Source organism: Mastacembelus armatus, chromosome 17 (assembly GCF_900324485.2).
Source record: "Mastacembelus armatus chromosome 17, fMasArm1.2, whole genome shotgun sequence".
Lineage (NCBI taxonomy): Eukaryota > Metazoa > Chordata > Actinopteri > Synbranchiformes > Mastacembelidae > Mastacembelus > Mastacembelus armatus.
Window position 1 is genome coordinate 4376404 of NC_046649.1, and position 142203 is coordinate 4518606.

General features: G+C 40.3%; 9 protein-coding genes across 21 annotated transcripts in view; 4 read left to right on the forward strand and 5 right to left on the reverse strand.

Annotated features, from left to right (window-relative positions):
• Positions 1-12610: 12610 nt before the first annotated feature.
• On the reverse strand, positions 12611-21864 carry odr4 (odr-4 GPCR localization factor homolog). 4 transcript variants are annotated; one of them, XM_026314490.1, is made up of 15 exons: positions 21790-21864; positions 21170-21273; positions 20839-20955; positions 20274-20366; positions 19725-19831; positions 19611-19647; positions 18956-19099; positions 18776-18871; positions 16332-16379; positions 15894-16013; positions 15698-15809; positions 14748-14951; positions 13688-13741; positions 13098-13195; positions 12611-12742 (listed from the first exon to the last, which is right to left on the reverse strand). In XM_026314490.1, the coding sequence occupies exons 2-14, from the start codon at positions 21266-21268 to the stop codon at positions 13125-13127; spliced, it is 1302 nt and encodes a 433-aa protein (XP_026170275.1). In that variant the 5' UTR covers positions 21269-21273; positions 21790-21864; the 3' UTR covers positions 12611-12742; positions 13098-13124. The 4 variants fall into 4 exon arrangements, with proteins under 4 accessions (XP_026170275.1, XP_026170277.1, XP_026170274.1 ...); XM_026314492.1 differs by lacking the exon at positions 12611-12742 and adding an exon at positions 21483-21577 and having other exon boundaries at positions 13077-13195; positions 21790-21831; XM_026314489.1 differs by lacking the exon at positions 12611-12742 and having other exon boundaries at positions 13077-13195.
• A 412-nt stretch (positions 21865-22276) lies between these two features.
• Positions 22277-55159, forward strand: LOC113133830 (nucleoprotein TPR-like). Of its 4 annotated transcripts, none has more exons than XM_026312777.2 (55): positions 22278-22561; positions 23154-23258; positions 23530-23594; positions 24403-24493; positions 24689-24792; positions 24914-25078; positions 25468-25560; positions 25995-26075; positions 26873-26960; positions 27292-27429; positions 27602-27696; positions 28050-28247; positions 28377-28484; positions 28704-28927; positions 30167-30330; positions 30434-30558; positions 30662-30810; positions 31356-31518; positions 32319-32453; positions 32810-32950; positions 33056-33260; positions 33400-33596; positions 33879-34019; positions 34274-34390; positions 34588-34791; positions 34967-35145; positions 35301-35448; positions 38666-38803; positions 39022-39153; positions 39849-39979; positions 40413-40623; positions 40719-40868; positions 41833-41925; positions 43045-43149; positions 43323-43535; positions 45192-45230; positions 45576-45761; positions 46312-46444; positions 46611-46804; positions 47063-47133; positions 48111-48310; positions 48409-48603; positions 48841-48962; positions 50068-50142; positions 50510-50773; positions 50861-51041; positions 51123-51325; positions 51970-52041; positions 52203-52294; positions 52737-52849; positions 52959-53057; positions 53138-53279; positions 53518-53615; positions 54457-54573; positions 54801-55159. In XM_026312777.2, exons 1-55 carry the CDS (start codon positions 22411-22413, stop codon positions 54854-54856), a joined length of 7599 nt encoding a protein of 2532 aa, XP_026168562.1. In that variant the 5' UTR covers positions 22278-22410; the 3' UTR covers positions 54857-55159. The 4 variants fall into 4 exon arrangements, with proteins under 4 accessions (XP_026168565.1, XP_026168562.1, XP_026168564.1 ...); XM_026312779.2 differs by having other exon boundaries at positions 53168-53279; XM_026312778.2 differs by having other exon boundaries at positions 46333-46444.
• Positions 54949-60489, reverse strand: prg4a (proteoglycan 4a). Of its 5 annotated transcripts, none has more exons than XM_026312784.1 (15): positions 60463-60489; positions 60277-60386; positions 59750-59866; positions 59288-59401; positions 59106-59165; positions 58833-58895; positions 58463-58555; positions 58139-58336; positions 57855-57962; positions 57663-57749; positions 57209-57348; positions 56633-56792; positions 56439-56534; positions 56180-56308; positions 54949-55803 (listed from the first exon to the last, which is right to left on the reverse strand). In XM_026312784.1, the coding sequence occupies exons 2-15, from the start codon at positions 60344-60346 to the stop codon at positions 55622-55624; spliced, it is 1617 nt and encodes a 538-aa protein (XP_026168569.1). In that variant the 5' UTR covers positions 60347-60386; positions 60463-60489; the 3' UTR covers positions 54949-55621. The 5 variants fall into 5 exon arrangements, with proteins under 5 accessions (XP_026168569.1, XP_026168573.1, XP_026168572.1 ...); XM_026312788.1 differs by having other exon boundaries at positions 56180-56305; positions 56448-56534; positions 58463-58558; XM_026312787.1 differs by having other exon boundaries at positions 56448-56534; positions 58463-58558.
• On the forward strand, positions 59346-73956 carry olfml2bb (olfactomedin-like 2Bb). Of its 2 annotated transcripts, XM_026312782.1 has the most exons (10): positions 59346-59415; positions 65991-66421; positions 67980-68252; positions 68370-68477; positions 69128-69292; positions 69426-69645; positions 69753-70199; positions 70319-70495; positions 71066-71262; positions 71881-73956. In XM_026312782.1, the coding sequence occupies exons 2-10, from the start codon at positions 66164-66166 to the stop codon at positions 72268-72270; spliced, it is 2235 nt and encodes a 744-aa protein (XP_026168567.1). In that variant the 5' UTR covers positions 59346-59415; positions 65991-66163; the 3' UTR covers positions 72271-73956. The 2 variants fall into 2 exon arrangements, with proteins under 2 accessions (XP_026168567.1, XP_026168566.1); XM_026312781.1 differs by lacking the exon at positions 59346-59415 and having other exon boundaries at positions 65901-66421.
• A 6649-nt stretch (positions 73957-80605) lies between these two features.
• dusp12 (dual specificity phosphatase 12) lies at positions 80606-85976 on the reverse strand. 2 transcript variants are annotated; one of them, XM_026314477.1, is made up of 8 exons: positions 85786-85976; positions 85078-85342; positions 84066-84179; positions 83735-83853; positions 83539-83626; positions 83154-83245; positions 82637-82716; positions 80606-82344 (listed from the first exon to the last, which is right to left on the reverse strand). In XM_026314477.1, the coding sequence occupies exons 2-8, from the start codon at positions 85338-85340 to the stop codon at positions 82201-82203; spliced, it is 900 nt and encodes a 299-aa protein (XP_026170262.1). In that variant the 5' UTR covers positions 85341-85342; positions 85786-85976; the 3' UTR covers positions 80606-82200. The 2 variants fall into 2 exon arrangements, with proteins under 2 accessions (XP_026170262.1, XP_026170261.1); XM_026314476.1 differs by lacking the exon at positions 80606-82344 and having other exon boundaries at positions 82355-82716.
• A 3044-nt stretch (positions 85977-89020) lies between these two features.
• LOC113134693 (protein Niban 1-like) lies at positions 89021-98939 on the forward strand. The gene is made up of 14 exons (XM_026314171.2): positions 89021-89226; positions 90880-91010; positions 91149-91286; positions 91427-91544; positions 92477-92638; positions 94765-94880; positions 94960-95064; positions 95474-95636; positions 95791-95972; positions 96064-96210; positions 96319-96429; positions 96959-97066; positions 97145-97256; positions 97641-98939. Exons 1-14 carry the CDS (start codon positions 89172-89174, stop codon positions 98708-98710), a joined length of 2718 nt encoding a protein of 905 aa, XP_026169956.1. The 5' UTR covers positions 89021-89171; the 3' UTR covers positions 98711-98939.
• Positions 98940-100073: 1134 nt separating this feature from the next.
• Positions 100074-113239, reverse strand: LOC113134840 (kinesin-associated protein 3-like). The gene is made up of 20 exons (XM_026314377.1): positions 113060-113239; positions 112229-112360; positions 110954-111111; positions 110513-110574; positions 109978-110119; positions 109208-109307; positions 108981-109105; positions 107808-107906; positions 107465-107643; positions 106419-106581; positions 106063-106163; positions 105862-105970; positions 105582-105694; positions 104581-104746; positions 103475-103600; positions 103250-103348; positions 103051-103136; positions 102760-102910; positions 102472-102556; positions 100074-102205 (listed from the first exon to the last, which is right to left on the reverse strand). The coding sequence occupies exons 1-20, from the start codon at positions 113086-113088 to the stop codon at positions 102103-102105; spliced, it is 2328 nt and encodes a 775-aa protein (XP_026170162.1). The 5' UTR covers positions 113089-113239; the 3' UTR covers positions 100074-102102.
• Positions 113240-115977: 2738 nt separating this feature from the next.
• On the reverse strand, positions 115978-117865 carry pdca (phosducin a). The gene is made up of 4 exons (XM_026314233.1): positions 117806-117865; positions 117322-117541; positions 117045-117157; positions 115978-116166 (listed from the first exon to the last, which is right to left on the reverse strand). Exons 1-4 carry the CDS (start codon positions 117848-117850, stop codon positions 115978-115980), a joined length of 567 nt encoding a protein of 188 aa, XP_026170018.1. The 5' UTR covers positions 117851-117865.
• A 3305-nt stretch (positions 117866-121170) lies between these two features.
• Positions 121171-142203, forward strand: part of LOC113134106 (potassium voltage-gated channel subfamily H member 6-like) — a 21902-nt gene continuing 869 nt past the window's right edge. The window contains exons 1-22 of the mRNA XM_026313343.1: positions 121171-121246; positions 121978-122208; positions 128686-128850; positions 129566-129740; positions 130600-130775; positions 131366-131445; positions 132217-132336; positions 133956-134128; positions 134744-134882; positions 135354-135464; positions 135701-135855; positions 136215-136456; positions 137093-137292; positions 138254-138341; positions 138850-139014; positions 139157-139278; positions 139468-139539; positions 140308-140407; positions 140979-141087; positions 141194-141362; positions 141550-141683; positions 142051-142203. The exon at positions 142051-142203 is cut by the window's right edge and continues 14 nt beyond it. Of these exons, the coding sequence (XP_026169128.1) occupies positions 121171-121246; positions 121978-122208; positions 128686-128850; positions 129566-129740; positions 130600-130775; positions 131366-131445; positions 132217-132336; positions 133956-134128; positions 134744-134882; positions 135354-135464; positions 135701-135855; positions 136215-136456; positions 137093-137292; positions 138254-138341; positions 138850-139014; positions 139157-139278; positions 139468-139539; positions 140308-140407; positions 140979-141087; positions 141194-141362; positions 141550-141683; positions 142051-142203 (3155 nt within the window). The remainder of the gene's footprint in view (positions 121247-121977; positions 122209-128685; positions 128851-129565; positions 129741-130599; positions 130776-131365; positions 131446-132216; positions 132337-133955; positions 134129-134743; positions 134883-135353; positions 135465-135700; positions 135856-136214; positions 136457-137092; positions 137293-138253; positions 138342-138849; positions 139015-139156; positions 139279-139467; positions 139540-140307; positions 140408-140978; positions 141088-141193; positions 141363-141549; positions 141684-142050) is intronic.

Below are 142203 nucleotides of genomic sequence, written 5' to 3' on the forward strand. Positions count from 1 at the left end.
GCAGTGATTGAATGGCGCGTCTCAACTGACGTACGTCGTACGTCACTAGCCAACTTTCAAGGGTTTACCAGAAGATTGTCAAACGGCACCTCAGGGGCCGTAACATATAATAAATACAATAATTGTGCTACAGTTTTGTATGTTGAAGCTTACTGAAAAATAAATAAATAATTTAATACATTTAATATAATGTTTTGTTTTTTTTCTGGGGTATTTGTGGTTCAGGTAAATAGCTATCAGGCTTATCACAACAGTTGGAGCTGTGTGCTTGTGTATTAAGCATTGAATTAATTTGTTATATTGAAAGGGTCTCTTTCAATAAAGATGAAAAACATCTTTATTGAAGATGGATTTGTTAACTCAAGGCTAGATTACTGTAACTCATTACTATCTGAATGTCCCAGTATCTCCATAAAAAGTCTCCAGTTAATCCAAAATGCTGCAGCCAGAGTCCTGACAGGAACTAGCAAGAGAGATCATATTTCTCCTATATTAGCTCTCTTCATGGCCCCTGTAAAATCCAGAATGGAATTTAAAATCCTTCTTCTTCTCACATCAATCCCTTCATGATCAAGCTCCTTCATACCTTAAAGACCTCATAGTACCATATTATCCAATAGACCATTCGCTCTCAGAGTGCAGGTCTACTTGTAGTTCCCAGAGTTTCCAAAAGCAGAATGGGAGGCAGAGCCTTCAGCTATCAAGCTCCTCTCCGTGGGAACCAGCTCCCAGTCTGGGTTCAGGAGGCAGACACTCTCTGTACTTTTAGGCTAGACTTAAAACCTTCCTCTTTGACAAAGCGTATAGTTATCCTCCCTCACATGTATATTTTACCATTGAATGTAACAACCTTGTGCTCTCTCCTCCCCTAGTTTGTGCTCTCTCTCCCTCTCTCTCGTTCTCTCTCTGTACCTTCTGCAGGTGTCCCCGGTCCTGGAGCTGTATATCACTGATGTATTGTGATTTGGCGCTATACAAATAAAATGGAATTGAATAGAGTTTGACTGCAACCTGTTTGTGTCTTTATGGTAGAAAGCTCTTACTGAGGGAAACTAGGTGTTGATGTCAAAGTAGAATAAGGTAGGAAACCAATAATTGTGAAGAGTTTATAATGCCGATAAAAATGCTCATCCTCCCTCAGATTTATTTTCACAGAGTTTAAAAAATATTTAAAAGTTTCAAAAAAAACCCAAAATATATTTGTGGAATTGTGAAATATGGCGTACACAGCAGTCTTTATCACAATTGCTGTTGTGTCCACTTGTCAGGTTTTTGCCCTTGATTATGTGCCTGACAGACCACGTCAAAATCTACAACACTGACCTTTAGTTGCTGTAATTAATCCTTTCTGAAGGACAACTTGTTTTAAACACTCTTCCTCCAGAAATGGCAGAGTTGTGCGTGTTTGTTTTTGTTAGATGGTTACATGTTTCTTCCAGGCTCTGATTGAATTTCAATGAGACCATCCATTAAATTAGGACACAGGTTAGAGGAACCTTATAAACTACTTTACCACACCCGCCACTGACCTATTTCCTGAAAGAAACACAGCAAACAAAATCTTATAATGACCTCACACTGAATTCCAGCTCATTCAGCCTTCCCTGTTGTCTCTTGACCTTATGGCAACCTTAATATCACTCAGGTGTAATCAATTCATCATGATCATCTTTCCGCAGTTTTTGATTTGTGCTGCTGCAGCAGCTGCGCCACTTGTTCCAGCACAAATAGCGACAAACTGCAGACACTTTGCCACGTTTCCTTGAGTCACGCAGCATGAGCCTCAAGGAAAAAGGAAAAGTGCTGCGGTCTCCTCGGCTGCAGTTATTGTGATATGTTTTTGTGCGCAAATGGTGGACTGTTACCGGGCTGAAGAAAGCTCATTCCATGTGCATCTAGCCTTCAGCTTATTTTGAAGGTGTGCACCCCTCACTCATTCCTCTACATGACTCAATACAATCAGGTTAGTGACATGATATATTAAGTCTATTGATGTGCAGTCATGCTTTAATAATGTGAAATACTGTGTCAAATGAGTTTAGGCATTATGCACTACAGAGACAGAAGATTAGATTGTACTAGCAGCAATGTACTCAAATAATTATTTCTGCAATTGGTCTCACAGATCTCATATTCTTTCTTAACTTATGCGGGAAAAGTAGCAGGTGTGTAAAAATGTAATTCTACTTTTGTGTGTAAATTGAGAATCTGAGATTAATGCCAGGGGAAAGTATTGTAAGTAAATAATGAAATATTGTAAATGAGAGGGATTTGTGTTATTTCTGTTCATCTCAACAGTGTTAACTGCATAAATATGCACACATGCATTTCTTCTTTGACAGACCAAGGTGGGTAAGAATGCAGTGATGTGATTTATCAGATGGATAAACTTCTCAGTCCTTCAAATTGATTACAGCTAAGTTTTTATATTGCTAATCTGAGAATAGAATAGAAAACTTGTGTGATAGTGAGATACAAAACTTTTCTCAAAAATGTTGTGTAAAATATCAGATCAGCTTGTAATTCCTATTCTCTGTTCACAGATTCAGAGTTTAAGATTTGTTATAGAATCTCTGCACTGGCTCCTCAGCTACAAAACTCTCTTTAGTGTCAAGGTCTTTCCATATGAAAACACTAGTACATAACACTAGTAACACAGTAATAAACTTTTGTCATCCAGTGTCTGTAAATGGATCCAGCTCTATCAATTACATGCATACAGCACTCTGTATACTGGTTGAATGTTTGCTAGAACAGAACACTATCCTTCAAGGTGTTAGGCTCACAGACAGCGCTGTTATCAGTTATCAGCGCTAGAAAGGGCAAAGCTCAGCAGAGATGGACAGTGTACAAGTTTCTGGGTGCTCTGCACCTGAACTCTAGAAAAATCAGTGTGACCAGTCTACTGCCTGGTCCAAGTTCCTCTCTTGTGAGGGGAATAGAGCCCTAAATCGTTTTTTTAATTTCATGAAATAAGATGATTAGATTAGATCAATTTTATTAATCTCTAAAAGAAAATGCAGGTACTCTTGTAGTGAAAGTAATAAGCAGTCAGTAAGAGAAGTTCATGTTGACGTCATCCATGATGCCGTTTCTAGGATACAGACCCAGCACCCTGACACGTTCATTGCAATTACAAGGGATTTCAATGTTCTCTGTCCACCTGCCTGACTGACTTTGTACAGTATGTGGACTGTCCAACACGTGACGAAAGGACATTAGATCTGTTCTATGCTAATGTCAAAGAAGCCTACAGGGCTGTACCACTTCCACCACTGGTTAGATCTGATCACAACATAACATATCTTCACAACATATCTTCAGCCCACATATAGACCTTGTGTGAGCTTCCTGTTACCACCAGGTCTTTCAGGATATGATCACTGGAGGCAAGGGATTCTTTAAGTGACTGCATTGAGTGCACAAACTGGGATGTACTGCTCGAGGAGCTGGAAGTGGACAATGACAGCAGAGTCAAAATCATCACTGACTACATTAATTTCTGTAGAGATACAGTACTCCCAGTTAGGACAGTACGTTGCTATCCTTACAATAAACCATGGATCACCAGTGACATTAAAGACCTCCTGAACCCTGACAGGGATAAGGAGAAGCTGAGGAGTATACAATGGGAGCTCAAAAAGACACTGAGGTGAGCTAAGGTGGAGTACAAGAAAAAGTTGAAAAAACAGCTGGAGAACAATAATACCAGGGAGGTGTGGAGAGGGGTAAGAAACATCACTGGCTACAAACTGAACAACTCTGTCTTTTTATGGTGATGTGGATAGAGCCAATACCTTCAACCAGTATTACATCAGGTTTGACAATGTGGCTACTTCCACCTACATCTCTACAGCTCCTCCCTCCACCACCACCACAGTGGTTGCTCCCTCCACCTCTGAAGCTCCTCACTACACCTCATTCTCTATGACTGCTCCCCCCACCTCCACCTCTGCTGCTGCTTCCTGTACCTCCATGTCTGAGGCTGCTCCCTCCACATATTCAGCTGTCTCTTCTACCTCTGTCTGCTCCATCCCTCTCCAATGTGGCAGATGCTCCCTCTACCTCCACCTCTGAGGCTGCTCCCTCCACCCCCACCTCTGCAGCTCCTTACTATACCTCACCCTCTATGACTGCTACCTGCATCTCCACCTCTACAGCTGCTCCCTCTACCTCCACCATCCCTCCTTTTACAATCTGAACAGCTCCTTCTGTCTCTAACAATGGAAGAGGTTGGAGCTGAGCTCAGGAGCAGGACCAGATGGAGTGTGCCCAAGGCTTCTGAAGGACTGTGCAGGACAACTAGCTGTCCCTCTTCAGGGGCTCTTTAATATGAGCCTTTGGTTGGAAAACATCCCAGTGCTGTAGAAGACTAATAAGGCAACCAGTTGAGCTGAATGACTATAGGCCGGTGGCTTTGACATCCCATACCATGAAGACCTTGGGGTGGCTCCTTGTCCATCACATGAGGCTGCAGGTGTTATGAGTGCCCTTTTGGGACTTCCTGCTGGGGGACTTCTATGCTGAAGGGACTTCCTGTCTTCCCGCCTGCATCGGTCCCCGGCAGCTTTACGTTAGTCACTTTGATAATTTTCACCTGTGTTCAATTACTTCTTTTCCCTGCCTGCTATAAGTACTCCCTGTGTTCCTGTGTTCTTTGCAGAAGCATTAACTCGTGTTGACGGAAGCAGATCTTGTATAGACCATAGTTTCTTTAAAGAGTGTTTTTTGTTATATGCCTCATGTGGCAGATTACGCCGTTACGCCAGCAGTTGATGCTAACCGTTACCTCTGGTGAATCTTGTGTTTTCCCCGAGTCCTGGGATTTCCAGGAGAAAGATTAAACTTTTCTGTCCTGCATTTGGGTCCTGTCTCTCCTTCCTCCTTCCAGCACCTCAACACATAACAGCAGGTTGAGGAGGATCTTGATCCCCTTCAGTTTGCCTATCAGAAACACATGGGAGTGGACGATGCTATGCTTTACACACTGCACCGGGCATATGCTTATCTGTATGTGCCTGGTTCATATGTGAGGATTATGTTCTTTGACTTCTCCAGTGCTTTCAACACTATACAGCCTCCCATACTGAGAGACAAGCTTCTATGTACAGTATAAGGGTGGCGCCTTCTCTCTGACGTCATGGATTATGGACTATTTGACATCCAGAACGTAGTATGTCAGTCTGTGGAGATGTGTTTCTGGGACACTGGAATGCAGCACTGGGGCTCCACAGGGGACTGTTCTTGCTCCTTTTCTGTTCATGGTCTACACATTGGACTTTAGGTATAACTCAGAGTCTTGCCAAATTCAGAAGTATTCTGTTGTGGCATGTGTGCGTGTGGACAGGAGGGGGAGTACAGGGACCTAGTGGAGGCCTTCAGTGACTGGAGCAAAAGGAACTATCTTCTTCTGAACACCACTAAGACTAAGTAGCTGGTGGTGGTGACCTTCAAGTGCATGAGGGTGATGCTGGTGGATGAAAAACTGGAGTGGTCTGCCAAGGAGTGGTCTTTATGCAGTGTACAGAAAAAGGCAGAGCCGCCTCTTCCTCTTGAGATGGCTCGGTTTGTACAATGTCTGCAGTGACATGCTGTGCATGTTCTACCACACTGTCATGGCAAGTACACTGTTCTATGCTGTTATCTGTTGGGGGAGTGGCATTACGGACAGAGACTGTAGGCGCCTGGCCAAACTGTTGAAAAAGGCCAGTTCTATGCTAGGCAGGGGGCTGGACCCTTTAAGAACTGTGGTGGAGCAGCAGATGTGGAGGAAGCTGTTTGCTATGTTGAATATACACATATATGCTATGTTGAATATATATATATATATATATATATATATATATATATATAAAACATTTCCCGTCTCACCCCCCTATGGGTGGTGTGTGTCTTCCTCAATCTCGGGTCCTCTACCAAAGGCCTGGGAGTTTGAGGGTTCTTCGCAGTATCTTAGCTGTTCCTAGCACTGCGCTCTTCTGGACTGAGATCTCTGATGTTGTTCCTGGGATCTGTTGGAGCCATTCTCCCAGTTTGGGGGTCACAGCCCCCAGGGTGCCGATTACCACGGGGACCACTGTTGCCTTCACCTTCCACATCCTTTCTAGCTCTTCTTTAAGCCCTTGGTATTTCTCCAGCTTCTCGTGTTCCTTCTTTCTGATGTTGCTGTCACTTGGGATCGCTACATCTACCACTACGGCTTTATTCTGTTGTTTGTCCACCACTACTATGTCCGGTTGGTTAGCCATCACCTGTTTGTCGATCTGTATCTGGAAGTCCCACAGGATCTTAGCTCGGTCATTCTCCACCACCTTTGGAGGCGTGTCCCATTTTGACCTTGGGACCTCCAGCCCATACTCGGCACAGATGTTCCTGTACACTATGCCGGCCACTTGGTTATGGCGTTCCATGTACGCTCTGCCTGCTAGCATCTTACAACCTGCTGTTATGTGCTGGATTGTCTCAGGGGCATCTTTGCACAGACTGCACCTGGGGTCCTGCCTGGTGTGGTAGACTCGATCTTGTGCTCAGGGCCTGCTCTTGTGCTGCTACGGTCAGTGCCTCTGTGCTGTCTTTCAGTCCAGCTTTTTCCAGCCACTGGTAGGACTTTTCGATATCAGCCACTTCTTGTATCTGTCGGTGGTACATGCCGTGCAGGGGTTTGTCCTGCCATGATGGTTCTTGCTCTTCTTCCTCTGCATCGGGCTTCTGTTGCCTGAGATATTCACTAAGTATTCCATCGCTTGGGGCCATCTTCCTGATGTACTCATGGATCTTGGTTGTTTCATCTTGGATGGTGGCTCTGACGCTCACCAGTCCCCGGCCTCCTTCCTTCCTCTTAGCGTACAGTCTCAGGATGCTGGATTTGGGGTGAAGTCCTCCATGCATTGTGAAGAGCTTCCTTGTCTTGACATCAGTGGCTTCTATGTCCTCTTTTGGCCAACTTATTATGCCAGCGGGGTATCTGATGACCGGCAGGGCGTAGGTGTTGATGGCTTGGACCTTGTTCTTCCCATTTAGCTGACTTCTTAGGACTTGCCTTACTCTCTGTAGGTATTTGGCTGTGGCTGCTTTCCTTGCGGCGTCTTCCTGGTTCCCATTTGCCTGTGGGATTCCAAGGTACTTGTAGCTGCCCTCAACATCCGCTATGCTGCCTTCTGGGAGTTCAACTCCTTCAGTCCTGACAACCTTCCCTCTCTTTGTTATCATTCGACCACACAGGCATCACGAAGGCTGGAAAGGAAGTGGCGTTCCACAAACTTAGAGGAAATTTTTCTAGCCTGGAAAAACAGTCTACTAACATATAAAAAAGCTCTCCGTAAAGCCAGAACTGCATACTATTCATCACTAATAGAGGAAAATAAGAACAATCCCAGGTTTCTTTTCAGCACTGTAGCCAGGCTGACAAAAAGTCACAGCTCCGTTGAGCCCAGTGTTCCCTTAGCTCTCAGCAGTGATGAATTTATGAGTTTCTTTACAAATAAAATCACAACTATTAGAGATAAAATTCAGCAGGTGCTTCCTATACCTGCAACAAATGAATCTTCTACTACAGTAGCTCTTGAATCATCTGTAGGACCTCAGTTATGTTTAGACTGCTTCTCTCCTATAGATCTCTCTGAATTTACATCAGTAGTTGCTTCATCGAAATCATCAACGTGTCTCTTGGACCCCATCCCGACTAGACTGCTTAAAGGCACCCTGCCATTAATGAACTCATCTTTATTGGACTTGGTAAATTTATCTCTAGTATCAGGCTACGTACCACAGGCCTTTAAGACTGCAGTAATCAAACCTTTACTCAAAAAGCCTAGTCTTGATCCAGGAGTCTTGGCTAATTATAGACCAATATCCAACCTGCCATTTATTTCTAAAATCCTAGAAAAAGCTGTTGCTAAGCAGCTATCAGACCACTTACACAGGAATGAACTATTTGAAGATTTCCAATCAGGATTTAGAGCACATCATAGTACAGAAACAGCACTGTTGAAAGTTACCAACGATCTTCTCTTAGCCTCAGATAATGGACTTGTTTCGATACTTGTCCTCCTAGACCTTAGTGCAGCATGCGACACCATTGACCACAACATCTTATTACAGAGACTGGAGCATGTGATTGGTATCAGAGGAACAGCGTTAAAGTGGTTCCAATCCTATTTATCGGACAGATTCCAGTTTGTTCATGTCCATGATGAACCTTCCACACGAACAAAAGTTAGTTATGGAGTTCCACAAGGTTCTGTGCTAGGACCGATTCTGTTCACCCTGTACATGCTTCCTTTAGGATATATCATTAGGAAGCACTCTATTAATTACCACTGCTATGCGGATGACACTCAGTTATATCTATCTATTAAACCTGTTAACACAAACCAGTTAACCAGACTTCAAGCCTGTCTAACTGACATAAAGGCTTGGATGACCAGTAACTTTTTACTTTTAAACTCTGAGAAAACAGAAGTCATTATATTTGGGCCTAAAAATCTCAGAAATAACTTTTCTAAAATTATAGCTACTCTAGATGGCATAGCCCTGGCCTCCAGCACTACTGTGAAAAACCTTGGAGTTATTTTTGACCAGGACATGTCCTTTAACTCACACATAAAACAAATTTCTAGAACTGCATTCTTTCACCTGCGCAACATTTCCAAAATTAGGAACATCCTGTCTCAAAATGATGCAGAAAAACTAGTCCATGCATTTGTTTCCTCAAGGCTAGATTACTGTAACTCATTACTATCTGGATGTCCTAATATCTTAATAAAAAGCCTCCAATTAATCCAGAATGCCGCAGCCAGAGTCCTGACAGGAACTAGCAAGAGAGATCATATTTCTCCTATATTGGCTTCTCTTCATTGGCTCCCTGTAAAATATAGAATAGAATTTAAAATCCTTCTTCTCACATACAAATCCCTTCATAATCAAGCTCCTTCATACCTTAAAGACCTCATAGTACCATATTATCCCAATAGACCACTTCGCTCTCAGAGTGCAGGCCTACTTGTGGTTCCCAGAGTTCTCAAAAGCAGAATGGGAGGCAGAACCTTTAGCTATCAAGCTCCTCTCCTGTGGAACCAGCTCTCAGCCTGGGTTCAGGAGGCAGACACTCTCTGTACTTTTAAGGCTAGACTTAAAACCTTCCTCTTTGACAAAGCATATAGTTAGGGCTGGCTTCAGGCAACCCTGAACCATCCCTTAGTTAGTTATGCTGCTATAGGCCTAGACTGCCCGAGGACCATCGGTGCACTAAGCTCCCCTACCCTACCCCCCCCCCCCCTTCTCTCCCACCTCATGTATATTCCACCATTGAATGTTACTAACCTTGTGCTCTCTCTCTCCCCTAGTTTGTGCTCTCTCCCTCCCTCTCTCTCTCTCTCTCTCTCTCTGTACCTTCTGCAGGTGTCCCTGGTCCTGGAGCTGTTTATCGCTGATGTGCAGTTACTGGCCCCACCAACTTGCAGTGTCTATTTGTTGTTTATTGTTGCTGTTCTTTTCTCTCTGCTCTATCCACTCACCCCAACCGGTCGAGGCAGATGGCCGCCCAAACTGAGCCCGGTTCTGCTGGAGGTTTTTTTCTTCCGTTAAAGGGAGTTTTTTCCTCTCCACTGTCGCCAAGTGCTTGCTCATAAGGGAATTGTTGGGTTTTTAGTTTTAGTTTTTGTAAAGTGCCTTGAGATGATTTGTATTGTGATTTGGCGCTATACAAATAAAATTGAATTGAATTGAATTGAATATATACATAAATTAGGCTGAAAAGAAGAACATTTAAAAAAATATTAATTCTAAAAATAGTTAATCTTTTTAGTTTTTGTTGATGGAAGTTTTTTTCAATGCCAGTTATTTTGAATAGCAAACTGGGCCTAAGAGGGATGTACGTCACTTCCCACACATAGTTTGTGATCTGTAAAGAACAAACTGGACAGGAGAATGGGCCCACCTGTACGTAAACTTGGACTTGTGTATGCTCATTGGTGACACAGATGGCCAGGTGATGAACTGAAGTCAGAAAGTAAAAACTGAAATGTGAGGGGAAGGATTGTAACTATTGATGCCTCACACACATTTAATTTTACTCCATATCATATGTTAAAACCACGTTATAATGATTCATCTCCACAATAGGAGACAGTGACCTATTTATCTGGACAGTTAGAGGATGTATTAGAAAGTCTTTGATTTAAACATCATACATACATTTTTATAAATGAGACACCAGGACCTTCATAATATGGGATGTGAAAGCCACCAGTTTAACAGTCATTTAGTTCAGCTGGACACTTTACTTCAGGTACTTGAACAATATAAGATGTTCCCCCTGTAAAACAGTCAACCTGTCTGTCATTGTCAATGCTGTTCCCTACTGCTCCCAGCAATACTTTCCAATCTGTGCATTCAAAACAGTCCCTCAAAGACTCAGTTGCCTGAGGTGTCCATTTCCTGACTGTGATGGTGGTTGCAGGTTGCTTCAGTACACAGGGTCTATAACAGGTCTGCAGTAAGACCACATTGAATGATAATCTGAATCAGTAAGAGAAATGATTTCATAGTAACTGTATTAAGATTTATTGTGACTGATTGCACTGTGATTTTATTGTGGTTAAAAAAAATAATCTCTTTTAAAGGAAAGAAGTTTATGTATGAAATAAGTGTATTAACGAAATAAAATAAGTTGTGTGCCCAGGTCAATAATACTATCAAGGGTGCATAGAACCTAACAGCAGACATCCAGCATACTTGCAACTGGGCAAGGCTGCCCTAACATGGAGAAGAGAAGCTGATGGTGGAATTAAATTCAATTCAAGACTTTTAACAACTAATTTTTACATTTTTGATTTTTCTATTCATCAACCACTCCTATTTTTCAAAGACCAAGGAGGTTGTGGGTAGAATGACAGTTAAGAATAAAGATTACTGATTTACTATTGTATTTTTGATTTTAACTACATATTGATTCCTTATGAAGCGAACATCAAGGACCGTGATGTTGCCCGGGATGGCGAAGCCGGGGCCCCACCCTGGAGCCAGGCCTGGGGTCGGGGCCCGTTGGCGAGTGCCTGGTGGCTGGGTCTCCCCCCATGGGGCCCAGCCGGGCAAAGCCCGAAAGAGCGACATGGGGCCACCCTTCTGTGGACCCACCACCCGGAGGAGGATCATAAGGGGCTGTGCTTAGTGGATCGGGCAGTGGTCGAGGACAGGGACCTCGGCGACCCGATCCCTGGATGCTGAAACTGGCTCTAGAGACATGGAATGTCACCTCACTGGGGGGGGGGAGGAGCCTGAGCTTGTGCAGGAGGTCGAGCGGTACCGACTAGAGATAGTCGAGCTCGCCTCCACGCACAGCCTGGGCTCTGCAACCCAGCTCCTTGAGAGGGGCTGGACTCTCTTTTACTCTGGAGTTGCTCGCGGTGAGAGGCGGCAAGCTGGTGTGGGCTTGCTCATAGCTCTCCAGCTCAGCCGCCACGTGTTGGAGTTTTCCCCCTGGAATGACAGGGTCGTTTCCCTGCGCCTTCGGGTCGGGGACAGGTCTCTCACTGTTGTTTCGGCCTATGGGCACGGTTGGTGTACCGGTCCGTTGAGGTGAAGAAGGAGCTAAGCCGAAAGGCGAAGCTCTCGATTTACCGGTCAATCTACGTTCCTACTCTCACCTATGGCCATGAGCTTTGGGTCATGACCGAAAGGACAAGATCTCGGATACAAGCGGCTGAAATGAGCTTCCTCTGCAGGATGGCCAGGCGCTCCCTTAGAGATGGGGTGAGGAGCTCGGTCACCCGGGAGGAGCTCGGAGTAGAGCCGCTGCTCCTCCACATCGAGAGGAGTCAGTTGAGGTGGCTCGGGCATATGTTTCGGATGCCTCCTGGGCGCCTCCCTGGGGAGGTGTTCTGGGCATGTCTCACCGGGAGGAGGCCAGGACACACTGGAGGGACTATGTCTCCCGGCTGGCCTGGTAACGCCTCGGTGTCCCCCCGGAAGAGCTGGAGGAAGTGTCCAGGGAGAAGGAAGTCTGGGTTTCCCTGATTAGGCTACTGCTCCTGCGACCCGTTCCCAGATAAGTGGAAGAAGATGGATGGGTGGACATTTATTGTTTGCTGTTAGCTTTTGCATCTGCTAAATAAAGTACAACATCTGCAGTTAAGGTAAAAGCTTCCCTGCTTTAATTGTAATCTTATAAGGTTTCTTTAAATTGTCTGTAGCATCTCCTCATTGATGTAAAAGACATAGATTACGTCAGGTTCCCTAGATGAAGGCTCTAGTCGGTTTAGTCTAGACCCTGAAATTAATCTGAATCGTGGGTTCAGTGGCGAGCCAACACAGAAGAGTTGTGGTGTGGCCAGGCCACCCCTCCTCAGAGAACAGTATCATTGAACCAGACCTTCAGTTCTAACACGGATAAGTCCGACTATTTAAACCACCCAGGTAATATTGGACATAGTGAACATTGACAAATTCGGCTTCTTTCCCTAAACAGGGAGTGCACAATGAGAAACAAACCTTATTCTCTACTTAATTGCTTGAAAGACCTTGGAAAGAGACTAACTTTTTCAATTATATTTATTTTGGGTCCATTCAATGTGCATCTGTGTGCGATAGGAAGACGGCTTAGAAAGGCAGGGACTGTAAATTTCTATTTATTAATTTGTGTTCAATACATTTAATATTTAACTGCCCTATTTGGTTGTCTGTGTCCATCCATCACTGTTTGAGCCAAAGTGGACTTAATGGAAGACGACCAAGGAAGACCCCACTGTTGAAAGCAAATCATAAAAAAGCCAGACTGGAATTTGTCAAAATGCATATTGACAAGACACAAAGCTTCTGGGAGAATGTCCTTTGTTACTTGTTGTTGTTGTAATGTTACTTTAGTGTTTAATAAACAGAGGAAAAACATAGAATGAGGTCCAGATGGTATTGTGGGATAGCGGCCCAGCTCTCCATCAGTTTCTTTTTCTGTCGCTGTCATCTTTCCCACTTATCACAGTGGCTGCACGTCTGATGCCATTTTTACAGTAAAAATATACACATGGATTTTCTTAAAATTTCTTGTGACTATTCATATTCATTTAACAAACAGACATTTGTCAGATATGTTTGATACCAACCACTTTATTTTGGTGTGCCTGTTTGAGTCACATGTCAGTGAGATAGAGCATTGAGGCAGCAGTGGCAAGTAGGGCAACAGCAGTAGCTATGGCAACACCTAAACAACACAAATGAGAAAAATCAGGATAGTGCTTGCTCAAATATGTATATACACATATACACACATCGTACATTTATGATTGTAATTTTAAGTATTTAATTTGCAACTAGGAGCCGGGCCACAGGGGTGGCGGAACCAGAACATGATAGTTTTATTGTTACTATGTGCCGCAGTCTGGCCCCTTTTCTAAACCTGCCCATTTGTAGTTTGTAGTTGTTTGAAGTTAAAAATTGGTAGATGTGTCTGGTATACTACAATAAATAAATGTCGTCCATTCTTATTACCAGATTGGGTCATACACTTTGAATATAAATTCAATTAAAATTAAGCGAATGAATGCCTCCCAATCAAAATGCCTGTTAAAATGATTTAATAATCCTAATTAATCAGTCTGGCTTTGCTCTAACATATTCTCCACATACAGTAACTATATATTTTTTTAAAAAGTTAAATCATTTGACCACAAATTTAGAGTCCAAAGTGTTTTACCAATGTAGTTGTTTCTCTTGGGTTCCATCACTTCAGCAGATTCCACAGTGGACTCTGGAAACACATAGTCATAAGCCATAAGTCATATAGTTCATAAGCTACAGTAAAATACCTCACTAACTCAAATCAGGTTACATTGTCTGCAACAACCTACCTACTCTGACACAGAGTCAGCTTGTCAGTAATTACATTTCTTAAGTGTTACAAGAAGTTTAGTTGGGATATATGACACTGAAAAAATGAAGTGACAGAGGTTTTGTATTCATAAACCTTTGTATAACTGCAATGTAAGATGAAAAGCTTAATAATGAGAGAGTGCGCATTTACAGTCAGAATTTTACAAATGATATATCACTTAGATGTGAAAATGAGTTATTTATTTTAGTTTCCAGTTTTAGTTAAACTCTGGACTATATTATGCTGATAATGATTTATTTCGCAATGTCCTGCACTGCTGCCTGATTGATATTCACAAAACTAAAGTTTCTGTTATGCACTTGCTCAAATGGGAAAATCTTAAGAGATTAGTTTAAGTTTGTACATGACCAAACACTTGAGCCATAGTTTCTCTGATCCCCCCCACCCCCAAAAAATTTCCAGTATGCATTATTTCCTAATCCAGTGCACAAATGCTGACCATGGATTTCTCAGCAGCAGCAGCAGTAGTTAGTAACTATGTTGTCTTTTGTGGAAAAAACAAATCAGATGCTAACTGAACAGCTGCTCATAGCCAATCTCAATTTAATTGTCTTCTCTTCCTAAAAGTGAATTACATGGTGAAAAGCTATTTTAGTGCCATAACTATTGTTGCCCATGGGGTTAAAGCAAGGTCAGGAGACAGCCCAAACCATTAAGGACTAAGTTTGGTTATGTTTTGATGTTTTTGCCTCACCCTCACACAAATAAGCAGTTAATTACGGAATGAGAGAAAATAATCACACCTGGTACTCTGATATGTGCTCTGGCTGTAAATTATGTTTTATCTATCTCAAAATCCTACTTTACAAATTGAATGCATGAATCATATAGTAAATTAATTTCAAACACACATTTTACCCACCTGCTGTAACATCACTTTCTATAACTTCCGCAATGATTTCCTGCCTGGTATCCAAGTCCTCCTCGGCTGCATCAATGTCAAGCATCTCCTTCAGCCTGTCAGTCACCTCTGACAGCCCCTCGTCACTGAACTGGTAGTCACAGACACACACTGGCCCGGTTGCTTTCACAGGACAAAAGACACGACGGGGGAGGCAGAATTGCTCTGATGGAGGGACACAGGGCCAGGGGTAGAGTAAGGGCAGGTTAGATATTTGGTATTCAGGAACATTATGATAAGACAGCTCGAATTTAAAAATTTCTTGACTAATGTAACTGTGCTGTTATCAATAAAGACACTAAAGGGAGAATGTAAATTCAGCTAACAGCCACTGTTGGCATAAATAACAACAGGAAGAAAATGTAACTAAATTTCCATTCATTTCTCAACAATATTCTGAGTCAGTCACAAAAAAGTATTTGTCATACAGTATGGCAGTGTGATATGATAATCTTTATTCTAAACAGTCAAAAACCTGTTACAGTAGAACACAGTAAATTTGGTCAAATCCAAATAAATAAAGCAAAGCCTTATTTCTTTTATCTTGAATCTACAGCTACAACTACATCTACAGTTTACAACAAATACTGTTGTTAGTCTGCTAACAGATCATGCTTATAACCCTGTCCTGTCATTCTCACTTAGACTAACTATATACAGTTTCATATACAAGATGCGTGTTTGTTTATTGTATTCTTGCACTCGTATTAAACTGAGATTTATAAAATAAGGGAATATTGATGATTTTTTTTGCCCCAGCTTCCCATTCAAACCTCTGACAAAGCTTTACTTGTATGACAATTTAAAGGCTGTGAATTAGCATACAAGTCACTACCTCTTTGTTGGGATTAGCTGACATTCAATTGTTGAAGCAAACTCCAGTTAGCTTGCATGTGCGTGTCTGTGCGAACCTGTATGATGCTCGTCTCTGCTGCCCTTGCTCTCTTCCTCTGACGTCATCAGTTCCTCCAGAAGCATCTGAACCCTTGTGGCCACTGTAGAGACCACATCCCTCTTCAGCAGCTGTTCATGATGAAGAGTTCATGACAAAATGTTGGGTGTGTCTTTCAGTTACATTTGACATTGACTAACAGATTAATGTGTTACCTTCTCAGCAAGGTTGGCCTTTGGTTTGTTGCTGTGTATGTAAATCTTGCTGTGGATTGCTCCTCTGACTGACACAGTGCCTCCACACCACTGGACTGTATCCGTTAGCCTCTGTTTCTCCTAACACACACAAAGTCATGGTCTTGTTTTATGAACATTGTTGATTCAGTAGCATCAGCAGTGATTGATTTTCTTTTCTTTTTCAACCAAACTCTAAATTAGCATTCACAATAGAAGGATTCTGCAGTACAATACAATGCTTCCAGTTTACAATTCAAATTTCTAATAGTAAATCCTAGAAATATTTCTGTACACAAACATTTTTTTCAAAAGTCGTAGAAACAAATCTATTCTCTTGTGATGTGTCATTGTTATGATGTGTCATTGTTATGATGTAATAAAACATATTGTTTGTGTGTGTGTTTTTATGTCACTTACTGGTGTGATGAGCAGCTGAGCCCTGCACATCTGTCTCACATTCTTCTTCTACAGAGAAGTATCACACACAGTAGGTCCCAGTTATACTCCTGTCTCTCTCACAGTCCAGAGAATCATTACTGTTCATTACTGTGCTTACATGCACAGATGTTTTTCTAGATTAATGTACATTGATTACTCACAATTTGATGGCATACTCAGCCTCTATATAGAAATTATACAATGCATTGTAATATTCTGGCAGTTGTAAAATTAAAAGTAGTAGATGTTGCAGAAAATATTCTTACTTTCACATTTGCATATTTATTCAAATCCCCATTAGTTTCCATTATGGTGGTTACGAATCTTTCTGGGATCCACACATTCAAATAAACATAATTTAAATTTCTTCTCCTTTCGGCTGCTCCCTTCAGGGGTCGCCACAGCGAATCATCTGCCTCCATTTAACCCTATCCTCTGTATCCTCCTCACCCACACCAACTATCCTCATGTCCTCCTTCACTACATCCAAGAACCTCCTCTTTGGTCTTCCTCTAAGCCTCCTTCCTGGCAGCTCTAACCTCAGCATCCTTTTACCACTGTCCCTCACCTGAACATGTCCAAACCGTCTCAATCTGGCTTCGCTGGCTTTTTCTCCAAAATATCTAACATGAGCTGTCCCTCTGATGTCCTCATTCCTGATCCTATCCATCCTCGTCACTCCCAGAGAGAACCTCAACATCTTCAGCTCTGCTACCTCCAGCTCTGCCTCCTGTCTTTTTCTCAGTGCCACTGTCTCTAAACCAGACAACATTGCTGGTCTCACCACTGTCTTGTCCACCTTTCCTTTCATTCTTGCTGACACTCTTTTGTCACACATCACACCTGACACTTTCCTCCACCCGTTCCAACCTGCTTGCACACGCCCCTTCACTTCTTTTCCACACTCTCCGTTGCTCTGGACTGTTGACCCTAGGTACTTAAAATCCTCCACCTTCTTCACCTCTACTCCCTGTAACCTCACCATTCTACTTGAATCCCTCTCATTTACACACATGTACTCTGTTTTACTGCGGCTCACCTTCATTCCTCTCCTTTCCTGAGCAAACCTCCACCTCTCTAGATTTTCTTCCACCTGCTCCCTGCTCTCACTACAAATGACAATGTCATCTGCAAACATCATGGTCCACGGAGATTCCTGTCTAACCTCATCTGTCAGCCTGTCCATCACCACAGCAAAGAAGAAGGGGCTCAAAGCCGATCCTTGGTGCAGTCCCACCTCCACCTTGAACTCCTCTGTCACCCCTACAGCACACCTCACCACTGTCTTACAGCTCTCATACATCTTACACCACTCGAACATACTTCTCTGCCACTCCAGACTTCCTCATACAAAAGCACAGCTCCTCTCTCGGCACCCTGTCATACGCTTTTTCCAAATCTACAAAGACAATGCAGCTCCTTCTGGCCTTCTCTGTACTTGGCATGAAACCATACTGCTGCTCACAAATGCTCACTTCTGACCTCAGCCTAGCCTCCGCTACTCTTTCCCATAACTTCATTGTGTGACTCATCAGCTTTATTCCTCTGTTGTTTCCACAACTCTGCACATCTCCCTTGTTCTTAAAGATGGGCACCAGTACACTTCTCCTCCATTCCTCAGGCATCCTCTCACTCTCCAAGATCTTGTTAAGTAGCCCAGTCAAAAACTCTACTGCCACCTCTCCTAAACACTTCCATACCTCCACAGGTATGTCATCCGGACCAACTGACTTTCCACTTTTCATCCTCTTCAACACCTTCCTCACTTCATCCCTTCTGATCTTTGCTACTTCCTGCTCCACAACAGTCACCTCTTCTACTCTGTGCTCTCTAACATTTTCCTCATTCATCAACTCTTCAAAGTATTCCTTCCATCACACTTGTGGCACTTGTCAGCACATTTCCATCCCTGTCCTTGATCACCCTAACCTGCTGCACATCCTTCCCATCTCTGTCTCTCTGCCTCGCCAACCTGTACAAATCCACCTCTCCCTCGTTAGAGTCCAACCTATCATACAAACCCTCATATGCCCTTTGTTTGCCCTTTGCCACCTCTACCTTCACCTTACGCTGCATCTCCCTGTAGTCCTGTCTGTTCTCTTCTGTCCTCTCAGTGTCCCACTTCTTCTTAGCTAACCTTTTCCTCTTAATACACTCCTGAACCTCCTCATTCCACCACCAAGTCTCCTTATCTGCTTTCCTCTTTCCAGATGACACACCAAGTACCCTCCTACCTGTCTGCCTGATCACTTTAGCAAACATAATTTAAAATTATAATATGAAAATATCCTTTTACCCAACAACCAGCGATTGCTCCAACAATCACAACAACAATTACAGCCCAGGTGCCTGTCGGTAAATGTAAGTTCTACAGATTTAGCCTTGTTAGCACTGTTTTTTCTGAGTTATTTATATTCATCAACCTGTCCCACTGTTAGCTCTTTGTCCTTTTGCAGCCTTTTTCCATCAATCAGGCAGACTCCACTCTTAATTTTGTCTGCCCATGCTTTCAGTTCCTCCTGAAACAAAGATATGTGAGAACAGTTCTACTGAAATTTCAAAAAAAATATTTATATGCAAGGGTAATGTGTGTGCATGCTTACCTTAAGACAAACATCCATGTTTTCTGTTATGGTTCTATTGTCTGGCAGCGGTACCAACATGTCCACGTTTAGACAACATGACACTGTGATCCAGGAGGAGCTTACACCTGACTGGTACTTCCAGTCTGCAGGCCTGGCCACGCTCTGGAACAGGCAATGATAAATATACAACTGACAACAAAGCTGCATGTCCAAATCTAAATACCATATCTAAAATGCATTTTCTTGTTGAACATGTATTGTACTTTGAATTCAGTGCTTCAGCAAATTCAGTATGCATAATCTACAGTGACAGAAGGACAAAGACATGTAACAGTCCAAATACTTAACATCTGGAGCCTTACTTAAAACAATGTGAGTGTTAGCCACAAATTTGAGTCCTTAGTCACTGATCCAAATCCTGCCCAGTAAGGTACTTTAACCTTTGGAGTGTTTTGCTACACAGACTTAACTTGCAACACTTGAACTTTCTTTACTGACTATTACTGACAAAATTCCCTGGTCCTAAACCATTCTGAACTGTATTTTAGACATTACAAATTGTATGATAAAAAGAAGGCCTAAAGTATTTTTTGAACGAAGTATACACAAGGTTAATTTTGTTGACTGCAAGAAGAAGCTGCTGATTTATCAGAAATTAATAGTGTAAACTAACCTTGGGGTCTGTGATATCAAAGGTTCTGCAGATGGTTCTGATATATGAGGTTAAAGAATATCTACAGACAGTATACTGTAACTATCCCATCCATAAGACTTAACAAAAGGATACTTTCTGGTTTTGGCATTGACATGCAGTGTGATACAGTCTGTGACATCATCATCTGCTGGCTCCCACAGACGCTCCCAGGAGATCAAGTTTTCCACAGCAAAAACCAGCTGTACATAGATTGTGCGCACGCGCACACACGCGCGCGCGCGCACACACACACACACACACACACACACACACACACACACACACACAGAGCACATTCTAGATGATCATTAATAAACATTGACTCATAGATCAATTCACTTTACCAGATATGCAGTTAATGGTTGGGTTATATTTAGTCATAGCTATTTTATAAGTAAGGAATTTGTAGGGGCCTTGTGTATGTCACTGGCTCCTGTTGGCCAAAAATTAGGTTTAACAGGACCCTGCTTATGGTTATAATATAACTAAGTCATTTATCAATTCAGAAAAAATAAAACATGCCTGCATGCTCTGGGAAAAAAGACTGTCACCAACAGATGGTGTATGCATTACATTGTATGCATAATTGGTTAGATGAAACCGCAGTGTCCTATGCATACAGAGCCTTTATTTAAATCTCACCTGTCGGAGAGTGGTTATTGCGTCCTTTGCATCATTATCAGTAATGATGAAGACTCCCAATATGGACAGGCCTCCAGGCAGCATCCTGAACACCTTGAATAAAACAACCCATTAGCAAATACATACTTTAAAGTCTGTCTATCTGTCATCCATCTAAGATAAATTTGTCTTATCCATCTATCTATATCACTAAGATAAGATAAACTTATCCTATCTATCTATCTATCTATCCATCCATCTATCAAACTTTGCACAACAGTCCACTAACCCTAGCATGTATCACCAAAGTATGTCCCAGTGTGTTCTAAAAACAGTGCAGATTCCAGATGATCATTAGTACTCATTAATACCCATTTCAATACTTAAGACCACATGAATGTTTAAAAGGTTCAGTGTTTCCCTTAGTATATGTTTGGGAGAGTATTTAAACTCCCTCCCTCCCTCCCTCCCCTTATCCATGCTTCTCTGACAGAGCACAGTACAGTACAGGAGATAGGTCTGCCCTCCCTGACCAATTAACAGAGGAGAAACACTGATGGACAGAAATGAATCCTTCTTTGCACACCTGTCGGGCATGCTCAGTAATCCACTCCTTGTCCAGGCAGATTCCAGTTACTGCAGTAGACTCCTCCCTCTGGGGTGTCCGAGTTGCCATGATGACAAAATCCCTTTGGGTAGAACTCTGAAATGTGTTTATTCATTACTATCATTTACTGTGTCTTTATCCCACATATAGTTATATCATGTCATACCCAATTATTACAGATGTTTGCTGTGTTGGCCTGTGCTACAGTGATGTTGCTTTTTCCTAGTTGTATTATTTATTATGACCAATATATTTCATGAATGGCAAACTCTTAGGCAGTATATAGCTATCTATACAGGTGTGAACTTGCCTGTCCAATAAGCAGCCCTGTGATTGGACTAGCTTGCTGTTTACACAGTTTAGACAGATATCCCTCCACAGCATCTTCTACTATGTAGCTGCGACCCATGGCACCTAAAGAGAAAGCAGAGAGAGGCGCTAAGGTGCAATCAATGCCGACTGTTTTCCTGCACTGAGACAGTGCTGGAGAAGGTGGTAGATGGGAGAAGTTTGCAAAGTCTTTATGTTTACTATTAGGTTAAAGTTATCTAAGCTAGCTCTACACACAAATACCATTACTGGTTAAATTAAAGCAACAAACAGCTAAATGCCGCACAACGTACGTGTCGTTATGACAGCTAAGGGTTGTCTGACTTTTAGCTATCGTTAGATGGTCAGACTTCCGATTCAAGAGTTCCTACTCATTCTCCTCAAGAACCTGTGCCAAGAGGAAACATCCGAGAGAAGTGATGGGGTGGCTCACACATTCACCAGAAGGCAGACAGCTGGCTCGTCAGCACAACACAACAACCTAACAGCAGATGCCAACACTCGCGAGAAGAGCAAAGTCCATTTCCTCGTAGATATGTATTTAACCTTGCCTTACGATAATCGCTTGTCTTATCGACCCTAACCCCAATTTCAACCTACCTGTTGCCTACACCGCAATATTGGGATCTAACGTGAAGCTTTCTATAACGCTTTACGTGGTGACGGATTTCCGTCGCACGCCTCTGACGTATGGCTCACTTGCGCTCAAAGTTATACCAGTTACGACGGAAGTTCGTTAATTTCTCTCCAATATAATACTAACGACTACAACTAGTTAGTGTTTAATTTAAGACACTAACGTCATTGTGTTATATGATGAATAACCAACTCTAAGCACATTAGGGTGTTTTAATGCCATGATATTTTTATTATGGAGTATTAAGAGTGGTGTGTGAAACAATGACGATTCACCAGACATGTGAAACATGAGTGTTAATTGCAAGTTCATACTGGTCACTTCAAGCACCCGTATCGCAAACGCATGAAGATATCTGCAGCAAAAACCACATGGCAGCTCGCTTGACACTGTTCACACCTCTGGTATAACTCGCTCCTCAATTGTTGCTTTATTGTGAAAGGTTGAAGTGGACATCCGGTTTTTGTACGTGTGTGGCTTGACACCCGCGGGTTTGCGGGCAATTTGCAGTAGCGTTATCAAGTTATTGTATCGGACTTTCTTGTTCAGTTACTGTTATTTATCGGAGGATAAGTTGGGTGGGAATGGCTGCCGTCCTGTCGCAGGTTCTGGAGCGGACGGAGCTGAGCAAACTCCCGAAAGTTGTCCAGAACAAGCTGGAGAAGTTTGTCACGGAGCTGCAGAGTGCTAACGAGGCGCTGAGGGCGCAGCATGAGCGTTTTAAAGCGGACAGCGGTGGGTAGCTACAAGCAGGTCGAAATGACTCTGTTGATTAGCATGTAAGCTACGATTACAACGCCATGTCGAAATTCAGTAAACAGTGAAGCTATCCTCTGGTAAATTTGAGTAGAAAATCACTTAACGTGTCTGACGCGCTGAAATTACAACAGCCGGCTAACGTTAGCTACGAAGTCACGTTAGGTTAGCTTTGTGTTACCGTCATTAAACATGACATTTTAATCACTTACTGTTGCGTTGATTCACACCGAAATAAAGAAGACTTCCCAAGCTTTTATAAAAAGCTTTATGGAGGCGCTTTATGCATTGTCTGTATATCTGATACAAATCAAAACATTAAAGCACTGTAAGTGCTAGTGAAGTTCGGCATGATGTTACTTTTTACCACCTTAAATTAGTTCACAGATATGAATTCAGCATTAAAGAAAAGGTTTTCATTTAATTCATGCTACATTAAAGATTTCAGGACTGCAGGATCAAAACTACAGTCTTTAAATAAACAAATTAGAAACTTAACATAAAACTAGGCTATGTTTGTCTGTAGTTATTACACATGCGGTATAACGTGTTCTTTTCTCTGCCCCTACAGAGCAACAGTACTTTGACATTGAGAAGAGATTGGTGGAGAGTCAGGAACAGATCCTCTCTGCCACAAAAGACCTGCAGGCTCTTAAGGAGGAGAATAAAAAACTCAGTGAGTGTACTATTTCTAAGCCTTTTCTGGATGAAAAGTGTCTTGAATGAAGCAAAATGTCATCACATTTTATAGTCATTTCTTTTCATATAAAACATGCTAAACCTGCTTAAATGTTACCACATAGTAGAGGCACTGGAACAGGAACTGCATACATGTTGGCTTTAAAGAACATATAATCTCGAACAATAAAGTTTAACAGACTTGAACTATTGCAATGTCCCTCTTCTCTGGGCATTAGTGTGAGAATCTTAATGTTTCTCCTACACAGATGAAGAGCTGAGTACTCTGAAAGGAATAGAGGGAGAGACCTCTGACGATAAACTGCCACACCAGGTAGATATACTCATACACCTCATGAGGATGTAGCGACAATGTCGTCACCTAAAAAGATCATTATTTCCCTGTTCATATTTTTAATCTGCAGTCACTTCCATTGCTTCATAAATGGCGTTCGCTTGTCTCAGAAGATATACCTAATTATTTTAATTTTAGAAGGTAAATGTTTTTTAATGATGTAATCTAAAACATCTGTAATATGTATTATTTTCATATTTTTAGTGATAAGTGATGAACAAATGTCTTTCTCCTTAAAAATAGCTGTTGCTCAGCTTTGAAATGCGGGATGAGTTGAGTAGATTCTTGGACCACTGCCACTGTTAACATAAAGATTTAAGTCAGTGGTGGGTCAATCATTGTCCCCAAGGGCCACTGCACTGCTTGTTTTGCAATTTTCCCTGCCATACACACTGATTACCAGGAATATATGTGTTCAGCCTATCAGAAGCTCCAAGGTACCAATTCACTTCATCTTTCACCCCCACTACACCCTCATCTGAGATGGTATTGTCCAGCTTCTGACTGACTGAATACACTTGATCTAGGTCCAAGGAACATGGGTTGCTCACGCTTGGTTTAAATCTTAATCTTAAGAGCATAAGCATTTCAATTGAAATTAGTCCTTTTCTGTATGAATGGAATAATAGTTCATACAAATGACAGCTGCCATTAACAGCAAATGCAACTGCTCACTTTGTACAAAGTGGTTGAGAGAACCAATAATTTTTGATTTTCTACACACTCTAGTTAGTCTAGTTAGTATTTTAGATTGATTACTGTATTCAGCCTGTGTGTGTGGCTGCAGCAAACCAAGACCAAATATGAGATTGAGGCAGAGAAGAGAGAGCTGGCAAGGCTGCTGGAGAAGAGAACACAGGAGGTGGAGAACCTTACTGGTAAGCTGTACTGCACACGCACATACAAACAGACTAAATACGCAAATCTTGAAGTATTTTATCATAATACTACTTGCTGAATTTCTGTGAATACACAGTTTTCTCTTTTTATTAATGGCTTGCAGCCATTATATAGTTATAGTGTTAAGTCTGTTTTATTTTTATCCATGTATGCATGCATGTGCATGTTTGCAGAGGATGTCAAGCGTCTTAACGAGAGGCTGGCGGAGACCTGCAAAGTGAAGATGGAGCTACAGTTAAAACTGGATGATATACAGTCATCTGATGCCTCTGTACAGGTAAACCACGGGAGTGCAGTTATAAAATTAATGTTCAAGTTCTTTAAGTTGCGCCTTTTCTAATGACTACTTGAAAAATCTTCAGTGAACAAATCATGTTACCTGGTAATGTATGTTGCAGCACCGAGAAAAGCGCCTGGAGCAAGAGAAGGAGTTACTTGAGAAGAAGATTGAGTGGTTAAGTGCGGAACTGAAGACCAAAACTGATGAACTGCTGAGCACCAACAGAGACAAAGGCAAAGAAATACTGGAGCTGCAGGGTAGTCTGAAGAACAGCAAGGAGCAGGTAACACACAAATAACATAAAAATGCAGGAAGATTTTGTAATATATACACAAACCGTTGCCAACCCTATGGCTTACATCTTGTATATTCTTCATAATTTGATTCTATATGGACAGAGCAGTTTTGGTGACTTGTAGGTCTATATATTCCAACATCTATGTGATGAAATCTTTTACATGGAAATAACATTGAGGGAATGACAGAAATATACTTATTTTTATTTAAATACACCAGGCACATTTTCCTGTGGCCAGTTTGTCAGATGATATGACAGATGCTATTTGACAGATGACCAGGCCCAGTTTTGGTAATTTAAAATAAAGGGATGATGAGGCATTGTATCCCAGCCACAGTGCTGATCTCTTCTGTAATAACATTTCTGTTCAACAGATGACCAGACTGGAAACTGAGGTTACTACTCTGAAAGAAACCAGTGAAAGCCAGAATAAAAGAGCTGAAGACCTCAACAACAAACTAAAGCAGGTGGAGTACACGTGCTGCTGTTTTCATGGGCGCACTAACATTAGACTTTTAAATAAATCAGACAAAATTTAGATATTTTCCTGTCTGTATTTGCCCTCTGTGTGTCTGCCTCTATACAGGATAGCTATGTAAGCTGTTGCTGAGGTTCCTCAGCCCAAAGACCCATAGGTCCTCAAAACAGTAACTTAACTTGGATGATACTCTAGCTAAAATTCTTACTACTGCGTAATACCACAGTAGTCCGACATATAGTACCCTCCTCCAAACCCCAAAGACATCAGTTTAGTGTACATTGTTTTAAGAGCATATTATCAAATGCTATAGGAATTTACCTGATGGTGCTGTATGTTAAGAATTTAAAACTTCTAAAGTGCCTAAAACTTCTGCATTGTACTGTATGTAGTGTTATTCATTGTGTACATGTTTCTCTGCAGGCTAAAGATGAGCAGAGTGCCATGGAAGAGAAATACCGCAATGAGCTCAACGCTCATGTCAAGTTGTCTTCACTCTACAAGGTGAGAATCACTAGAATGCACCAAGAGTAAAAGTGAAATCCTTAATAAGACCATCTAAGATTGAGGCAGCTTCTTTAGGGCCAGTTCATGCTTTCTGCATCTCTAATATTTCCATGTGACATATATATATTTAGCCATGTGATGTCTCTGTATGGAAGCACAGGTCAAGGGCAAATGTCTTTGACATTAGGACTTTGATGATTGGTAGTAACAGCTCATAAGAACAGTTACGCATTTGTAGGGTGGTCAGTGTTGTTTCAAGCGACCTTGTGATGATGGGGTACTGTAATCTGTAGTACCTGAGTGTGTTTTTCAAGATAGGTTCTCTCACTACATATAATGGGTGTGTATGGACACGAGTCATCAGTGGAAATGGGTAACATCTCGATGCTGTACTCATTGACAAGCAACTTCAGATCTTTTCCCCTGGACATCTGTTCATCAATGTGTTCTGCTCTGATGTCCACTTCCTGAAGTGCTAGACTAGCTGAAGTGCCTTCATCACTGGCAGTAGAGACCTCCCTGTCACTCCCTGTTTTATATTCCTAAGCACCCATACCGGATACTTTAATGAATTATCCGTAGTATTTTTCAAGGCTGAAACTATTTGGCTTCACCTAGGACAAAATTTGTACTACGTTCAGGAAACATAGCAAAATAGTGTTACCTGGATTAGTACTGTATTATTATCATATGCAATTTGTGTTCCTTTCCATCACTCGTTACTAAAATAGCAATAATTTTATTGATGCTGCACAGCCCTTTTACACATTGTGATGTCACTGTTCTCCCTTTAGGGGGCAGCAACAGACATGGAGACCAAGAACCAAGAACTAAACAGAGCAGTGGAAGAGCTCAGCAAGCTGATTAAAGAAGCTGGGGAAGGTAAGCCTCCCTTTAGTTGTCTTCCACACATACAAAATGTCTGCACTAGCAATTCCACAGAATAAAATAACAGGTGATTACTCTCCACCATTTTGTCCTGGGCACACTGTTCAGTTTGAAACATGACAGTTATTCACACTGATTTCCAGTCAAACTGTGTCCCTACCTCAGTATTAGTTGTGTTTAACTTGTAAGCAAAATTCACTCTAAACAAGGGAAAATGTCTTTTTGGCTTATGCTTTTTTTTTCTCCATTTTCATGTGTGACATGTAGCTTTCCATCTGCTAAGTACTGATAATGATGTGTGTGGTTGATGTCACGCTCTTTGTAGCCAACAAGGTTCTAGAGAAAAAAGTGTCTGAGGGAGAAGAACTAAAGGCACAGCTTGAGGCAGAGCTTAGTGAGAAAATCAAGAAAATGGACAAAGAGCTGGAAAATGCTACAAGGAAGGCTGCTGGCAAACATTGCTGTAAGAATATACACACATACATACACAATGCAGAGGCAAAAGAATGTGTGCAAACCCTTTGGAAAAACTCATGAACTCAGATGTTAAACAGCTCCCATGATCCACGTTTGCATGTGCATGCTTTGTGCTATATGTATCTTTGCCGTCTTTATTTATATGTGTTTCGCTCCAGGTGCACCCTCTCTGACAGAGGAACAGTTGGACTACATGTGTCCCTCAGCAGCTGCCATTGCTGCTATTGTCCAGCCTGGCATGAAATTCTTTGATGTGAGTGGACTAATGTACAGTGTATTAGTGGTCAGTGGTTGATATCAGTTTTTGTTATTAATATGTCTGTGGTTCCAATTTTGACATCAAGCACAGTATGTCAAACACATGCAGTTTTTTCTTGTGCATACTCATGAACATGCATGTTCCAAATACAGGTGATGGACCATGCCAAAACATTTGGTAGTTCATGCAAAGTTTTTGTGGTGTTAAATGCCTGAAGGTTGGAGTAGGCAAGTTATAATATAGGTCTTAAAACTATAAAGTTGTTCACAAGGGTATTTCTCCCACTTTATCTTGTCTATTTTAGTAAAAAAAAATTGCTAACAGCACCTTCTTTGTATTTTGTTTAGCTGTATAATGCGTATGCAGAGTGTCAGACACAGCTTCACCTTGAGAAACAGGAGACCAGGAGATTGAGCAGAGTGCTGGATGAAATCGTGCAGGAGGTTGAGTCCAAAGCACCTCTCCTGAAGCGTCAGAGAGAGGAGTATGAGAGCATGCAGAGGTCCATGTCCTCGCTGTGCAACAAACTGGAACAGGCTCGAACGGTCTGGGATAACATGTTATCTTTGTCTCTGTCAATTTATTCACAATGGTTGTAAAGCATTTATTCACTTGTTTGATTCTTTATAAACAACATGCATAACTTTTGCATGTTATTTATGCTTTGTAATTAGGAGATCTACAGTCTGCAGAAAGAAAAAGAAGAAGCCAAGCAGCACTATGATGCCATAGAGAGAGACAAACTAAGGACAGAGAAACAGCTAGAGGATACATCTGCACAGGTACACACCACTCCATTCTGAGCAATGCATAGAGCGGATACATCTGTTCTGACACAATTCATTAGTGAATCCACTTTATCTGATCAGATAATTTAACCATGATTGGTACAGGGGAGTCATTAACATTATGTTCAGATGATACTGACAATGTTGAGATTAAAATGAGGTCTTTGTTGATTATAGCACATGCTTTCATTCATTGATTTGTTCCTGGGCTAGGTGTGTGCTCTTCTAGTGGAGCTAGAGGAAGCCAGAGGTAATCAGGTGACCAAAGACGACAGCGGGTCCGCCGACATTTCCAGCACCACTGAGGTCACCAGCCCACGACAGCTGTCTTTCCGCAGTGTGGAGGAGCTCCAGAGGCAGAACCAAAGCCTGCTGGGAAAGCTGAGGGAGCTGGAAGAGGAGAAGGACAGACAACAGAGCCACATAACATCAGTGCGGTAAGAATTGCTGGTATAAACCAGTCCTGGTTAATAGAGCCCGAGCCTATCACTGTTACATTGGTATCAGATATTCACTTTTTTTTTTTTTTTTTTTTTTTTTTTTTTACAGAACATATAACGCAGGTAAAATACTTGAAATAGTGTAATTAGAATAAGCTCACTGTTTAGTGCACTGATGTCATTTTGGATAATAAAGTTTATTGTTAAATTGTATTGTTATACACCCTGCATCCATTACATATGTTTGTCACTTCATTATAAATGTTTGGTTACCACATTTGAGTTATCATTGCTAAAAATGCCTTTATGTATATATATTCTGTATTCTATATACAGTACCAGTCAAAAGTTTGGACACACGAATTGAAATGCCATTGCCTGTGTAAGTGTATCCAAACTTTTGACTTGATACTGTATATAGAATACAGTATACATAAAGAGAATATATATATATACATAAAGGCATTTTTAGCAATGATAACTCAAATGTGGTAACCAAACATTTATAATGAAGTGACAAACATATGTAATGGATGCAGGGTGTATAACAATACAATTTAACACATAAATAATACATCTATCAGATTTTTTTTTTTTTTTAACTCCGTAATATCGGCATTGACCCCAAAAAACCCATATTGGTCAGGCTCTACTGGTTTTCTGCTCTTCTAATATAATTTATACTACAAGCAGCCTCTCCTTCCTTTTCTGTCAGATACAGAGAGGCTGTACCCTTACTGTCTGTCACCTACTGACCGAGTACAGTCTTACCTAAAACATCTCCACATCTTTTACTTTTTGTGGGGCCACATTACCTCCCTATGGACCTGTCTGCATGGATTCAAGCACAGTAATGTGCTGTTGCCTCTAAACTGTGGAATATGTTTTTCTATGTAAATAATGTTGATCTAATGATAAATGTTTTGGTTCGGATTTTTACTGACGCTTTAGTTAGTGAAAGTCAGTTTTCTCCTTCCAATCAATCAGAATCCAGAATACTCAGTCGCTATTATATAAACATAATCTGCAATGAATCAAGTTTTTCAAATTGAGGACTTTCACCAAGCTATGTGTATTCAATTAACAGTTTTTGATAAATGTCTGTAAACTGGCATTAGTTACCCCCCCCCCCCATTAAACACACAGTTCCAATAAGTACACTGAATGCTCACATTCACAGCACTGATGAGCAGTAAAGCTGTATGAAGTGTATTTTAAACTCTCTGTACATCGCAGTATATCAGAGTTGGAGACCAGTGTGAATAAACTTCAGAAGGAGGTTGACGAGCTAGGAGTGCAGAGGAACCAGCAGAAACAACTGGCTGACTCCACTGCCAGACAGAGAGACATGTACAAGGCCCTGCTGACACAGAGCACTGGCTTCAGTCTGCCTCTTCAAGGTGACACAAAAATACTAACATATATAATACTACCTTTTTGGTGGACAGCCAGGGGAGTGGTCTTTGAAGAATGTAATGTAAATGTTTTCATGTCTGTGTGTAGGTCCAGATGAATCACCCCAGCCTGCACATGTCTGTCCTTCAGTCCCATCTATTCGCTCTTCTCCTCAAAGACCTGCTGCTGCCGAGTCAACCCACACTGCTCAGGCTAAGGTTGCTTTAAAACAGGTACATACACCTATGCACAAACACCTGAAGCCACATTTCTCCTTCATCTTTGAATGAAATAGAGGAAAAATAAACCTAATTGAATGTTTCTCTGGTTTTCCAGCTGAATGATGCTTTCACTCTGTATAAGAAGGAGAAGGCAGAGAATGACAGGATGCTGAATGAAACAAATGACATGCTTCAGAGGCAGCTAACAGAACTCCGCTCCAGCCACGCTAAGCTGACCTCTCAGTTAGAGTTCAGCAACAAGAGGTTTGTTAAAATTTGTGGAATAATGTGCCAGATCCATATGGAAATGTGTGTGTGTGTATACGTATATACATCGGCTCTGATATGTGAGGAAGAGAAAACCACTGAACAGATACTGGAAATACTCAGGTAATACAGTAAAATCGACATATACATCAGCTCTTGAAGTATGAATTATTCAATTTGAAAATCTTTATTAATCTACAATGTATAATTTGTTCAGAGGGAGATGGGATCCAACCCAGGTTTTGGACATAGCTTAGGGGGAAATAAGAATGAATAGAGAAGAAGAAGGACAGTTATGGTTAAACATTTTCCTCCAGGTTTGGTATTGAAGGAAAAGACTGTTGAAATTAGGGTGAATGGTTAAGAATTAGAAAATCCAGCTGAGAAAAAGGTATGGAAAAATACAGCACCAAAAATACAATCAATGAAAGGTGACTGTAAACTTTGAGTAATGATGAGTTTGCTTGATCCTGTGTTAAAAGTTGAATTCCTTGGTGATAATTTTTTATTGTCTTTGTTTTGCATAACTCTATATATGTCAGGTATGAGATGCTCCAGGAGACTATTTTAGCATACCGCAGAGAGATCTCTGCCCTTCAGAACAGGAACCAAAAGATGTCTGCCACAGCCCAACAACATGAGCACATCATTCACACCATCAGCCAAGACCTACGACAGGCGAACGAAAAACTGGCACTGGATGAGGTGAGAAATTAGAGAACTGGAGTTTCACTAATAATAAACATACATTTGCATAAAGCATCCATATTTGTCCCATGTTGATTAGAGTATTAAAAACTTGAAACGTATTAATTTAAGGTATGTTTAGAAGAGATAAAAATGTGCTATTAAGTTGAGATTAATCACGAGTTAACTCATGACAATCGTGATTAATTGCGATTAAATATTTTAATTGATTGACAGCCATTCTATTCATATACTGTAAAATATGTAGAAGCATACCTTTTTATAGGTTGTCTGTTCTTCCATCACAACAAACTGTAGTGAACTTGAGAACAGTTCTAGGTATTTTTATTAAATCTACTTCTCTTAAAGTGTAGATTTTAAAGTAGTATATAAACTTTTAATCCAACTTTTCATTTTATGTTCATGAAACATTAAATGCGCTACTCATAAAGAATTGGTTTAAAAACTCAGACTGCTGAAGCTTTATATTAAGTTCAGATTAGCTAAATGAAATGAAATCAGTTGTACTAATCAGATATTGGTCAATGTAGCAGTGATTGATTTGGCAATGATGGAAACCTAAAGTTTATTTTACACAAATTAGAGCTGGTGAACCTAGGATGTGGAAACCCTTTACCTAAACGTCTCCTTTGCCTTCTAAACAACCAGTCTGCCTTTTTTTTTTTTTTTTTTTTTATTGCTTCATCCATGATATCAGATTGAAAGATACATAACCATCATCTATATTGGTTAACATTAAGAACTAAATTCTAACCTGCTTTTTTGTTCTTATTTTACTATCCCCTATGTATTTGTAGGTTCGCATAGAGAACCTGACTAAAGAGAGGGACATTTTGAGACAAGCAGAAAGTCGTTTCAATCGAGAGAGAGAAGCTATGTTGGCTGAGCAACGTAACCAGAACCTGCTGCTTACCAACCTTAAGGCCATACAGGTACTTAGTGGTTTTCTTTTCTTGTTCCTTATTTCATTTAGTAAGCTGCAACATTATATGAAACAAGACTCTTGTTGCAATTGCTATATTGAAATCTTTCTCTTTACTGGAAGTGTCAAAGTTGCTTTTTTGCATCACATTCACACTAGTTATTTGCCACCCAGATATTCCATATCTAATATAGTTATATTTACCAAAATTAAACTGCAGTGGTTTCCCTGTGCCATCTTACTTTTCACAAGAAAAGATTAGATTCATCATTTTGGCAGCTCAGTTCCATGCCATCACAAGTTACCAAACAACCAGAGCCATTCATTTATTTCTCTCATTCTGCCCCTTCTGTAATACGTGTCCAGTTGAGTATGGAGCATATAGAGACAGAGACCCGCCAGCGACTGAACAACAAGATTGAGCAGCTGGAGTTAGAACTTGCTTCAGTGAAGACCAGGCTGGACCAGGAAGTAGCACAGAGACATGCTCTCGGACGCACTATGGACGTGCGTAGAGATTATACCATTAACGCTTGTGTATTTGTATGTACAGCTAAATAAGCTGCATGTAAGGTTGTCTTTTTATACCGCTGTCACCCACCTCTGCTGCAGGCTCAGCTGTTAGAAGCAAAGAAGCAGCTGGAGACTCAGAACACCTTGCAGAAAAAGACCAGGGAGTTGTTGCGTAGTTCTGAACAGCAGGTGGCAACACTGAAAGCGCAGCTGGCTTCTGCTTCATCTTCTGAGCTTGTAACTACCTCCAGCAACACTGCCACCACAGCTACCAGAGCTGCAAGCCTCAGAATGCCCCTGAGAGGTAAACAGCAGTTCTACAGACTGTTGGCTAGCAAAGATATTACAGTAGTGTTATGCACAAAGATTTGATTCACATGTGAGAAACAAGATTTAAAAAGTAATAGCCATTTTAAGTATCTTTTGTCTGTGTATACCCACAGTACATTCTCCCGTGACAGCAGCCCCCCAGCAGCCCAGCCAGTTAGAGCAGGAGCTTGCAGAGGTGAAAGGTTTACTGCGTACTGCGGAGGAACAGAACAGTGAACTAGCAGAACAGCTGAAGAATGCTAATTCTACAGTAGAGCAGTACAGAGCTGTGGTTCTGACTCTGGAAGACAGTCTCAAGAAAGAAAAGGAGGTATAACTCTTTGTCTCAGGAATGCTTCTTTTCTGTCTCCTGTTTTCTCTGGAAATTAGGCATGATAATCTTTTTTTTAGAAAAAAATGTAATCCATGTAATTTAAAGGGTAACTAGACTCAAACACTTTTTTTCAGCTGAAAACCAGTTTATATGTAGCCTCAAAATGCATTTCTTAGTACTGAAAAGGTTATTAAAATACTTAGGTTGAGATTTTAAAAACGGTAATTTTAGAAAAGGTGCATACACCCTGTATAAACAAACTTTCCTCACCTTTTTTAGTCCCGTTCCCCTCTGGAGATCCGACTGAAGGAGTCAGCAGACATGCAGCAGCAGCTGGAGAAGAGGATTCTAGAGACAGAAAAAATGAGGCAGCAGGAGCAGGAAGAGAGGAGGAAGGCTGTGGAGGAACTGGATAAACAAGTAGGCTTGTCTATGCACAGATACACAAATGATCTACAATTTGCCTCAGCTCTACAGAGGTTTATAAATAAATAATTGGCAACATTCTCTATAATGTTGCCAATTAATAATATATATTGATATAATTAGTTATCAGCCCTGTCCCTCAGTGTCTTTATCTGTGAAGGCACAATAAAACAGAAGAAAATGTTTTATGGGGTTTGATTTCAGTCACAGAAAATGCCAGTAGTTACTTCCCCTGCTTTCTTGTCCAGGTTTGTGAGCTGCAGCGCAGTCTGAAGTCCAGCCACATGGAGCAGCAGGAGGCGCTGGAGAAAGCCACTAATGCTGTCACACTGCAACAGAAGGCTTTGCAGGACAGCTTGCTGCAGGTTCATTAGCACACACACACTCATACATTTACTCCCACTAGATAGCAATTTTCCACCAGCCCACTTTTCAAAGCTACCTTAGTCTGTGTGAACTTTGACCTTATTTTCTACAACCTTTTTCATTGTAGTGAATCTTTCTCGGTCTTTGACTCTGTCTGTCTCTCTCATCCATCTTTCCCAAACTGTCCTCCTCTCAGACTAAGCTAGCTGGAGAGGCTCAAGCTAAGTATGAGCGGGAACTAATGCTTCATGCCGCTGATGTGGAAGCCCTGCAGGAGCTTAAGAAACGATGCCAGCAAGATTTGGCACAGAAGAGGGAGTTAGAGGAGCATCTGAGCAAATCCTCCTCCCTCCTGCAGGAGAGAACTGCAGCCTGGAGTGCACTGGAGCAACAGCTGAAGGTATAACAACTAAGTGAAGAGGGTGGAGAGGAAAAGATCACACAGTTTTGAATAGCTGTTTTTCAGCCATGTTCCAGCCATGATCTAATTATATTATTCTGTTATTGAAGCTGTTTCAAGTGAATTAAATGAATTGGTTGGTCCTAACAGTCTCTTTACTTTGACTCTCCTTCAGGAGGACCTGTCCAATCACAGGCATCGCTGTGAGGAGCTAGGAAAGCAGAATGCTCTCCTGCACCAACAGATGGATGAAATGTCTGTCAGGAGTCGTCAGCAGCAGCAGCAGCAACAGCAGCTTGATCTGTCATTCAGTGAGGAAGGGAAAACCACTGAACAGATACTGGAAATACTCAGGTAATACAGTAAAATCGACTATTAACATAGAAAACATAGATTTGTGTAGAAATGCAGGTTATGCACAGCTTCCATTCATAAATTTAATGTTTCTGTGTTAAAATGTTTGTGTGAATTCAGTGAGGTCATGTTGAAAATTTGTTCTTGTGCCATAGGTTTGTGCGGCGGGAAAAACAGATTGCTGTGGCTCAGTGCGAGGCGTCTGAGGGAGAAGCTCTACGCTACAAACAGCGAGTGGCACACCAAGACAGAGAACTGAAGGAGCTGCAGGAGGCTTTGAATTCTGAGAGGGAGAAAATGCAGGTAGGAAAAAAACAGGATGATGGGATGAGTTTTGATCACAGATTGTTTTGGGTCCAGTTCCAAGGTGGTAATGTAGCTTGTTTTTGTTAAGCTTCATGGCCAAAGGAATCCTATACTGAATTTTTGTTTGACATTCTCTGTTTACACTCTTTGGCCTTTCTAACAATACAGAGTAGGGATACGATCATGTGTACAACTTACATACCATAATCATTTTGGCTACGATTGATTCGGCCTAAACTCTTGCCAATAATCTTGTTATCTGAAGGGTACGTGTCTCATTTTATTTATTTTCTCATAGTAATGTGAGCCCTGCACAGCTGGGAGTGAGTGCAGCACTGACTTTGACTAGTATGCTCACTGAGTTCAGCAGCCACTCTCTGAACACCTCCCATACCATCTTTCCACACAGTGACCAGTGTTGCGCTAAGGAAGTGTGCTCCCAGTCAGCCACTCATCTGACACTTAAATCCACGCACAATAATTAGTCCACAAAATAACACATGAATGCAGCTCATGAACAAATACCCTGAACACACCCCCTGATGTTTCAGGCAGTACTGATGACAGGTGAAGTCAGTGTGGTTGCTGTTACTCAGACCAAGCTGTGCAGGGCTCATGTTAGGGAGTAGAGAGGATATGATCCACTCTGCACGTGTGTGATATCATATTAGATACATACAGTGCCATACATTTGAAACTCTATTTCTATATCCATAGTAAATGTTGATTGTGCAGTAAGTGCCAGAGGAAGTGTGCTAATAAAATAAATAAAACAGCCAGGGATTTTGCAACCTTTCAGCTGTTTTTCTGACATTTCGCAGCAAGAGGTTGAGGTCATTATCAGAAAGATGAAACAATCAAATTGTGCTCTGGACCCTTTTCCAGCAGTTCTGGTTAAATCTAATCTCTGTGTTATAAGTCCCCTGATTACCAGGATCATAAATCACTTTCTCCGGTCTGGATATGTTCCCCCTTTACTGAAAACTGCTGTCATCAGACCACTCCTTAAAAAATCCACCTTAGATTCAGAAGAGCCTGCAAACTACAGGCCTATTTCTAACCTCCCTTTCCTTTCAAAAGTTCTGGAAAACGTCATTGCTGCACAGCTTCAGTCTCATCTAAAACAACATGAATTTGTTTGAGAAATTCCAGTCTGGTTTCCGCCCCTGCCACAGCGTGGAAACAGTTCTGGTTAGAGTCACGAATGACCTGCTGATGTCGGCTGATGCTGGCTCTCCATCACTTCTCATCCTGTTGGACTTGACTTTGGCCTTGGATACTGTTGATCACAACATTCTTCTTCACAGATTACGTCATACTGTAGGTCTCTCTGACTCTGTTTACAACTGGTTCTCATCTTATCTTGCTCGGCCCCATTTTGTTTATATTGTATATGCTTCCTCTGGGCTGTGTCATCAGCCGGCACGAAATTCTATTTCATTCCTATACTGGTGATACTCAGATTTACCTCAGGATAAAATCAACCTCCTCATCTACTCCGCCATCATCCACTTTGTCCATCTGTTTGGAGGAGATAAAGTCATGGACGAAGCAAAATTTCCTGCAGCTGAATAGCTCTAAGACTGGAGCTGTTTCAGTAGGCACCCCACACCAGGTTAGGACATCTAACATCACTAGTATCACCTTTTCTGGTCAGGATATCCCAATGTCAACATCTGTTATTAACCTTGGGGTTAAAATGGACTCTCATTTGACATATGAGGCCCATATCATACCTCTGTTTAAGATGGTCTAAAACTGGTCTTAAAACTTATCTTTTTATCAGAGCCTTTGGGTTGAAATAATTTGTAGCACTTTGAGATTTGCTTCACATATAAAGTGCATTATAAATAAAATGTGTTATTATTATTATTATTATTAAAAATTATTTTAAACATGTATGCATTGGGCTTACGGCTGCGGGTGCCACTGCTCATGTAACACTCTAGTTAACGGTGGAAAGTTAACTAGAGTGTTATAGTTCAGCTCTGTGGATCACAGGCTGACCTGCCTTCTCCCTGTCTAGTCTGAGTTATAGATTATGGATTTGCATTAACAGTCAATCACAGAAATCCCTTTTCTCTTGCTCCCTTCGTTTTCAAACTGGAGTCAAGTTTAAGGACCTCATTATATTGTGTACCTTATAGGGTGCGTTCACACCAGCCCTGTTTGGTCTGCTTTGGTCGAATTCTGTTTTGTTTTCTCGAAAAGTCTGGTTCATTTGGGGAGGTGTGAATGTGCAATCAAACTTTGGTGCAGATCAAAGAAGCGAACTCTGGTCGCCCTAAAAACATAGGTCTTGATTCAAGTGAACCAAAAGCAGGAATTGGACTACAGCGCAAGGCATTGTGGGTAAACAAAATGGAAGTTGCCCTGCATTGACCCAGTACATGAGCAAGGTTTCTTGTTCACTGTTTGAATTGTCTACTCTTTCAGTAATTCTTGGTGACTCAATGACTGTGCACCTCAGATATGCAGTTCTGCAGTAAAGTTAGAAAAATGTTCATATTCCATCTGCAGTAAGCCAGACTACAAGCTACAAGTTAAACTGGTTTCTGTGCAATTGCTGTGAGATGAGTGTGCAGGGACCATCTCCAGCAGCTTGTTGAGATGAATTTTGGCTGTAGCTCATCTGTCTTACAGCATTTGTAAAAGGTGTTTTTTTTTTTTGTTTTTTTTTAAATGTTTTGCTAGTGGCTTTACTTGGACCCTTTCCAGCTTCACAAAATTTCCAGCAGTATGCTATCTGTTGTCATCCCCCCTGCACCTCTCGGGACACACTGTAATTTGCAACTTGGGTACTGGGCAACCATTAGACTATCATATGAAAAAAGTGGTTGATCGAAGGCTAACCCCATGAGAATATGTATATGTTCCCATCCCTACTACAGATGCTGGCAGAAAAAGATATAGAAACTTGTGACGACTCAGCAGTGCTGATGATAACAAATGTTATGTATTACATGTATTAACACTGAAGTCAAAACAAGTACAAAATATAACATTTGCAAGAAAATGCACAAAAAGGGTTTACATCCTGGGTTTAAAATACTTCTTTACATGTTAAAGGAAGAACATATTTTATTAAGGCCTATGTTTGTATTTTATTTATTATGTATTTTATTTTTCCATGGTCAATTGATGCTAAAAGTACAAAACTGTCATGAGAGAGTACTCTTGCTTATAGGATGGTTGCCCTCCTCCTTTCTCTCAGGCTACAGTGAAGACTCTGGCCCAACAGGAGGAACAGCTAAAGAAGATAGAGACCATCAGTGCTCTCCAGGAAACTAACAAGATGCTGAAAATGGACAGAGATAAACTGGAGCACGAACTGCAGGAGGCTCAGGCTAAAGTAAGTTCCAAGTATAAAATGTCCATGGTGCATCCAGTGTCTCTTTCCTACTGTTAGTTGGTAATTTTTCTTTTAATTTTTTGCTATGGTCCTGTTAACTGTTATACAAACACTCGCAGCTGCTTTGGGTTTTGTGCGTGTAGGTGCAAAATAAGCTCCATATAATTTTGTGGAAAGTTGAAAACATTTGAGTGACAACACACCTACACTCATTACAGGTGACAAAGCTCCAGTCGGACATCAGCCCACTGCACCATTCTTTGTCTCAGCTGTCAGAGAGAAATGGCTCCCTGCAGGCAGATAAGAGGATTCTGGAGGAAGACCTCAAACGCTGGAGGGCTAAAGCACAGGTAACCACACTGCATGTATGTGAATATATAGGAATATAGACAGTATGAGCACAGTGTGTATATCTGTATGTATCTTTTTTTTTTTTTTTGTTGTTTTTTTGTCCATACCTCCATACCTCAACAACATGCTTACATGTTTTCATATTGTGTGCATAAGGGTCTGAACAGGTAGGCAAACGGAACCACAGATGTATTTTTAAAAACTAAAAAATAGCTGATTATTGAAAATTAAATTGGATGAGGCTGGAGTCCTGGGCCAGGAGCCAAACCCAGCTGATATCAGGTGATAGGTGGCATATGCCCTAGACCGGTCACCAGTCTATCTGAGAACTGACATACAGAGGGAAACACTCAAAATTCAGCAGTCAACCTAACCCGCATGTGTTTGGACTGTGGGAAGAAGCTGGACTACCCACACATTCACAGGGAGAACAAACAAACTCCACACAGATAGGCCAGTACCACCTGTGGGTGCTCACCATTGCCCCACTGTGCCAGTAAGGTTACTTACATTTCAATCAGCTGTGTGGCAGGAGAGGTAGCAATCACATATGACGTGTTATGCTGGGTTTTTTAGCACAATTCTTAAATAGAGTCCATTTTCATATGTTGTGTTATATTATCTAATGCATGTCTGATGCAGCTCATTTTTAAATCTGTTACTGTATTAGTTTTGCTTTTGTGTTTCTCTACAGCAACTGCTTAGCCAGCAGAAAGACGGTGATATGGAGGAGAAACAGAAGCTGACCAGTGAGAGAGAAGTTCAGCAAAGACGCATCACACAGCTAGCTGAAGAGACAGCCAAGCTGAAGACTGAACTGGCCAGGTGGAACACCCACTGACACAACACACACACACACACACACAATTCAGTTCAGCAGGGTTCATCAGACAGTTCATCCAAAAGCTTGGGTAAAATACAGACTGCCAAAATTTGGACGTACCTGGTGATGCCATGTTTCTTTATCACGCAAATGCTATTGACGTGTAACAAACATAAGGCAACCTAACTAGACTGATGAAATCATATATATGAAGTGTGTGTGCATGTCTTTATTTCCTTGAGTGGACAGTTTTTTTCAGTGCCATTCTTGTAAGGACATTTTAGTCACTGCTCACAACTTCAAAATGCTTTGTTAGGGTTAAGATATTTTTCTATGATTAATTGTGGAAAACCAAGACATTATGGTTATAGGCATGTTAAAATTTTGAGATTTTTAGAAATGCATCCTATAATATAACCTAACTGTGTGTACCAGGTCCAATGCGAGCAGTAACTCAGCTCAGTCTCAGCTGCAAGCCCTTCGGGACTCTGTGGCCCGTCTGACATCAGAGAGAGACAACCTGAAGAAAGAGCTGGAAACAAAAACAAACGACATTCTGGAGAAGAACAAGACCATCACCCAGGTCAAGAAGATTGGGCGGCGCTACAAGACCCAGTATGAGGAGCTCAAAGCCCAGCAAGACAAGGTGGGACTGTGGGTTAAATCCTGCAGCTGACATGCAGATGAGTACAAGTGACAATTAAAATAGTGGATCTTGGTGTGTGTTTCTGTGTGTTCCAGCTGGTTGCAGACACAGCAGCTAAAACAGGAAGTGAGGCACATCCAAGCCAGGAGATGGAACAGGAGCTAAGCAAAGCTCAGGAAGAGCTCAGCAAGGCCCGGGAGGAGCTGAAGGCACTGAAAGAGTTGGAGCGGAAACAACAGGAAGAGGTCAGCAGAAAGATACTTCAGTCATTTATTAACCTAATATAGATCAGTTGGAGCACCATGATTCTCCCTCCGGTATTTGTGTTTGATGTTGATATAAACAGCAAATAGCTGATGAAGTGGGCTCCAAAAATCTGAGACCACATCAAAAATCAGTTCTATTTCCATGTGAACCTGGCAATAATCATTTTGGAGATACTGCCTTATTTCTTATTCACCAATCAAATTTATCAATCAAATGGCAAAATCTTAAACATTTTTTTTTAAATGAAATAATTTAATTTCTAAATTCTCAAACTCACACATTCTGTTTGATTCTGTAAACACCACCAGCAACCGGGATTTGTAAAAGTTACTTTTAGTAGCTTTTGTCATGGAAAAAACTTAAATAGGTCCCCAAAAGTCCAGGCTGCCTACATAATGGAGAAAATTCAGCAAGATGTTGATGGATCAAAGTAAAACATGAACACTTTTGCTAGCATTATTGTTGAATGGTGTGCAAAAGTGATGGTGCTATGCCAACAATCAGCAGCCTTGCATTACTTCAAACTTCTGGTGGTGTGAATGCAAACTGACAAAACACCCTTGCAGTCTGTAGCTCTCATGTCCTTTCCTCAGCGGGATAATTCCTAGAACTGATTCCCTAGAAGTGTTTGCTCTGAAAGCGCCTATAGTCTTTTTGTTATAAGCAAAATTTTATTAGGCCCAAGTAGTACAGTGTGATGTATAATAATCTTGCATGACTACTGGTGTTGTACTGTCTAAAGGCACTATAAGTCATCAGAAAAGTGGAGTGATGTGCTCTTAATATCATAAAATTATTAATTATGCAAAACCAATATGTAGGATGATGCATAAGAACACATAGCTTAGTATTTTTAACATTAGAAATAATTACATGCCACTGGTCCTTTGAAGTTTAAACTAGACTATGGGACAGTGTCTGAAATATGTGTTGTTTTGCTAGACCCAGAAGTCCCAGCAGGAGTTGGAGGGAGCCCAGAAGGAAATTCAGCAGACCAAGGAAAAACTCCAGGAGGTCCAAAACCAGCTGTCACAGGTACTAAGTCTGTATTTGATTTGGTTGCTTTGCTGTGACAAACATGATATGACATGTGCAAGCAGGTTGGAACGGGTGGAGGAAAGTGTCAGGTGTGATGTGTGACAAAAGAGTGTCAGCACGAATGAAAGGAAAGGTGGACAAGACAGTGGTGAGAGCAGCAATGTTGTCTGGTTTAGAGACAGTGGCACTGAGAAAAAGACAGGAGGCAGAGCTGGAGGTAGCAGAGCTGAAGATGTTGAGGTTCTCTCTGGGAGTGACGAGGATGGATAGGATCAGGAATGAGGACATCAGAGGGACAGCTCATGTTAGATGTTTTGGAGAAAAAGCCAGGGAAGCCAGATTGAGATGGTTTGGACATGTTCAGAGGAGGGACAGTGAATACATTGGTAAAAGGATGCTGAGGTTAGAGCTGCCAGGAAGGAGGCCTAGAGGAAGACCAAAGAGGAGGTTCTTGGATGTAGTGAAGGAGGACATGAGGATAGTTGGTGTGGGTGAGGAGGATACAGAGGATAGGGTTAAATGGAGGTGGATGATTCGCTGTGGCGACCCCTGAAGGGAGCAGCCCAAAGGAGAAGAAGTTGTGGCAAACATTATGTTATTTGTAGGCCAGAGTATAGTTTTCTTTCTTTGGCCTGTGTAAGATTTAGAGCGATTGATTAGCAGAAATGGAAGATGGTATTCATAAAATCTTAGAATGAGCCTTTGAATCTACATCGGGAGCAGGTCTCCTTTCCCCCGAGGAAGCCATTTAGCTCTGCTATGTTTCTACAGTAGCCCAGAACAGACAAACCAAGCACTGTCTCTAGACTGGGATCATGTTTTGTTTTAAAGTCGACAGCCACTATACCCTACCTCGCACCTGTAAATGGGTGAAGTGGGGTGCCCAGAAGGTTGAAACCTCACCACTAGATGCTGCTAAATCTTTAATTTTATACATTGCAGCTTTAAAGATGTTTTGAGGGTAATGACACTAGTGTCACAACCTCTATAGAGAAATTGAGACCGCTTAAGCACCATAATTAATTTCACTAGCTCCCAATGTAGAGTCAATACTGGGAAACATACATTAGAAATCCTGGAATCACTTGTTAATTTGTTATCTCTTTGCTTTTATAGGTGCAGTCCCAGTTGTCTCAAACCCAGACTCAACTGCAGCAGAATCAGAGCCAGTTGACCCAGACCCAGAAAGAGCTTCAACAAGCTAAGACCCATGGGCTGCAGGTAAGCAGTACACCGGTAACTTTGAAACACCTGACAGAGATTATCACTTCAGTCATTGTGTGATCACATTTTTAAAAAATATGCTCAGCTCTTTGCTGGATTCATAATTGACATTAATGACAACATGACACCAGGCCTGCAATAATCAGCTGAACCACCTTTCTGAATTACAGCTACAAAACCAGTTAAAATCCACCCAGTGTCAAGCTCAGGCCCGTCAGAGCCAGATTCAACAGATCCAGAGGGAGCTCCAGCAATCTAAAGAAGCCCTGCAGCAGAACCTCACCAGTCAGAGAGAGCTACAGCAGAGCCAACAAACAAGTCAGCAGAGCCACAACGAAGAAATCAGCAGTCTCAAAACTGCTCTGAGCCAAGCAGAGAGCACAGTGAGGACAAATTTGCTTTTTTACTGTGATGAGGTCCTACACAGAAACAGTTTTCTGTCAGTCAGAAGACTTCAGATTATTTCTACTGGTTTGAAGGGAACGATGTTTAACCCTCTGGGGTCTGAGGGGGTTTTTGGGGCCCTGGACAAATTTTGACATGTCCTGACATTTGTGCTGACATTTGTCTTTTAAACATATTAATGTCTAAAGTCTGATAACACTGTAATCAGCACAAAATTGGCTACAATAGTATGTATGCAGCAAGTTTATACATGATTGTGTTTTTGAGAAAACAGTGGTTATGCATGGTTAGTGAAAAACTACAATTTTCACTGAAATAAGACCATAAAACACAAACAGAACATTGGTTCACTTTGGACTTTGGAGACCAGCATGTTGTAGGCTAAAGTGTTTACTTCAGAGTGCTGTGAATGTCATCTTGTTCACACATTCACAGTAAACAATACACTGATTTAAATTTTCTAAGACACTTTTTGTCCAGAAAGGCCATATGCAAGGTGTGTCTGAGGATGAATAGTCATGTGATTTACCTGAGAACACAAAAGACGAACTCAACGACCAGACATAATGAGCCTTTCTTTCAGTCAATGTAGCTGAGAGGGGATTAGTGCAGCACAATACAAAACAATGCAGAGCCAAACGTTCGTCATTTGAGTTAAAATCAGTGTTTTTACTCTGAGGGCAAGGTAAACTGTCTCTGTGGAATATAAGGAGCGCTTCTTCATCCAAATGCGCAGAAAAAGTGAGTAAATTCTTTGAAGTTAGACGTTTTATGTCATTTCTCGGGGGCGTGCACATGTTTACCTGATTCACCTGAGATTATTTACATGTGAACAGTGAACAGAGTACAATGCAGGATCTCATGGTGAGACATGAGGTGAGACAGGAGAAAACGTACTTCTCCTTACATTCATATGTATTAAATAAAAAGTGATGATTTGTTTTCGACTTGAATTGTTTAATTTCAAAGAAAAGCTTTCTAGCCATGTGTTTCTTATTTTTATGAGCCAAGTATTCACTGAGATTCTGGCTGTTTTATTTACGTGTCTGTGAAGAGAAATGACAGAGACAGAAAAGAGAGAGAGCGCACCCTGCCGGCTTTCTTTATTTAACAAAAGCACAGCGTTTTGTTGTTATTATGATGGTATACAACTAAATCTAGACCCTTCACAGATTTGAATGATATATTTCTTTTGTCTGTATGATCAGAATTGATGGAGTAATTTAAGTTTGTTTCGGCGTTATCAGGAGAAGATGCGTCAAAACGCGCCGGCGCGTTCTTCGACCCCAGAAGGTTAAATCAGAACCTGGTGACAGTAGTTGGCATATCTGTGTGCGCTCGGTGACATTGTTAAGATGTCATCTTAGTTTGTTGTGTTAATTTGCGCATTTGAGCTGATGATGAAAAGTTAACAGATGTCTGGTCACCATTAACAGTTGTATCACATTTGTGCCATCCGTGTGACCTGCTGGGGGTGCTACAGATAAAGTCATCATCATCATCACAGTCTGTAGAAGAAGGAACATATCTGAATGAAGTAGTCATGTTTCATTGTTTTTGAGGTTTTGTTGATGTTGTATTAGAACCTGGCATTTTGTGTTTAATACTTAGTCTCCATGTTTACATTGTAACAGGTGGCTGAGATCCAAGGCCAGCTCGACATCCTGCAGAAGGTTGGGAAAATCTTTTTAAGTAGTAGTAGCGCTGCATTCGCAGCTGATGTAGTGATGCTGGATCAGTTCATAACTTAGTTTTGTAACATTTATCGCACATTTCTCCATGAACTGTGAAGGTAATTAATTAACAGGAGAATACTTTTACATAGACTCATTCTAAATGTCCATGCATTGGTGAATGAACTAAAAGTCTGTGCTTTCTTAGGTTTTTTTTTTTTTGTTTGTTTCTTTTTACATATTCTTCCCCTCATTCTCATTTTTATTACTCCACTTATTCCCCTGTATTCACCTGCCTACTACTCTCACTTACACGTCTTCCCTCCCTAATGCTTTGTTTTTCAGACAGTTGGTGAGCGTGACACATACATCAAGCGTCTGCAGGAACAGCTAGGTGAAGCTAAGCAGGCTAATGGAGCTAGTGGAGCCACACAGGCCAAGAGCTCCCAGACCATACAGGCCAGTGATACTAACACTGCTGGTGAGACTAAGCAGGCAGTTGAAGAGGAGCTGGCAAAACTCAAACAAGAGGTGCTTAAAATAAAAATGCTTTCTCTAAATCATTTTTAATCTGGTATATTGATTTGTATTTATTATTGTTTGTTTGTTACTGATCAACAATTGTTTGGACAATTTCAATTTCAACTGCTGGGGCATTTGACAGCTTGGAACGATTGGATGGTAATGCTTTACTATTTGAATACTAGGGAGTTTTCCATATTTAAAATCAAGTTAGGATGAGTTAAACAGGACAGGCATTGAAGGGATCGTGGCATTTGTACTTCCGATGGGGATGAGCAGTAGTTAATGGCATGAAAATAATACAGCGCATTTAATGGGTTACTGCTGATTATTTACTTATATGCAAAACATTTATGGTCTTAGTATATAACTAAAGACGACAACCCAGCCAACTGGATGCTTTGAGCTTTTGCTGACAAGTAATCCAATTTACAGCTTGCCCAGAAAAATCAATACTGCTTAAATCTGTTAACCATGGTGGCCTATAGAGTAAGTTTTTCAGTAGTCTTCAGTAATGTCATTCACCACTGTAAGAGCTCATTAATAGTGTTTCTTACAGTGTGGTGTCATTTTCCTCCAGCTGACTGAGAGCAAAAATAGAGAGGAGCAGCTCAAACAGCAGATGGCAGACAAAGAGGAAAAGACCAAGAAGGCCTTCTTGGGTGCAAAGACCAAAATCAGCCAACTGAACAGTGAGTGTTTACACACACACACACTTTCACAAACACTTTGAAATAAAGGTAAGCCGCAAAGAAATTAGTAATTTTAGTATGTAGTATATATTTTAGTATGTATTACCATGAGAAATTACATTAGTTTGGTGTAATTTGAATTTGTTACCTGCTCCTTCACCTATAGGTGCCAAAGAGCAGCTCAGTCTGGAGATAGAAGAAATGAAGCAGAGTAAAGAGGAGTTGGAGGTCAGAATGAACGCCCTCAAGTCTCAGTATGAAGGTCGACTTCTTCGGCTGGACAGAGAGCTGAAAGAACTGAGAGACACACAAACGCATGCTGACTCCAGAGACGAACCACAGGACCAGAGTGGAACTAAGGTACATGCTGGCTCAGCATATGATGGACCTGTCTTTGAGGCTGCCAAAACATTGATTTTTGTCAGCAAAATGGTCTACATATTTTTAAACTAATTCAAATTATTTTAGCATTTTCTTTGAATATTGTGCATTTTTAAAAAATATTGAAAAATACTTTCGCAGTTTAATCAGATTGTCATAGAAGCATGCTAATAGTTATATGTTAAATTAAGTATTAGTAATATTAATAGTATATTCTAAACCCATATTTGTTCTTAGGCGGGTGATCAACTCAAACCTGCAGACCAGAGACAGATATCTTTGAAGAGTCCAGCCCAAGACAGAGGAAGGTAACCAAAGGAAGCATACAATCACAGAAACTATTCAATAAGGCTTTTTCATACAGTATGGAGGCAGAACGACCAGAACTTATTTTTTATTCAGTGTAAGAAATCGGACAGTAAACTCACATTCTATAAGCATTAGTTTACAGTAATATAGAACACACTCAAAAACATAATTATGTATGAGGCAGAGTCTGCTGAGAAGAAATAGCTAGTGTTGCATGGTACTGTATGCAGATAACTAGAAAAACCTAACAATACCCTGCTGTTAAAAATGGTACTATACCTCATTTTAGAGTGGGCATGAAAAGTCGCTTTTTTCTCTCATGCCTCTTTCTCTGTAAGCTGCAGGCACCTTTCATGGTAAAAATGGCTGTAATTACAAGTGCTCTTTCAACTCTATGGCCTGTGAACACTGTGGTGTTATTTTGCTTGCCATGCTCATGGTCACTGCAAAGCTAGTTTGTAAGAGATGTTTGAGACTTCGCAAACCAAGGGAGCCAACACATCCAACCCGACAAAGCACCTCACTGACATGTGCTGACTTATATAAATAATTTAAAGAGTGACAGGTTAACAGTTAGTGAATGTGATGGATGACATACGCCAAGTCAAAGGAGCCTGATTTCTTTTGTGACAAATGAGTTTCTTTCACCATCTGAGTTTGACAAGCAAATTAGGGGAAACTATCTAATTTACCATAACTTTATTTTTTAAGCTGTTAACAATATGACTACCATAACACACTCTTGTTGTTTTATGGCCTGTTTTCATGTTCTCCACAGCACTGAGATGGTCAAAATTAGTTCATGTCTATTAAGCTTCATGTTTTGTCATCTATTATTCCATTACTGTATGGCTTGCTTTTTTCCATGGTGTCATTTTAAGTATTGGTATCTAATTTGAATTAGATAATTTTCATAATTTTGGTATTGTGACAACACTAGAAGTAACTATGATAATAACTTCAGTTTCTGCATCAGTTCCAGTGTTTCGGAGCCTCCCACTGCTAACATCCGCCCCACCCCAAGTACACCATCTCCTAGCAACAAGCCAATCCCCTCCCCTGGTAGCAAAGCCACACCCCGTGCCAGCATCCGACCTATGGTTACTCCAGCAACGGTACCCATCCCAACGCCTACTGCCACCGTGATGCCAACCACACAGACGGAGAGTCAAGAGGGTGAGAACAAGAGATAAAAAGAAAGAAGTGCCAGATGTTTTAGCCTTTAAAATGTATACTGTTTTAATAGTTTGGCTGATGGTGATGTGTCTCTGTAGTGCTGATTAGTGCAGGAGCCTCGGTACACTCTACCAGCTCCAGTCTGGTGAATGCACCCACCTCCATAACTCAGCCAAGCAGCACACAGGCCACAGCATTTGTCCAGCCCACCCAGCAGCAGGCAGCCAGTCAGGATGTAGGGTCCAGTATGGAGGCAGAACGACCATCTACATCCTCTTCTCTGATTGGAACAGGTGTGCAAGACCATGTCTTACACCCAGCAGTATCCAATGTATTAAACACTGAATGGGGAAAGATGAATTGGCCTGTGGTGTATCTCCCATGAACTGAATGTCCTCTGTCAGTGAAGACTGAAGCTTACGATGATAAACATACTCATCTCAGACAAAAGCAGTCTTCTTTCACATCCTTGTATTTGTTTTAATAGGTATCCTGTTATTGTCCCCTGTTTGTGTGTGTGTTTGGTGTAGCTTTTCTAGGTTCAAAGCGAGGCAGAGAAAATGAGGAGGAGAAAGAGGAGAGCAGACCAGAGAATTCACAAACACCACCGACCGCTAAAAAAATACGACTGAAACCAACTGTAGCACTACAGGTAAACACAAGTCCAGACAGAGAACGGAGCTCAGTCCACTTCCCTAATGTTCTTCATGACATTTTAATTCTCTCTTGATCTATTTAGCGTGATACCAGGTTGACACTTACTGCTTGTAGTATACAGATAGGCTGTTACTCCTGTAAAGTTATTCCAGCTACTCAATAAATGCTATTTTTTCATTGCTATCACAAATGGGAATTTGGGTGGGATAATAATACAGATATGTTTGAAGTTGGTTCATTGGTTAAAGCATTTTGGTTTACCTCATTACATGGGCCATTAAAATGTTTGCTTCTTTAAGTATTGAAGGACCAAAATGTGAGGTGAATCCTCACCCCAGATTTGAAATAATACCCAGTATTATTTCAACAAATACGCCAATCTGTCAACTCTCCTGTCAGCCACACAATCCTGAGGGGTCCTGAGAGGACAAAGGCCGACATGTCTACTAGGCCAAGTGCAATTAATAATTCAGTTAAAAATGTTCTTAAAGCAGGCTCTATGAGAAGTGAACTGGAGAAAACATTTTGATTGATTTTTTTTTTTTTTTTTTTTTTTTTTTTTCTCTTCCCATCATAGATCTTCATTTTATGCCCATGGTGAAACTGGAAGCCTTAATTGATCTGTTACGTGTACAGTATATAGACAGTAGTTATAGTTAACTTATACAGTAGTTCATAAGTTCACAGTGTATCAACACTGGAAGATTGGTGTGACAAAAATAGACTTGGAAACCTAAAACTAAAGACTGTGTTTAACCACACAGTCAGTGTCTCATGGAGTTGGTGTGGCTTTGTTATATTTGTGGAATAAGGAACCACAGACATCCACACCCACTTCAGAACCTCAAGGTGGGTTGTGCCTTCTCTAAAATATAACTGACTCTACAGTGACAGTGATACCTCATGGAAACAGCAAGAACTTTAATTGGTGAGCTGCTTGTGTTTTCTACAAGCTTCTGATGCTACTGGAGGTAGTTGATAGTGCAGTCAGCAGGAAGTTGATGAAAATCTCAGCATATTCCTCTCTTTCATTAACTCATCAGGCAAAGTATCTTCTACTGTATATCTTCTGCTCACCACCCACTGCTTCATGTTTTCAGATGGAAGGTGATGAGGAGGTGGAAGGAGAGCTGAGGGATGAGGGAGAACGACAGGCTTCACCAGATCACAGTCAGGTCAGTCAATAATGAAAGCAACATGCCACAGGTTTAAAACCATAAACTGTTATCTGATCTGATGCTTTTTCATGGCACTGTTAAAAGAGGAACATACTTTTATGAATGTGCAGTTTGACCAGTATGGACCGATTGTGCTATGTTTCACACTGTAGATGCTCCTGCAGGATAACAAACCATAAAAGATCTGGCTGATAGTTTAGAGAAGTTTCATTTTGTATGAGTGGATTGAAACATGGGTCATGCTTTTGTTGGCTTTGAGGTTCAGAGGGTCTCTGAGTGTGACAGGGTGGATCCTTAGTTAATGTATTCGATAACAGTACCAAAAATACATGTAGCTTAATATTGATTGCTGTTTTGCATATAGGAACTTCCAGAGGAGGGTTTCCCTGCCTTACCTGAAGATGACGAGGACATCGAGGAAGAAGGCGTGTCCCAGTCGGTCCCCTCTGATCAGATGTCCTCTCAGGGCTCTATCATAATCCGGGATGTCATTGTGATCGATACAGACAGTGAGAGCCGTGAGAGCAAAGAGGGCGAGGAGAAGCAGGAGGATGAAGGTGAAGAGGAGGAGGAGGAGGAGGAGGAGGAGGAAGAAGAAGAAGAAGAAGTAGAAGAAGAAGAAGAGGAGGTGCTGCTCTGTTTATTAAATTACCAAAATGTTGACAGCTTTGATATTGACTGTAGTAAATATCCTTGATTTCTGTATCTGCTACAGTATAAGGAGGCAGATGAGAACGATGAAGATGATGCTGGTCACAGTGGAATGAGGGGAGGAGAGGAGAGTAATGAGGGTAGCAGTGAGGCTGAGGAGGAGCCATCACAAACCTCCAACACTGAGGAGAATACATGTGGAATGTCTTCAGACGGCCAGCGTCCCTCGGAGCTGTCCCACAGCAGTAAGCACCACCCAGAGTTTGTGGATCTATTGAATAGTTCCGCCTTTTGAAATCATAATGTGATTCACTCTTTTCTTCCAGGTGAAAACAGCAGTAGCGCCACATCAGTGTCGGACCCGAGCAGAGACACTTCACATCTCCCCACAACCTCCTCCTCTTCTGTACCCTCCCCCTGTTCCTCGATCACACCCCGCCTGCCACACCCTAACCGGCCCGCACATTCCCTCCCACCACGACTCTATATCCAACCTCCAGCTCCAGAGCTGGGGCCCCCACACACGCAAGTATGTGCACACAAACTTGTTTCCATTTGTCATGGGGACATTACTTTGACTTAGATTCATCTCCTGGAGACTTACCGTAACCATAACTATAACCACTACCTGCCTAACGTTAACCCTAATCATAACCACTACCTACAGAACTTTACCCCTATCCATAACAAATGTAACCAACAGTCCAAATCCAGTCCAATGCTATCATATAACACAAGACACAGCTAATAGCTTGAAAAATGACTCCAGTGACACGTTTTCAACACAGCTGATAAGTAACACTTTCAGATCAGTAATGAAAATAAAATATTTTCACTCTGATTTGGATATAGTATCAAGAGACTATTAATCAGCAACTGAACTGACAGCAGTAATGTATTAAAATGTATTAAGTCCTTCCTGCCTAACCATAACCTGTTACCGGGGGCTGCCAGGGCTATTAGGTTAATGGTCAAACATGGTCAAAGCTGTATTTATTAAATCGAGAGGATGAATCAAGTCATTCTTGCTCAAGAATTAATCAAATCACAAATGAGCTATTTTTGCTCTCTGACACCTCCCAGTTCTGTTTTGAATGGTACAGGAACATATGACTGAAAAGCTGAGAGGACAATATAGAATACTGATAGTGATGAGGTGTGTTTCTTTATCAGAGACAGTCCTCTCAGCTGCGCAGACCATCAGTAGGACGCGGGCTTCAACTAACCCCTGGAATAGGCAGTACGGTAAGGGATTAAACATGGGTTGCAGAATTGGATTGTATTTGCTCTATGGTGTTAATCTTAAACAGCATGTATCGAACTGTTGATCTAAACAGGGTTTATTGTATAAACGGAACATATCAGGTAAAGGTTTAAGATGAGATTGCATGTTTTATACTTTACAGCAACATTTCTTCGATGATGATGACAGGATGGTTCCCAGTACTCCCACTCTGGTCGTTCCACACCGCACCGATGGCTTCGCAGAGGCTATACAGTAAGACCTGCACACAGTCTGTAAAGCTTCAAGAAAAATATACACCATCAACCAAATAATCTATTCACAATATTTACAGCTTAAGGTCATCAAGAAACACAATAGTCAAAAATAGAGAGAATGAGAGAGATGAGCTGCTTTCATTAAGAAATACATGTGCTAGTGCTACAGGGACAAATTTTGAGATACTTGAAAGAATGACTTACATGTTTATAGCCACAATCAGCCTAAGATATATGCATGTCAGGGGTTTCTGATGTAAGGCTTTTTGCATTTTTTTCAGTATATTTGTGTGCACCTTTTACACCATTGTTACCCCTAATTTTCAGTGTAATTGCGGTGGAAAGCAAAACTTTTACATCTTTAAAAACAAATTTAACAAAGCATTGGCTGAATCCTGAATGGCTGCTTCAGCAGGGCTGTCTGTCTTTGCTCTGTTTAGTTCTCCCCAGGTGGCAGGTCTGTCCACTCGGTTCAGGTTTGGACCTCCAGAAGACCTGCTGCCACAGACGTCGGCCTCACACTCTGACCTGGGACAGTTGGCTTCTCAAGGAGGTACCACACACACAGTGTCAACTTTCCTCTGGCAGTTTGGTCTATGAGGTCATTTTAATTTTTTTTTTTTGTCAGTTTGGTCCTTTCAACACTTCCTTCTGTGTCGTAGGTCTGGGGATGTATGAGTCTCCTCTGTTCCTGGCTGCTCATGATGAAGACGGAGGAGGGAGGAGTGTCCCCACCACACCCTTACAAGTGGCTGCACCAGGTAAAACACACTCACACATTATAGTATCTGTTTTAAATATAAATGCGCCATCGTGTTCCCTGACTCTTGGTCTCTGTCAGTGACCGTCTTCACTGAGTCTCTGCCTTCAGACAGTGGTGACAACATGGCTTCCCAGTCCGTTCCCATGGCAACTGCCTCTGTTGGGATGGCCGCTGCTGCAGATGATGGAGATGAGGTGTTCATGGAGCAGGAAGGAGAGGGGTGAGAAACGTGAAAAAAACATTATGCCATCCTGGAAAAAATATAGAGAGAGGCTTGAGATCACTGATTTGGTGGTTGTGGGGTGTAACGTGAATGACTTTCACATTGCTTCTCCTAATGGCCAGGTGGGTTTGTTTTATACTGTTTGACTGTGAGCAGAATCCAGGTATCAACCTAGTGATGCTAATGTGTTTAGGATGGAAACTCACTGAACCTTGTTTGTGTGTGTTTTCTTCAGGGCTGGTGTTGAGTCTTCTTTGGAGAGTCAGGCAGACATGGACTCAACAGGACAGCAGAGTGATGAGCCATCACTGCCCTCCACCAGCCAAGACCCCGGTATGTATCAGAAATTACTGTATGAGAAAAAAGCTTGTAATCATGAGTTGGGTCTTACCTATAAAACCTTCAAAAAATGTCTACAAGTCTACAATTTCCCAGATCTGAATGCTGAAATTTAATCAACAGTCCAAATACAGTCCAATGCTATCATATAACACAAGACACAGCAAATAGCTTGAAAAACATAGCTGATAAGTATCACTTTCAGATCAGAAATCAAAATAAATTATTTTCACTGTGATTTGAATACAGTATCAAGAGACTATTAATCAGCAACTGAATTGACAGCAGTAATGTATTAACAGAAACAGATACATCAGTGTGCAGACCCCGTTTAAACTGTATCATATAGCTAACACAATGAGATTGAAACTAACAACAGACAACAGCAACCACAGGATCGTTCCATCAGTCTATATAGGAAATATTTATTCCATACATTGATTAAAAACGTTGAAACCACCACCAATTGTACATTGGTCTACCTACAACTAGACCTTAATCACAGTCCTGCTTTTCAGTCACCACACGCCTTATAATAGTCTTATACTTGTAGAGTGCTTTTCTACATTCAAGACGCTTTTACACTATTTTGCCTATTCACCCATTCACTCACACACTCATACACTGATTGATCAGCCACCGAGGGTAACTTGGGGTTCAGTGTCTTGCCCAAGGACACTTTGACATATGGACTAGTGAAGCCAGGGATCGAACCATCAGTCCTTTGGTTCATGGCTGAGCCTACCTACTGAACCAAAGCCACCCCACTAACGTGTAATGTCTTGTCTGTGTCCCCCCATGGAAAGTCTGATCCAGTCTCTGTCTTTATTTTCAGACACCAACAGTGCTACTCAGCGACGCACAGTGAACAATTCATCTCTGATCAGCAACCTGTCAGGCAGAGGAGCCAGAGGAGGAAGGGGGGAGGCCAGGACGTTACTCAGCCGCAGAGGTGAGTAACATCCTGGAGGAATGGATCTCTAGGCAGCACAGCACAGTGCTGTGATGTGATACAAATGATAGAGACACTTACAGAATAAACTGCAGGCACTCAGCTGGTATAGTAAAGTTGTTTATTGAAGTGCAACAAGCAGAATTAAAGACATTATAGGAATACTCATGAGTAGTGATGATGTGGGATCACATAAAGTGATTTCTTCTTACATGTCTGTTTTTCAGGAATGTTCTCTCGAGGAGGAAGGGGAGGAGCCATGGGCAGAGGGAGTAGCACCTAATGATGATGTCAGCAGTAGAAACTAATCAATTTATCCAATAAGGAAATTTTAAAAAATAACAATTAGTTCCTGATTTATTTTTTTTCCTGAAATTTTCAATATGTCAGTAACTCTTGTGTTCATTCAAAGCCAATAATCACTAGTACAGCAAAGCTTTGTACATGTGATCTGATATGGAAAGTGACCGTTTGAAATGCAGTGAGTCTTTCATTGTTTTCTGTTATTTCCTCTGTTTCTTCATTTTGTTATGTCACTGTTTATACAGCTGTTTTAATAATAAAGTTGAATAATGATTAGCAGTGATACTGGTACAAGAACATCATATTTTCAGCATAGCTTCCCTCCATGTTGTCACAAAGCATTTTTGATAAGAGATCATTGAGATCAGTCAACAAAATGTCAGATCTTGTGACTGATGTTTCTTGGGATTTGCTGTTGTTCTTAATTACATGAATAATCTTGAAAAAAAATCTGTTTGTCAAACAAAAAAAAAAGGTTATAAATTTGACCTGTGAAATTGGGATATATTTTTGGTTATGTAGTTGATTAAAATACATTTTGTAGACTAAATTAATGGCGAATAATACTTGATAATGAAAATAATTGATTACGACTAGACATTATACTGAAAATCTATCAGAACTATTTCTGTAAATTAAAAATGTGTTTGAAAAAAATAGTTAACTGCCACCTTTAACAATAGCATTCATTGTGCTAAAGCAGAAAACACTAGAACAGGGCTGGTATTTCCTCTTCAAGATGCGTCTAGGGACAGCGCAGCCAAACTCTGATGGAGTTGGCTGGTTGGGGACGGTTAGCGTTCTGAGCAGCCATGTTGGCTGCTATGGCAACAGGGCTGAGGATGGGTAAAGGCGCGACAACTGCAGAGGGGTCAGGTTTGGCCAGCACTGGCCAGTTTCCTACAATCTGGACATTGAAGAAGAGAGCTGCAGAGAAAACAGAATATCCTGTTACAGTTTTACACGTGACAAAAGATGAGGCAGATCAGCATATCACTGGGAAACACCTTAGGCCTATACACCATAGAAACAAAAAGTGAGGCTGTCATAATGCATGATTCTTTTTTCTTTTTCTTTTTTTTTTTTTTTTTTTTTTTTGCTTTTTGTATTATGGTTCTGGTCTGTGCTGGGCAGGAGGTGTACAATGGGTTTGTCTGAGCTTTTCTTCTGAAAACAGCTAATCAGAGTTGTGGGCTGTAAAGCCAAAACAAAAAAGCTAACATGCTTCCCATTTAGTATTAGCTTGTATTCTAACTCTTTCACATCCTAATGAGAATGGATATGTCCTGTGAGATGTTCTTACGTCCAGAGAAGACATAGTGATGGTATATGTCAGCCCTCTGGAGGCTGGGCATGGACAGAGCAGAGGTGACCGGGGTGGGAAATCCTTTCAGAGACACTCTGATATTGATCTCTTCACTCTGGAGAACTTCTGGGTGTGAGAAGTGATAATAAATAGTATCATGGGTTTGACGGTTACATAATGATTTTTGAAACAGTGGCGAGAACTAAGTTGTTTATTGGATAGAGAAATTTTTGAGTTGGTTAGTGACGTTACTAACCAGCCTTACGAGTCAAGTGTCTCTTCAAGGAGCTCCTGGGTTTCATACTGCATGGAGTGCTGCTTGGTGGGAAAATGTACCTCTGTATGATATCTCCTAAATGATGGACAAGCAGAGCAATGGTTAGTCATGCCAAACCTGTTGATGTCTGGTTAAAAAAAAAAAAACTGTGTGGGACTGTCAGTCTTCCTCACCCTTCTTAAAGAAGTACACAGTCTCTGGCGTGCTCCCAGTGGCTGGTACTGCCAATGCTGCACTGATGCTTCCTGTCAGGCCTGGGAATTCAGAGGCCAGAGGTTTGGGAAAGCCTGGCTCCACAACCATGGTCTCATCTAAACGCCAGTACTGGTCTCCCTGGAGGGGTGGGTGTTTATAAACCACTGCAGTTTTTAAATATTAATCTGACAGGTACATAACAGGCATTATTATGAATAATATACCCAAATGTATGCAAACCTCTTTAGAGTCCTTGCTAATAGCAGATATTTGCAAACTCTGAAAATAACAAATCATTTCACCTTTATATCTGCACTGCTAGACTGGGGTTTTTACATTCATAGTATATGGTAATAGTTCATAGTATATTTACAGCTGCTGGCAGCTGTGATGTTTCACATGCTTTCTGAAATTTTATACACCTACCTATTAGGTGATTGATTGCAAGGTTGATCATTAGTTTCAACCTTACAAAACTTACAACAGTGTCAGTAGCAACCCAGCTGGTCATAGCTGTAATATCAGTAGTATAAATGAGTTAGAAATATTTGTACCTTTACAATGTAGGTGTTTCTGTGGCAGTTGTAGCGTGTGAAGACAGTATCGATGGGAGAGGACACACCCAGAGTGTCTATGATACTCTGTGGCTGACCAACTGAGCGACTGACAGGGTCCACAGACCAGAACAGCTCCCCTGGAACACGCACGTACAGTTATACAGTTTGAACACTGCACAAACACGCCAAACTCACACTATACATATTTACATATATACATACACTATACTCTATCTATATATATATATACTGTATATTTATGGACTCACTTCATTCCTGACCCAAAAAGACACACAATACAAAGTAAGCAATACTAAGTGCTGCTTCCAACAACAGAATAATATAATACAGCAAAAAATTAAAATCACTTCACACACACATTGGTCCAGCTAGATGTTCAGTAGCCCACAGACATAAAGACCTTACGAAAAATGCGTAAACTCATACTGACCTTTAAATATCAAGATGGTCCCATTGCTGAGTGCTGTCAGTCCATTCATTGGAGAATCACCACAAATGTCCATGGCAGCAAAGAGCCCTAGACACACACCAGCACACAAAACATCATGAGAACTTAGACAGACCCATAAAATCTCGCAGTGGAAAATCAGATCAATGCAACACACAGCAGGACTTTTCCTACCTGTCCCTAATCCCTCAGAGCCAACCTCCCCCACAGAGAGTCCTAAGACTTGTGCTACATCCTGCAGGGTGCTGGGTCTGGGCCTGGGTCCAGTCTGACCTATGACACCTGGGAAATAAAATATTTTGAACTTAGCTATCTTTTACATATTTACAATGAGTAATGTAATGTCAGTAATGAGTAAACCTTCAAAACAATTAATGATTAATTAATTAATTTACAAAAGCACAAACAAATCAAACAAACAAATATATTCAAACTGAGATAATCTCTGTTTAATAAACCTTGACTTGACCCCGGTGACAGCACCAGGTGGGCATTCACTTGATCACTAACAGCTCCAGGACCAGAGGGGCTCACAGGAGCACTGCTGCCCAGAGACAGAACACCATCACTGGGCAGAGAGGAGCCAGGTGCTGGGGAATGTGGAGCTCTGCTATGAGAGGACATTGGCAGCAGGCTGACAGGGATGTTACTCACACCTATAGTAGGAGGGACAGAGGAAGAATAAAAATATCTTGGGCAAAGCATAATGTTGTAAGGTGCTCAAATAAAACAATATTATTTTTTAGTAAAATAAAAAGGAAGGAGATCTAACTATTCCAAACCTTGCTGTAGCAGACTGGTTGATACAGCAGGACGAACCAGACCAGATAATGCATTTGGACATCGAGACCCAGGGTACTGCAGGCAGGAACCCACTGCTAAACACAGACATATGACTTTAACTTACCATCACATAAGAAATTTATTAAAACAGCAGTGAGTGTTGTATTTAATGTGACTTATATGTAAGCTGACAGGATAATCACAACCTGAAGCTATGAAGACAACAACTGGATTTGCATAAATTGTCAAAATTGTTTTTTTAGGTCTAACAACCACTAATGCAGCTGTCTACCCACCTCATCCAGTATTGTACTTTAGTTATGTAATGTCACAAACAAAAAGCAATCAGCATGCAGTGAGAACAGCTACCTGTAGACCATTCCTCGCTGTCACTGTTGGACCTTTTCCTACTCCTCTCTGATTTCCGGCTACCTGAGATGAGAAAATAAGGGGCTGTAAGAACTCACCTGATATCTGCTGTCAGTATGACATTCAAGAAGGGACACAGGTTTCAATCCTGCTTACAGAGTGCCAGGCTTGAAACATACTGCAAGTCTAATCAAGATTGAATTTGGATTGGTCACTGTAATAAGAGAAAAGGTGATCAGAAATTAAGTTTTATTGTTTGTGACAGTCACCAACCTGAAGCAGCAGCCCTCACAGGCTGAAGAGTCCTAGGGTTGGAGGCTGACGCACTGGCATCTGAAGAAAGTGACACAAGGTGGAAGAGATCAGGGGACTTTACTTAGGCAGCTGCTGCCAAAAGCTATTAAAATCAGGATGTTGTGTCCATCCAACAGGTGGCGGCAGTTGCTGGGTCTTACCGCAATGCAGCTGGAGGTCAGTGCAACAAGTGTTGTAGAGAACGCACTGGGGATCGCACTCACACAGCTGACCACGTCTGAAGGGCTCACCACAGCGACCCTGGCAGGACCGAGCTGAGAACGCCATTGTAAGTCACATGACCCACTAATATGTATTTGACCCTTTACAGTTATGTGGCAGCAGCAGGGTGTGATGCACCTTAACTTGAATTAATGGGCAGGTTCATGTTAACCTAACAAATAACACTATCAAGCCAAGTTTACCAACACTCAGCTAACACTGCCACCTTCTGCCACGCTCAGCAGGCCGGCTTCTCGTCTGCAGCCAGACACTATTGGGTTTTCTTGCAAAATTGACTGATCTGTTTTACTTACATCATTTTTATCTATCATTTATTACTTTTGTAAATTCAACTCATATAGATGAACCAATAAACTGTTTTGACCTGTACAGTGCCTTACCAGTGGTGCAAGTACTCTCAAAGTCTTGGCAGCATTCATTATGTAGCAGGCAGCTGAAGTCACAGGTGCACTGCTGGCCTCTGGTGAAAACCTCACCACAACGACCCACACAGCTGCCTGGACAGACGTACTGTGTGTCAGGAATACTTTCATTCAGAAGGAACTGTAATTGTATTATAACGCGCCATCATCGTATTGTTCATTAGCTGTTACCATAGATGCATTATTAAGCCACAGTACTGTAAGTGTGTGACCAGATATTATAAGGCATATCATTTATATGCCATTATCACATATAATATGGGCATTATGGGAAAGCATACCTGTAGATGCATTATTAGGCATTATAAGATATAAATAGTCTATTATAATGAATCAAAATTTGAAAGATATTAGAGGTATACTGTAAGACACCAAAGAGCCATTAAAGGCAGCTTTAAAAAATCAACAACATGTAAAATTTTGATTCCACATACACAAAGTAGCAGAGATTTAACATTTTAAATTCGTGCAGAATCAGTGCCTACCTGTTCCAGCAGCAGCAGAGGTCACAGCCAGGCCAAACAAAAGGAGCCACACTGACATTTCCATCACCATCTTTATCTTGTCAATGTGAACAGTCGGATCCTAACAACAACTGTGATATACAGGGGAAGAGTGAGAAAGCAACACTGGCACAGTGATAGAAAGAGAGTGAGTTAATCAGTCGTTACCTTCTCAGTGTGTCACCTCTCCTTCTCTTCTCACAACCTGTCAGTCTGTTGGGTTTATATATATGAGACAGGACACTTACACACACATTCTTACTACACCCAGATGCTAATTAAAAACTGCCAAAACATGTTTAACTTTCCTAAACTGGCAATAAATGAACTCCTACACACAGCAACTCCTTTCAAGACCAGAGTCTTGACCCAGAGAGGGAAAGTGAGTAATTACAAAAGACTCCAATTACTTTTTACTATATGTTTTTATTTGCACAAAAACATGTCTTTTAAACACAGACTGGTATTTTATTTTAAATTTTAACAAAGAAATTTCTTGGGCAACTACTCTTTCAAGTTTCCATTAAATGTCATTTATACATTATAATGCTTAAGTGCATTATTCCAGTGCTGTTTTCCATTTATGAGGTCATTCACATGTGGTATCACTCCTACCTTAAGTAAAGAGCTGGGCACAGTGATGTCATGTGGTTTGAACACTTTGAAGGTGGTATTTCAATTGTTCAGCTCGGCCCATGGGCCATAAAAAGTCTATGTGAGTGACTTTCAAAAAGAGACAGTGAGAGGGAAGGTCAAAGAGAGGAAATGGGCAAGAGTGGTCAGTGTGGTGAAACATTTACTTTAGTGTGATGTGGACAGATAGGAATAAGAAAAGAAATCTAAAGAGACACTTGCTAACGCTGAAAAAATCCCCTAAATAAAGCGTCTGTTCTTTATCAACACAAGCAGAATATTAGAAAATAAAAATGACATCCATCCATCATCTATACCTGCTTTTTCAACGTGACATACATGTTTTTGGACTGTGGGAGGAAACCAGAGTACCTGGAGAAAACCCACACAAGCACAGAGAGAACATGCAAACTCCACACAGAAAGACCCCTGATGGGTTTCAGACCAGGAACCTTCTTGCTGTGAGGCAACTGTGCCAACCTCTAACCCACCGTGCTGCCCTATAGTATATTACATTCTATTCTATTCTATTCTGTTAGATTTGATTCAATCAGATTAGATCAGATTTGCTGTTCTGATGTTACAGCATAAAAATGTAGGTTTTGAACCGTATTTATCAGGAATATACACAGGCCATGGATGGAGTAAAAGACAAAGAGCTCCTGGGCACAAACATGTAAAAAGCAAGCTGGTAGGAATAACCCCAGCCTGAAAGAAACAAATGTAGCCTACTTACTTTATTTTGTGTTTATTTGGGATTGTTTGCATCTATTTAAAGAGTCAGTGACTGATATTTGGAGCCATCTATTAGCAGAAATGGAATATAGTATTAATAAATACACTATGTTGTCATGGTTGTGTAAAACACAGACAGCTGCATTTTCTCAATCTTAGAATGAGCCTGTGTAGTGAAGTGTACCTAACAGCAGGTCTGCTGTAGATTCACAACTATAACAGGACCAAATTAAGTAATTAAGAGTAATATTTGTCCATGATATTTTGAAGTCCCTGAAAGTTACTTGACACCATTTGAAGCCCTCCTTGATATTGTGTAGTAGATTGCCAAACTGCCAGCTCGGGCTGGAATATGCTCCTTTCAGCCATTTACACTACCTCTAAGTCTGCAGGGCTGTGACCTTAGACCTGAGCTGGCAGATGGATCACCCAATTACCAAGAACTACAACTGTGCCACTCAGTCTATATGTAAAGTGCTGCACAGTGTACTTGGTCTCAGTGGTGGTGCCCCCATATCGCTTATGACCGTCCCCATGTCTGATGCACTCGCCCTGTGACAGTCGCCTGCCAGCTACCAAAAGCTGCTGGGCTGCTTGCCCTGTGTCAACATTTATCAAAGCTTGCTGGAGAGGGACACAGTAAAACACTGAGGTGGAGAATAACAGCCTTGGCTATTTCTATCCTCTCACTCTGGTTTTTGACATGTGATCAATTTCTTTCATGAATTTCTTTTTGCAGTTTCATATCAAGTCAAGTATGGTCAGCAAAACTCTATTGCCTACATCATAAGTAGGACTGTTTTTGGCTATCCTGTCATCCAGAATCACGTAGCCCATTGGGAAACAATCACAACGTGAACAGACTGTTCTTTTAACGTTTTATTAAAAAGCGACCCCTGCTCACCCTCTTTCCTGGCAATGCACAAGTACACCTTGAAACTCTGATTATACAAAATGTCACCCTACAATAATCAGATATGAGACAGAGACATATAGATTCTAATGACTGTTGTGTCATAAACTCTGGTAAAGTAGTGATAGAGTATAGATGTATCTCTAGAGCACTAACATGTCAGCAACATCTGTTAGTAATTGGTTTTCATAGTACTGTCACAGAATATGACAGAATCTAACAAGGACCAAAAACACCAGCTGTCTATATCACCACAGAAAACAGGGGCCAAGTACATCTGTTTTAAATGAGTTCAATGTTTACAATAAATGTACAGTATGAAAACAGACAAACATACTGTGGTTTGCAAACTTTACTTACTGCAAATTCTACAAATACAGTAGATAGTATCTGTAGCGTCTTCTGTCACCCAGACCCCCTCGAAATATTACAACACAATTGTGATAATCAGTTCCCTCTTCATCATGAACATCTATACCTTTAACCCAGATATGCATTTTCCCATAACTGTAGACCCTTATCACACATTTTCTATAAATAAAACTTTTTGTTTGCTCATTTGGCAAACACATGCCGTGAGTTCCAGTCATCACCTTTTGAACTCAACTAAGCCACAAGAGGTGTGACCATCTGGCCACTGGTGTGCCTGTGAGGCAGAAACACTGGATACTGATGAAGCAGAGGGTGAAAAATCAGCCTTGATGGAAACAAACGTGACTTCTTCTGTCAATTAACAGAATCCATTCACCAAAAAAAGTCTAAAAATTCATAGAATACAATTTCACTTTGTCAGTCTTACCAAAATCAGAAAGTCTCACACAGTCTTTTTAGAAAATAAAGAACTCCAAATTCTAAATAAAAAATATCAAAGATAGCTTTTTCACAGTAACTGCCTCATAAAGTTTGTATTAATTGACCACACTGAGGAAGCAAAAAGAGAAAGGTTTTTTTCCCACTTGAAAAACAGGCTTCAGCTACAAAGCTTAAATAATGAGTAGGAACAAGTGAGGGCAGTGAGAGGAAGATACCAGAAGAATGAGGTAATGTGAGCAGACACTGGTCAACAACTCACAGTCCCATCAGGTTCATTACCAGGGTCAACTCATGAAGCAGGAGCAGTAAAACTGCATAAGTAAATGTGGATCTGCAAACATCCTGTGAAGTGGCAGCTACACAGAGAAACAGCCACATTTCTCAAGTGAAGTGTCTGACTTTATATATAGTAAAAGATGAAACTTACAAATAAAAGCTCTGGCTGAATGAACCTCTATTCTTCTCTCTCTGGCTGTGTGTTTTTCAGACACTTTTTAAATACATGTTTCATCATGTCTGTCTGGACTCCTGTCTCTCAACACCCACCGTGTGTGTGTCAGCATTAAGTGTATGTGGCATTGTGAACTGCTGCCACTCTGCATCCCACTGTCTGTACATGGTCATACTGTGTGGTGATAATAACGTTTTACAATCTGCTTAAATCTGATCATCAGACCAGTCACTTCACCGTGACAACGCTCTGTCCTGAGGGCTCATTAGAGCTGTCCATCACACATAAGTGACTGATAAAAATACAGCATATGAAAGCCTTTTGCTAGACTTTTGAAATATTATATTAGTGTTTTTAAGCTACTATGTGTTTAACATACTGCAGTATGTAATTCTTATATCTTTCAATACAGGATGTTTGATGGTTTGTATGAAAATAAGACCATCTCTGTATAAAGTGATGCAGTCTGTGTGTCTGCCCATTCACATTCACACCATTTTCAGGTCTCTCCAGAGATGTTTGATGGGGTTTAAGTCAGGGCTCTGGCTGGGTCACTCTAGGACATTCACAGAGTTGTCCCTAAGCCACTTCTGTGTTGTCTTGGCTGTGTGCTTAGGGTGGTTGTCATGTTGGAAGTTGAACCTTCAGCCCAGTCTGAGGTCCTGAGTGCTGAGGAACAGGTTTTACATTGAGGTTATCTCTGTGCTTAGCTCCATTGTTTAACGTTCAGAATTGAGGTTTCACTACTCATCTGAGTAGCATCATCAGTCATTAGGCAAACTATGTAAAAGGGGGCAAGAGTTGTTAGACCCACACTCCTGAGTTTTGCCATGACTCAGCCTCTAGATAACTTGTGCCAAACGTCTTCCATTTGAGTATTATTGAGGCCACTGTGCTCCTGGGAACTCTCAGTGTAGCAGAAATGTTTTTTTTTTTTTTTGTAGACTTCCCCAGCTCTGTGCCTATCAACAATCCTGTCTCTGAGCTCTGTTAAATAATGAAATAATTACATACTAATTCAATGTAATAATAGATAAAATTTACATGCCAGCATGTTAGCTTAAGCATACAGTTTGTAGCACTGATGCTGTATATCATCATCATCATCATCATCATTACAAAGGTCACCCCTTAAAATACGGCCTAGATATCTTACTTTGTTTACTTAGACTTGAGTCTTCCTTTGTTCTAACAATCATAAGTATACTCTTTTTCAGATTGAATTTAACATCATAGCTTGGCCAGAGTTGACATGACCACAAAACCAACAGCATACACCAAATGGTTAATTATAGTATTTCCCACCATACATCCAATTTTTGAATCGCTCAACCTTTTAGACAGGTCATCCATATACAAGTTAAACAAGACAAGTGACAGTATCCCACCTTGACGGACACATCAGTAACATAAAAGGGAGCAGAGAGACTCCTACCCCAGCTAGCTTGCATATTTCGATGACTGTACCAAAAGTGCAGGTTTGCCATGATTGATTTTAGCAAAAGTCTTAGACACATCCAAGATGCACAGAAATATTCTGTCATCCATCTTATATGCTGACTTGTTTTTATACCCAAATTGATTATCAGTAGTTATTCTTGCAGCCTACCCAAAATAATTTGGTTGAATACTTTAGACAGTACAATTGGTCTATAGTTTTCTATGCCAGATATTTTTCCCCTTTTATCCTTCACAATAGGTTCTAACAAGACAGATAACATAGAACCAGGTAGTATACCATGCATTAAAAACCCCGAAAAACACATCACAAATATAACTGAGATTCTGTGGTCAGCATATTTAAGATGCCCTGCTCTGTTCTCCCCGTGTGTTTGTGTGTGTGTGGGCTTCCTCCCACAGTCCAAACACATGAGCTCAGGTTAATCTGTGCCTCTAACTAGCCCATAGGTGTGTGAATGTGACTGAGTGATGTCTGTGTCTATGTGTCAGCCCTGTGATAGATTGGCAGCCTGTCCAGGCTTCGCTCCTCATCACTGCCACCCAGCTGCAACTGCACTGAATTGCATCTTTTTCGCAGATTTTATTAGACTCCTGCTTCACTCCTCATTCATTCTTTAAACAACCGATTTCATGAACTGGACGCACCGTTATGTTTCTCTACATTGAAACAGACTGAGTTGTATTTTTCAGGTTAAACTTGGACCACTTGGTGAAGTTTGCCACACACACCTGCAGTCTGCTGTTGGATACGTGGGAGTTTGGCCACTTTACGCTGCCAGACCGGACCTTCTGGGCCATTTCTGGGCCACAGCAGCCTGATAAGTAACCTGAGATCCGTTGTTGTCATCTGAGTCTGTGGAGAAATGTGGCGCAAAATTTCACTGCTGATTTTATGCTGTACTGTGAGCGGACTTGACGCGCGGCAGGAGACGGAGAGGAGCGCGGAGAAGGTGCAGACCGGAGAGGCTGAGCTCGGTAACCAGGAGGGCAGTCTGCGAGGAGGAGGGCAGCGGTCCTCGGGGACAGGCAACCTCGGTGTCGGTGCGGAGGACAGCGTTCAACAGCCCATGTCCGAGCCTCTGGAGGATGAGCTGAACAACCAGGAGAACATCATCAGCCAGGTCAGTTTAATGTGCAAAACAAAACTTTTCTTCTGTTGTCAAAACAAACACACAACACTGGCAGACGAGTAACCGCGTATTTTACAGCTTAAAATGTGCACTCAGCAATTAGGCATCATCCAACACACTCACTCATAACAGTGGGCTGTTTGTTCTTTATTCTTTCAGAAACAAGTATTGTTTCCTCCATTATTAACACGACCTTTCCATTTTAGCGCTGATCTCAATTATTATGTGTCATTTCCTATTTCAGTAGTTACATGGAGTAAACATTTACACCAAGTTCAGCATTAACAAACCACAGGAGAATTTAAAGCACTTGTGTCTGTTGGACACATGCAGCTTTTCCTACTGTTCATCTCTCATCTCCAGAATGAAAACGAGAATAAGATGTTTAAGCTGCAGCATTTCTTTTTAACTGATGCACCCAAGCACATTTTTGTGTCGAAGGGACATTAACCATTGACCTTTTTGAAGGTACATCAGTTAAAGCTGAATGACGTGGTGGCGGCTCTGTATGTGTGTCTCTGTATGTGTGTCTCTGTATGTGTGTCTCTGTTTGTGTGTCTCTGTATGTGTGTCTCTGTATGTGTGTCTCTGTATGTGTGTCTCTGTATGTGTGTCTCTGTTTGTGTGTCTCTGTATGTGTGTCTCTGTATGTGTGTCTCTGTTTGTGTGTCTCTGTTTGTGTGTCTCTGTATGTGTGTCTCTGTTTGTGTGTCTCTGTATGTGTGTCTCTGTATGTGTGTCTCTGTTTGTGTGTCTCTGTATGTGTGTCTCTGTATGTGTGTCTCTGTATGTGTGTCTCTGTATGTGTGTCTCTGTTTGTGTGTCTCTGTTTGTGTGTCTCTGTATGTGTGTCTCTGTGTGTGTGTTTCTGTTTGTGTGTCTCTGTGTGCATGTGTCTCTGTGTGTGTCTGTGTGTGTTTGTGTGTGTCTCTGTGTGTGTGTCTTTGTGTGTCTCTCTGTGTGTGCGTCTCTGTGTGTCTCTGTGTGCGCGTCTGTGTGCGCGTCTCTGTGTGTGTGTGTGTCCGTGTGTGTGTCTCTGTGTGTGCGCGTCTGTGTGTGTCTCTCTGTGTGTGTCTCTGTGTGTGTGTCTCTCTGTGTGTCTGTGTGTGTCTCTGTGTGTGTGTGTCTGTGTGTCTCTCTGTGTGTGCGTGTGTGTGTCTCTGTGTGTCTGTGTCTCTCTGTGTGTGTCTCTGTGTGTCTCTCTCTCTGTGTGTCTCTCTCTGTGTGTCTCTCTCTGTGTGTCTCTCTCTGTGTGCCTCTCTGTGTGTGTGTCTGTGTGTGCATCTCTGTGTGTGTCTCTGTGTGTGTGTCTGTGTGTGTCTGTGTGCGCGGCCTTCTGGCGGTTAGTTATGTAATGTCCTTCAGACTGTAAGTCCGCCAAATGACTGTAAAAGCTTCCAGCTCACTGCCTGCTGCACATCATCCCACTCCATTAGTCGTCACTCACGTGTTTCTGACTAGTACAGATTCAGAGGCTACTTTAGTGTGACCCTTGAACCCTCAGTATGAGTCAGTGGGACAGAGGAAAAACGACCCTTGTTCCTTTCAGCTGCTGGGTGATTATGACAAAGTGAAGACCGTGTCATCCGGGTCCGACTGCGTGTGTCGCTGTGTGGTGCGGCCAATCAAACGCTCCGACTGCAGCCGTATCCATGACGGTGGGCCCACATCACTGCACCAGGATTTCTACACCGTGGAAACGGTTACCAGGGGAACAGACTGCAAGAAGTGTGTGTGCATGGCCCCGCCCTCAGCTGTCAACCCCTGTGAGGGAGAGTACAGGTTTAAAAAGCTACAGGAGGCCAGCAAGGATGACATCAAGGTAGAGACACCATGTGATCACTTTGAGTCTGCTGGGTACTGAAGACAGGTTTGGTGAACATGAGGCAAAGATGTGGTCTCCTTTCATCTGTCTGTGTCACTCCTACTCTCTGTAAAGCTGGCGACCATCATGGACTTGTTGGAGGGCTCTATGTATGGAATGGACTTGTTAAAGCTGCACTCTGTCACCACTAACCTGCTCGCCAAGATGGACAACATGGAGAAAGTGAGGATGATGCATGTATCCACACAGATACACACACACACACAGTTAATTTCCTACCTAACCCCAACCTAAACCTGATTCTATGTTTTCTAACCCTAACTCTAAGACTTAACCGAATAGTGAAGAGGCACAGTAACTCTAAAGGACCTGGATAGCCATAAGTGAATGGGGCTTGGAATGGACTGCAGGTCTACAGGAAAATTACATATTATACTTCTGCTATTGTCACATAGGGAGACACGCTTGTAGTTTGGGTGTGATCCCTTTAGAATGGATTAGTTTAGGAAACTCTTCATGCAGCATTTTGAGGGAGAAAGATTAGTACAAGTACCAGTAATGTACTATTTATGATCCTTAGTTGCTAACTTTGTGTAATTACAATAATCCAACCACACTGTTCAACATGAATGGCAGCTTATACAGAGCCTGATGTTTTGCCCATATTCTCCATTGATCTTGATGCTTCCTGCCAAAAAACACAATGTTGCTACTTAAGTTTGTCAGTGAAGAACAGTGTCAGTGCCTGATCCAGACTGTGTGTACTTCAGGACAGCTCATGCTTCTCCTCAGTAGAACTTAGTTCTTCTCCAGATAACTAGTACGTTATATTCAGGTTTTACTCCTCATGTCAACCTGTCTCTGCACTCCAGGCCTTCAGCCATAATTTTACAGAGAAAGCAAGAGAGAAAGAGCACGTGAAGGACAGACCAAAAGAAAAGGAAAAAGAGAAGAAGACCCAGCAGAAAAAAAAGAAAGGGAGTGATTTGGAGCGTGCAGGACAGAAGAGTGGAGCCTCTGCCTTCGCCAACAAGCAGGTATGAACTCTCTGAAATGATGTATCTAACAGATCAGAAGAAAAGACAGACTGTTTTCCAAAAATGTGCTATGCTCAGTTGAAAAGCCCACGTTCTTTATAAACTGGACAGAATCTTGTTTGTACTGTTGCAGAAGCATTATGACAGTCAACTAAAGAAGAACCAACAGCAAGATGGTCTGGAACAACAGCAGCCAGCCAAGAATAAGACAGGATCTCAAAAGCCAGTGAAAGAAAAGACAGAGCCAAGACAGCCAATCAAAGACAAGAACAGCATGGTCATCAGGGGCGTGACCTTTTACAAGGCAGAGGAAGTGGGATATAAGGCAGAGGAGAGAGGGAGAGGAAAGAATAGTAAGTCCTTACGACTGACATGTTGTTTTTATGTTACATGGTAAAAGCCGCTACAATTACGAGATTGATAAACTGAGCTCTATTATCTTGTTTTCCTTCTTTCACAGCCACTCGAACTGTGAATACTTTTGTGGATTCACTGATCTCTGACCAGTTCTCATCTACTAAGACTTTTCCCATCCAAAGTACAGGACCTAAAACCACCATTAGCACAGTGTCAGACTCCAAGGACCTGTCACAAAGACCTACTAGTCCTTCACCCACCCAGCAACCAACAGCTCCCCCCACCACCACCCAGCAAATCACAACTACAACCAAACCAGCTCCCACTACTGTGAACCCAGTGACTGAATTAACCACTACAACAACTGCAGAACCAACAACAATCAAATCAGCAACTACTTCCCAAACCACAACTGCTAAGGCTACTGTTCAGCCTGCCACCCCTGTCGCTCAGCACACCACCTCAGTGTCTCCCACAGTCACAGGACCCAAGAGTCGACTCAGCTGGACAGAGAGTCCTGTTGACCAACCAAAGACCACCAAAAAGCCTGGTACAGATCATTTATCAGTTACTGAGAGGACCTATTTTAGGAGTTTATAATTGAAATAGGAAAAAAGCTAATCGTGTTATAGAGTATTATAGTGTCCCCCTCTCTATGTGCTCCTGCAGCACTGTGTAAGGACACAGTAGCCAGCATCTCTGAACCGGTCCAGCATAACTCTTATGGCCTGAGTGATGGAGCCTGGATGAGAGATGCCCGCGGCCATGGTAACATCATCTACCTCACCAATGGTCACTACGGTAGCAACCTCCTTGAGTTCCGAGACATGGACGCCTTCAAATCAGGTATCGTACAGTAGGTGTGTGCATACAAATCAGACCTACCTAATAAGACCTGCTCCATTTTAACAAGGTGAAGCATTTCTTGAATCTGGGGACAGAGCAACACTAAACAGTTTGCAAACACAGTGAACATTGCACACTTGGCACTACACTTAGATTTTATTTCCATGCTAACCTCGCCCCACTTAAATATGTGGAGCTTTTCAACTCAAACAGAGGCTCAGATTTAGACTCCTTAACCTTCTCATGAACCCTGCAAACCATTGAGACAACCGGCCAGAACTACTGAAACACTTTGATTGTGTCCCATTTTCTCTGGTCCATTTGATGTTCTCAGTTCTGTTTGGATTCAAGTTGTGTTTTTTATGGGCTTGGCTTTGTTGACAATAATTGTCATGCACTTTCCAAACATCTGAAATACTTTTCTACTTTTCTACATCTGAAATACTTTTCTACATGTACACTTACAGAAGTAGATCATGCCTCTATACACACTATGATAGTTACACTTGTTCTAAACATGTCATGTTGTGTGTTGTGAGCCTCACCAGCTGCACTTGTACTTCTGCTCAGGTCAGGCATATAATTCATACAAGCTGCCCTACAGTTTCACTGGAACAGGCCATGTCGTTTTTAATGGGGCTTTCTACTACAACCGTGCATTCAGCAGAGATGTCATCAGATACGACCTGAGACACAGATATGTAGCTGCCTGGACCACACTGCATGATGCTTTGCTGGAGGAGCAAGTTCACAGGACACAAACTGAAGTAAGATTCATATAGTTTATTTCAGTGGGGGTTGGTAAGTGTGATTTAATGCTGCATGATAATTTATCAGAGGAACATACACTCACGATGCTTTAATTGGTCATTAAAGGTTAGTTATGAAAGCAATAATTTAACATTCTGGTTAATACATTTATTTGTTTTCTTTCTGAGATTGAGATGAGAAGATCAATGTCACTACTATGTGTGCGTTAAGTACATAGTTGCAATTGAGATTTGATTAGTTTAGATAAGCATAAAGCTGGGATGCAGGAGAAAAAAACAGCACCTCTTCATTTTAGAGTGGGTTGCATATTTGAACTGTTACTTGTGTGGTGTCCGTGGTGGCAGTGTGGGTTGCCAGATGGAAAGCACAAGTTTTAGTAATGGCACAACTCTGAGAAGCTGCATACAGTCACCAATCCAGGCTGTGAATCCACAAGAAATAGTTCCAACACTGAGGTTGCTCTAAAATGGCAAATTGTTGTATTACATTTCTGTTTGTGAATGGATTTTAAATATACATCATATTGAATAAGCTTTCAAATTTTATAAAATCAGATAAAGCCAAGAATAAATTAGATGAAAATCTTGTGATTTCAATGTATATTGTGCTTCCAGGTGCAATTTGCTGTAGACGAGTCAGGCCTGTGGTTAATGTACCCTGCTCTGGACACAGAGGGCTTCCACCAGGAAGTAATCCTGCTCAACCACCTCCGTCACCAAGACCTTCAACCAATAAGGAGTTTTCGCACAGGTCTTCGACGTGGTCGCTATGGAAACAGCTTCCTGGTTTGCGGCGTGCTTTATGCTGTGGACAGCATGGAGCGTCGCTATGCTAATGTGACATATGCATTTGACACACACACACTCACACACACTGTGCCAAGCCTGGCATTCACAAACATGCACGCGCACACTTCCCAGCTGGCCTATTGCCCGCTGGACAAGAAACTGTATGCATGGGACAATGGACATCAAATGATGTATGATGTCATCTTTGCTTACTAGTACAGTGAATGAACACTGATGGGAGAAATGATGGTTAGATGAATGCTCAGCAGGAAATAATTATTGAGAAGATTTAAGATGTTTTGTGTCTAAATGACTGTGTTCACTGTAATTGAAGTTGTTTTACTGTGGACCTCAGCTGCTGCACAACCACACACACCCAAATCAGTATTAACCAGCCCTCCAATAGTACATGTTACCAGGGGGAAGTTTAAGAAGGTAAACTGATTGATGTAGCTGCAATTTGAAGCAGATATAGAAGTTTTAAACTCACATTCAATCTAAAATGTAGCGTAGTGAATATCGTTCTTCGCAATTATCATTTCTGTTCCAGCTGTGCAGTATATAAGCATGTGGGAAATCAACGTATATGCCAAAAATGAAATAAGAATATATGAAACCTTAAAATCTACCATCAGCAACATGCCATTTGAGTCACAGGCGATTAATATATTTGGCATGAAGAGGGAGAGGAGGATCTCACATCATTTTGCAAACCTATTATTGAATTTATTTGAATAAATTGAAGGACAACTCCAGTGGCAGCACAGGACGTCCCAGACGAAGTTGAGTAACAAACACTGCAGGCAAACACACCAGTGTAGCTCTTGAATGAGTCCCAGTATTGAAATTGAACCAATGGTCAGCTGTCCTTGGTTTATGGGCCAGTTGTTCACTATTCTTTTCATTATATTGACCCCACCAGGAAAAATGCCAGATATGCCAGATTACCAGTTTACCATTGCCCACTGGTCATATGAATGACTGTAAAATAAATGTATCCATTGTTCACTCCCATATTTAAGTGTCCAGAAATGGTGTCAAAATGATCCTAATAATCCTTCTCCCAGAAAAACTGCAATTATAAATAAGTTCAGCAAAGTTTAGTTTGCAGGAATAATTACCTCTGCAGAGGAAATGTCCTGCCACTAAACACACATAGTTTGTACAAAATATGTGATTTCTATATCTTTGGGGTTATTTTGCAACCATTCTTTGTCAGATTTGACCATGTTTACCTGTCACAGAGAGCACTATTTAACTTGTGGCTATATGAGATCCTCTTGGTAAAGCCTTACCATCAGGGTTACAGTCTCACTTAGCTTCAGCTATAAAACTACACTGGTAGAAGACTGTATTACATAACAGAGGCATAAAAAATGATCTTACCACGTTTTTTATGACTTCCATGCTCACAAATGGGTGGAATTATTAAGCTTTGGACATTAGTCTCCCTTTCTAAAGCATTCTTACAATAAACTACTATAATAGTGCCAAGTCTAAAATGTAACCTCAGCTAAAATCTTTTTTCTCTTATATACGTTTAGTAAAACTGAAAATGTCTAAAGCTACCTATACTTTATAGTTTAAGCGCTGCACCTAACATCACTATAATCCCTTTACCACAAGTGTGTGGCATAGCAGCCTCTTATCTCATAGGAGCAAAATCTGTATGTTTTTATATTGTAGGTGTGCTTATTATGTTGCATATTTACTTTTACTGTCCGGTAATGTTTCTACTTAAGCTTTAAAACAGGCAGGAATCTAACTCTGGAACTGTCACTGAAATTCATTAATTTCAAACAGTTCTTTCTTGTTAAAAATCCCAGGACAAAGTTGATTTCAGCTGCTTGAAAGTTTGCCTTCTTGTTTTGTTAATTTATAATAAAATATTTTCTAGTCTTCTCCTCTTTCTCTTCCATTCCTTCTCCTCTGCCTGTCCAGCCTTCTGTGGACATTATTTCTGTGGTTGAGTTAGTTTTCCTGGAAGCAGCAGAGCCACTGGAAGAATCCCAAAGTGGAAAATAAGCCCCAGATAGATGCTGGTGAGCCTGAGCTGTGAGAATACTAAAAACACAGACCAGACCTTCTGCATGAGCCTCATATACAGTAGACTCAGATAGGTCAACAGCTGGTGCTTGATCACATCACAAAGAGCTGTTGTGTTTCATTCCAGCCTTAAAAGAGAAAATAGGGAGTAAATATATTGGCTTCAATGCGGACCAGTTTACAAGGCCTTTGCTCCACTACTGCAACTTCAGACATGTGCTGCCAGTGGACCCGCTTGACCTGACACACACACACACGTTTCAAAGTAAGCAAAATGAAGAAATATGCCCATTCATATCACCTGCATATTCCAAAACACTCACCAAGCAGTATGAATGTATCTGTGTGTACAACTCTCAATCTTTAACCCACTTCATCTAAATGTCTGAAACCATGAGGACCACACAATCTGCAGAAAATATAAGTTCACAGAATGTCTGGTTTACACACACACACACACACACACACACACACACTCACAGACTGCATACAATGTACAGACTGTATTGATATAGACACCTCTGACTGCCACCAAGCTAAAATCTGTACAAAGAAAGAAAAAGAAATAGAGAGAAAAAGAAACTTGGGATGTCATGAAGATCACAATGCAGAGCTCATTTAAAATGAAACCATAGGAGGAGAGGTGAAGAAATGAGAGGAGGGCACAGAAAATCCACTAAAAGTGCTGCGATAAAGGAAAAAACAAAATGGTGGATGAAAATAAGAGCTGGAAAGACAAAAGGGAAGGAGAAGGTTCATACAGTGAGAAATGAGAGCTTAAATGCTGTAGTACTAGCATTCAATTCACCCTGCCACCAAAACACCTCGTGAGCTTCACCAGCACTGAAGTGTATAAAAAGCAGAAATGATCTGATACATTCTTTTCTGTGAGGATATAAGTATTTGCGGGGTCCTGATTCACATAGCAGCATTAATTTAGCAATGTAACATGTATTTTTATCAAGCTGATAGAAGAGAAAGTTGGTATTATTTAATATTATCATTACATTTATTTTTAAAAGCCCAGTAATTTCCTAAAATAGCAGGACAGTAGCAGTCGTTTTTGAGAAACCTAGCTCAAGCAGGAGGATTAATCCACATTTGCCCTGCCATGGACACCATGCTCCATGATCAAAGATTAAAATGGTACACGTTGGTGGAAACAATTTGTCAGTCTTTATCTTTGTAGTTTTCATTTAGTCTCAAGTCTTGTGCCAAGCTTAAACTCACCACACACTCAACCCCAGATTTCTTTCATTTTCATTTTGATGTGTATGACTTCACAAAAATGGAATATAGTATTCATAAATATGTTGTCATTTGGTCAAGAGAAAATCCCAACTATTGCATTTACTTAGTCATAGAACAAGCCTTCAAATCTACACAGTGAACAGGTCTCGCTTTACAGAGGAGGTCATGTTGCACCGCCATGTTTCTACAATAGCCCAAAACAGACAAACCAAACACTGGCTCTAGACAGAGAATACCATTTTGTTTTAAATGAGAAGGCCACTGTACTGAGGAGTGCATTCTTTTTTCCTCATTTTCAATCAGGACACATGATAGTACAGAAACAGCACTATTGAAAGTCACCGATGATTTTCTCTTAGCCTCAGATAATGGACTCATCTCTGAATTTCAAGTTCCCTAGTACTGCTAGACCTTAGTGCTGCATTTGACACTATCGACCACAAAATCGTTTTACAGAGACTGGAGCATGTGATTGGAATCAAAGGAACAGCAAGTGGTTTAAATCTTATTTATCAGACAGATTCCAATTTGTTCATGTTCATGATGAACCTTCCACACAAAAGTTAGTTATGGAGTTCCACAAGGTTCTGTGCTAGGACCGATTCTGTTCACCTTATACATGCTTCCTTTAGACAATGTTATTAGGAAGCACTCTATTAATTACCACTGCGATGCAGATGACACTCAGCTGCATCTATCTATGAAACCTGTTAACACAAACCAGTTAGCCAGACTTCAGGTGTGTCTAAAGGACATAAAGGCCTGGATGGCCAATAACTTTCTACTTTTAAACTCAGAGAAAACAGAAGTTATTGTATTTGAGGCATATCAGAAATAGCTTTTCTAACAATGTATCTACTTTAGTTGGCATAGCTTTGGCCTCCAGCACTACTGTGAAAAACCTTGGAGTTGTTTTTGACCAGGACATGTCCTTTAACTCACACATAAAACAAATCTCTAGAACTAACACAAAATTAGGAACATCCTGTCTCAAAATGATGCAGAAAAACTAGTCCATGCATTTGTTACCTCAAGGCTAGATTACTGTAACTCATTTCTATCTGGATGTCCCAGTATCTCCATAAAAGCCTCTAGTTAATCCAGAATGCTGCAGCCAGAGTCCTAACAGGAACTAGCAAGAGAGATCATATTTCTCATATATTAGCTTCTCTCCATTGGCTCCCTGTAAAATCCAGAATAGAATTTAAAATCCTTCTTCTCACATACAAATCCCTTCATGATCAAGCTCCATACTCATACCCTAAGTACCATATTTCCTCTCCACTGTCAACAAGTGCTGCTCATAAGGGATTTGTTGGGTTTTGTTTTTTGTAAAGTGCCTTGTGATGATTGTATTATGATATGGCGCTATACAATTAAAACTGAATTGAATTGAATTGAATTGAATTGAATTGCATTCTACAATCTCACCAATAGATAACATTAAATCATTCACATTTTAAACAGTACCTTTAATAAGATAGACTTTATCAATACCCAAAGGGAAATTCAGGTAATCAGGCAAGGAATGTTTAAGGGATATTAATGGAAAATTTAAGGGGAAAATGAGAAGGTCAACAGATCATAGTGACGTGATTATCATGGGTGCACACAGCATAAAATACAGGGACTTTACTTTAGCTTCCAGCCAAAGCTTCAACACCAGTAGACAGGAAATATTAGAAAGCAGAGGAGATGTGAATGGTGAGAATACAGCAAGCAGCAGTGATGAGAGGAGGAAAGTGGTGGAAAATACTAAAGAAGATGAGAGAGAGAGTTAATGTTTGGCCCAGACATTACATTTCAACATCTGTTTTGTTACTCTCAGCTGCTCAGACAGACAGAGAAAGACACAATGAAGTATTGACAGAAAAATCTATTGTTGAGATTGATATAAAAGGTTGGAGACAACACAAAAATCCCAGGTAGCTTATAGAACTATAAGACTACAAGAAATTGAAGCAAATGTATAAAACAGTTGGAGGTTAGAAGATCATGAGGTCTGCAGCCAAAAACTGAGAGAATGCAACAACAAACAGAAAGACGAAAACAGCTCATTGTGGATACTTAAGTTTTTGCATAAATCTGCAAATGCTGCATTTCTCACACAGTTAGAGCCAAGAACCACTGGCATGCTTTGATACAAAGACTGAAACCACCAAAATCTTTCCTGTGAGTCCAGTCAGGGCAGCGGACCACTCACGTGCTCGAGTGTTTAAGTAGAAATCCTGTCCCATTCTCCCATGATCTCAGACAGAGAAAACGCAGAGTCACAAGGTTGGAGCTCAAATTAGAGACACAAAGATTTAGAGCTTGTGAAGTGTGTGTGTGGTTGAGTAGATAAGATCAGTGCTCATAAAAACATTTTGAGAATATGTGAATAAAACCTGTAAACAAATATCAGTGTTACATAAGGTGCTCCACAAAGACTGTGGAAAAACTGGAAGTGCTTAGATAGCTTCAACCCACTCTGCAAGGTGGAGATGCATGAGTAAGATCTGCATAGCAGAATAGGTCATGGAAAGAAAGAAGGGAAAACAGAAAGACGACAGACAAGAACAACAGATGGATTTCATCACTGTTACCAACTTGTCAGCATGTCACTACATTCTTCAGTGAAACACCATTAAAGGAAACACTCAGCTCTTGTGACAACAAAAAAGAAATCACTGGACATTTTCTAAATTTCCAGCAACATCTGGCATCTGCTTCACTGCGCTGACTTTTATTACTGCAATAATTCAGTGTCAGCCTTAACAGCAGACACACCACTACAGACATTATGCAGCATTAAACTGAGCGCATTGGCTGTCTACTCCACCTATATGGACTCAGCTGCTAACACAATCATTTATTTAAATGAATGCAACATTGTCTGCTTTGTCTTGTCTAGGGCACCTATCAATGGATTTCACACATCTGACACTACATTTTGTACTTCTACAGGGCTTCAAAGTTAAAGAAACCATATAAATAAATGATGAGATACTTTTATGGACAGGTTCACTGAGTGTGCACAGACAAAACTTGGAGTTTTTCAACTTTCATCTGGCCTGGAGTCCACAGACCAGTTTAACTATGTTGGCTGGTGAAAGGATAAGTCTGGTCATATTTTTCTTGTCATGAGCAAATACCAAAGTCTGATATATCTCATTCCTCTGGGTCACACATCTCCACTGTTGCCCAACAAGATTACAATCACAACAGTGAATGTGAACACACGTACTGTAGATTACGTTTGCTAGATCCTGAAATATTCACTGGAGCATCAAATGTGTGTTAAACTGTAGCTAATCAAATGCATTAGTTTCTCATGTTGTTTAAAATTAGTTTCCAAACAGAATACATTTAAAATTTACATTTTAAAAGACCTACACACATGGACAAATGTGTTGGGAGCCTTTTATTAAAAAAAGAAAAACCCACAGTGGTCACAGAAATAACTTGAAACTGACAAAATTAATAAATCTAAATTTACTGAAAATTAATTAATGATAACCAGATATTGCTTTTAAATTGTGGTTCAATAGAAACCTACAGAAAAAAAACAACTAATTAAACTGGCCAGGAGTGCAATCAAGCAATTTCTGTAATTCTCAATGAGACTTCTGCACCTGTCGACAGGTGTTTTGGCCCACTCCTCATCAGCAAACTGCTCCAGCAGTCTCAGGTTTGAAGGCTGCCTACTCCAGACCGCAGGGTTCAGCTCTTTCCACAGAACTTCAATAGAATTTAGATCAGGGCTCATAGAAGTCCACTTTAGCATAGTCCAATGTTTTGTTCTTAGCCATTCTTGGGTGTTTTTAGCTGTGTGTTTATGGTCATTATCATGTTGGAGGACCCATGACCTGTGACTGAGACCAAACTTTCTGACACTGGGAAGCACATTTCATTCCAGAATGCCTTAATAGTCTTGAAATTTCATTGTACTCTGCACAGATTCAAGACACCCTGTGCCAGATGCAGCAAAACAGCCCCAGAACCTAACCCAGCCTCCTCCATGTTTCATAGTAGGTACAGTCTTCTTTTCTTTGTATGCTTCATTTTGTGTCTGTGAACATACTGTAGATTGGATGTGACTTGGCAAAAAGATCCAGTTTTGTCCAGTCCAGCTTTTTTATGATTTGCTTTCAACAGTGGGGTCTTCCTTGGTCGTCTTCCATTAAGTCCACTTTGGCTCAAACAGCGATGGATGGTGCGATCTGACCCTGATGTACCTTGACCTTGGAGTTCACCTCTAATCTCTTTGGAAGTTGTTCTGGGCTCTTTGGTTACCATTCGTATTATCCATCTCTTCAATTTGTCATCAATTTTCCTCTTGTGGCCACGTCCAGGGAGGTTGGCTACAGTCCCAAGGACCTTAAACTTCTGAATAATATGTCAAACTGTAGTCACAGGAACATCAGGCTGCTTGGAGATGGTCTTATAGCCTTTACCTTTAACATGCTTGTCTATCATTTTCTTACTAATCTCCTGAGACAACTCTCTCCTTAGCTTTCTGTTCACAGTGGTGTACACCATGATACCAAACAGCACAGTGACTACTGTTCAGCCTTCACTATAAATACGTACTGATTGATTAGGTTGAAAATACCTGTGATGCTAATTACAGGACACACTTTAGTTTAACATGTCCTTATGGTCAAATTCTTTTCAATCTTTTCAAGGGGTACTATCATTTTTGTCCAGGCCAGTTTTGTTAGTTTTTTAATTTTTAAATTTTAATGTCTGATTTTCATTAGTTGATTTTCAGTAAATTCTTTATTATTACTTTTGACAGTTTCAAGTTATTTCAGTGATCATTGCGGGGTTTTTTTTGTTTTGTTTTTTAATGAAAGGGTACCAGCAATTTTGTCCACATGTGTATGTGTTCAGGCGCAGAGTGCCACCCACAGGTTATGGAAGTTTTGTAAATGTAAACAAAAGTTTTTATAATATTTATGCTGCAAACTCATGATGTAATCACATTAGCATTTGCAGAGTCTAGCTTCTGAGCCTTGTGTCTTTGATTAGATTGACTGCAGAGATACAGCAATACTATGTTTGCAAGCATATTATATCCATACAGCAGGATAATTTACAGTGTTATGAATATGAAGGTTGTAAGGTAATAGCTCAAAACATTAGACTGTAAATATCATCCACTAATTATTTGCCCACATTTGTAATTTGCAGTTATAAGTGGTCAAATACTGTTCTTTTGACATTTCATACAGCAGAAAACAAAAATATCGAAAATATAAATACAATTTAATTTTGATGTGGTAAAATATTTACTTTCATTTGGTGCTGGATGCATAACAGATATGTTCTTACTGTAAGTCACATACACATACACAGACTTTGTGAGTCCACAAACGCAACCTTTATCCTAACCTTAGTCCTAACCTTCCAAGAATCCTCTGACCAGCTAAAATGTCCTCACATCAGTGGTATCAAACTAACATGTCAGCACAAGTGAAGGAAGAAATGTACACGCACACATACAGATGCTTATGAGAACATGGAAAACTCTGACCACCCCACCCCCTCTTTTTCTTTTCACTTCACCTTATTTAAACCCTTGTTCCACCTCCTTTACATAACCCTCTTTGTGTGTTGGTGATCACTGGTCTTGCTTCTCCCCCTCATGGCACCAATTTTCCAGTGTGTGGGCTCCAGTTTTCCAAACACATGGTGAACAGGACCAGCCTCAGTCTCTAAATCCAAAGATCCTGTACCTGAAATAATACTTGAAAACATAATATGAGGACATACATGAACCTGCCCACAGCTGATGGCTTATCCAGAAAAGGTACTTTATTTGTGACTCATCTAACCACGTGCAATACCAAGTTTCAGGAATGATCATAAATCATATTTTTCCAGGATCTAAAGGACAATCAAGGACCATTAAAACTCTCCAACAAACTCTAGACAATAAACAAATGATATAACATGTTCCTGAGATGGATCTAAGGTTCTCTTTGATAAATTACAACACTATATCCACTCTTAACATCTGGGCAGAATAAAAGCAAAGCAATTATGGGAATTAAATGTAAACTGTAATCAATGTTGAATGCCTGATTTGTAAGAGTAATACTGATACTTTTATGTATGTAGAAGACCACCACTGTTGATTCATACTGTAGGGAACTTGAGGGAGTATGTAGGATTCAACATTAGATAAGCTGAATATATTCATGGAAGTAGTGTGGATGTGTTTGTGTTAATCATTCTGACAGGTTTCTGTAAGTTCGTTTGGGCTGCACTTGTAGAAAGTATTATGTCGTCTGAATTACAGCTAGTCTGCTTTTGCAATCTGCCAGTTAGAAACTAGAATCCATAAAAAAATAAAACTGTCTGTGTTGGATGCATCAGTTCTTCGTTCAGTCTGGACTGAAATCAAACTGCTCAGTGCAGAACTGTCTTCCTTTATTTACAATGATACACATTAACATGGTATGATGAAAAGAAAATCCTTGCCATTGAACGTATACCTTTCATTCTTACAGATGATACATTTGTCAAGCATTCCTTCACGACCGGAAGACTGGATTAAAGATTGTGTCTGCAGGGCTGCCATATCTCTTTCTGCCAGCAGAGGCTGCATTCATTTGGGTGTGTGTACTGGCTATATATTACCGAGCTGGAGATTTATACCATGGCAGTAAGGATATTTTGGCTGGTCCTCTTTTTCTGAACAAAGTTCTGTCTGAGGGCTCAGACTTGGCTTCAAGCTTCAGGGCAGTATCAAGTTTAGATCAAAGTAAGGGTCATGGTAAGACAGGTATTTATGATGGTTAAGGCTATGGTAAGAGCCAATGAGAGTCCTCATTGAGTGTCATCTGCACAAATGCGTGTGTATTATTTCTGTATATTCAGTTGTCGGATCTCGTCCACTCTGTTGCGGTGTAGCTGGAAGGCGGGGGTAACCCAGCGACCACATGAACACTGATCCCCACACCAGTTAAACGAGCCCAGCTTAGAGCCACACTTAGGACACAGCAGCTACACACACACACACGCACACACACACACAAAGAGAGGGGAGGGAAGCAGTACAATGTAAGTGCAGAAGGAGAAACAAGTGTGCTTTGACATCAGCACATAACCACAGTCACGGTCAAGACAATAACTATCATGCTTTTGTGGAAACTGAACCAAATGTTTCTATAATCAGTTCAGCAAAGTGAGATGTGATCAGCTGAACTCTACTAGGACATGAGTGCAATGGTAAATCTATGTAAATGCCTGAAGTGATAGAAACATGAATGTGTGTATGTGTGTGTGGAGGCATTACTTGTCCATTCATCACTCCGAGCAAAGCCTGTTCCATCCACTGCACTGGTTCTATGAAGTAAGATGTACACTGGACGTCTCCTACACAACAACGTATTTCATATCATTACCTATGGTACTGTACAAGTTGGTATATTAGATTATTATTGTTTTTCCTATAGTAAGAATATTCAATTTGAAATGAGATAACTGATACTAGGAGTGTGTGAGGTTGTCTGTCTTTGTGTGTCTCTATGTGGCCCTGTGATGGACTGGTGACCTGTCCAGGGTGTACCCCTGCCTTTCACCCGAGAGAGAGCTGGGATAGGCTCCAGCTGATCCCCGTGACCCTGGCTTTCAGGAAAAAGCGGGTATAGAAGATGGATGGATGGATGGATACTAGGAGTGCCTAGGTAGCTGAATAGTTTCAGTGGATGGCACTGTCACACGCCCTCTCGTTTTCTCTCTCCTGTTGCAGCATACTATCAAATAAAGCCAAAAATACCAAAAATGGCTATATATGCTGTTGTTTTTGTTACCAGTGAGGTTACTAGACTTCTTATGGCCGAAAGCTGATGCTCCCTCTCCGACTGGGTGACTGAGAATACTGGAGCCGCAGAACAGGGTTCGTCTGCAGAAAAGAAAGTGGAGGATAAATATGGAGCTAGAGTCAGAATATGCATTTACTAACATGTTGCATTATTACTTTAAACAAAGTGCTAATAAAAGGCTTTATGAAAAGCTTGATTTTGAAATAAATACATTATTTTTGCAGACAGCAACAAAATTTAAGGAAGACAGTGGCAGTAAAACTTCCTATGTGAAGGTCATTCATGTGTTTGACATGAACTCAACATCATTAATTAATTATAATTATTGTAATTACTATCATTCAGCCACTGTATAAACATTTCCACCTTTCACCTGCACTTCCTGCAGCGATAGGATACTTCAGGGGAGCTGGAGTGGGCGGGATCAATGGCAAACACTTCCCTTGGAACCTGCTGCAACTCTGCCCCCACATACACACACAAACAGAAAACAATGATCCATGTAGTAAAAGACTGTCTGTTGGTTACTGACCTTAGCCATTAAACTATTGCTTTCTGGCTGTGTTTACCAGGGTACTTCTCAGTAATCTTGGTCAGTCTGTATTGTTTGTACAGAGGACTGCTGGTGTCCACTTCACACTGCATGGCCTCATACAGTGAAAGCTGCTCCTCAAAACCACGGTTGACCCTGAAACACACCCGGCAGCTGTCAATTATCTGTGACTGCATGTCCATCCATGCTCATAACACACTCTTCCAAAGTTAATTCATTCGTATTACAAATCTCTGTAGTACAAAATGAACACACTACAGAGCATAGACAATGCTCATCAGCAGATTAATGAGAAAGCAGCAGTGCAGACACCAAACAGACACACACTCAGGTACTCAGGCACTTACTGTACATCTTGTTTGACACTCTTCAGTCTGTGGTAAGCCTCACTAAGGCCCAGCTGGTATTTCTTCATTAAATAAGCAATCACAATGGTGGCACTGCGACTCCGACCAGCCTGGCTGACAAACACAGACAGCCTTGTTTTTCTATTTTCTGTTTACATCATGGAATTAGCTAAAGGTGAATATTGTGCATATTTGTTACCATACCATTCATTAATAATAATAAAAGGGAAATTATGGATCATATGTGAGTAGAGAAAGAAGTGGTCCGGCTTTGACATGAAGGAACAGCAAAGGTGTAACAAAAAACATGAATGTTCTACACAAGTGGGACACTAAGCTGTGACAGTGTGACAGTGGGTCAGCCTGCACAACACCACGATCCTGAAACTGAAGCTGCTCTAATGAACCGTAGCCATCATTCAGTTTATTTACACCTTTTATTTTCCTGCTCTGACAAAATACCTAGAGCTGTGAGTATTCCTGTTACTATTCTGACTGTAAATGCAGTGAGGGTCGCTGACCAGATGTCTTTAGACTAAACAAAAGTGTGTTGGTGGATGAAACAATACTTGTGTACGTGTGTCCAGAGGCAATGGGAGGGTTAATCAGCTAACTGACGGTTTGAATAATAACTAACCTTTGAAATCAAATATTCGCTGGTGGAAAGTACTGAGTAGATTCACTCGAGAATTGCATTCAAGTAAAATTTTGTAGCAGCTAGTAATATTAATATGACGCTATACTGTGACATTGCACTATATTGTATCTTCCACTTTACAGACTGGACAGGTATAGCTACTAGTCGTTTTACATCACGACCTCAAGAGGTTACATAACTCCTGGCTGAAGATTAAACCAGTGTTTCCAAAACATTTGGCATATGATGAAAAACAGTGTCACAGACACTTTGCCACATTTCACATATCTGCGTTGTTGAAGTTCTCACTAGGAGACAGTTCCCCTGTAAATCCGGCTGACAGCTCCATCTATCCCGCTGACCTCTGCCCCTTACCAGTGAACAACTGCAGCCTGTCCTCCACTCACTGCCTCCTGAATGAATACAAAGCAGTCATCCATATGACTCAGGAGATCTGAGGTCACTTCATCCAAAACATTGACCCACTTCCTGCGAAAACCAGCATCAGCAGGAAGCAGAAGGGTGGGATCAACCGAGTCCACAGACAGTACATGAGTAACGGCTGCATCGACGAGTGCCTGCCTGTTGTTGAGGTCAGCCGCGGTGCCAATGAACAGACCAGGGTCCACCAGGATCATGACTGCAGAGATGCACATAAGCAAAACAAGGCCAAGAATTCATGAGTGAAAATGATTGTAAAAGTTTCTGAGGTGAGACACTCCAGCATCTATCATGCAATAACTGCAGGTACATTTGTTGGTTTAGAAATGTAAACATGAAAACACTGATTCTTCATTAAATATGAATAAATGGCAATCCAAAGATGCATAATCTTTCAGTCTGCAGGTGTCTCCATGATTTCACACTAATATGTAATTTCCTCTTACAAACACATTTTTACTGTTGACCTGAGGAGTCATGTATAAGTCTGTGGTTTCTCACCCCTGCTGCGTTTACGATCATTAAACTGGTTATACCAGCAGTGGCGTGTCTTATTCTGAGACACATGCAATGAGCCCAAAAGCCTTCAGACCTACAGCACTAACTAACCCGGGTCAGCTCAGATCTGAAGGACCAACTCACCTCCTCAGCTTAGGTTAGCTTAGCTTAGCCTCTTTAGCCCGAACAGTCAAACCTGTTTTTACAGCTATAAACATTAAGGACAAACTGAGCAAAACTAATTGAGAAATTAACACGGGGTGTAACAATATAACCGCGTAGCTACAGTTTTCCTTAAGACGTGCACTGATCAGAAAGTATTTTCGCATCGACGTTCAAACCGTCCGACTAGAAACATACAGGGGAAGTGATTAGTTCCGTTTTATGTTGAGACTTGGAGGCAATGTTAATTTTGACAGCAGATTTTAATTTAACTTTAGTCATAGTCTTTTGACTAAAATGCAAATTTACTTTTAGTCATATTTTAGTCATCTGCTTTGTTTTAGTTTTAGTCTAGTTTTAGTCGACTAAATAGCACAAGATTTTCACACCACTTAATTTTTATTTAGTTATCGTCTCTTTTCGTCAGTGAAAACTTGTAACGAAAATATTTCGTCAACGAAATGAAATGAACACTGGTTGGAGATGAGATTCCTACATTTAAGTGGCAAAAACAAACACGACAAGAGAAAGAAATAACGATAACGAAATTATACAAGCCTGTTGTACGTGTCAGTTAGTAGGCTAGCTGTTATTATATATATTTATATATATATATATATATATATATATATATATATATATATATATAAAAATTTCCCTTCTCACCCCTATGGGTGGTGTGTGTGTGTCTTCCTCAATCTCGGGTCCTCTACCAGAGGCCTGGGAGTTTGAGGGTTCTTCGCAGTATCTTAGCTGTTCCTAGCACTGCGCTCTTTTGGACTGAGATCTCTGATGTTGTTCCTGGGATCTGTTGGAGCCACTCTCCCAGTTTGGGGGTCACAGCCCCGAGGGTGCCGATTACCACGGGGACCACTGTTGCCTTCACCTTCCACATCTTTTCTAGCTCTTCTTTAAGCCCTTGGTATTTCTCCAGCTTCTCATGTTCCTTCTTTCTGATGTTGCTGTCACTTGGGATCGCTACATCTACCAATACGGCCTTCTTCTGCTGTTTGTCCACCACTACTATGTCCGGTTGGTTAGCCATCACCTGTTTGTCGGTCTGTATCTGGAAGTCCCACAGGATCTTAGCTCGGTCATTCTCCCTCACCTTTGGAGGTGTGTCCCATTTTGACCTTGGGACCTCCAGTCCATACTTGGCACAGATGTTCCTGTACACTATGCCGGCCACTTGGTTATGGCGTTCCATGTACGCTCTGCCTGCTAGCATCTTACAACCTGCTGTTATGTGCTGGATTGTCTCAGGGGCATCTTTGCACAGCCTGCACCTGGGGTCCTGCCTGGTGTGGTAGACCCCGGCCTCTATCGATCTTGTGCTCAGGGCCTGCTCTTGTGCTGCTACGATTAGTGCCTCTGTGCTGTCTTTCAGTCCAGCTTTTTCCAGCCACCGGTAGGACTTTTCTATATCAGCCACTTCTTGTATCTGTCGGTGGTACATGCCGTGCAGTGGTTTGTCCTGCCATGATGGTTCTCGCTCTTCTTCCTCTGCATCGGGCTTCTGTTGCCTGAGATATTCACTAAGTATTCCATCGCTTGGGGCCATCTTCCTGATGTACTCATGGATCTTGGCTGTTTCATCTTGGATGGTGGCTCTGACGCTCACCAGTCCCCGGCCTCCTTCCTTCCTCTTAGTGTACAGTCTCAGGATGCTGGATTTGGGGTGAAGTACTCCATGCATTGTGAAGAGCTTCCTTGTCTTGACATCAGTGGCTTCTATGTCCTCTTTTGGCCAGCTTATTATGCCAGTGGGGTATCTGATGACCGGCAGGGCGTAGGTGTTGATGGCTTGGACCTTGTTCTTCCCATTTAGCTGACTTCTTAGGACTTGCCTTACTCTCTGTAGGTATTTGGCTGTGGCTGCTTTCCTTGCGGCGTCTTCCTGGTTCCCATTTGCCTGTGGGATTCCAAGGTACTTGTAGCTGCCCTCAACATCCGCTATGCTGCCTTCTGGGAGTTCAACTCCTTCAGTCCTGACAACCTTCCCTCTCTTCGCTATCATTCGACCACACTTGTCCAGTCCGAATGACATTCCAATGTCGTTGCTGTATATCCTGGTGGTGTGGATCAGTGAGTCGATGTCTCGCTCAGTCCTGGCATACAGCTTGATGTCATCCATGTACAGGAGGTGGCTGATGGTTGCCCCATTTCGCAGTCGGTATCCGAAGCCAGTCTTAGCGATGATCTGGCTAAGGGGGTTCAGGCCTATGCAGAACAGCAGCGGGGACAGAGCATCTCCTTGGTAGATGCCGCACTTGATGGAGACTTGTGCTATCGGCTTGAGGTTGGCTACTAGGGTTGTTTTCCACAGTCCCATTGAGTTCCTTATATATATATATATATATATTGCAATGACTTTCATTTTTCAAGATAGAGACTACACTTCCAGTCTTCCAGTCAACCATATAGTTTCTGAAAAACAGAATACTTTTTGGTACTCTTGGAGAAATTGGTGAAAAGAAAACCTTGGCAGTTGAAATATCCACTAAACTAGAAGATCATTTTACCCCATGACTTTCATAATGAGACCAGAGTTGTGTTAATAAATCAACGCCCAGGATAATAAACACTGATTGTAGATAGTTTGATTGGAACTTTATCAGAATTATAATTACTGAACAATATAAAGTCTCCACAACAGAAAGCATACTCTGTATTTTTTTTTATGAAAAAAGAAAAACACTGATGGAGTCAATATAGACACAGTCCATAAGAAAACTGTTCAGTTCAGTTCAGTGCATATCTATTTGAAAAATAGATGCTTATTTGTTATTTCCAGACTACAATTTTAGACAAAGGTTGAAAAAGTCAGAGCACGCCATCGTCACAGTACAAAAGGCACAAGTGTGATTCTATAAAATGAGTGATTTCTTATTTCCTTTCACTCTCAGTAGGTCATGTCATTGCCAAAATTCACATTATAGTTGCTATTCAATAAAACAAAAAAATAAATGAATAAAACAAAGTCAGCAATATGCAAACACATTTATTTTAAAGATGATTCATTATATGATTTTTTTCTCTAAATCAATTACAGATCAGGCTAAAAATACTGTTCCACCTTATTGTCTACCAGCAGATGATCGTACAAAGGACGCTGTGGCACTTGTGATGTCACAGTTGGTGAGATGGCTGGTGTGCCAGATTTCACCTCAAGTTTTAGTAGTCCCGCCCAAGTCACCACACGCTGTGATGTAGAGAACAGAGGAAATGAGCTGAGCTGAGCTCCTGACACATACGAGCAGCTCATTTGGTTTGACAAGCATTACGTATAGCTTTCCTGTGTATACTAATTCAAATACCTGAATTAAGTTTTTCTATAGATATTTGAAAAGAAGGGGAAGTGAGACACAATGGGAGCATCTTCTTCTGGCTTGTTGGATGAAGGCAAAATCAGCCACATTAAAGGTAAAACTAAATGATCACTTCTTTTAATTTTTTGCATTCATTTTTCGGCGTAATCTGAAGTTTTTTTCCATTTCTTGTTGAGAACAGTTCATAGAAGTTGATGACCCAGATATATCTGATACCTCAGTCCATTATCAATATGTTTTTCATAGAGAAGGTGGATAAATAAAGAGAGAGAAAGACTGAGGAATGAAAAGTAAAAGAGAAACAACAGAAGCTGTAGGGTGTGAGTAACAGTGAAATTGCCACATGAAATCATAGTAGCAGAAGCAATGTTAGCACCGGTAGTGATAACTGTAGCTGTTGCAGAAGTTGCGGCATCAGTAGTAATATCAGTAGTGAAGTTACAACCACACAGAGGTTTGTCCTTAAATCATTTCTAATGTGTACTTGTACATCTAAATGATCCACACCTATGATCAGGTTCTCAACAATGCAAACATGTTGATAGTCTCATGGATTTCTTCAAATCTATGGTCATTTTGAAGGCAGTACTACAGTCAGTACAGTGACTGTATACTGGACTGTATTCTATAAGAAGGTGTTGCTACATGTATGAGAGGTGGCCTACAAATATTTATGGTGAATTTAACAAGGGTTATAGCAGCGTTATGATACTTACCTTACACAGGCCATGACTAACATATATAAAGCAAAAATGGTATTCTGTGTGAATCGCTTTGCTCTTTTCCACGTGGACATTCCTATACATCTTATCAGCGTGGACACATCCTGTCGCTAATCTCCAATGCAAACTAGAATGTAATTACAGCCATTTCCAACCATTACATTATTATGGGTTGTCTGATCTCTCAGTGTGTGTGTGTGTGTGTGTGTGTGAGAGAGAGAGAGAGAGAGTATGTAAGATAATAGAAAATAGAAAGAAAATATAGAGTGCCCCAAAGAACATTTAATGATGCTCATGCACTGTAAACAAATGATTATGATTAAGACTTATTGACAAATAAACACATCAAGAGTCTCTGGTTAGGAGACTACAGCAATCCATCGTTTTGATACCAAATGACAAACATTTGACATTTACAAGACTCATAAAGCCCAGTATACACTGCTTTAAAATGTAAATGAATGGGTGAATGTTGTGGTCCCAAATTATAAAATGACCACAGTGTTGATTTTGAAATATAGATAAATTACCATGATCTCCATATAGCAAGATTAGGAAGTTATTTAGTTGACAAACTCAGACATGTTGAATGACATTAGACCCCAAACTGCGGCTGTGTGTTTTTGAGTGTGTGTAGCCATCTAACTTCATTTCATATGACTTGTCACGACCATGTCATTGAGTCTTGTACTATTTGTTCTGTCAGAGAATTGTATTGCATTATACTGACATGTCTAAACTAAAACGTATAATAGAGGATGGTATTAATATTGCATGGGTTCATCAGTAAAAGTGGCCTGTTTCACTTTACACATAGCAATTCAATTAATTGTTAAAACAAAACATGAATTTCTCATCAAGGCTACATATTCACTCAGAGCATTGTGGTTTCTTTAATTAAACCGCATCTGTGAATTTGTTCCATCAGTTATTCGATTAGATTAGATTTAACTGGGCCAGGCAATTAGGTATGTGTACAGTATGACATACATTTTTGAAAAACATGCAATTGTGTGTATATCCAGGAATGGGCGACAATATGTTCCAGACCTTCAGTGTGCTTTACAGTCAACAGTACTCTTCAGCTTACTTCAGACACTTACATCAGGAGATGGAGCCGAAGAAAGAGGGGAAGGGCCTGTTGCTCACATACAGGGTAGGAGGGAACACATTCATGCTGCAGCACATTTTTTAAGACGATAAAACATAAATTTCTGTGTGTGTGTGTGCGTGTGTGTGTGTGTGTGTGTGTGTGTGTGTGTGTGTGTGTGTGTGTGTGTGTGTGTGCGTGCAGCCTCCGTATGCTCCAGAGGAGACACTGTACCAAGGAAGTGTTAAGGTGTCCTGCTGGGATGAGCCGGGAAAAAAATCCAGAGAGAGATATGCCGTTCTAAGAAGAAACTACAAAGTGGAGATACATGAAAACATGGAGGTAACATTTTCACATACACATGTTTACATGCAAAACTGACAGTTATATTATAAATTATATTATGAATATACATTTAAGTTCAAGTTTGTTGTCATTGTCATATAGTAGTAGTAGATGCCTACCTGTGTTTCCACCCATAGACTTTCAGTCGTGGCTGTGCAGCTAAGTTGGTCCTCCAGCTAGTGGGGGCCAGTGTTGTGACCACAGCGGAGGAGTCCAGAGCACACCTGGAGCAAACCTGTGCAGGAATATTCAATGGTAATTCTGATTATTTAATAAAAGATTATCACTGCTGAGATTTGTTCATTTTCTGTTGATGAACACAGACAAAAATTAAAGTAGGGAAAGGAACAATAGAAATACAAATGATAGGGGGCTGCATGTGGTGTAGTGGTTAGCGTGCCCAACCGTGGTGACGCAGGGTTAAAACCTGGACTTGTACCGCATGTTCTCTCCTGCTCTCCTTCCCACATTTCCTGTCATCTCTCTACTGTCCTCTAAATAATTTTTTTTACTTTATTAGTTACAGAGACTTAGCTTCCCAGAATAACGCACCACAATGGGCAAACTATTGCTTTTTATTGGTTCAGTGCTGAAGGCAATGGAGAAGACAGTTTTTGAATAACTACAGCTGAAAGTAACTGAACCTAGACCCAACCCAAACCCAGTGCTTACAACAATAACTACACCTGACTCCAATCCAACAGATCTCGCTAAAGAATCATCATTGCATTTTGTTTGGGCCACTTGACTGCATCAAACTTTGTCTCCTGTTAGGTTTAAATCAGTTTTCAGCCAAGGCCAGGTCTAACAGACTTATGTCTTTAGGATTTTAGACCCATACAGAACTGTTCCTGAAACCCCAAACTGGGTTGGCCAGAATTCTAATGTGCTGTGCTTATTGTGCACAGGGCTGCAGTGCAGAGTATTTTTTTACATGTGATCACAGAATATTTTTATAATTTCACAAAGTGACATCACTCCCAAGAGCATGACAAAGCCTGAGAGTGTAAACCACAACATTCAGAGAAGTGACTCAGTGTTTTCTTTTAGCCCTTCTTTCTTTCCATTCCCTCAACCAGTAGTTTTAGTTTCCTAAACTTTATAAATGTACTGTTTTCAGAATGGGTTGTTTCAGATGACTGTCAAAGCCACACCTGTAACTCTGCCATCTTTGTTTGTGTGTTTAGGGGTGAACGAAGAATCATTTTCAGTGGCATCATCCTCAGGTGTTTTTGCTGTGTACCTGCACCCACCCTACACAGGCCACACCTGCTTGTTGTTCCAACAGGAAGAAGAACGAGATCACTTCCTGTCTGCCCTTGAAACGTGCATTAGACACCAGAACCTTGGTAAAAACCCTCACACGCACATCTTGTCTGTCGCCTACTTTTAGACAATTCCTGTGTTTGGAGTATACATCTATTTAGAGTATTAAACAATGACAAAATAAAGCAACTTTAAATGCAAACATGCTAAGTTTGCTCAGTGTTTGACACAGTACTGTCCCACAATGCATGTTGCCAAAAGCTGTATTTTTAAAATCAAAACTCAAGAACAAGAGCATTGAATTTGTATTATTTTATTATTTTATATTATTTTTATGATTTTCACCAGTCTGTTTATTGAAGAAAGACTATGCAACTTTGTGGGGCACTGACTTCATGCAGCTTCCCATCAAAATAGTGTTACTTCATGCATTTCCCTCTGTGGTCATTTTTACATTTTGGCTCATGCATTTACTTAAAATATGGAAAGAAAGTAAAAAAATAATAATAATTCTCATTTTTTATTTTCCAGACTTTTAAATTTAAATGCACTTCATCATAATCGCCATCCCACTGTTGATGTGATGTGAGGTTTAAAATGATTCAAATAGGTGTTGTCACTTTGATATTTCTGTAATGTCAGATGAGGCTGTAAAATGCTGTAGCACACTGCTCTTGCTAGTTGGATCTATTTTACTTGTGGTGGCAGTTGCTCTGGTGACAGATAAAAATATTAATGCTTTCGACTTCCTGTGTGGTTGGCTAGGATACAAAGCAAGCATGAGCCCTTTAAGACACAGTTGCGAAAGCACACCATGTCATATCTGCACAGCCACCAGCATAACAGGAAACAACACACAGCTGGCCAGCAGTGACTATTTTACTTTAGGTACTGTCACCAATGTGGCAAGAGAGACAGTGTTGGGCTTATTAATCTCAAAACACTATACTCTACTTTCCTTTTATTATTTTCTCGATTTTTTAAAAAATTGAATAAACAGATGTTATCTCCCTGTGGTGTCCACAAAAATAACATTCATTTAGAAGACACCAGTATGGAACAGCTTTCACTTTATTAGACGAAGTGAAAATAAGGAGAGAAAGCTCCCAGAAAAATAAACCTTCAATCTTTTTCTCACTCAAGTTTGTACAATACATCCATCCAAAAAAAATACTAAGTTGATATAAAAACTAAAATGCAATTTATTCAATTAGGTTAAAGTGCAAAAACATAATGGATCATTTATTGTTGGGAAACATGAGAAAAGTAGTAATTTTGCATTTTGAATTAGCATTTTCTTTTAAAAACTAGGCCTTAATGGTTAAACGTTGGAGCCCAAACCATATTGATGACATCAACAAGAAAATGATTTAATGCAAGTCCGTTTTTATCTGCATTAATGTGATTATTACAAAGGATTTTGGTGATAACGGGAAGTGGCCTTTGCATTCCTAGAGCTTTCTGTTCTTCTTCTATGTATTTTTTTCAGAAAAGATGGCCTGATGAGGAACTGGACCACAAAACATATGAAACATGCCAAACAAAAAGCAGAACATAAGAATGTTGAAAACTAGAGTTGTGAAAACCAACATCAAATAACACAGACCACTAACCACTACCACTAGAATGACCTCTAACAATCATAGCAGTGACAGCTTGATGTATTTTCTGCCTTTGTGCTCACAATGGTGAGATGAAGGAAAAGATGTGCAGAGACAGAGAGTCTGAGAACAACAGGAACCAAAGGTCCATGACTGGAGAGGAACCAGGAATGTTCTGTTGTAGTACCAGCACCGTTTAGGACTAGACCAAACAGCTGGGCATTGCAGTATTAATTTAATTTAATTTAATTTAATTTAATTTAATTTAATTTAATTTAATTTAATTTAATTTAATTTAATTTAATTTATTGAAATTTTGCAAATAAAAAGAGATTTGTTTATGATTAGAAAAATCAATAACTTTAAAAATATCTCAAAACACTTAGTGCAATGAATGCTTGATGGAACAGGAACAGTAATACAAATGTCTGTACAATTTAATTTAACAATAAAATTGTAGTTCTATTATTTCAGTAGTGTTTATCTGTATTAGCATATTCTGAGTGTGAGAATTATGAGATTTATGGATTCCACAGACTGGACAGCAGAGATGTAGAGAAATCAACTCAACATGAAAACTGAACTGAAAATTTTGCATACTCCTGCAGACACCTGGTGTAATTCATCCTATGAGGGTCAGGCTTACATCCGAGCTCTCCAACTCTACCGACAAGACAAAGGATGCTATGAATCCTGGGAAATGCTGCTGGGCACCGAGGAACAAGTCAGCAAACACACACATACACCCTTTAGCTTCATGTCTGTCTGTGGTGCTTCGTCCAACTGCGTGTCTGTGTGTGTAGGTGCTGGCGTCCCAGGTGATGCAGGAAGTGTTGCCATGGTTACAAAGTCAGCTTGGGTCCAGAATGAAGGGCAAGAAGGCTGAAAGGATACGACAGTGGTTGGCAGTGAGTTTAAACTATACACCAGGACAGTTTGGGAGGGATGTGCTTCAAATGTGGGGCATTTTGAGATGTTTATCAAAAGTATTGTACATGTACATGTTATAGATTTAATTGTATGTATTGTATGCTACATAAAGTTAAACTACAAAAATTTGTGATTTTGGTCACAACTTTAACTTATTTTACATTTTTACACTTGATTTCCTCTTTAACTTATCAAAATACTGCCACAAGTTTTAAAATATAGATATTAATCTAAGAGCACATTTTCCATTCCTCAAACCTCCACTGTGCACACCATTATGTTTCACATCATTAAAGTCTTGTTTTTATTTTTTAACACAACTGGAACACATTTAACGCAGTATTTGTGACTCACTCTTTTCATGGCATGGTTTTACTGTGTGTTTAGACAGTGCACGCAACCTACACATTGGTGCTGGAACAGCTAACTGCAAACCTTGAGGATCTAAGGGAGAAGTGCCGTCAGACAGCGTCAGCCAATCAGGCACTCATCAGATCTAACCTGGACCAGATAATGTCCTCTCATTATTTCCTGGAGCAAAAAGTCAGAGGTATGGCACACTGTAACCCCTGGACAAAGAAAATGAATAAACTTTAACTGTTTTCAGATAGCAAACACAGTGCTGTCAGACCAGTATCTGTAGCCCCAATCTATTTCCTCTGTGTGATAAGAACCACTCAGTGTGGTGTCTTTGTGTGTTCCAGTGTGTATTTGTGAAGAAGCAGAGAAAGTGTGCAGTGAGTGTATATCACCCTACCTGTCATCCATCCTTGAAGTGCTTACCGAAAACATAAGTGCAGGGATTCAGAAGATGCAGCAAATATTGCACACACAGATGGACTCAACCTTCAGACACACAAATGGAGCAACAGAGGAGACAAAGATGGTCAGCAAGACCTTTGTGTCTTTGAGTAGGAGTCTATAAATACAAGGTGATTTGCTGGTTTATTTTATGTGTATATGCGTGTGATGTGCAGGGCCTGTCCGCTCTGTGCTCCATCAGTCTGGATCCATGCTACAGGCAGGTGAAGACCCTGACAGAGAAGCTGGAAGACTTAAAACAGCGTTTTGCATTGACCAGTGCTCAGAGACTAATTCACTCTGCAAATCTGGCGATGGAACAGGTATGAGCCAGCGCTGGAGGTTTAATCCTGAGCATTAGTGGACAATACACCTATGGCCTTTTGAAGCCACAGAGAGACATGGTGTTTCTTGTGTTGTGTGTCTCCCAGCTGTTGGACAGTGCCGTGTATACCCTAGAGCTGTTCCTCCAGTCCTCAGCCAGACTGCAGCCCTCTCAGGTCCCTCTCAAAATGGACAAAGCTAAAGAAAGAGTACTTAAGGTAAAGAAATGACACCATATCAACTGAAATTGCAGGTTTAATGTTGGAAACACATGGATATTTGTTTAGGATCAATGTTAAACGTCAAAAAACGTTACTGTATTTTAGAAGTTTAAATGAATGAAAGATATGATATTGGAATAAATAAGATTTTCAAATACTTAGCTCCACCGAAGAATTGACACAAATCGGACAGGAGGCAGGAATTGGTGTATGCAAAATGAACCTCATTATAATCTCAATGTTACAACCAAGTACTAACCTTCAAACAGACATCTGAATAGTGTGGGTTGGCTAAGATGTTCTCACACTTCCACAGTGCCTTCACAATGTTCAATTTTCAACTGGTGGCAGACCATGTTTAGGGTAGCAAGACAGACAAATTTGTAAGAATACTATCTCCCAAATGACTTACAAATCTTACGTGTCCAGTACTACAGGTTAAAAATATTTTCTTTATGCAAATACAATTCAAACCATAAAATGTTCAAGAGTGATAATATTAAGACTTGTTAAACTGTGTGAGCAGCAGCTGGACTACGACAGCAGAGTTGTCCAGAGGAGGCTCTATGAGGAAGCTCTACTGGAGATCACGCTGCCCACTCTCACCCGCAGGATGGACAACAAATGGAAAACTGTAGGTTAAATAGACTGCTGCAGTCTGTCCTACTGTCTCATTTAACTCCACAGTATTAAATGCATTTTCTGTGTGCAGGAGCAACAGCAGTTTGAGCAGTACATTTTCTCTGACTACAGCAGTTTTATCCTGGTTCATAATGTATATGATGATGTACTGAGAAAAATCCTCAGTAAGGAGATAGAGACAGGTAACCACACACACACACACACACACACACACACACGAATCAATTTTAGTAAATTTTCCTCTACAGTCAAAGCTTTACAATCCACTGGCTAATAATAATAGGTTGTCCATTTGTTGTGTATGCTTTGGATTCAGCACTCTGTCAGCTTGGTTGAGATGGCTCCACTGGCTTTGGCTGCCATTAATGACATTATCCAGTGTGTCTCTCCTAAAACAAAGATGCATTCTGAAGAAAACTGCATTTGTTTAAATTTAAATGTGTAATTTGTTTAAAATGTTTATCTCCTTACATGATGTTGTTACATATGCTGCTAATGACTAAATCTTAGTGTAACTTTATCTTTCTAGCCTTAATTTTAACTCACTCTGCTCTCCTTCTCTTCAGTGGTCCAGGATGCTGCCAGTAGTAAGAGTAACAATCTCTTATTGGACACGTCAGATCTGGCCATTAGTCAGTACAGTCTGCTGGGACAGACACCCCCACGATCTACACCAGGCACCCCAACAATTCCTGCTCGAGATCTGTCCACAGTCGCGCCCAGTGAAGATAAAGAACCTGTTCCTGTGGAGGTGGTGGGAGCTCAGACAGTCACAGCTGACACTCAGAGGGACCCAGAACTTCATGCCGTTGCCAAATCTGATTCCAGTACCACTGACCAGAGCACAGTGCTTCAGTCTCCTGTGATTGTTGTGACACAACAGTTTGAAACTGAGGAGACTCCTTGTTTCAGTGAAAACCATGAAGAAGCTCAGCTTGTACCTGAGATACCATTGATGGACTCAACTACAACTGAATCTTCCAGCCCAGCAACCCCTGACTCTGATGCAGCTGTTGAAGGTGCGCCTGATCCTCCTGGCATCCCAGAAACCACTAAACCCATTCCAGACGCTCCTGACCCTCCCAATGAGGACCCTCCATCATTGCTGCAGTCCACAGATGGTCCAGCTGAATGTGCTCAAAGTGATCAGTCTGCAATGCCTGAAACCTCAGATCAAATATCAGAGGAGGCTTCTTCCATCCAGCCCTGCTGCCCTTCACCGTCACAACCACCCTGCACTGACAGTCCAGTGAAAATCAGCCTTGGGTCACTGAGTGAGGCAATCGGGTCCAACAGCAATGACCCTTCTGTAGAGCAGACCACTGACAGAGCTGTCTACCTGACAGGAGAAATTAAAGACCACTGTGAAGTGGAGAGAGTAAAAGAGGAGAAACAGAAAGATGCGGAAGAGATGAGTGAGGTGAAGGTAGATGATGAAGAGAAAAGCAAAGATGAGCAGCAAGTGGAGGACACTGGAGAAAAGGATCACAAGGAAGAAAAAGTGGAAGAGGTGGTTACACAGGAAAGTTCTGCTGAGCAGCTACTGGACAGTGTGGCTGTTATTAGAGAACTGGTAACAGAAACCACTGAGGTGGAGATACTTTTTAGCCCCTGTGTCACTGGCAGCACACCCTGACAGATGTTACCATGACAACTGAAGCTCCTCACTGATGGTCCTCCCAACCAGATCCACTTACCTATTAAGTGAATAAATACAGTATTGCTGTGTCATATCTTTGTGCTATCACATTATGAAGATGGAAATGTAGTTTTTACATCCTGTAGTAGTTTTGATGAAAAATGTCATTTTCCTGTTATTGCAGAAATGGATCAAAAGGCCAAATAAAGATTTTACAACCTGTCAATACGTGCTGCTAAAGCTACTTCAATTGAGGTTTTCCGCTACATGGGGGTACAAGCTGAGAGCACCACAGTAACATATTAAGTTATTAGTGCAAACATACCCAAATTGTTGCTTATTCACAGAGAGCAACATTAGCATTCATTTGGAGTTGTATTTCTGGCCACCTCACGTATGGTGGCTTTAGGAAGAACACTGTAGTATCCATCCATCTTCTATACCCGCTTTTTCCTAAAAGCCAGGGTCACGGGGATCTGCTGGAGCCTATCCCAGCTCTCTTTGGGTGAAAGGCAGGGGTACACCCTGGACAGGTCACCAGTCCATCACATGGCCACATAGAGACAAACAACCTCACACACTCACACTCACTCCTATGGGCAATTTAGAGTCACCAATCAACCTGACATACATGTTTTTGGACTGTGGGAGGAAACCAGAGTACCTGGAGAAAACCCACACAAGCACAGGGAGAACATGCAAACTCCACACAGAAAGGCCGGGTTGTGAACCCACAACCTTCTTGCTGTGAGGCAACAGTGCTAACCACTCAGCCACCATGCTGCCCAACACTGTAGTATGTAATAAATTATTTCATGACAGACTAAATAGATAAAATTTTGCCAACACAATGAAAAACTGATTTTATAGAAGCTCTGTGACAGTAACTATGACCCTCCATCATAATTTTCATAAAAACATGAAAATTAAATTCAAACAAATTTTCTTTCAAAACAATCACGACACCTTTCTGGACCTGCAGTAGAGACAAACCCAATGTCCACTAAGGTACAGGTGTAAAAACAAGTTTGAAATGAGGTTTACACTCGGTTTTCTGTTTTGTATCTGTTCACAAATGTTTCACAAAGCATTTCCATTTTTGTGCCTGTGTGACAAGCTTGTTTCCAGATTTTATTCATGCAGACACTGAACATGCAAGACAGGAGGAGGTGGAGAGCTTGATTTTACTCATCTCAACTTTATCACACCACACTTCTCTTAAACACACACGCTTAAATTACTTAGACTGTGAAAAAGCAAGGCAAATTATGGTAAAGGTAAAAAAAGTACAGTAAGAAGCAGACAGATTTAAATATATCCCAATTCAACTTTAGTTTTTTAAAATTATTTTGTTATTGTGAATTACTCACTGTCAGTAGTGTCAATCAACCAAAGCAAACTTACACAGGCCTAAAAAGTACAAACCATATATCCAAAAACGTTACAAAAATACACAGGCTTTCACAGGGTGTCCTAATTTTTTCACATGACTGTACAGTGCATTTTGGCACAAAACTACATTGTTTACAAGAAAACTCAGGGTGGCCCTAATGTCAGGATGTAATTATAAACAGTTATGATATTCAAATAATTGTATGCCATATGAACCAAGGGATTAAAAAAAAATTTATTCAAGAACCTGAGGATGAAACACAGTGAAAGAGATGGTTATAGGAGAGTACAGTCAAATACATGCCTCTGTGTAGTGTTTTTTAAGTAGCAAAAAAAAAACAAAAAACAAAAAATTGAGTAAAATAAAAACACAAAATAAACAAATTAACAATAACCCATAAGAAAAGCACAAAACATGATCATGCATTAACATATTAAATTATATGTGCAAATATGCCTAAAAATAATATATTACTGTATGTAGGTAATTGTCATTGTCCTGCAAATACAGTATGTGTGACTGTCCTCTTTAAGAATAACGAGTTAATGAACAGCACAATATCCTTTGGACTTTAAGGATGTATTGATGCTGCTCTGTCACACATGACACTGCTCCATTGCTTAGCAGCAGGTGAAGGAAATGGGATGTGTGATGTTGAAGGAAACAGTATTTAGCTGTAGCCCTCAGTCCATTAAAGGTAGTTCACCATACATCATAACAGAGTGACAACAGTAACTTCTGCAGGACCCTGGAGAAAACCATACCAATACTGTTGACTGATGTTGACACAACATTCATGTCCTATGACCCAAATCTCCCGATCTCAGCAGTGTTCAAACAGGGAATATGAATACTAAACATATAAAATAACAGTCAGAACCCAATCTGCAGATGAACCTCACTGCTGGATGCTAACTAACAGGTGTGTCCCAGCTAGGTAAATATCCAAATACAGAGGCTTGAGAAAATCTTCAACTCTTTCAATTATTGCACTTTGTGCTGTTGATTTAATGTATCAATTTGGACTCAATAAACCATAAAGCTGCAGCACCCCCATCTCTGCAGGACTTCTGAAATTCTGTTAGAGTGACTTGTGGGTTTTGAATTCTGATGGTGCAAGGATTCATACAAACCTTTTTTGAAAATTGTCATGTACAATCAAGTGTAGACTAATAGGCAAAATGGCAATGATATGCATCCATTTAAAATTGAAACCACATCACAAAATGGTGTGCAAAAAGTGAAGGGGTCTGAGTCTTTCCTAAAGTCCCTGTTACCAGATTATGGTACAGTATCTAAATCAAAGCTGCCAGTGTGAAAGCACCCTGTGTCCTAAGTTATAGGGCTCACCAACAACAACAACGTGCCCATTTTACAGTGACACTGACAAAAAGAAAACACATTATAGTGCGTTTTAGTACAATGATGTATATGTAACTTTTAACCTTTCATGGGTTAGCACGGTGACGGTAATGTATGAGTCAAAGTGGGGGAGTGGAGTTTCAGTCACTATGAGGGGGAAATAAATGACATGACATCATCACACAAAAACATGAAAAAACTAAGGCTGTTGACATGGTTTCATGTAGTTACAGTTTTATAATTATTCCTGGTTCCATTAGGAACTCAACATAATTAGAGTGTAGCCAGTGCATAAGGAAGACTTAACCACTTATCTGATCAACATAACAGTGACTGAATGACTTGGGTAATCAAAGGTGAATGCATGGAAATGCAGCTTATTCAATCATTATCTACACTCTAGCGTTAGGGTAGCAGTCCTTAACAGTATTTCATGATTTATGACCTTTTTTTTTTTTTTTTTTAACTAATGTGAGGCTTTCACATTCAGTCATGACAATGATGCCCTAGCAATGAAAAGCGAATCTAAAGGTGCAACAGTGGACATGCATGCTGTGGTTAGGAAATGGGTCTAAGTTGACAGGATGTCTTGAAATATTTAACACACCAGGCGGGTGTGTGGGTCTATATATATCTATGAGTACTGATAGAATGGCTGCTCGTCAGGTCTAAAGCCATAGGCGGTGGCTGGTCGTCCAGGTGATGAGCTGGTCTGGTCGAAGAAATCATTACTGTCTCTGCAAAACAAGTCAGTCAAACTAAGACAGATGGTTACTTTTTTTCATGTGTATACATGTGTAAATTTTCAAATTCTAATAAACAGAAGTCTCAGCTACATTCAAGTGTGTAGCTGCATTTCTTTAGTGCAATCACACAAACACAATGTCTGACACTGTCAACTAATACATTTCTGGAATTCTGCTCTTTACAACTGATCATTGCTGAGAAAGCACTTTCTACTGTTTTTCACAGCACACCAGGTTTGTGGAAGATGTTAACTCACCCTGTATGGTGCAAGTCGCCGTTCTGAGCCTGTGGGTTACTGAGGAAATCCGGGCTGACTGAACCATCTGCTGGAGTCATCACATCTACACACACAAGGATGAGGACATGATATTTTTTTTACAAGTTCTCTAAATCCCTGTGCTACACTTGAAAAAAAAAATCCTCAATGACATCCAAAGGTTCAGCATTGACAAGTTAATAACCAAAAACATTTTGCGGTTATAAATTTACAACAAAATGTGTTCATCTGTAATGCATGTCAGTTTTTCCAGGTTTTTGTGGGTACCTGTGCTATAGAACAGATCCGTCCTGTCATTGTCATAGAAGTACACTTCAGCATCATCAGCCTGACGACTCTCTACCATCTCCAACCACTGGTTGTTATGGAAGCGAAACTTCTCTGACTGAATCTTCCTCCCCCATTCCTCATCATACTCCTGGGAGATGAAGAAACGAGTAAAGAAATTTGATAGGAATCTGTCTCTCGAATTCTTTTTGAAAACAGAATTTTGTGTGTGATGTGTCGCTTGTGCTCCGGCTATTCTGCGTATGCGTCAGCAACATGTATTTCACTTACAGCAATAATATCGAGGGTGTTGTCACACACTTTTTTAATCTCAGCATTCTTGTCATGCATCAGGTCTATCAGATAGGCTGGAGCCTCTGGAGAGAAGGTTAAAGAAAAGCCACAGAATGCTTTCAAGGGTGCTGGTGCTTCTGTAAAACCTGTCTCAGCTAATACTGAAGGTACTAACAGTGCACTGTGGGAAGGATACGTGTGTCTTTGATGATGACATCTCGTGTGGCTTGGTGAAAAACCATTTGATAGAAGACGTAGACAATTTGACACACAAACTCATCGTCCTCCTGTTTGGCTACAGTGAACCAACAGGACACAAACATGGGAAACACGTTGTAATACCATAACATGGAGTATGACACTTGTCAGATGACTGTATAACACAATGTCTAGAACAAAAATTAAAGTGTGTGGGTGTTACCATTGAGCAGCTCGATAAGGGCGGGAATAATGCCAGATTTAGCCAACATGGCGGCACAGGCATCATCTATGGAGACAGTTCCGATCATTATCACCACCTCTAGGATGAGGTCATCCTCTGCTGAGCCTGAAACACATACAAGATGAAGCTTTATGAGATGTTGCTGATGTAGGCTGTTGTTGTGGGACATGGGTTGTAGCAGAACAGAGTTTTGAAAACACACATAAAAAGCACATGAATGGAGCCTCACTCAGTAGTTCAGGTTGCCAGATATTGGAGCCCATCAGATGTTCAAAGACATATTTGAAAAATAATAAAATCCCAATTATCTTTGACAAACACAGACAGTAATATTAACAATTTTGTAAATGAGGCCTCAAATTTGGCAGTTTAAGAATTTTGCGAATGACATGACTGTGTATTTCCCAACCATAATAAATTAGGAAACTGTTGTTTTTCCAGCAGATTGTCCAATGTCTACAGAGGACTTCAGAAGCTGTGTGACCACTGCTCTCTGCAATGGGAACACCCAAAGCTTAACATTAAGAAATAAAAAGTATTGTATCTGTCTGTTTGCATCTTAATCAACAATATATGTCAAGTCACGCTGTTTTTATTTCTCTGGCTTTTTTCGGCATCTTATACAGTGCAGCGACTTACTGTCCTTTTGTTGAATAGTCAGTAGCGTTAGAATGCACTCTTGGCACCGCTGAAGAGGTAAAAACATTTATGTTCACACAAAACTACAACTCCTGGTGCAACACAAGTGAAAATGCTGCCCAAAAGAAAGAGCTGCACTGCAGACTTCAAGGACAAGGACACGCTTCACTTTCTCCCCATATTAGGTAAAGTTGTTTACTTGACATGGAGAATGAAGTGTTCAGTGAATATCATAATGCACTTCCGCTTGTTGTTATGCCTAGCCTAGCCTACATTACTCATAGACTAATTTAGACTACAGTTAGTATAATTAGAACTGCGACTTACACACCGAAGCAACTTATATATGTTTATTTCTGTTCAACAAGGCTGAGTTTGCTAAAAGCGACTTATACCTCGGCGCAACTTATAGCCCAGGAAATACAGTATTTTATTTAAATCAGTACCTGGTTTAAGTCTGTCTTTGAGGTAAGGTACCAGGTTGTACTCCCTCAGCACCAATTCCCAGTCCAGGTCAGGGAGGGTGAGGTTGGCCAGCGTCCCCAGACACTCTAGAACCCACTCCTCCTCTTCGTCTGCACGGATCTCTGCAGCCAGGTCACCGACATAATCCTGGTTTAAAGCACATTTCTCTTTATTTGTTTTGCTTACAACAAAATTAAAAAGAGGTAAACAAATTAAAAAAAGGCAGCAGATGAGATTGGCATCACAACACTCCTTCTCATCTTTTCCTGCATCTCCCCTCGTCTCTTCAGTGGGGACTAAGATGCAAGGAAATGGTACCTTTTTGCTGCAGTTGGCATTCATCACCTGAAGAGGAAAATCATCTCTGTGCTGACTTTAAGTATCTGCAGTTTACACAGAGCACCAACACTGGATTTCTCAGTGAAGGACGAGACTTCTTAACACTTTTGCATATTCACACGTTCTCTAGTATGAAACACCATTACTAATAAATGATAAGATATAATAGAAACTAATAAATCCCACCTAAACACATGAGGGTTGGTTTAAACTAGAAGGAATTCTTTATGAGTCCATCCATCCATTATCTATACCTGCTTATTCCTAGCCAGGGTCACAGGGATCTGCTGGGGCCTATCCCAGCTCTCTTTGGGTGAAAGACAGGGGTCCACCCTGGACAGGTCACCAGTCCATCACAGGGCCACATAAAGACAAACAACCTCACACACTCACACTCACTCCTATGGGCAATTTAGAGTCACCAATCAACCTGACATACATGTTTTTGGACTGTGGGAGGAAACCAGAGTACCTGGATAAAACCCACACAAGCACAGGGAGAACATGTAAACTCCACACAGAAAGGCCCCTGATGGGTTTCAAACCAGGAACCTTCTTGCTGTGAGGAAACAGTGCTGACCACTAATCCTATGTGCTTTTTTAGGGGTCACTTTTGAAAAAAATCCTACAGAACACAACTCACTATGAAGAGTGGTTTGGTTAGTCCATCATGTTGTGAGATGTTTCTGATCATCTTCATCAGCAGGCAGTCTTTCATCTTCAGAGCTCTCTTCATGAGCATCTTCAACCCATTTCCTACAGACAGAGACAGAGATGGTCATAAAACAGACAAAGATCACAGTCAGGGATACACCCTTACTAACAAAGATCTACCTGATAAAATGTGACAGCTATTTAACTGGGTTCATTCATGGTAACATCATAAAATTCCCAAAACCCAAATGCAGCTCATATAAATATACCTTCACACATAAGCTGTGCATTCCTGATGTTTGCAGCCAGGTTGATGCAGATGGAGATGAGCTCAGGTTCAATCTCCTCCTCACCGTTCTCAAAAACCATTTGCATAAGCTAGACACAGAAACACATGTACAGTGCATTTTGACTTTACAACTATCAGATCTGTATAAAAGTTAAAGTCATATTTCTTTAGTTCGTTCTACCTGAGGTATGCAGTCAGTGTAAACAAACATGCCCTTGTAACGGTCATCGATGCTGATGTGATACAGGATACGCATGGCTACCTGACGGTTGTTCTCATCACCTGTTTGTCAACACAAACAGCACCTATTTAGATATTTTTATATTCATCGATGTAGTACAACAGTTAGAGGTGAAGGAAGTAATACTACCATCATTCAATGTATTCACTCACCTCACTCACCCTATAAAAACTCCTAAAAACATTATGGGCTCCATAGAGTTAGTTATTCAATGCCAGGCTACGGTACTGTGAATAAAGCACAATGCACTGACAGACAGTATATACTGTATAATGTTGTGTTTTGTGTGTATTTACCCAACAAGGCACTCAGTTTAGGTAACAGTCCGACTTCCACCATCTTGGCTCTGAGTCCAGAGTCAAAGGACAGGTTGAGCAGCAGACGCAGAGTCAGGTTCAACAGATCTTCATGGTCACATGGAACCAGGCGGGCCAAACGCTCCACAGTATCCATCTCAGCCTCAAATCACACAGAAACAAAGAGGTTAGAAACTAACAAACTTTATTGTTACAGGACACAGGAACAGAATGTTTCCAAATGACAACAAATCCTGAACTAACACTGAAGAGAAAGACACTGAATTCCAGTGCAAGTAATTTAGGTACAAATGGGACAGAAATGAACGGTTTTCACTGATGAATTCATTTCATTAAAAGGTACAGTGCACGCTGTGATCAACAAGTAACATAGATGAATTAACAAAGTTCTATTTGCAAAGAGAAACTGCAGTGCTACCACTTAACATCACAAAAACAAGAGAGGCATGCAGTCTAACGTATCAGCAGCAGCGGCTGGAGGAGAGATAGCTGCTTTGTGTTAACAGCATACTGCGATTGTTAAGTGGGGATGTGATATTCCATAAACTAGCAATCCTCGAACTGGCAAAGAAACAGAGAGGAAACCTATTTCTTAAGTGCACCAACAGGTGTAAACTCTGGCTAAATGCTATTTCAGAATTCAAAATGTCGGTAAACCGTATTTACATGAGATCACTGAAAGGTGCAAATAACTTTATATTGCCTATTCTGTCTGAAAAAACAAAACTGAAAATGGTATTAAAAACAATAGATATTAATAAGAAAACATAAAAAACAACAAATCCTCACACGGCAAAAGCACTAATAAGTAAAATGTGTGTTATTACGTATACCACTTGATTAATTACTATGTAAGCAGTAAGTGCTTTCCAAAGCTGAAGAATTTTGTGTTCTGGTTTGACAAGTCAGTCCCTTCATTTGTAGCCACACGGCTTGGACTGACACATTTAAAAAGAAGTACAGAATATAATTTAGGTTCTCCCTTTGTCCTTTTTCACACCAGCATGAACATTTCTTCCACTCACCATGTCATTCTTGTTCTCTAAAAAGATGGACAATTTCTTGAGGAATGAAACCACCAGGACCAGCAGCTCCTCATCATCCCGTTCAAGAACTTTGACCAACAGGGTAACAATGTTTTTGTTCCTCATCTTCAGCTCCGTTCTCGTGTCCTCAGCGAGGTTCAACAGGAGGTACAGAGACACTGGCAGACACAGGACAAATTGAAGAACAGAAGGTGAGAGAGAAAATCAGACATCTCAGGAAGATTGATTTAGGCTCTCTATTCTGTGTCTTTATGTTTCATAAAGCCTGTTTGTAAAGAAAGTGTTTAATGCTTGGACTCATGAAACTTTGCAGCCAGCCTACCTCTGAGCAGCTGTTCCTGTTTAGCCAGAAGGCCCTGGTATTTCCTCAGAGCTTTGCCTTGATCTTTTCTTAGAGAGCCATTTTCTGGCGCTGACTCATGTACACAAGAGCGTTAAGGAGCATGTACATAAAATAAGTCTACTAATTGAGCGTGGAGGCATACAGTGCCTTGAAAAATTATTCACCCCCTTTGCCCTTTTCCTATTTTGTTACCTTACAACCTGGAATTGAAATTGACTGATTTACAAATGATTTACAAAGCATGCTTACAACGTTTGGGATGCAAAATATTTTTTATTGTGAAGCAAACACCGCTTTAGCAGTGTGTTTAGGATCATTGTCCTGCTGGAAGGGGAACCTGCAGTCTCAACTCTCAAAGACTGAAACAGGTTTCTTCAAGATTTGCCCTGTGTCTATCACCATCCATCACTCCTTTAATTCTAGCCAGTTTCCCAGGGTCTGCTGATGAACAGCATCGCCATAGCATGACACTGCCACACCACGCTTCACTGTGGGGATGGTGCTCTGGGGGTGATGAGCGTTGTTGGGCTTGTGCCAGACATTGCTTTCATTCAACTTTAGTCTCATCTGACCACAGTACCTTCTTCCAGGCATTTGGGGAGTCTCCCACATGCCTTTGGCAAACTAAAAACATTTTTTCCCTGTTTTATTTTCTTTAAGCAAGGGCTTTCTTTTGGTCACTCTCCCATAAAGCTCTGTGGAGTGAATGGCTAAGAGTGGTGCTATGGCTAGAGACTCCAATCTTTGCTGTGAAGCTCTCCAGCTCTTTCAGGTTTATTCTTGGTCTTTTGGATGTTTCTACAATTAATACCCTTCTTGCTTGGTCTGTGAGTTTTGGTGGGTGGCCCCCTCTTGGCAGGTTTACTGTAGTGCCACCTTCCTTACACTTTGCTTTTATGGATTTAATGGTGCTTCGTGGGATATTCAAAGTTTTGGATATTTTTTATAACCCAACCTCTGACTTGTATTTCTTAACAGTTTTGTCCCTGACCTGTTTGGAGAGCTCCTTGGTCTTCATCACAAATGCATGTGGTAATTTTCAGTTTTTTATTTTTTAGAATTTTTCAAAATAAGTACTTTATTCATTTTATTCACAGGCACTGTACCTGGCTAATGAAACGCAAGCGGAATTAACAGCATATGAAAGGATATAAGCTTTGGATTTTTTGTGCAGGTCCTCAAGCCAAATATCGTGTTTCTTCAGCTCATGTTCCACCACACTCATACACAACGCACCGATTTTATAATGACTCACCACTCCGTGAAATTGGGAGAAACTGCAGAGAAGAAGAGGAAAACGCAGACTGTAAGAGGCTGAAGTAGAACAGCATTATATACTGACAAGACAGAGGAGTGTGGCCATTGTGTCTGTTTGCTACCTAGAGAAGCAGAAGAAGATGTAAATGATGATGGTAGCCAGTTCGACACTCTGTTTCCAGTCCTCCCTCAGTACTCGGGCCAGAGCACCTAGAGCTGCCTCTACACACACATGCACGCACACACACTTTTCATATGAGGTGACATGACTCATTGAATGAATGTAGTGGATTTTATTTTGAGGTCACTTGTGATTGCTTCACCAAAATGTTTTACACTATGATCAAAGTTTCTAAAGACTTTTGTTGATGTATTTATAATATGGGACTGTGATGTAGACACACCTCTACCTCTGCAAAAACATCAAGTCTCTACAACAATAAAATACGACAGAGTATGTGCAGAAGACGCAACTGAAGGATATAGTTTTGTTAAATTAACTAGTTTCAATTAATGTTTATGTCACAAATGAAACTGAGGATCACAATTAAGTTCTGCAAATCAACCAGCTGCTGAATTCATCAATAACAGATAACTCTGTTTTGCCGTGCAAAATTCAGCTTTATCTTCAAATGTTGAACAATACAGTATTTTTAGAAGATTTAGTAGTATGTTTGTCTATAGCTTTAACTTAATGAGAAGGTGAAAAACACATAAAACCACAGCCAACAAGACTAGAAGGCACACCACCTAGAAAAAGCCAATTTTCAGACTTGTATTGACGTAGGCACCAAAAACAAGGGGGGAGTGTACCGCTTGTTATACAATTAAGTAATTTAAGTTACTTTGTTATCTCTGCTTCAAACTATAAACAAGTAGAGTGACACCATACCATTGTTTAGCAGCTCCTCCAGGTTATCAGGGTTGCGGGCGAGCTGCAGAATGAGAGCAGAGCCTCTGATCTTCTCTGGGATGTCTTCATAGAGCAGCTCGACATACTCATCCACTCTGGTTATACTTGCTTCCTCATTTAACTGCACAGACACAAACACTCAGTTACTGACACAGGCATGAACTTAAACCATACCACAAATTCAAGTATAACAAACAGTGTTATTGGCTTTAGTTAATATCAGTGTTATTAACTACCAGTTAACTGTCCTACCTTTAATAAGTAACAGTTAGTTATAATGTTATTAAGTAACAGCTTTTAGTTAATAAGAGTGTTTTCAACTAACAGTTAACTAAAATTATAGGAAAAGATGCTGTCAAACCCATAAATGCTTGAGTGTGAAAAGAGCTGCAGGACAGTCTTGAAATATATAGAACAACGTCTTGCAAATGCTCTCTAAGAACTGAGATCACGCTGAAGAAAGAGGATCAATGAACAAGAAGCCAGACTTGGTCGGTGTACTGATCCGCGTTACCTCCATTCCTTCAAATGGTGTCAGCTCTCTAGGTTTCACTGTTTTTTTCTCCTTCTTCTCCACTGGTGACACAAAACAGCAACGGCCAACAAGTTTAGACTAATATGTTGTTTACAGTTCAACTACATACTGTACCTTCTCACTCTTTCCTCAGTAATGTGTGAAAAACTTTATCTGTATGGTTGCTCAATGGATTGCTTTTCCACTGCTCAAATCTGCCATCACTTTATGCCTTTACATATTGAATGTATTAATTCTTCAAAACTCACCTATACTAAAATGCCCTGCCATTACTGTGTAGGCCATATAAAGAACAACCTTTAGTAAGAGATGTACACGTTGTGTCCTCACACTAGGTGAGTGAAATAAAGTTTGCAATGGGGAACATTTGGATATGTTTAGACTCTGCAGCAGGGGTGTAAAATCTGTGAAATGACTGACCTTTGCCCTCCCCAGGAAATGATTTCCTGTTCTGTAGGTAATACAGAAGTTGCTCCACCTGCGGCAAATGGGAAGGAGAGATGAGCTTACACTCGTCCACCACCTTCTTGGCCAAAGCTCCCACATCTGTACTGGGAGAAAGACTTTTCAAACGGACACTGTAGGCAGAGAGAAGGGCGACAGCAAAAAGTTTGATTTTATTAATTTCCACAGTTTTAAACATGTTTTTAATAACTTGGGCTTAAACACATCAAAGGCTACGTTCACATTACAAACGACATGCAATTCTGATCTTTTGGTTGGATCTGACCTGAATGTGGATGCACAAGCTGCGTGTGTGTGCTAAGTGACATGTCTGTGCTCGTGTCGTCTGGGTTGAAAACAGGTCATCTTTGTGCATCTACTCGGTTATTTCAAACAATGGATGTGATTTGTTTCATATGTGGTATTTGATCTATGTGCTGGAGAACAGCAGGCACTTAGTCAGCTGTATTTGCTGAGGTCCAGAAGAAGGAAAAAGGCATACGCCTCACTTTCATGCCGCTGCTCCACTGTGCTCCATTGTTGAACTGAAATTCCTGTGCTGTTGGTGCTGATGATGTCAGCGACCCACACATACGCAGAGGCTAAAGAAGTCGCAGGGATTCTGAGCTTAGGAGTCAGACTGAAATCGCATGACTGCGAATTAGATATATATTAGACTTGGGACCACATATGAAAGTGACCCAGATACAATTGGAAAAGCATCCAATTTGTGCATTCAGACAGCCCTAAAACCAACAAACAAACAGTTCTGTGTCACATTAGGAAAAAAATGGATTAAAGTCACTTCAGGATGGTCATGTGAGCGTAGCATAAGTGAAACCTAACACTTGGATTTACTCCACATTGACTTTCACTTACAGTTATCTTGGAAGAATACACAGTGAAAACAAAGTCTTCTTTAATACCAGGTAAAAGTCTTGCAGAGATTTTAAGAAGTAGCTAACACATTTTTGAATCATTTCATAAAAGCACACATACAAATAACTGATAATATACCTGCTTCAGTCTAGATGGATAAACGCAGCATGGAAAACACAGTGGTCTCAATAAAACTTACCCAGTTCAATGAGAGTAAAAAAATTAAGAGAGGTAGCAAACAAAGAAACAATGATCTAAGGTGAATGGAGGAAAAAATACGGCAATGAAAGGCTTGTATGACTTTCAACTGAAGCACAGCAAGAGAAGAGATGGGTTAATAGCTGCAGATGTTATAGGAAAAGGGGGACTCACATTTTCTGTCCCTCCTTGCGGTCACCCAGCATATGACCTCCACCCTCTCCCAGAATCGATGCTTCCACCTCATAGTGGATCACAAGGGCCTTCTCCGTGGGATGGACATCTAACCTGTCCACAGTCACTTTGCTTTGGGGGATGATGAACAGATACTTCAGTAACCAACAGTAAACACTTTTTGCTTTTCTTACGTACATGACAAAACTTTATCCCTCCACCAAAACAGCCACGCTGGACAGAGGAAGACACACCTCAGCATCTCACACACTGTGTGGTTTTTGGCTGGCTAATAATCATGTCAGATCTGATCTTAGATCAGTTCACATGTAAACTACCAGACAGGAAACAAGCTGAATATGAAGACATCCAAGCAGCTAGGCTATCTGTCAGCTAACCGGCTTTATCGGTGTGCCGGAAATTATATTTCTATTTGTAGTTGGTTTTATAAAATGTTTATTGTGATGGATTCGGATTGATTCTCTGCACTGATTCACACAGATTAGCTCCTTACTTTGCTTTAGTCAGCACTGTCTTCGTGTTTTACAGTAACCCAATGCCAGTCGTCTGCACACAAACACATTTATTTCATTTTTTAGCTAACTGCTGATGTTTGCAGTCATTTTCTGACAAGCCAGAAAATACGACACCGGCACAGTCTGGTCAGTAACACAGCACACCTGGTGCACCAGGCTAACACGCTGTTTTAACAACCGGTCTGCTATGTTTACTCCTGTTAAGGAGGAGACCCAGGCTAACCTCACCCCACCCCCAAATTAAATCAGCTCCTGCTAAATCCACCTTAGCCATGTTAGCTTAGCTGCGTCTCACCGTTTGAGGTAACGCGCGTCATCCTGCATCTTCCCAGATGTAACTCTGCTTCAGAAAATGAATTTAAGAGCTGACGAAGCCCACAAATCACGGACCTCACAAATTACAGCTACTGGTCAATCTCTGGCTCGATACAAAGGACAACACTTCTTTTTTTATCGGCGGATGGCGTCCAGCGTTAAGGTGCCTTACCGCCCCCTACTGGCCGAGGCGCATTATTGCCTTCATAATTGGCCACGGTATGGCCTCTGAATAGTGCTGAGGTTCAAATGCTTTAAAAATAATCCTTCTGCATCCAGCACCCCCTGTTCACAGACAGCTTCATCAACACAATATGCCCCCCGCGACCATGGCTGGTTAACATTTAACAAATATAAAGGGTGTAATAAGTTTCCAAGACAAACAGAACAATAAACACAATAATGATGGAACAAATTGTGCTCTTTTAATTTTTTATTGCACATTTTTTTAACTCATAATACTTTAGTTTAACTCTGCATTTTACACTAAAGGGGAGTATCAAATAAATAATAAAAGTGTCAACAAATCCAATTCCCACAAAACCCTTAAATCCTGAGCAGCACTAATCTGAGAAGAGATTAAAATGGGTTACAGTAACAGAAAGGCCTTTTCAGACCATCCCTCAAAACAAACGATCATTGCTAAGACAAATGTCCACTCCTCCACTCTGACAAGCCATGTCATGTTCTCAGTATCTTTGGGTTCTTTTCAAAGGAAGTTCACTGTGTAGGCTAATTTTTGGACCCATAGTATGTTGATTTTATTTATTTATCTATTTTGTTCAATAAAAGAAACAAAGCAACAGTTTCTAGCTGCAACGAACCTCACAGGAAGAGAGATGCAAAACAAAGCAAAACATGACATTATATACTAGCCAAAAATCACATATCGTTGATTAACTACAGGTGGGGAGGGTTCTGGTTTAGACTTTAACCTTCTCTTGTTGATCCCTGGGACCACTGAGCTGGTCCCAGCCGCTCGGCACTGTACCATCCTCCTCTTCTTATCTTCATGTGTAGAGCTGTTCCCCATCTTACAAGACATTCAGTGGCACAATACAACTGCATCTTTCTACACAAACAACTCCTTATATGGTACCTCACCCTTGATATCTGTTATTTTCTCATCCCCAGTTGATCAGATTCACCTTGCCTCTCCCTCAGCAACAATGTATCATATAGGCCTGTTCTCCCCGCAGACAGATCCTAACTCCCAGATTGTATTGTCCCTTCACACTGTGGAAACAATTCTTGTAACCTTCTCTTCCTATGACCTTTTCCTGCACAACTCTAGCAAGTATGTGTTAATAGTAACAAAGTTAAATGGTTAACCAAGCATCAAGTCATTTACATTAGTTCCATGGCATTCTATAGCATTGCACAACACATGTGTAAGCATAACATTTCTTTGTTAATTATTCTCCCAACATCAACCATCAAAACATTCACATTAATATTCAGTAGTATCAGGGTCAAACATTCACATTAGTATCCTCAAGGCACTCTTTATCATTATTTCCCCAACAACACCTTCATCATGACTTACGTCATAAATATTAAATAATATTTTCCTAAAGAAATGTCTAACACAATATCAGACACCCCTAAAGTGGATCCTGGATCATAGATCTATACAATACCAATATGCTTGGTTTTGAAGGACTACATAAACTCCTCATTGTAACTTGATGAGCAAAGCAGGCTACCTTTAATTTAGTTGCTATATCTTTCTGATAGCCAGCATCTCTGGTGATCACGCCTAATGCCTCACTGTAGGCTCAGATTAGACACAAGCAGGAGGAAGGCAGGAGCATGAAGTTTCACACCCCTACTACACAACATTCCCTACTAGGCTGAAAACACTCCCTGACATGGGTCTGACTGTGTAATTGGAGATATCTGAAGATAGTGAAAGTATAGATGCAGGGAGCTCTTTTTCACTAAACCGCTGTCCATATTAATACAAATGTCTGAAAAGCAAAGCACTGATGGAGTCTGTATCCTCTCTCCTCAGGAGCGTTTGTGCCTGTTAAATTATTTAATTCATTTTTCAAACAGGACTTTGCTGGGAAACATTATTTGCCTGCAACAACCCACACAGAAGATTTGTTTATTAATGTATAACTAAGCGTTAAAAAAATAAAAACAGTGATTATAGTGTCTATAATGGACTGGTGACCTGTCCAGGGTGTACCCCTGCCTTTCACCCAAAGAGAGCTGGGATAGGCTCCAGCAGATCCCTGGGACCCTAAATAGGAATAGGTGGGTATAGATGATGGATGGATGGTTACAGTGTCCGGATAGGAGCTGAAAGTTAACCTCTGACTATGTATAAAAACTATTAATATTAAAAAATCTTAATCAGAAATAAGTGAAACCTTTGTTTGTCCTACAGTGAAACAGTCCCTGACATCCTCTGCTCTCTAAACCTTCTCAGGGTTTCAGTTTCAGAAGCTGGTGTTGTTCAGGTTTTGCAGTATATATTGTAGCATGTACAACTAACAGACACACACAGAGAGCACTTTGTTCCCAAAGTTAGATTTAATTGAAGAGCTCTGATATGACTACTTTTTTAACATGCACTTTCTCACACCTTGTGGTTTACATCTAGCTGTTTCTACATACAGTCAGCATAATGTGTGTGCTGGCGTATATCTACTAATGTCCATCTGGACAGACAATGCATTTGCTTTGTTTACTTGTGTGTGCGTATCAATGTGTGTCTATTGTCTTCCTTCACTTCTTCCCCCAGTTCATTTCTTCAGCTCTCCTTTCCTTTGTGTCTTTGTGTAGTGTGCATCCTTCTAGTTGCCTCCTCCTCATTTATCCACTCTCTTTCACTACATTTCCTTCTTCTCTCTTCTCCCAGTTATCCTCCTTTTTTCTTTCCTTCTCCTTCTATTCCACGTCCTCGCCCACATCCTCATCATTAGCACACGCTGTGAACTCCTTCTCAGGTAACAGGCCGTATTCATTGAGAAAAACCTCCACGTCTGTTGCAAAAAACTCTTCACTGAAGTGTTTGGTAACAGCCAGGAAATTCCCCAGTAACTCACCTGCCTTGTACACCAGCAGGGCAGGAAGAACCTGGAAGGATGTGAACAACTAAATGTACTTGTAGGTCAGTTAGAGTGACAGTGAGAGTGACACAGTCAGTAGTTAGCACTGTAACAGTAATATGAAAACAGTTTTCAATAACAAGGAGTAAATAGTCTTCCAATGTCAGAAATACTTTCACATTTGCCAACCAAAGTGTATTACATGTGATATACTTGTGTACAAATTGCCAGAATATGATTAAATACCTCAAACAACAAAATGCTCTATAGTGCTTTCATTTTCATATAGCTAATATGTGTTTAGTTATCACTCATACACCAGCTATAATGCAGTTTGCAATGATAGCACTTGAGTTTGAAGAACAAAGAAGAGAAAAGCAGGCTTTTTATTGTTGGCTGCTGTCCATCAGTTTTGAGCTAAGCTGGAGTCAGTTATATAACCTTTAATTTTAACTTAGTGAGTTGTGAGGAAACAAAGTCTTGGCTGACAAATATCCTTTGTGAGAGGCATGCTAGGAAGGCATAAATAGCCATCAAACACTCAGCAGATTCTCTGCTTTGGATGCAGACACTCTGTGCATTTCTTCTTTTTATTGTTTCATTATATCTCTGCCATATCTCAGAGTCAGAGTTCTTCAGATGCATTGGAAATGCGTACAGGAAAAAGACTTTTTGTTCCTAGTTTGGTTCCATGGTTCCCAGAACTTTAAACCTTTGTTTCTGGCATTGAAAAGGTTAAAAAAAAATTTTTCATGCTGTGTGCTCAATAGTTAGTTAACCTCTCATAACCTCACCTCATCACTGCAAATACAAAACAATGTTACTATTTGAAATGATACTATTAATAACAATATAACCTTCATATTTTCGTTTGTTTGTTTGTTTTGTTTGAAATGGTTTACTAACCTCAGAGGAGAAGCGCTCAGTAGCACCTGTCGCCACAGCATCGATACAACAAAATTTCACACTGGGGTATTCTGAAGCCAGACAGTCCAGACACGAGTTCAGCTGTTCACAGCCTAACAAGGAACCAATGATGCACACAGATCAATTAGCAAACAGCATTGTGCTAGTCCATACCCCACTAGTACATTGAGATTTTTGGAGCATTGGCTGTAGTGCGTTAGTTCAAGACTGATACATTTAAAAGAGTTAATCACACACGGTATGAGAAACACCTAACCTTTGACCCCATGCTGGTAGATGTGGACTACAACTAGGGTCATCCGGTGCTCTTTCTCGATGACCTCGAGGAAGGCTTCTCCACTCTCAAGCTCATGTACTGCTTCAAATTTAGGGCCAAAGCTCAAGCGCTCATGCATTTCCTGCATGCACTGTTTCCTGTAGCGTTTCAGGCAATGCTCATCTTCGTCCTGGATCAGTTCATACTCCTGAACACTCATCTAGAGGTGAGAAAGTATAGGTTATGTCTTTGGATTAAAACAACATACAAATGAGGTACAATCTAAGACACAGTAAGTTAGATTGTTGTGTGTACATTTTCTGTCGTCCTGTAAATCTACTAAAAAGGTTACTTGTTACTTCTGTGCATGAGTTTGATTTTCTTCCTCTGTTTGTAGATATCTTTTTGTTGGCATTTCAAACCTCTCATTAAATGTCAATCTATGTGCTTCACTGTGTGAGGTCCTGTGACTGTTTCCCTCCACCTTTCTGTTGAATCTTTCCTTGTCATCCTCTCGAGGAGTGGACATTTGTCTTAGCAATGATCGTTTGTTTTGAGGGATGGTCTGATCCACATTGTCCAGCTTAAACCTTCGCCAGTCATTAATTACACCTTTTGGACCTGTACACACACCAAAAGAAATTATAACAACATACATCACCAACACAACAATTAATACAGCAGTGAAACTTTTCAAAGAGACACCACATTCATGTGGTTAAAGTTAAAATGATTTTCCAAAGGTACAGAAAATACAAGTGCCATTTTAAAAGTTCAGATTTTTTAAATCTTTACAACTTATGTCTCTGACCTGTGTAATTGACAGGCAGCTCCTCGTCTTCCTGGGTAGTGCCAGACATCCTACAGCACACAGAGCACACAAACTGAGTATCCTGCTCCAATACTGCACACGGAGCAGGTGAGCTCATGCCCCAGTTAGAGCCACAATACAAGTACATTCAAACTCCAGCTCTAAATACCTAACAGAAATTTATGGCCGAAGTCTGCTTGAAAAAACATTACACTTGATGCCATTCTGCTGTGCACCTGTCCAACAGGTGTACCTTTGAATTTAAATAATCATCCATCTCTGCCTCATGGTTTGTTTCATTTATGTTTCAACTTGAATTAGAGTGCAAAACAAAAGCTAAGCTGGTAGGTGTATAAAAGAACACGATCAAATCCTGTTACTGTTGGTTAGTGTGTTTCCTATTAAACTCCACTATCCGCAACAGTTTGTGTGTGTGTGTGTGTGTGTGTGTGTGTGTGTGTGTGTGTGTGTGTGTGTGTGTGTACCCATGCTGTTGCACAGAACATTGTCATAGCCACTTACTGTGAGCCAGGCTGAAGTTGACTGATCAGATTATCAGAGATTACATGTACACATGCATAGGACATCTTATTACTGTATGTATGTGCACGGTGTCATATGACATAATTTGATAGCTAAGCCTGTAATTCTGTTTTGTTCTATTATTGTGACTACTGAAGATTAACCTCAGGTGACAGAGAATCTTAGTTGATCATTTTCTCATCTCACTGATTCAGTAGTTCGGTACTTCCGTGAAATAAGAAAAATTTGATTTCCTTCCCACAAGCAAACTAAGCAAAATGTAGTATGAATGCTTCAATTAGGTTTTAAATAAAGAGTTATCATGTTGGGTTTTGGTGCAAAGTGTGTGTTGGTCCTCTGAATATCAATGAACACACACCACTTCTGCCCTGGATATGCTGTTAAAGACCACAGTGTCAGTGTTATGCTAATAAAGACAGTGACAGCAACATCCTCACCAACTTTATGTCAGTCATAAAACTGACAATGACCAATTTGTCTGAGGCAGCTAATTCCTTCATGTTATGAAAGTGATACAGTTTTTTGTTTTGAATTCATTCAAATGCAGAAAACAAACTTTAACACAATTACAATAAATACATAAATAAACTTTATAATAATATGCACAAACAATTGTTTGACTAAAGGAATTATTATGTAAACATATATAAATGGGCATATGCATATATATCAATAGACATACAAATCACTATATCACTATACATAAACTGGCAGAAATTCTTACCTTTGTGTCTTAAGAGATAACTGGTGTCAGTCAACTTTAGGCTGGCTCAGTTTCTCACTGCTTATTTGTTTTGCCTAAACGTTGTCTGTTGTATTTATTTGTCTTCTATCAGTCTGGGCGTTCACTGGTTAGTGTGTCCACAACCCAGAGGAGAGAGGAATGCCAGATTAGAAAAGGGTGGGGAGAGAGATGAGGGAATAAGCTTTATCTTCACTGTCATCTGCATCACCTCTGTCACTCCAATGTGATGTTGCCTAATATGATTAGTTCTAATACCAGGCTCACTCTTATGGATTGATTGAAGTAAAGTACACACAGGAAAGAGGACACATTTTCATATTTGCAGTTATAAGTACTGGTACAGAAGTTGCCCATATGTACTGGTCAATCACTTTGCAGTGTAACTTTTAAAAAGGAAATTAATGAAATAATTATTCAACTGCCTGGTTTACATTTTGGGATTGTATCCACCATTTCTTAAGCAATTTTCCTCATGTTTTTTAGCCTTATGAGTATGTGCAAATTAACGTTCAAGCAATATTCTAAGAAGTTCAAAAGAAATGGAAGGTAGGGAATCACTCACTAATCGATAATCACTGAGGCCTTGTGGGAGTAGGTTCACCTTCCTTTAAGACGTAGGTCATGGTTGCCTCGTTTAGGAGCGAGATCAGCCTGTTCAATGCCAATGAAAATATATAGCATGAATGGCTTTATGAGCACCCCTGACTGACAAGATTATTTAATTGTCTAGAAGTTTTGCCCCTATTCTCTAGACAACATGGATAATATGTACAAATTATTCAATACACAAGACAAAAAAATGATGTCCTATAGATAACAAAACATTCTTCACTGTACACACTGGGAATTCTCAGTGGGACTTTTGCATTTACATTTTAGTCTGTTTGTGTACTAGAATTTTGCAATATGTATGGACTTAACACCAGAAGTGAGTGTCAGAAGACACTCAGGTTTAGAAACATGGGCCATTAGTTAACATCACAGCTAATCATGTAAAAGTCCCTTAAAATACATACAAATCTCATATTAGTTTTAAAGTGTTTAAATTCACATATAATAATTTATAATCATGGGCTTTTGCTTTCATTTGCAGTGAAGTATATATATAAAAGATTTAATGGTGCACAGGCTGCCATTACAAAATTCATCCAGTTGGTGCCACTTTATGGCTGAAGTAAGATGGTGCTGCCCTGTGAAGCCAGATGTACTGATAGAGTCTTTTTGACATATTCCCCTGGGGTAAAAAAAAAATTGCTGTTTATTACAATGCATATTTATCTTTTCCTTGTCTGCCCTTTATTGATTGTTCAACCAAATGGCAGTCTTTCCTTTTTTTGGTGGCCTATTAAAAAAAATCTTTTACTGCTTTGATACCTGTTAGTGCCTTATTTAGATCACATAAAGTTAGCATTATGAAATTTAATAATGCTATCAGAAGCAGCAGTGCCAGAAGCTGTGGGCTGTAATGTAGTAGATAGCACATTGTATAAAACCTACCTGTAGCATGTACCAATCAGAGTGGAGGACTCAGATTATGGGTGGGCCTCCAGAGGGAGCATGAGAGAGGGAGAATGGGACGAGAGGATGTGGTGGAGTGTGACCAGAGGTTCAGGACAAAACAAAGCAAACAAGTCAAAACTCCAACAGCTCTGTTTTTGCTACTTCTAAGCTTGAGAAAAAAAAACTGTAAGAGAGAAGTGTGTTTGGCAAATCAGAAGACCCAATCAGCACCTAAACAGGCTTCACAACCATGCCAGTGAGACGGGGTCATGTGGCACCTCAGAACACATTCTTGGACACCATCATTCGCAAGTTTGAAGGACAAAGTAAGTAAGGATCTAAGTATATTTTAACCTTTTTTGTTAATATGTATAATTAATAAATCTAAGTTGATATCTTCAAGTATATCCATATAGGTCGATGGGGGCTTATCATAGGTGTGAAACAGAAGTTAGTTCGCTTGTAATTTGTTGATGTGTTTATTTCACAATATTTAGACAGATGCATTTTTTTCTTCTTGCCAATGCTTCAGTACATTCAATCTTAAACAAAATAACTATATATACTACTCTATACATAATATATTCTAAGGTTTGATTTTAATCAATAGAGAAAGAACTGTGTGTGGGATAAAACCTTTTATTATATATGGTGACATATCACCATATATAATATTTGGAAAATCCTTTGACCCATAGACATCAGTAGGTTCTTTGTCTCCTCCCTGCTGATGCTCTCCCAAGTCTTCACTGCTGCCACATTTGGCTCTTGCTGGTTGTGGGCCTCTGCCTTTATTCTGGTCTTCAGCAAGTGAAGTGCAGCTCAGTCACATCAACTTTAGGTGATTAACTCACACAGTTGAGAAGTTTTGATGTGTTTTGTGTGTTGAATCTGAGCACTGCTGTCCCTCCTGACTCCCTCTGGATTCACCCTGTTGCTTCTGTCATAAGTGAAATCATCAGTAAATGTCAGTGTGACCAGCCATAGGAGCCAGTAGAACTGAGAACTAGGACTTTCTGTGTGTCCTCGTCCTCCTTTTCTTTCCTTCCATTGACAGATCGAAAGTTTATCATCGCCAATGCACAGGTACAGAACTGTGCCATCATCTTCTGTAACGATGCCTTCTGTGGGATGTGTGGTTACACCCGAGCTGAGGTGATGCAGAAGCCCTGCACCTGCAGCTTCTTGTATGGACCTCACACCAAGAGGCCAGCAGTGGTCCAGATGGCTAAAGCGCTGCTGGGATCAGAGGAGAGAAGGGTGGAGATTTCCCTCTACACTAAAGATGGTACGATCCTGATTGATTTTCTGAGATACAGTCATCATTTGAACCAGTAATAACTTGAGTAGAAAATGTTATAGCCATCACACAGCTTCTAAACAATGATTCATTATTTGTACATCAATTTCTCCAATGCTGTCTGACTTTCACAGTACTTATTTAGTTATGTAACAGGATCACAACTAACTAACATAACTACATTCTATAGTCTAAAAAGTTAGTTACATAACTAAGAATAGTGTGATTTGTTTATTTCTTGTTGGCTGCAAACTCAGTTCACAAACATCTTGACTGTAATTTTAAAGTTGTTTAAGCCACATGTGGTTTTATTATTATTGTTGTTATTGTTATTAGCATTAATATTATTACTATTATTAGTAGTAGTGGTAGTAGTAGCAGTATATTCTCTGCTAAAAGTGTCAGAGTAAACTGAATGGCTTAAATCAACAACACTGCAGCAAAAAAAATGTCGAAAATATAATTTTCTTGTGATGCCGCTATAACATTTGCGTTTTTACCAGTAACTTAGGGCCTACCCTTTCTACTTTTGCATGATTTTGAATTATTTCCAAAACTTTTAAAAACTGTCATTTTTTTATTTAATCTTCACAAAGATATTTCATATGTAAAGCCAGGACCAGTGGCAGAATTATTTTTTATTTTTAACCCATTTTAAATGGGTTACAGATGCCCGAGCCACTTTAGCTGGCTCCTCTCGATGTGGATGAGCAGTGGTTCTACTTCAAGCTCCTTCTGGGTGACCAAGCTCCTCAACCTATCTCTAAGGGAGTGCCCAGCCACCCTGCGACTGAAGCTCATTTAGTCATTTCATTTTTCTATCCAAGATCTTATCCTTTCGGTCATGACCCACAGTTCATGACAATAGGTTAAAGTAACTTCTTCTTCACCATAATGGACCGATACATCGACCGCATTGCTGCTGCCGATGCACCGATCCGTCTGTCAATCTCACGCTCCGTCCTTCCCTCACTCGTGAACAAGATCCCAAGATACTTAAACTCCTCCACCTGAGGCAGGGTCTCTCCCCTGACCTAGAGGTGACAAGCAATCTTTTCCTGGTTGAGAATCATGGCCTCGGTGCAGGCTGAAGATCCTGGCTCAATGGAGCCAACAAGACGACATCATCTGCAAAAGGGTGAAATCCTGTGGTCCCCGAACTGGACTCCCTCCAGCCCTTGACTGTGCCTAGAAATTCTGTCCATAAAAATAATGAACACAAACGGTGACAAAAGGCAGCCCTGCCGGAATCCGACATGCACTGGGAACAGATCTGACTTACTGCCGGCAATGCAAACCAAGCTCCTGCTCACAGGAGACCATACAGAGACCGGATGGCCCTTAGCAAAGGGGCCCCGCCTCCCATACTCCTGGAGCACCTCCCACAGGATATCATGAGGGATGTCAAATGCCTTCTCCAAGTCCTCAAAATACAGGTGAACTGGTTGGGCAAAATCTCATGAATCCTCGAGCACCCTGAAGAGGGCATAGAGCTTGTCTATGGTTCCACTACAGGGACAAAAAACGCATTGTTACTCCTAGATCCGAGGTTCTACCATTGGCCAGATTTTCCTCTCCAGCCGCCTGATATAGACCTTCTCAGGGAGTTGAAGACCTCTCTGACAGAGGGTTCGGCCAAACATTCTGAACAGACCCTCACAATACATTTCGGTCTGCCGAGTCTACCCCGCTTCCTCCTCCACCAGCGGATCCAACTCACCACCAGGTGGTGATCAGTTGACAGCTCTGCCCCTCTCTTCACTCAAGTGTCCAAAACAAAGACCTTCCTTCTAAGACTATATGAATATCTAGTAAATGTAGTTATGGACACCATTTAACATAAAAAGGTTAGAGTGACGAGATATCTAATTTCAGATATCTACAATTACATTTTGACTAGTAAGAGTGACAATTTCAGATATCTACAATTACATTTTGACTAGTCACAATTTCATTTTGAATATCCAAAAGGGCGTCACTGATGTCACTGTGCCATTTTAGAATTCACATTTAAGATATCTGTGATGTATTGTTGACTAGTCACAACTGTAATTTAAAATATCTACAATGACATTATGACTAGTCAGAGACAGGGCAAACACATTCAAAAGGCCATAATATGAATTTATTCCATGTTTAGTAGCCAGTATTTTTTTATAAAGTCATGATGTCACACATTACATGGCGCCAGCAGCATCTTTGACATTTCCATGAATTTCATGGTCCTGTTTAGACCCACAACTAAGTTGAAACATTAGAAAAGGACGTTACTGCATGTTCTGAGAAAGAAGGTAGGGGCAAGCTGGTCGTGGTCAATGGGACTAAGAAAGTATCTGGTCATATTTTCATAGTGTGAATATTGTCAAACAGTGGAGCGGTGTTACACTATAGTGGACTTAGAGCAAGAACTGTAAGGTATTTACCACACTTAATATTAACTTCTCTAAAGCAAATAGAGCTACTTGAATACAAATAGTTAGCTCACACACCAGTATCATTCAGATAGTTAATTACTGATGAAGCAATCATTCATTTCCTCTGTGCTAATGTCTTCATGCATGCCTTTCACCCAAAGAGAGCTGGGATCTCTGGCTCCAGCAGATCTCTGTGACCCTAAATAGGCATAAGGTGGTATAGACAATGTATGCATGAATGTGATGCCAAGGCTACTTTTGTTTAGTCCACATTCCCAGCAGTAGAATCCACAATGATTTCATATACTGTAACTGCAAACAGCAGATACCATTTTTCAATTTCTTAAAAATTATTTTGGGGTGTAAAACACACCTTATTTAGCAGCAATCCAGTAAAAGTATTCTTTTTTAATGACACTTCATGGAGAGTTCCAGGGAATAACAGATGCCTGAGAGAGTAACAATGTGCACACAGTATCAGAACAAAGCGGTGCCATTTAACACAACTGATGGCAGCACTTCCACAGTGGTGTAAAAGGAAGGGAGATGATGCATAATGTGCTGCCACTTTAAGATTAGTTCATGTTGATTGTCAGCATAAAATACATATAAAGTGCAAAACAAATTTGCCCTACATGTGATTTTCTGGGGCTGTTCTGATGTTTTGGGTCACATACTGCAGAGATATATAATACAAAGAGATGGCACTTGTAATAAGCTATTTGGCTTGACCTAAAATATCTTGGACTATAAATTCACATTTCCAAATGCTGAAACATAATATTTAGAATTTTTGGACTTGTAAGACACTTAATTTCTGCAAACTTTATTTTATCAGCTGTAAAATTAGTAGCATCTGCAAAGTCCAGGTGCAGAATATGAAAGAATGTGCAAATATATATCATGTAGCTGGTGCTAGAAACAATATTTTCTGATAATGTGTGTAACAAAATCTGAGAACTGGCATCTTTTTAAAAGTAACCTCTCAAAGCTTTAGTGGCTTGGTACACTGCAATACAAAGATCACAAATATTCCATGTGGTGTTATTGATTTGATTGATTGACAAATCAGGTCAAATTGAGTTGTAATTATATAAGTGAAGCAGAAAGGGAAAAAAGAAACTGGGTTATAGAAGGGAGGTAGTGCTAGAAAGTCAGAAAAGAAGAGCATGGTGCAAGACAGCGTGAGTCTATATGTGTGTGTGGGTGTGTGTGAGAGGGCTGGTTAATCTTTTGGCTCTTTCCATTAATCTTTAATCCACTAGTTTATCATATTATTTGGCTGATACGGTACTTATACTCTAATGAAAACTGTGATCCTATTTCTCCCATTGGTCCTAAAGACTCGCAGCAACCTTCACTGACCTCAGAACATACGCGCGCACACACACACACACACACACACACACACACACACACACACACACACACACACACACATTCTCGCCATGGTTAATCTGCAGGAACAGATTTAACTGAATCAATGTGATAGAATTGCTTATCTTGCCACTCCCTGCACTTGCATTAAATCCAGAGAAATCAGTCTGATTATTGTGTTCCTCTTCATGATCAGCCATTAATCCAAAACTTAGTCAAAGCATGTTTTATTTATTAGTAAATTTGTGAAACCAAGTCTCACCTGATTGAAATTATTTAGCTATTCAAAAAGGTAGGTACAGGTCATGATTTAGTCTCAACATTAGTTCTTTAACGATTAGCTGTTTTGTGATTTTGTGTACATGTCTGTGTATGTGTGTGTGTGTGTGTGTGTCCGGTCTAAAACAGATGGTCCACTCAGGTCACTGTGATATCATTAAGGTTAACTAAGTTGTATGTAGCTAAAATAATCCTTCCTGGATGGGAACTTACCCTAACCACAACCTCCTCTCTCCCGTCTCTGTCCTTCACACACAAATACTGTGCTCACAGGCACACACACATCCATAACTGGGTTCTGTCTTACCTATCCATGAAATCCTCTTTCAGTTGAAGTCAGAGAATAGCCTGTATGCTTGACCTTTTCTGTTTTGAACTGAATAAAAACTTGGACCAGTGTTAATTTTGACAGCAGATTTTAATTTAGTTTTAGTCCTAGTCTTTTGACTAAAATGCAATTTTAGATTCAGTCATATTTTAGTCATCTGCTTTGTTTTAGTTGTAGTTTAGTTTTAGTCGACTAAATAGCATAGGATTTTAGTCGACTAAAATATATTGGGTTTGATTTAAGTGTAACTTAGTTAAACTATTGTAATATACAGAATATTCTAAATTAAAATTAAATCAAAACAAGTTTCATTAAATATATATGGAATATGGCCTTTCCATAAAAGACCAAAAATTAGATATGTATTGTTTATAACCTGCATATGACATTCTTCATTCTTTAAAGCAAAAGAGCAACTCAACAATATTTAAAAGAAAAACTGTATTTAGCAGTAATACCATTGCATCAAAGATGAAACTGACCCATATATCTTCTCTTTGTTTTTGCCCAGCTGTTGCCATTTCATTATAGTTTAAGTCAGACAGAAACCCAGTGTAGGCTATGATGATGTCGTGTACTCACGCATCCCGCGTCACTAGGTGGATCAGTTACTTTTGTCTTACAAGATTAATTCTGATTCTGATCTTTTCTAAAAACGTCCCTCACTCACATTTTCGTCTCATTTTTATTAGTCAGCGAAAATGTCAATATATTTTAATTATAGTTTTTGTCGTCATCACTTAATTTTTATTTAGTTATCGTCTCGTTTTCGTCAGTGAAAACTTGTCGTTGACAAAAATTATAACTAATATATTTCATCAACGAAATGAACACTGCTAAATCCATCCCCATTTTCACTCCCACTACCTCACCCATCCACTTCACCCCAGGGAAGAAAGACTGTTTTCTAAAACTGAACTGTGAAAAATCTGAAATGTTTAACATACCATACCCAGTGATATGTGAATTTGTTCATTAATACTACAAAGGACGTGATCAGGTGTCCTCCCCTGCAAACCTATAAAAAAGCTTCCTTCCTAATGAGGAGATTGCTGATATGTTTGAGTGCATATAGTGATGAATTGTGTCACAATAAAAATAATATTGCCTTAAAAGGGGCATCTGAGGCACCTATCAGATAGCTGTTTCATCTGTGTATGAGTGCACAAATGATTGTATAATGGGCAAATAGTGTGAAGTGCTTGGAGTGTTCTTGAATGTAGAAAAGTGCTCTATAAGTATAACGCCATTTACCACAGAAGGAATGCTTTCACTCTTCTTCAACAATCTTAATTATAAGTAGAGTGGTTGGCTTTTTGCTATAAAATCAGATCAGAATCAGAATCTGGTATAAAATTGTCTGATCCTACACTGTGATGAGTGGTCTGGATGAATAGGACAACTACAGAGTATCAAAGGATCAATAACAGAGGTAATCATTGTAACATTTTAAAATTGGCTAGGTAACTTTATTTCTCTCATCAAAGTTGTCAAGTGATCTGTTAATTTCATTTAGTTGCGTGGTTGATATAAAGGGTACTTCAATTAGCCAGTGTTTAAATTTGCGCATTCGTCTTTATAATGGTAATTTGTTAAGTTATGAGCTGTTCAGGGCTGCCTGAAAGGGCCCACTCTTGCATGTTTGCATTATGGTAGTGCCCCTTCTCTGCTGGTCTAACAGGGCTTTCTCTACAGCTGCTCTCTCCCTCTGGAACTCCAGCTGTCTAACTAAACAAAACACTGGTTCATATTGTACACCATTGTCTATATTTCATCTTTAAGTAAATACATTAAGCAGTTTTTCCTAAAAAATATATAACATTTTAGTTTTTATAATAGATTATGTCTATTATTCCCACTTAATATCTAGGTTTGCACTCAGATTATATGATGAGCAGCACAGTAATCATTTTCTATATGGTGTCACCATCTGGAGGAAATGTTCATAATTCCATGACTCTACTGCCTTTATTTCTGTCCCAACCAGAAATTATCATATTAAAAGGGAGAGAAACTCTCCGTTCTTCTCTCTTCTGTGTCCCTCTCTCTCTCTCTCTGTTACTGTAGGAGTGTGTTTCCACTGTGTAATAGATGTGGTTCCAGTTAAGAATGAAGATGGCCTGGTCATCATGTTCATTCTCAACTTTGAGCTTCCCACTGACCCGAAACCAACCAACAGTTCTCCAGCTAGAGAGCTCAACAGAATGCTACGTATCCCCTGGCTGACTCTGGGTATGGTTAATTAACACTGTCCACAATTAATCAGTAGATACTGAGGGATGAATTTCACACAAAACACACACAGATATTCACCATACACAGATCATTCCTCACACATTCATACCAAATTTAGACAAAAGTTAATGATTGTTTTAATAATTAATAATAATGAGCCAAGACACTCTGTTAGGTAATAACATTAGAAAGCATTGTATTGTTCTTTTCAATAAGTACATCATTTAGACATTGTAGGCTGCAATCTAATCTGCAATTCAGTCAATAAAACCAAATTGGGAATAAAGCTTTTTTCACTTATAAATAACACTCAAATATTTTAAAGAGAATCTGCTGATCTAAATAAATGAATCCCAGAGAGCGTGATTAGGAGTTGTGGATTTGCTTTTGTCACTTGTAGTGACCATAGCGTTGTTAATCTTTTTATGGTTATGTCATCACTTGGTTACGGATAGGCAAAGACTTTTGATTGGTTTCACATTGAAAAGATCCAAAGCATCTTAAGCAATAACATGTTTATTGACATTTATCCAAAACCAGGATACTCTGGTGTCATGGTGTTACATTTTGTAATTCTGCCATTCATCCTGACCACCGGATGGTTGCTGCTGAATTTATAGCAACAAAAAAATTGACTTTTATTCCTTTTTTTGATAATATGATTTAAAAAGCAAACTGAAACATCACTGTTTTCTTGTTCTGCTAAATCCAGCTCGGCGTCAGCGTCAGCGCCTTCTTGTTCGCTCCCCCAGCCCGAGTTCAGGTGACACAGAGTTGGGCGCTCCTTGTGCCAACCTCCATTCCCTTGGAAATGAGACTGTGGCCTTGGACAAACTGCTGTCCCTCCCTGAGCGAAAGCAGCTGGCAGAGGCAACTGGCCTACTGCAGTGGAACAAGGAAGAGGAAGAGGAGGAGGAGGAAAAGCAAATTAGAGGAGGAAGAGGAAGAGAGAGGGATGGCTTTGTGGCACTGAGACGAAGGAGCGAGGGGGACAGAAAGAGAAAAGAAGGAGATGATTTTTTTGGGCTTCTGGAGGCAAGAACCAGACCAGGACAAGGAGGGAGGAGAGGTTTGCCCACAGCTACAGCCTCAGCACCCGCAACTCTGGCCCTTCCCCTCAGCTCCTCACATCCTTCAAGGTAATGAAGTCTTTCATTTTTTAAAATTAACTTAATATTAAGACTTTTAATCCCATTTAAGCTTTAAGCCATTTAAATGCACCATTTAAACATTACATAAATTGTTTATAACATACTATAATGTAGTTTTTGTCAACAATTACGATTTATCCAGTGAAGACATATACTCTATAATGAAAAATGTGTTTCACTATTGACTTTCACTATGTGTTCACACAGCAACCTTTTCATATGCCTGCCATCATCATTTCCTAAATGATTTCAGTTCTGGTTGTGAAGGTGTGTTTGTGTTTAAACTATGAAACACCAACTAGGATCTACCTGTTCTGGCTGTGGAGCCTTGCAGTTGTTGCAGGAAGAAGCTGCACCTGGACCAGTTTGAATCCTTGAAATGTGTGGAATAAAGGTGTTCATGGGTCCACTCAGTTCCAAAGAACTGAGGCTGAGAATTCATCCCAGTCTAAAAGGGTGAGGATGGATGTAGTTGTACTGCTGGAGGTCTTGGGTCTGTACGCCTGTATGTCCAATACCACAGTGTGTTTTGAGAGGGAGAATGAGAGCTGTGAACTTTAGAGCTCACTGGAGCTTTATTGTCCATTCTGTCTAGGAGAGAGGAAAAAGGGAAAGGTCAGGGTGAAGATGACTGTCCATTCCACATCAACCCTCCTTCCAGCAGTTTTGATGGCAGCTGTGGGAGTTTAAAACATTTCTCATCAGTGGATGACATCAAAAGTGGACAGAGTTACTGGGAAAAGAGGCTACAGCTGAGACACAGCTGTACTGGTGAGACCATTTAATCTAATCCTTCCTCTCTAATCAGCATCCTGTTTTTAAAGCCTAATAAGGCCAAACAAAGGCAAGTTCCAACAGACTGTATCATCCAAATATACTGGTAATATCTAAATACTTCCCCAAGAGAGTCACTGTTCTCACTGGACATGGATGACAGTGTTGTTACTTTAGGAAGTCACTTTAACCCAAACCATTTTCCATGTATTATTGTAAGTATAACAACTAAGGTCCAGTGTATAATAATGGCTTAATGAGCATGACTGTTGGTCTTTGCACTTTGTAAGTTCTATGTATGTGCCAGTATTCTTTATGCCAGATGCAGACTGTAAGCAAAGGAAACCCTGCAATGCTCTAAGCTTGGAACGTTAGACACATCTAGATTCAAAATATCATTGTGTTGTTAGTCAGATTTTATTCAGTTCTGTTTTATTTGGTGTTTATATACTGATGATTCCTTTCACCCAAAGAGAGCTGGGATAGACTCCAGCAGATCCCTGTGACCCTAAATAGGAATAAGTGGGTATAGATGATGGATGGCTACTGATCATTCCATTTTGTATGTTCTCTCTTCTGTCCTGTAGCTGGTATGGTAACCATTAGAAAAAACAGTGTGCCAGCTGGGACTTCAGACACTGATTTGCGTTGCCGGACCAACAGCCAGGTAACATGCAGACACACCTATAGCGGTCTGTTCACAAACATGCAGAAACAAACACCAATTGACCTCTGCAGTTTTAGAAATGTTAACATGTAAAGAAGCATGTATTAATATTATTTGCTGAACAACTGATGCAGCGAATAATAGCAGCATTATTGCAGCACAAATTACAAATTAAGTGCAGGTAATCTATACACAGGCACAGTTGTTCTGTGAAGCATAAATATGAGAAGGTGAATACAAAAATATATACAGACAAAAAGGGATTGTATAAAGCATATGTACAGGTACATACAGATATATAGATAAAATATGATACAATAGTTACCTGCTGAATATGAATATGAGTACAAAGCAATGCATACACAATAGTGCAGTACCATAGTAGTGCAGACTATATGTGAGAATATGCAGAATATGTATGAAAGTATAACAGTTATAGACAGCACTATTGCAGAGCCAGTGTAAATATACACCACACAATATACATAAAATATGCATATGTGCATTGTGGTGTACATAATCACAGTATGCAGATGTGCAAAGAATTAACAGATTTACCTGCAGCTTAGCACGTACTTCCCTCATCTTCCTCACATCTATGCCGTATATATTTTGTGGGAGGGACTAAAGAAAAAGTGATATGCACATGCTGCTATGTTTATTGTGTATATTAACTGTGAAATGTAAATGTTATCATCAGATATTAACACAGTGTGGTGCTTATTTGCTTTCAATGTGTGTCTGTGTGTGTGATTTGTACACATGTGGCAGATGACCCAGAGCCTAATGGACACAAAGACAGATGCTTTTGTGGCTTTACCTCCCGGTGAAATCAGACCTCCCTGCAAACTAATTGACAGGACACACCATGTCACTGAGAAAGTAACCCAGGTAGATGACTCCTTCCATCCACCCATCCATCCATCCATCCATCCATCCATCTATCCATCCATCCATCCATCCATCCATCCATCCATCCATCCATCCATCCATCCATCCATCTATCCATCCATCCATCCATCCATCCATCCATCCATCCATCCATCCATTAATTTCTGGTTGTTTATCCAGGTCTAAACCACCTAATGTGCTAATTACTTTCCACTTCAACATTAGCTGAAAGTATGTGGCATAAAGGACCCAGCAGATCATCTGCTAGCAGATATAGTCTTATCAGCACATGAAACTGTGTTTTATACCAGGAAAAAAAATGTAGTCACTCCAGTTTTTTCCTACTTAACAAAACAATTGAAAAGGAATATAAATTTCAAAGATCAAGTACTGGGTTTCTTCCATCTTCTTGGCAGCAACAGAAATAGCTGAAGCCTTGAAAATGGATGCAAACATTTACTACAGGTGTCCTTTCAACAAACTCTGAAGCAATACAGCACAGCTGGATCTTGCTATTATAATAGAGAGAAAAAGGCAGTTAACAATTGGAGTCAGAATAAAAAGGCAAAGCTAATTCCAGGTTGTGTGTAAGAAAAGAACAAGACAGCTAGTTTCAAATAATGGAATGGCAATACAGTCTCCAGACTCTCCCACTGAAGAATGAAAGCAAAGAAAACTGCAAGTGTGACACATTTGTGGGAACTTCTTCAACAGGTGCTATCTGTCCCAACAAACATCTGATGTCAGCTGGAGAATGCCACAGTGTGTTAGACTGTTGTCAAACATTTAGATTAAATTTACTTAAACCAAAAGGACTGACGGTATCTTTAAAATCTCCAAATTTTTATTTGTGTTATGGTTTAATTTCATTGAGACATTACAGTAAACTACATACATTTTTTTAAATGGAAGTTTGAGAGGACCCCAGAGTTTTATGAATATTATTTCTGAGTGTAAGATCATGTGAGAATCCCTAAAGTCATGAATATATCAAATAACTATGAATGCCACAGAAATAAAACTTGGTGTATTGCTCACTGCTGTATATCCTTAAAACCAGACATAAAAGTAGCTGTTAGGTTCTGCCAGGTTTTCCCCCTGGCAATCACCACAATTCGTTTCACCTGTTCCCAAGTCACTCACCTGCACCTCTTCTGCACTCTCCCTCTCGTATAAAGGGACTTTCCTCACTCCAAGTCACTGTCTGATCTCAGTTACACTTCCATGGACACACCATTCCTGTTTCCTTGTTTCTTGCTGTATTGTGAGTACCCAAATAAAAGCCTTAAACATGTTCCTTGTTCCTGTCTCTGAGGGTGTCCGTTACAGTAGCAATATGTAGTTAGATATTAACAAAGGTTCAGCACTGTACAGTTTTACTTGTGTGTACATAGAAGCAATATTGTCTTGAGATTCAGTGGATGATGCTGAAGAGATTGACATAAGCCACATCCATTTTCCTTATGGTATATACCATATACAAATGTCCCAGAAATACTGCCTATGCCTTTATTTTAGGATATCACCTGTCACTATAAATCTGCCCCCTCATGTAGCTGTCAATAAAAAGCTGTATGAGTGATTGAAAACAATAACATCTCTCTCTCTCTCTCCTCTAGGTACTGTCTTTGGGCGCAGATGTGTTACCAGAGTACAAGCTACAGACTCCCAAGATCCAGAAGTGGACCATCCTTCACTACAGTCCATTCAAAGCTGTGTGGGACTGGGTTATTCTGCTCTTAGTGATTTATACGGCAATTTTCACTCCTTATTCTGCTACATTTCTACTGAGGTTAGTGGAAATTCGCAACCAATGCTGATATACTGATTATCAAGGAAAATCACTTGGTGCTTTCTGGTTGAGTGGCTATTGGCACATTTCAACATTTTAGTAGAGATTTGTTGATTAAAGGTTGCACTAATGGTTGTGGTGAAATGGTAATCTGCAGATATGTTTCTTTTTTTCTTGCTTTATCACCAGTTTTTTTACACATAAGGATGAAAGAATACTAATATAATATGAGTCTGAACATCAGATTTTAATATAGATGATATAAAAATATAAATTATATATACAACTGGCAGTATGACTATGTCAAATATTAGCAATCAAAAGTAATTTGCATCATGTACTTTATCAGCATATCAGAAACAGGTTTATTGCCAAATAAGTGAGGGGTTCACATTATAAGGAATTTGTTTTGGTGACATGGTGCATAGATATGATGAGTAACATATAACATATATTAAGTGTAAATTAGCAGCATAGATAAAATAAGGTGCATTGAAGTAAAAAAAATACTGTATGTATACTTTTCTTATTTGCAAAATGAATTTACAGAATGTAAATTCATTCTCTCTTTGAGCAAAAACTAATTTATGAACTTACTGATGCTTTTGTCTTCAGTGACCAGGAAGAAGATGCCATGCAGACCTGTGGCTACTCCTGTTCCCCCCTCAATGTGGTGGATCTCATAGTGGACATCATGTTCATTGTTGATATCATCATTAACTTCAGGACCACATATGTAAACTCTAATGATGAGGTGAACTGATTTTCTCATTAACTGACTAACTGATCTACCAACTTACTGTCTTTTTGTATGAATGACTGACACATTTACTGGTGGTCAGTGGTTCATTTATACATGTGGATGCAGAGAAATTAATAGCATTAATCTAGATTTTATAGATCACCATGAGTTCCAGTTCATATTTGTTTTTATTTTCACTGATGTGTTTATATGGCTCTTTAATGGAAAAGCAACTGAATTTGCCAACACTAAAACATTAACATTGTAGCTTAGGCAGTGCCACTTCATACAGCAGCCCTGGGAGTTTGGAGGGGTCAGTGTTGCACCAATCAACAAAAATGTGCAGCAGGACTCTTGTTTTTCCACAGTAATGTAAACACACCTTCAGGGATAGCCTTGGATTTGTTATCTTCCAGTCAATGAGCACTGGGCCCACTAGCCACTGCATTTATTTGACTTACTGTTTGTGTTTTGTCTCCTCAGGTGGTGAGCAAGTCTTTTCGGATTGCAGTCCACTACTTAAAAGGCTGGTTCCTCATCGACATGGTGGCAGCTATTCCCTTTGACCTCCTCATATACCGCTCAGAAGAGGAGGTGGTTAGGGGAGGTGGTGAGGGAGAGGTAGGGAGGAGGAAGGTTAAGAAAATGAGGGTGGAGTAAGATGTTTGGGTAAACCCTGGAATATTCGTTTAATAGAGCAAAGACTTTTTCAGATTTCACTAAACAGGAGCAAGTGGGAAGGTTCCTACTTTTTTTTTTGTTTTTTTTGTTTTTACTTTAGATTATTTGTTCACTTCACATAGAAATAGTACTGCTCTCTGTCTCCACAGACCACCACACTGATTGGCTTACTGAAGACAGCTCGATTACTGCGATTGGTTCGTGTAGCAAGGAAGCTAGACCGTTACTCTGAATATGGTGCTGCTGTCCTCTTCCTCCTCATGTGCACCTTCGCCCTCATTGCCCACTGGCTGGCCTGCATCTGGTACATTACTTACACTAATCTGTAGTATATATAACTAACATCTACATTTTAATAAAACCCTTACTAGCCTACAGGACAATGAAACTTACTGTATTTCAAAGCAATCTCCAGTGTCCCATGTCTATATTGTTCTCGTTGGCCTTACAGTTGTGGAGCTCTTACTGATTGAATTTAGGGTTTTTTTTAATGTACAAATTGAAAAAAATGCGTAGGGCTTAAAAAGATGTTACACAAAAAGAGAAAAGATTTTTTTTTTTTTTTTGTACTTGATGTTGAAAGTTTTTTTTTTTTTTTTTTTCCCAGACATATGAGCCAGTGTTTAAAGTCCCATCATAGTGCTGTTGTTCTTCTTACCCTAGGTATGCCATAGGTAATGTGGAGCGGTTGACCTCAGCTGGGATTGGCTGGTTGGATAATTTAGGCAGCCAACTGGGGAAGCCCTACAATGACTCCATAATTGGGTCGGGTCCGTCCACTAGAGATAAATATGTCACAGCTCTATACTTCACCTTCAGCAGTCTTACCAGCGTGGGCTTTGGCAATGTCTCCCCAAACACCAACTCTGAGAAGATCTTCTCCATCTGTGTCATGCTTATTGGTGGTGAGTTCTGCAGAGGGGGTTTATGGGGTTTTTTTGCCATGCCAAGCAAACTTGAGTGAAGCTAAAGTTACAGAAGTTTTGTTTCTAAAGGCAGAACTGTTTCTTTACTTTAAACCTTCAGTAGCATATGTAGCATTGGCTGACTGTCAGAGCCACTTATGTCAAAGAAACAACCATTTATGGCAGTTTTCATTAAGAAGCATGACTTCAGAGTTTGGTCTACTCTTGGACCTCTGGGAGGGTTGGGGATCCTGTTTTAATCATCATCTTAGAAATATTTTTAGACTCACAAAACCATGAGCCCACAAAATATGATGACATTTCACTGCTGTAAGGAAACATAATTTTTTTTTTTTTGTCCCTGAATTGCTAACCGTGTATATCATCAAACAGAACTGATGTCAGTGTGCAGGGACAGTTCATTTAAGAATAATGCTGTTCACCAATATTTACAATATGATGGATCAAAACAGCTGTCTTTGAGAAAGGTTAGGCTGTAGAATAGGAAACACTTTCACCTTGTCCCATTGGGAAAGTTTTTCTGAAACATCATTAATCCAAGAAGACAGTACTTGTCATGGAAGTCTTAGAGAAAAAAGTTATATGATACAGAGCCTCTGTTTCTCTCTTGTCCAGCTCTGATGTATGCCAGTATTTTTGGTAATGTATCAGCTATTATCCAGCGCCTTTACTCTGGCACAGCGCGCTACCATGCCCAGATGATGAGAGTTCGAGAGTTTATCCGTTTCCACCAGATCCCCAACCCACTGAGACAGAGGCTGGAGGAGTATTTCCAACATGCATGGTCATATACTAACGGGATAGATATGAACTCTGTGAGTATGTATGTATGATCTAACCCAGTCTTTGTCTGTTCTCAGCTGTTAGGTTTAGGATGAGGATTTTGTTTTCTATATTGTTTTTAACTGAAAATTTATTTTTACCATATGTTCAACCTTTTGTGCTCAGACAATGTCTTCTTGTAAACAGATGATCTGTTTAGCTAACATTCAAAGATCCCAAAGCTAATAAGAACCAGGAGTTTATTGTTTAACCTGACTATTTTTAGTCGAACATTAGTCATTTGATTTTTGTCTAGTTTTACTCATCAAAGCTCTGAAGATATTTTAGTTTAGGTGTCATTAGTGGCATTTTAGCCCCACAGTTGTAATATTATTTTGAGGATACAGCTGTCACCACTTGTGTACAGTTACCATTGTTACAGGTCCACACCGGCTTTCATGTATTGCATGGTTTGTGAAAAAGGCTGTTTATTTCTTTACAGCGTCTATTTCTGTTTGCTGTTTGACATGCTTTATTTACTCCGATATTAACTAAAATCCTGTGGTTCAGCTGAAAAAGCTGAATGATATTAATAGTTATTGTTTCCTAAAGCATTTGCAGTTTTTAGTTTGCTTTCACAGTATTCGCAAAATTAGATTATTAAGGGATCATCTTTAGTGTCTTCTGTTATGATCTTTCACTTTTCATGCTGCTGGCCAGAGCAATGTTTGGACACATGAGTAAGACGGTAAAATATATTGACAATCAATAGTGGTTATATAACTTTTCCATAGTTCAAGCTCACCATTTGCTGTTTTTTAGATGTTTTACGTCACACTGAGTAGCTTAAAACAACTGACTTACAGTAACAACCTCACTGCTCTAACATAGTCAAACTGCTCACCTCCCCTGATAAGCAATTGCCTCCTGCTAATCAAGCTTTCGGGTCAGAAGTACAAAATAACACAGAAATGTACAAAGAAAAAAAGACCTTTATCTGTTCGTTTCCTCCAGGTTTTAAAAGGTTTCCCAGAGTGTCTCCAGGCAGATATTTGTTTACACCTCAACAGGTCACTGCTGCAGAACTGTAAGGCTTTCAAAGGTAATGCTGAAGTACATCACAGATGAAAAGTAGATGTTTATGAACACTGTACTTAAGTACTGTACATAAATTAACCTTTTCATTTTATGGCACTTTATAATACTACTCCACTACATTTCAGGGGCAAATAATTTTGTATATTATTCCACTATATTTATTTATTAAACTCCAGAATGAGATCTTACATACAAAACAAATAATAACTTCATTAAAATAATGCAGTATTATAGATTAACCTAATTCCAAATTGTTCACTTCAGCAGCGCAAAAGCAAAAGGCTGCTGCCTTCAGTAGACTCTGTACCTCTGACAGTCTGTACTGGTTTAAATTCAAAATTCTTCTGATGATGCAGGGTGGGTTGTTACAGATGTGCATTCATGGAGATGTGCCACTTATTACACATTTTATGCCACAGGCTTGGCAAACATAATTTCAAATACATTACCATTGTAGAAACCTACAGTATTCAAAAGACCATAGACCACCAACTGTTTGTTATGATGTCTAGGATCCACTAAGGGATGTCTGAGGGCCCTAGCCATCAGGTTTAAGACCACCCATGCTCCTCCTGGTGACACCCTGGTCCATGTTGGAGACCTGTTATCAGCTCTCTACTTCATTTCTAGAGGATCCATAGAGATCCTTAAAGGAGATGTTGTGGTAGCTATACTGGGTAAGTTCTTGTATAAGCCACAGGTATAATACTGGTACAATATCTAGTAGTCCACATGAGACTTGAGTCCTTAACATATCCTACATAAAAAAAATAAACACATCAAGGTAACTGTCATAACTACATTTTCTTCTTGCCCCAGGTAAGAATGATATCTTTGGAGAGCCCTTCAATCTGTATGTTCTGCCAGGAAAATCCACTGCTGATGTCAGAGCTCTGACCTACTGTGAACTGCACAAGATACACAGAGATGATATGTTGGAGGTAAGTGTTCTGTTTTCCCACTAATATCTTTCTGACAGTCTGTACTGATTTTTTTTTTTTTTCTTGAGACAACTAGTGAATATAGCTGATGACTGAGCAAGTTGTATTGTTTCCATGTGATAAACACAGAATAACCATTAGTATGTGATTTTCTTGTAAATGCAGATTTCCTGTAATTTGTGCTTGCAGGTTTTGGACATGTATCCTGAGTTTTGTAAACATTTCTGGTCCAACTTGGAAATCACCTTCAATCTCAGAGATGTATGTTATACATGTTACAGCTCCTCTGTTTACAAAGACCAGTTAGAAATGATGATGTATCAAAACTACAATGAGGATATCTTGATCCTGGATTTGATTGAATATGTCTGAAATTCACTCTCACTTTCAACTGGAAGAGCAATACTGTGCAAAAGCATAAGTAGTTCAACCTTACCATCACAATGTAATTAAAGACACAGAAAAACATTTTATCATATTTATATGATAATTTACATTTTTGTTCAAGTTATTCTATTACGTCTGTTGCTGTGTCAGAAGCTGAATCAGATGGTCACACTTCAAGGTGAAGTGAAAAGCTGCCCATTATAGAGAAGACACATTTTAGACAGTTTTACTTGGAATTTAGTTGTGAAATACCCATGGTGCATTGAGTCTATTTTCATATATATATTTTGATGAACCTCAATAGAAATATCAGACATGTCATTCTGTGTATAGCCCTAATAGACCACTATCCCAAAAGAATCATTTCACAAAAAAAATTTTGTATCAATTGCTTTTTCAAGAATAAATGACTGCTCTAAATTTATAAGTTTACAACATACCAGAGTGCAATATTGTCAGATTTTACTTTATATTTTATTGTAAATATTGTTTTTTTCCTATAATATTTTTCTATTCTGCTCCTGTTTTTTATCTTGTGCCTTGCTGCTGTGACTGTGAATTTCCCCATCGCGGGACAAATGATGTTTCTCCTTATCTTCTCTGTATTTTTTCATATTCTTCTCTTTCCCTCACTGCCTGCAGGTGAACAGTGAAGGCATGGGTCCTCTGAGTGGAGCAGACTCTGACTATGAGGGATTCAACAGACCACGCAGGACACACAGACTTTCTTCAACTTACACAGGTAGCAATTCATAATACAGATGTCATGTAAAGACAGTTAGCACCTGCTGAGACACACTGCAGTCAAAGTGGAGCCCCCTTACGACCAGGGAGAGCAACTGCCTAGAGTTATATATTTCAGTCTGGGCCATAATGTCTGCAGTTTCTTTACAGATCAGTTGAGAAAAGTAAAATAAAACTTTTGATGCCCAAGAGGTAATGAGGAAAAAATGTTAAGTTATGTTAAAAGGAGCAAAAATCTTTACAATAGCATCATGGTTAAGTTTGGTTCTGTAAAGTTAAATGCAATACACACTGATATTTGTTGCTTTTTATATTACTATACATGTACTGTGTCATGATTATATGAAATTATATTCAGTTATAATCATTTATCCTTTTGTTCTTAATTGAATCTGTAGATTTTAATTTATATTTTGAGAAATTCATGGCATTAGCATTAAATCAGCCTGCTCCTACCTGACAACTGTCTGACAGAAGAGTTTGCCTTTAGCTTCTTGTGCTTAGCTTAACTGAATTTTCATGATTTCTTCAGATTTTAGACGCTCTGTGTTTCTCTGTGAATCTGTCAGGTGACACTGTTTCAACAAGAAGACAGAGAGCTGCCTACAGATGTAGGCGACGGTACAACAACTGGGAGCACCGTGACAGCCACAACAGAGATGATCAGAAAAATTTACTGTAAGACTTGGTATTTTGTTTAAAACATATTAAACACATGTTTACATTTTCTGGTTCTGTACTTTACCCATTACAAAACACAACTCTGACCTAAGTGCTTCTTTAGATATGGCCCGGTGTTCTCCAGTGAGGATGATGAGAGAGATTCAGAGATGAATGGTCCCACTCAGACCTCCATAATTAATACTGCTGTCACTATGAGGTGCCCTGACACCGAGAGGAAAGAGACCTGTAACCTTGTAACAGGCAGGTGTAAAGATGCATTTCAGAGAAAAGTGAGACAGTAAATAGCTATGTATAGTCTTAGCTGTGTATGGTGTTTTTCACTGTATGGCATCTGTGTGACCCAATGAATTCTCAGGAGACTCCAACAGTTTTATGCTCTGGGGCTCGGCGAGCCAAGAAGAACAGAGAAGTGAGGATGTGCCCTGTTCCAACAGCCTTCCGTCATCTCGTTTTCAGCATGTCTGTGAGCAGCTCCCTGCCCTGCCTCCCTCCAGCTCTCCTCCCATCCCTCTTCCTCCTCCTGTCATCTCTCTGAGGCAGAAGGTAGAAGTGGAAAACAGGTTGGAGGCTCTGCAGCAGCAGATAAGCATGTGGGTCATAGAGCTTATCATGATTAGTAGTGATGATGATGTTACATACAGATAGATTTTATGGTAAACACCACAATACCAGAAAATTGTGGATGAACTACATACTTTTTTGATTTTTGAAGTAAAAATAACTCTCTTCTTTCAAAAGTAGCAATGAACATGGTTACTGTCCTAAGAACAGTTAGACTTAAAGTATGAATTATCTCAATACTGTATTGTAATAGCTCACATGACTTTATAGATAGATAGACAGACAAACAGAGAGAGATAGAGACAGACATAGATGGATTCTTCATTCATCCCCCATGGGGGAAATTCAGAAATTATTAATTCAAAAATTATTTATCCAGATGTTTGTGTTTTACAGGTTGGAGTCTCACATGTCAACAGACATCAAGACTATTATGCAGTTGCTGCAGAAGCAGATGTCTATGATCCCACCTTCCTACAGCACCCTGACATTAGCACCTAATACACCCTTCTCCCCTACTTCTGTTTCCCAATCCTTCACCTTAAATCC

Bases quoted from the DNA above. Each gene is read 5' to 3' on its own strand.
- odr4 (XM_026314490.1), bottom strand. From the start codon at position 21,268: ATGGGTCGCAGCTACATAGTAGAAGATGCTGTGGAGGGATATCTGTCT. The intron at 19,648-19,724 runs GTATCCTTTTGT...CTCATATATCAG, and splicing joins GTCAATGCCAAAACCAGAAA to AACCATCTGCAGAACCTTTG. The intron at 14,952-15,697 runs GTTCGCACAGAC...TCCCTCCATCAG, and splicing joins CAGAGACGAGCATCATACAG to AGCAATTCTGCCTCCCCCGT.
- LOC113133830 (XM_026312777.2), top strand. From the start codon at position 22,411: ATGGCTGCCGTCCTGTCGCAGGTTCTGGAGCGGACGGAGCTGAGCAAA. The intron at 34,020-34,273 runs GTAGGCTTGTCT...TTTCTTGTCCAG, and splicing joins TGGAGGAACTGGATAAACAA to GTTTGTGAGCTGCAGCGCAG. The intron at 41,926-43,044 runs GTACTAAGTCTG...TTGCTTTTATAG, and splicing joins TCCAAAACCAGCTGTCACAG to GTGCAGTCCCAGTTGTCTCA.
- prg4a (XM_026312783.1), bottom strand. From the start codon at position 60,346: ATGGTGATGGAAATGTCAGTGTGGCTCCTTTTGTTTGGCCTGGCTGTG. The intron at 56,793-57,208 runs GTACAAATATTT...CCACCCCTCCAG, and splicing joins GAAACACCTACATTGTAAAG to GGAGACCAGTACTGGCGTTT. The intron at 55,804-56,179 runs GTAAGAACATCT...TTTTCTCTGCAG, and splicing joins TCACTATGTCTTCTCTGGAC to CTCTCTTCTTCAATGTCCAG.
- olfml2bb (XM_026312782.1), top strand. From the start codon at position 66,164: ATGTGGCGCAAAATTTCACTGCTGATTTTATGCTGTACTGTGAGCGGA. The intron at 68,478-69,127 runs GTGAGGATGATG...TCTGCACTCCAG, and splicing joins AGATGGACAACATGGAGAAA to GCCTTCAGCCATAATTTTAC. The intron at 69,646-69,752 runs GTAAGTCCTTAC...CTTCTTTCACAG, and splicing joins GAGAGGGAGAGGAAAGAATA to CCACTCGAACTGTGAATACT.
- dusp12 (XM_026314476.1), bottom strand. From the start codon at position 85,340: ATGATCCTGGTGGACCCTGGTCTGTTCATTGGCACCGCGGCTGACCTC. The intron at 83,854-84,065 runs GTAAGTGCCTGA...GGTGTGTTTCAG, and splicing joins AGTGTCAAACAAGATGTACA to GGTCAACCGTGGTTTTGAGG. The intron at 83,627-83,734 runs GTAAACACAGCC...ATGTGGGGGCAG, and splicing joins GATTACTGAGAAGTACCCTG to AGTTGCAGCAGGTTCCAAGG.
- LOC113134693 (XM_026314171.2), top strand. From the start codon at position 89,172: ATGGGAGCATCTTCTTCTGGCTTGTTGGATGAAGGCAAAATCAGCCAC. The intron at 91,287-91,426 runs GTAACATTTTCA...TTCCACCCATAG, and splicing joins AGATACATGAAAACATGGAG to ACTTTCAGTCGTGGCTGTGC. The intron at 92,639-94,764 runs GTAAAAACCCTC...ATACTCCTGCAG, and splicing joins CATTAGACACCAGAACCTTG to ACACCTGGTGTAATTCATCC.
- LOC113134840 (XM_026314377.1), bottom strand. From the start codon at position 113,088: ATGCAGGATGACGCGCGTTACCTCAAACG. The intron at 109,308-109,977 runs GTATGGTGTCAC...ATGTGTGTGTAG, and splicing joins GGAGGAGCTGCTAAACAATG to AGGCAGCTCTAGGTGCTCTG. The intron at 103,601-104,580 runs GTACTGATTTAA...TATGTGTTTCAG, and splicing joins CAAAGACAGACTTAAACCAG to GCTCAGCAGAGGATGACCTC.
- pdca (XM_026314233.1), bottom strand. From the start codon at position 117,850: ATGTCCACTCCTCGAGAGGATGACAAGGAAAGATTCAACAGAAAG. The intron at 117,542-117,805 runs GTGGAGGGAAAC...TCTCACCTCTAG, and splicing joins AGGAAAGATTCAACAGAAAG to ATGAGTGTTCAGGAGTATGA. The intron at 116,167-117,044 runs GTTAGTAAACCA...ACATCCTTCCAG, and splicing joins CTGAGCGCTTCTCCTCTGAG to GTTCTTCCTGCCCTGCTGGT.